This window comes from Geotrypetes seraphini, chromosome 3 (assembly GCF_902459505.1).
Source record: "Geotrypetes seraphini chromosome 3, aGeoSer1.1, whole genome shotgun sequence".
NCBI classification, from domain to species: domain Eukaryota; kingdom Metazoa; phylum Chordata; class Amphibia; order Gymnophiona; family Dermophiidae; genus Geotrypetes; species Geotrypetes seraphini.
Genome location: NC_047086.1, coordinates 4,888,887 through 5,002,627, shown reverse-complemented (window position 1 = coordinate 5,002,627; position 113,741 = coordinate 4,888,887). Strand labels below are relative to the sequence as shown.

At 43.9% G+C, this 113,741-nt stretch overlaps 1 protein-coding gene across 2 annotated transcripts; it reads left to right on the top strand.

The window, feature by feature from the left end:
* Nucleotides 1-418: 418 nt before the first annotated feature.
* On the top strand, nt 419-74,120 carry RPF2 (ribosome production factor 2 homolog). Of its 2 annotated transcripts, none has more exons than XM_033939732.1 (10): nt 419-546; nt 18,520-18,652; nt 29,273-29,310; nt 33,689-33,728; nt 49,314-49,395; nt 58,823-58,899; nt 59,092-59,191; nt 64,374-64,476; nt 66,364-66,508; nt 73,816-74,120. In XM_033939732.1, the coding sequence occupies exons 1-10, from the start codon at nt 524-526 to the stop codon at nt 73,984-73,986; spliced, it is 912 nt and encodes a 303-aa protein (XP_033795623.1). In that variant the 5' UTR covers nt 419-523; the 3' UTR covers nt 73,987-74,120. The 2 variants fall into 2 exon arrangements, with proteins under 2 accessions (XP_033795623.1, XP_033795624.1); XM_033939733.1 differs by having other exon boundaries at nt 542-668.
* The last annotated feature ends 39,621 nt before the right edge of the window (nt 74,121-113,741 follow it).

Sequence of the window (113,741 nt, the reverse complement as noted above, 5' to 3'; positions counted from 1 at the left end):
CCTCCCCCACCAAAGGCCATATACAGACAAAGACCATACAAGTCTGCCCAGTACTGGCCTTAGTTCTTCAATATTTACTATTCTTTTCTGATTCTAGATCCTCTGTGTTCATCTCACGCTTCACCGTTTTCCTCTCCGCCACCTCTCGTAAGCGCATTCCAGGCATCCACCACCCTCTCCGTAAAGTAGAATTTCTTTGCCATGGCTCTTGAGGCCATTGGTCTGTTTATCATTATCAGAAAAGTAAAATAAAAGAGTTTCTTGATCATATGTCTCTTTAGCTATAAATGACAATACTATTATTAAGAATGAGCCCAAAGGAAAGATGAGTTTTTCCTCATTTCTTTAATAAGCCCTAAACGGTTTTTTCCTGAGGCCCTGTCAGAACCGACCTCCATCTTCTCCGGCGCCCGTTGACGTCCGAAAGACGTGGCTCCGCCCAGCCGCGACGCGTCCTTACGTCATCCGTGCGACGCAGAGCGGCCATTGAACGTGAATCCGGGCCGCAGGAGGTTGGGCGAAGATGGCGGCGCTGGAGCGCGTGCTGTGAGTGGAGTCGCGTGCTGGCTTTTGTGCGCGAGCGCGTTTCCGTCTCTGTCAGAGCCGAGCTGACTCTTCTTTCGGGGCCTTTTCCACAAACGCTGCGCCGCCTTCGCATGGGAACCTCGGTTTGTGTCCTAAGTGGGACAGGGGGAGAAAAACTGGGCAATTGAAACAACATAGAATCATTGGGATTTATTTGTTTTTATTATAATCTCGCTAAATTTCTGGATTGTGGTGGACACTAGAGAGTTGCGCGGGGACAGAAATCCCCCCCTCCATCCCCATAAAAAGCAGCAATTTCTTCTAACAGGATCATCAATTCCACAATTTTGTGTTTGTGCTGCTGTTTTCCTTGTAGAATCTCTTTGGTGGAACCCTTTTTTTCTTTTCTGTTCATGTAATTAACTTATAAACCCCCTTTTTTTTACTAAGGCTGACGTGTCCATTATATTATATGGATGAATCCTGCTTCCAAAGCCTTCTATCCCCGTGGGAGTCCCGTGGGTTAGGGGAGATTCCCGCGATTCCCGTTCCCGCGCAGACCTCTAGTGTACACTTCTCCCTCCATATTCGCGATTTCCGATTTTTCGGATGCTGACTCCCCCCCTTCCCCCATTACATCATCACTAAAGTTCTTTTTCCTTTTACTGTACCAATAAAAAAGTTTATCACTTACCATTCACTCTGAAGTTCGCTGCTTCCCAGCATCCATAGAGAGAAAGGCTTCTGCCCAGAAATCACTGCTTGCCTGCTCCAAGCTATTCACGGTTTCAATACTAAAAACGACGGTGTTTTCTAAAAATCACAAATAACATATAAAAAGTTGTTTGCGGTTTTTCCATATTCGCGCCTATGATACGCCCGCATCCCCCACAAATACGGAGGGAGAAGTGTACTGCTGTGTTTTCAAACCTTCTCAAAAAAAAAGCTTTCTCTTCCTTTCTGGCTAACTCTCATACAAGAGGAGATAGCCTTTTAAAACTGACTCTCGCCTTTCCACTACTACTATTTATCACTTATATAGTGCTGAAAGGCGTACTCAGCGCTGAACATTTTGACATTTATAGACAGTCCCTGCTCAGAAGAGCTTACAGTCTAACTTGGACAGACAGACATGACATATAGGGTTGAGGATGCAGAACCCAAGGTGAGAGGAGTTAGTAGCTGAAAGTACTCTCAAAGAGGTGGGCTTTTAACCTGGCCTTGAATATTAGCAGAGACTGAACCCATCATAGGGATTCAGGCAGCTTGTTTCTAGCATATGGCACAGCAGTGCAGAAAGGATGGAGTCTGGAGTTGGCTGTTGAAGAGAAGGGCACAAATCGGAGGAACTTAAAGCTGAGCTGAGTTCACAATGGGGGGGATCATAGGGGAAGATAAGTGAAGTGAGATAGTGAGGGGCAGCTGAGTACATTTGTAAGTCACTAAGAGGAGTTTGAATTGTATTCAGAAACAGATGGGAAGCCAATGAAGTGACTTTAGGAGAGGGGTAACGTGAGTAAAGCAGCTCTCCCAGAATATGAGACGTGTATCCGAACTCTGGATGGATTGGAGGGGAGTGAGATGGCTAAGCGGAAGGTCCGAGAGTAGCGAGTTGCAGTAGTTTAAGCACGAGGTGATGAGGATGTGGATAAGTGTTTTGGTACCACGGGGTGCAAGGGGAGGTCCACCGATGGATCAAAAACTGGCTGGCGAACAGGAAGCAGAGGGTTGGTGTAAAGGGCCATTACTCAGACTGGAAATGGGTCACGAGCGGAGTTCCGCAGGGGTCGGTGCTGGGACCACTCCTGTTCAATATCTACATAAATGACCTAGAGGCGAGAACAAAATGTGAGGTCATTAAATTTGCAGATGACACCAAACTATACAGCAGGGTTAAAACTATGGAAGACTGCGAAGATCTCCAAAAGGATCTAACGACACTGGAAGAGTGGGCCAAAAAATGGCAAATGAGCTTCAACATAGGGAAATGCAAGGTCATGCATGTGGGGAAAAAGAACCCGATGTTCACTTACAAAATGGGGGGATCACTACTAGGGGTCAGTAACCTTGAAAGAGACCTGGGAGTGATGGTAGACACAACACTGAAGACGTCGGCGCAGCCTCAAGGAAAGCAAACAAAATGTTGGGTATCATTAAGAAGGGTATCACGACCAGGACGAAGGAAGTCATCCTGCCACTGTATCGTGCAGTGGTGCGGCCGCATCTGGAGTACTGTGTCCAGTACTGGTCGCCGTACCTCAAGAAGGACATGGCAGTACTTGAGGGAGTCCAGAGAAGAGCAACTAAACTGTTAAGGGTATGGAAATTCTTCCATATACTGACAGATTGAAACAGGGCTTTTCTCCCTGGAGAAGCGGAGACTTAGAGGAGACATGATAGAAACCTTCAAGATCCTGAAGGGCATAGAAAAAGTAAACAGGGACAGATTTTTCAAATTATGGGGAACCACAAGTACAAGGGGGCACTCGGAGAAATTGAAAGGGGACAGGTTTAGAACAAACGCTAGGAAGTTCTTTTTCACTCAGAGGGTGGTGGATACATGGAACACGCTTCCAGAGGCTGTGGTAGACAGGAGCATGTTACAGGGCTTCAAAGAAGGTTTGGATAGGTTCCTAGAAGACAAAGGGATTGAGGGGTATAGATAGGTATAGAGGTAGGTTATAGGGATAGGAGTAGAGGTAAGTATAGGGATAGGAGTAGAGAGTTAGTCAGGGACCACTACTCAGGCAATGGGCCTGATGGGCCGCCGCGGGAGCGGACCGCTGGGCGAGATGAATCTCTGGTCTGCCTCAGTGGAGGCAACTTCTTATGTTCTTAGTGTGCTCAGAGAGGAATCTAGTCTTTTGTGTGCTGCTAATTTTTCTAAACATTCCTAACTTGGTTCCATTGATCGTAATGTCCTAGATGGAGTGTAGGGTATGAGGAGATGATCGAGAAATAAAGGTGATTTTGATAACCAGACTTTGAAGGTTATAAGAGCTATTTTATAAGTGATTAACATAGTAATATAGTAGATGACGGCAGATAAAGACCTGAATGGTCCATCCAGTCTGCCCAACAAGTTTCAAGTTTTATTTATATTTGATTAATCGCTTAATTAAAATTATTTCTAAGCGAATTACAATGTATAAAAGTAACATAAATTTTTTCTTCTTAGCTATTTCTGGGCAAGAATCCAAAGCTCTACCCGGTACTGTGCTTAGGTTCCAACTGCCAAAATCTCCGTCAAAACCTACTCCAGCCCATCTACACCCTCCCAGCCATTGAAGCCCTCTCTAGCCCATCCTCAACCAAAAGGCCATATAGAGACACATACCATGGAAGCCTGCCCAGTACTGGCCTTAGTTCAGTATTTAATATTATTTTTTAATTCTAGATCCTCTGTGTTCATCCCACGCTTCTTTGAACTCAGTCACCGTTTTCGGGAGCGCATTCCAGGCATCCACCACCCTCTCCGTAAAGTAGAATTTCCTAACATTGCTTTTGAATCTACCACCCTTCAACCTCAAATTATGTCCTCTGGTTTTACCATTTTCCTTTCTCTGGAAAATATTTTTTTCTACGTTAATACCCTTCAAGTCTTTGAACGTATGAATCATAGATTCTGTAAGAAATTGGAAGCCAGTGTGCATTTTTCAAAAGAAGTGTCACATGCTCAAACTTTTTTGAGTTTGTAATAACTTTTATTGCCATATTTTGGATTATTTGTAGCCGCCTCAATCCTTTTTGTGAAATACCTTTGTATAGTGAATTACAGTAATCTAACATGCTCTCTTCACCCATCCCCCTGTAAAAGGCATACAAAGCAAAAAACTATATGACGGAACTACTGGCCACCAGAACAGCGAAAATAGACCGCCGCCTCTCCAAGCTACTGACCAAGACGACAAACTACAGAACATTCAGGAAAGAACTGAAAACTATGCTTTTTAAATAATTTGTCAAATGATCTAACTAAAAACCTTATAAACCCTTCCCCAGATCCTATCGCTCATGCTATCTATCAATTCTTGTACGCTCATTCTATCTATCAACTTTGTAAGCTCCCTGAAAATGCCCAGACCAATTCTGACCTGAAAGGTATTGACGGGATACAAAATAGTAATGTAATGGATGCCTTTCAAGAGGCTCTGCTCAGACAAATAATGACGGAACCCATGGGGTAAAAAGCGATATTGGATCTGGTCCTCACAAATTGGGAGAGTATCTCTAATGTTCGAGTGGGTGCCCACCTGGGAAGTAGCAATCATCAAATGGTTTGGTTTGATATAACAGCTAAAGTGGAGAGCAGCCACACAAAATTCAAAGTCCGAGATTTCAAACGTACGGACTTTAGTAAAATGAGAGAGTACCTGAAGGAAGAGCTGTTAGGATTGGAGGACATAAGAGAAGTGGAAAATCAGTGATCTAAGCTGAAAGGAGCAATAAAAATGGCTACTGACTTTTATGTGAATAAATAAAAACAAGAGAAAAAGGAAACCAATATGGTTCTCTAAACTAGTAGCGGAGAAAATAAAGGCAAAAGAGTTGGTGTTCCTGAAATATAAACAAAAACAAGGAGTACAGAAAAATTACCTGGTGAAACTGAAAGAAGCCGAGAGAGATGTCTGGCGGAAGAGCAAATGGCTAATAATGTTGAAAAGGGAGACAAAAATTTTTTTCCAATATATTAGTTGAAGGAGGAAGATAGAAAATGGAATTCCAAACTAAAAGATGCTTTGAACTGATATGTGGAGCATGATGAGGAAAAAGCAAACATGCTAAACAAATACTTCTGTGTTCACAGAGGTCTTTGATGGCTGGGATGGTTTAGATGGGTTGGAGTGAGCTTTGACGGAGAAATATATAGGAAAAAGGCAATTTAAATTAAATCAGTAATTTAAAGAGAGGGTACGGTTGGGCAGAATGGATGGGTCCTTCAGGTCTTTATCTGCCATCATTTACTATATTACTATGTTAGTCGTCCATTCAGTGGATTTTTTTTTATATTCCACAAACTGCCAGATTTTCCAGTGCAAAAAAAATATTGGAACTTTCTCACATATTACGTTATTGTCCAAATCTGCAGTACAGTCTTGATTATCTGACATAGAAACATAGAAGATGACGGCAGATAAGGGCCATAACCCATCAGGTCTGCCCACTCTACTGACCCACCCCCAAGTCTACTATCCTAGGGATCCCACTCCTGGTGACAGGTTCCCTTGGCTTAACCCTCTAAGGCAGGGGTGCCCACACTTTTTGGGCTTGTGAGCTACTTTTTAAATGACCAAGTCAAAATGATCTACCAACAATAAAATTTAAAAAAAACACAAAGCACACTGTACGCATAGAAAATGTTAATTATCATTCCTATTCCAGGGTTTTTCAAAGAGGTCAAAGCAGACGACTCTATGCACTATCACCTCAGTAACAACCATACAAAAATAGACAAATATACCCCCTCCCTTTTTACTAAACCACGATAGCAGTTTTTAGCGCAGGGAGCTGCGCTGAATGCCCAGCGCTGCTCTCGACACTCATAGGCTCCCTGCGCTAAAAACCTCTATTGCGGTTTAGTAAAAGGAGACCTTAGTGTAAAATATAGACAGCAGATATAAATTCAGACACATTTTGATCACTAAATTTAAAATAAAATCATTTTTCCTACCTTGTCTGGTGATTTCATGAGTCTCTGGTTGCACTTTCTTCTTCTGACTGTGCATACAATCTTTCTTCCCTTCTTTTAGCCTGTATGCTTCCTCTCCTCCAGACCTCATTCCTTCCCCCCAACTTTTCCTTCCTCTTCCCTGCCCTTTCTTTCTCTCTGCCTCCCTTTCTTTTTTTTCTGTTTCTCTTCTTTCCTTCTGTCTCCCTGCCCTCCCCCAAGCCACTGCTACTGACATTGCCATGGGGGACCAGGACCCAAACACCACCAATAACAGGCCCCAAGCTCTCCCTGCTTCGGCCAACCAGCATTCCTCTCCTCGACGTCAATTCTGCCGTCAGGAAGAGAAAGGCTGATCAGCCCAAGATCGTGATCAACCTATTGGGGGAAATGCTGCCGGGTCCTGCCTTCGCAGAAACAGAAAGTAGGCAGGACCCGGCAGGAAGAAGAACAAATGCTTCACTAACCTGTCTCCCTCATTAGCCCGTAGCGAACGCTACATGTGCGTGCCGGCTTCCCTTCTCCCCCCCCCCACCCGGACATAACTTCCGGTTTCGGAGGGAAGAGAAGAGAAGCAGGCACGCACACGTTAGAGCCCGGAGCATAAGTTCGCTACGGGCTGAAATCTCCAAGCCGGTTTTTTTTGGGTTTTTTTAAGGTTCAGCAGCGGCAGATGACAGCTGGGCGGACCGCCCAGCTAAAAGGCCCTAGGGAGAACACTGGAGAGGAAGGCTGATCGGCTCGTAGATCAGGATGGCAACAGGAGTCTATCACGGAGCCCGGGATGGGCTCCACGATCGACTTGCGTTGCCTTCCTGAGCTACTGGTCGATTGCGATCGACGTATTGGGCACCCCTGCTCTAAGGGATCTCACATGGGCATCCCATTTGCTCTTAAATTCTTGCACGCTGTTTGCCTCGATCACCTGCACCGGGAGCTCGTTCCAAGGATCAACCACTCTCTCGGTGAAGAAATATTTCCTGGTGTCGCCATGAAATTTCCCGCCCCTGAGTTTGAACGGATGCCCACTTGTGGCTGAGAGTCCTTTGAGAAAGAGAATCTCTTCTTCCATCTCGATACGGCCGGTAATATACTTAAACGTCTCGATCATGTCTCCTCTCTCCCTACGTTCCTCGAGTGAGTACAGCCGCAAATTTTTCAGCCTTTCCAAGTTTATTAGTTTTTAATATCCCGACCATAAAGCAAATGTCTGGCCGGTTAACAATGTTTTGTAAAGGCTAAAAAATTTATAAAATGAAGTGAATGTAAATGACATAGACTAGACAAACTGGAAAGTGTGGAAAGTATGGGAAGGAGGGGAGAAATTACATAATTTAGTAAGGAAAGAGAAGATGGGGAGGGGGATAGAACATGAAGGATAGGGTAGCTTTGTTGAGGCAAATACTTACTCGCGGTAAGAAGCAGAAAAAAGAGAGAGAAGGAAAGAAAAAAAAAAAAAGAGGAAGATTTGGGAGAAGCAAAAGAGTGATTTAGGTTCATTCGAAGGCATCTTGAAATAAAAAAGTCTTTAAGCTAGTCTTGAATTTGATTAAATTTTGTTCGTCGCGTAAATATTGTGGAAGAGAGTTCCATAATGTAGGTGCAGTTACTGTAAAATTAGTTTTTCGGGTGTAGTAGAATTCTTTTAGAGAAGGGATAAAAAGGAGTTTTTGGTCAGTGGATCTTAACGTACGAGGAGAACATTGTGGAATTAATAGTTTATCAAGGAATAGTGGTTGATGGAAAAGTTTAATTTTAAAGGAAAGTAAGATGATTTTATAAGTGATGCGATGGGTGATGGGGAGCCAATGGGCCTCTTTAAGAAGAGGAGTAACATGTTCAAATTTACCTTTTTTGTATATTAGTTTTATAGCAGAGTTTTGTATTAATTGCAGTCGTTGTAGTTCTTTTTGAGGGAGTCCGTTTAAAAGGGAGTTACAGTAGCCTAGGTGGGAAATAACTAGGGAATGAGTTAAGATGTTGATTGAGTCAGTATCTAGGATGGGACAGAGTGATCGAATAATACGAAGTTTAAAAAAGCAGATTTTTACAACCGAACTTATGTGGTCATGAAAAGTAAGCTCTCTATCGAAGGTGACGCCAAGAAGTTTTATTTTGGTTAGCATTTGTATTGGTAAAGATTTGATTGAGATTGTTCCTAATAATGATTCAGATGTTTTGATTGGAAGAAGAAGCCCGCAAGATTTATCGATATTAAGTGAGAGTTTGTTTAAATATAACCAGTCGCTTATGATGTTCAGTTTATTGTTTATTTCTTTTATTTCTAAAATGTTAGAAGTATTGATTGGGTGAAGGAGTTGTATATCATCGGCGTAGGCGTAAATTGTAAATCCTATAGATTGCGCCAAAGTAAGAAGCGGAGATAGAAATATGTTGAAGAGTAAAGGAGATAAGATAGAACCTTGAGGGATTCCAAATGTTTGTGGTATGGTTGAAGCAGTTTCATTTTTTGCTCGGACTTTGGAGCAGCGTTCGTGAAAATAGGATGTGAACCAAGAAAGGGCACGACCTGTAATACCGCAGTCTTTTAATCTGGAGAGAAGAAGAGAATGATTGATAGTGTCAAAGGCTGCAGACAGGTCAAGAGAGATTAGAATAGTAGATTTCTGATGATCGTGATGGTAGTGTATAGTTGAAATAAGTCCTAGTAGAGATAGTTCTGTGGAGTGTGAAGAGCGGAAACCGGTTTGGCATGGATGAAGGGCGTGGGTTTTCTCGAGAAAATCTGTTAGTTGAGAGTGAATAATTTTTTCCATAAGTTTAGAGATTAAAGGTAGATTGGCTATAGGACGATAGTTTTTAGATAAAGTAGGATCTGTATTGTGTTGTTTGAGTTTAGGAAAGATGAGAGCTGTTTTCCAAGGGATTGGAACCGAGCTGTCAGAAAGAGATTTGGGAATCATTTCCCAAAGGTATGGGCCGAAGAAAGAGTAGAATTTTTTAAGAAGTGATGGAGGAATGCTTTCCAAAAGGTTATTACTCGACTCGACTGAACTATCTCTGCTAGGCCTTATTTCAACCATACACTACTATCATGTTCTTCTTATTTACTATCTGTTCTTCTTATCTCACTCGACCTATCTGCTGCCTTTGATACTATTGATCACTCGCTTCTCCTAAATAGACTTAAAGAGTGTGGTATCACAGGAACGGCACTATCTTGGTTTTCATCTTATTTTCAAGAACGCAGCTTCAAAGTCTTCGCCAGAAATGAAACCTCTCCATCAATATCTCTAACGTATGGGGTCCCGCAAGGTTCCATTCTTTCCCCTTTGCTATTCAATATCTTTCTATCTCCCCTCTTAACCCTAGCACAATCCATAGGTTTCACGATCTTTGCCTATGCAGACGACATACAACTACTTCACCCAATCAATATTTCCAACACCTCTGACATAAAAGATATAAACAATAAACTGGATTCCATAAGCGACTGGCTACATTCTAATAAACTCTCTCTTAACGTAGATAAATCCCGTGGTCTTCTATTCTCAATCAAAAATCCTGAATTTCTACCAGATAAAATTACTATCAAATCTATCCCAATTCAAATGGAGACAAAAATCAAACTCTTAGGTGTCATCATTGATAAAGATCTATCATTTCATGATCATATTAGTTCGGTAGTCAAAACATGTTTCTACAAACTACGCATAATTCGTTCATTGACCTCAATTCTAGAAACCGAATCCATCAAAATTCTTATTCACTCCCTAATAATCTCTCATCTGGATTACTGTAATTCCCTACTCAACGGCCTCCCACAAAAAGAAATTCGCCGCCTTCAACTTATACAAAACACAGCAATAAAACTCATCTACAACCTAGGTAAATATGATCATGTTACGCCAGCTCTGAAAGATGCACACTGGTTACCCATGACTCACTGAATCACCTACAAAATCATCCTTTTGTCATTCAAAATAAAATCTTCTCATCTGCCATCATATCTTCACAAACTTCTTATCCCACAGTGCCCCACTCGAACTCTGAGATCTTCAAATCAAAATCTCTTATTGATTCCGTCCATAAAAGAATTTTATTACACACGCAAAATAAACTTTGCAGTAACTGCCCCGACATTGTGGAACTCCCTTCCACAACCACTACGTGACGAACAAAATCTTGACAAATTTAAGAAAAACCTAAAAACTTTTTTATTTCGAGATGCATTCTCTTCCATTTAATTTCTATTCTCTTAAATTCTTTGCAATTTAATTTTTCGCTTTCACAAACATTCAATATATCTTATCCCCATCCCACATGTTTTTTTCCCTAACCCCTTTCTTTTTTCCTACTTACAATGTAACTTTACCCATCCACTCCCTCTCTCCTCACTGTCAAGTCTGTCTTGTTATTGTTTTTAATGTTCACTATATATTATTTAAATAACTTAATACTTTTTGTTTTCAATTGCTTCTACTCTTAACTGTCAATTTTTTTAAATCCAATGTAAACCGTCCAGATATTTGCTTGATGGTCGGTATATTAAAATTTAATAAACTTGAAACTTGAAACTTAAGAGATTGTAGAATGAGAAATAGGTGAGATAAAGAGGGCATTTTAAAGTTAGCAAAGGAGCTGAAAGGTAGTTGAGTCAAGTCAACAGAGGTTTGAGCAGAAAGGGTAGGTAATGATGAACCTAATAGTGATCTAATATCTTTGATTTTCGTGTCAAAGAATTGTGAAAGTTCGACTGCTGATGGTAAGGTTGAGATAGGTGGATTTTGGTTTTTTTTTTTAGAATATTTTGAAAGCGACTGTGCAAGGCTGAAAAGAGTGGAAGAATTGCGGGTAGATGAGATGAGCTTGGAGTAATAATCTTTTTTAGTTTGTTGAATAGTTTTTTTATAATAGGAAGCTTTTTCTTTGAACTTAATAAGGTGATTGTTAAGGTGTGTCTTACGCCATTTATTTTCAGCAGATCGGAGTTGTCGGCGGAGAAGAGCTAGTTTTTCGTTGTACCAGGGATGGTGTTTTTTTTTTTTTTTTTTTTCACAATATATTTTATTGCATTTTCAACATAATGTACAAACAGTCAGAATACAAGGTGTACATGGGAAAAAATGAGTACCAATACTCTTCACAACTTCACCTGTCATCTGAAACCCCCCCCACCCCCCCACCTCCCTTCCCACAACCCACAACCTGAAACAAACCATAAGAAAAACTCAAAAACCATTCCAGTGTATTCCCCCCAATAAACTCAGATGTTCAATAATTTGCTGCGAGCTCGATGTGTTAAGGTGTCGCAAAAGCGTGCCCAGCGCGTGCAAAATAATTTTCCCTGCATAGAGTCCAATGAAGTAAAGCAAAGTCTCTCCATAGAGGCTTGATGAATCATCAATGTTCTCCATTGAGACAGGGTCGGAGGCGCCGCAGAGATCCAGTAGAGCAATATTGCCTTCTTCCCCAATAACACCGCTCTAGACAGGAAACTACGAAATCCCTTCGGTGCAGACAAAGGAAGTTGATTCAATGTAAACAACATCACCGGAGTCCATGTAAATTTGTAATTCCATATGGCTTGAATATGAGCACAAAGCTGTTGCCAAAAGGTAAAAATCCTAGGACATGTCCAGAACTGATGTCCCAATGTAGATGGAGAGTGAGAACATTTAAGGCAGTTGTCAGACGTACACATTTTTGCACGAAACTGGTAGGAGGTAGATCTGTAGAGCCGATGTAGGAATTTGTATTCCATTTCAAACAGTGTCATGCTATGTGTCACACGAGCCGCCCGAAGGGTGCCCCTACGTATCATGCAGGAAGTCACCTCGCAGGAGAGTTCCTGTGTCCATTTAAAAGCAATGGTATCATAAGGGGGCTCGCCCAATTGTTCCTGAAGGTGACGATGATGAAATCGTAAAGGAATCTGTACCTGAGCCGTTAAACTCAACGCTTCCGAAAGGGACTCCATACTATGGTCGGTGAGAGCCTCACGTGGCAACGAAGTCACATATGAGGATAGTTGAAGGTAAGAAAGCCAATCAGCGGATCGCCAACCATTATCACGCTGCAATTCCTCAAACGTCTTCAGGGCACCTGAAGAATGGACCAGTTGAAACACATAGTGATTAGGTTGGGAGTTCCATACCGCGGAGGACACCGGGTTCAATCCCGCCGTAAAGGCACCATTGCCACGCAGAGGCAAGTAAGGAGTCACCTTGAAAGAAATATGTAGTTGCTGGCATAGTATTTTCCATAGACGTCGTAGAGGCATTAAAAACAAGTCTCTTGCAGAATTAGATTTCCGTGGCAAATGAGATACATGAAGTAGATAACTAAAATGATATGGGGAACAAAGTGATAGTTCCTGTGAGGTTGCCGAAAAATAGCTTGTACCCCTAAACCAGTCATTCAGGTGTCTCATCTGACACGCCCATGACAGCAGGCGGAGACTACGGAGACCAAAACCACCACGATCTCTTGGACGTGCCAATCCAGATAATGTAATTCGTGCTCTCTTCCCATTCCACAGAAAGCGTTGTAAGCTTCTCCCAAGTTGTTTTTCATGCCGAGCAGTCAATAAAACAGGGATCATTTGAAATACATAGAGCCATTGAGGCACCAGAACCATATTATACAATGCTATTTTACCCATTAAAGAGAGTGGATAAACCCTCCAGTTCTCAAGTTTGTGAACCGTGGTAGTAACCAGAGGGTTTATGTTAAGTGTATACAATTCTGCAGGATCAGGTGAGATAAGAATGCCCAAATATGTAAGGTGATCCGACGCCCAAACAAGGGGAAATGCACCCTGCCATTGCATCCGCACCTCCAAGGTCAAAGGCAGTACCATGGACTTTGATTTGTTTAACATCATTCCCGAATACATACTGAATTCATCCAACAACTCTAGGGCCCTAGGGAGAGAAGTCTCAGGAGATCCCAATGTTAGTAAGAGGTCATCAGCATAAGCTAGGACCCGTAGATGGGAATCCCCTTCCGGTAGACCTATTAATATGTCATCCTGCATTATAGTACGCAGGAAGGGGTCTAAATACAATAAGAAAAGGAGTGGGGATAGCGGGCTACCCTGTCTCGTCCCACGTGCTATGGGGAATATCGGGGAACGTGTACCATTAACCAATACACAAGCCGTGGGATCCTTATATAACAAATGAATCATATCGAAGAACCACCCGTCAAAGCCCATGTATGTTAACACATTAAAAAGGTACTCCCAATCAACCTGATCAAAGGCCTTAGCAGCATCCAATCCCACCAATATACCCGGAGCAGCAGAGTCTTTGGAGCACTGTATTGCTGTGAGTAATCTGCGAACATTAAGAACTGAGTGACGATGTTGTACGAAACCCACTTGTTCCGGAACTATCAGTCTAGACAACAATGGGGCCAGTCTATTAGCTAATATTTTGTCTAATATCTTGATATCCACATTGATTAAAGATATTGGTCTGTATGATTCAACATCCGTCTCGGGTTTGCCCGGCTTAGGTATTAAAGTTATGAAGGCTTGGTTGGACCCCTGTGGGAAAGAGCCACCTTCCAGAGCAGTGTTATAGTATGCCTCCAGAGGTCCGCAAAGAGAGGGAAAGAGAAGTTTATAGAACTCTGGGGAAAATCCATCAGGACCCGGAGACGTGCCCCCCTTAAGCTGTTTCACCGCTCTTTGTAACTCTTTACCCTGAATGGGACGATTCAATTGTAAACGTTCTGGAGATGTCAATCTGGGCACCCCTGCATCCATCAAATAGTCCTCCACGGCTGGCCCCCCCCGACCTTCTCCAGAGGCATAAAAATCTTTGTAGTGCTGGAAAAAACTATCCACAATATCGGGTGGTAGTAAGTTCCCTACCCGAACTAAGTAGAATACGTGAAATGTGACGATTTGGACGACTGGGTTTGGTCAGAGTTGATAACAAACGCCCTGCTCTATTCCCGAATCTGTAAAATTTAAACCTGCAATAATGAAAATAATGTTGAGTGCGTTCATGTAATAAAGTATTTAAAGCATGCTGTGACGCCGCCAAAGCCTCCTGTGACCGCTGGGACGGATGTGCTATATGAGCCCTCTTTAGACGTTTATATTCACTCTCCAAATGTAGGATTCCCTGAGAGAGTCGTTTCCTGTGTGCACTAACGTAAGAAATGATATCCCCCCTAAGCACGGATTTAGCCGCCTCCCAAAATAATAATGGTTGTTCCTGATGTTGAGAATTAAAGGCCAGGTAGTCGTCCCATTTCCGTGTAAGATATTTCTGAAAATGTATATTTTTGAATAAATAGGACGGAAACCTCCAAGTTCCCCCAGGCGCTGAGTCAACCCCAGTCAATATGTCAAGCCAAATAGGACAGTGGTCCGACACAGAAAGAGGACCCACCTCCGAAGCCTGTATTTTTGGTAAATAACCAGACGATGTCAATATGTAATCTATGCGAGAGAATGTGTGGTGTGCGCGAGATTGATGTGTATAATCCCGGTCTGTTGGGTGCAACGTACGCCAAGGGTCAATAAGATCTAAAGTATCACATAAATAGGGTATACCCTTAGTAGGTCCAATGGATTGAGATGGACCCGGACCCGTTCTATCAACGCTAGGGTCTAGTACCTGATTAAAATCACCCAAAAGTATCAAAGGGTTATTAGGGTCCCGAATACCGAGCCCCGCCACTGTGGTAAAAAATGTGTGATCATATTGATTGGGAGCATAAATCATGAGCAAGTTAAATGCAGAACCTGACATGGTAACCTTACATAGTAGTATCCTCCCCACAGTATCCTGGTAAATTTGTTCTACTTTCCCCGGAAATCCCCTTCTAACTAACAGAACCACACCCGCCTTCCCAATAGAGGAGGAGGAATAACAAACCTGTCCCACCCAACTGCGCAGGAGTTTAGCGTGTTCAGCATCCGAAAGTCTGGTCTCCTGAAGACAGGCCAAATCAGCTTTGTGATGCCGGAGACGCTGCAGAATTTTACTGCGCTTTACAGGAGAGGTAATCCCACAAACATTCCAGGATATAATGCGAAAAGAATTAGAACTCACGTGAAAACATTCAGATTTTGCATTGCACAATTCCTTCTACCCATTCCCCCCGGCTCCCAGCCACACCGGAGAGAATTAGTCTGTAAACTAGGTAGTAATGCCCAACAGAAGGATGTATTTGTAACACTCTTAGAGAATACACTGGAAGGAAAAACATAAAAGAATATAGATGATCCCAATTTCACCTCTGCAAATCCCCCAATCCCTCCATCCCTACCTAACCCACCCCCCGCCCCTTTGTCTTCCCTCACCCCCCCCAATCCCCAACCATCTAGAAACTGCACTGACCTAAAACCCTCCAGGTTCCAGGAAAGCAGATCACATCTAAGAGGCTTTCAGAACCCTGCCTTCTATATTCTTGGTAAAATAAATGCACTTCATAACCGTCAACGCATAACATAAAGGAGTGACCCCCAATACCAGTTGTACAGCAACCGCTAGTCATGTTAGTCAAGTGGCTCCCGAAGGGAAGTCAGAACAGTTAATAAACTCTCCCGCCAAATCTGCAGAATCAAATACATGCCACTTTCCATTATGAAATATTTTGAGGACTGCTGGATAAAGAAACATAAACCTCCGTTTTTGTTCCACAAGTTTAGAGCAGAGAGGATGGAAGATCTTGCGCTTTTCGGTCAGTGCTGCAGAGTAATCCTGACCTATACGTACTGGTAAAGTTTCATATGTCAGAGGCTCTTTTTTGGAGCGAAATGCCCGCAGCAGCTCTACTTTATGCCTGTAATTGTGAAGTTTACCAATTACAACTCTGGGTCTCTGATCTTTTCCTGGACGAGGCCCCACTCTGTGTACACGCTCAAAACGAGCTGGGCCCAGGGAGGACGGCATAGGAAGCTCGCTTGCCAGCCACGATTCCACCACCGACAAAAGCACCGCATCTGCTATGGTCTCCGGCAAACCTATGAAACGCAGGTTCCCCCGACGAGACCTGTTTTCCAAATCTTCAATTTTGTCATGGCACGCTCGAAGCTGTGTGGTCAGGGTGGACACCGCAGCGTCCCTCGCCGTTGCCCCGTCCTCCACTGCTGAAACCCGCCCCTCCAGCTCTGTCACGCGCTTGGCATTGTCCTCCATCAAAGATTCCAATTTGGTAAGTTTAGTAGAGATTGATTCCATTTGTGGCCCCAAAGCTTGTAATATGACCTGCTGCAACTCCGCTAGCATATCGGGCGTGAACGCCGCCACCGGAGCGTCCCCTCGAGGTGCGGCCGCCATTTTTTCTTCGCTGGGCCGCACCTTCTCCCGGTCTTTCTTCGCCGATTTCGAGGCCATTGGAGACGCCGAATGAGTAATAAACTTGTCCATACAAGGAGCGCTCCGTCCGTTGTCAAGGGGGGGGTCAGTTTCGTTCGTGCCGACGGTCAAAATTTAGGCGGTATGAAGTGCAGGGCTCCGGAGCCGAACGGAAACACAGCCGTCCAGCTCACAGCATCACGTGACCCTCTCCTATGGTGTTTTTTAGAGGGTTGATTAGAGGTGGATTTCTCTCTTTTTGTGCAGTGGAACGACGTTGGCTGTTTTCCAGTCTATGGGGACTCTCCCCGAACTTAGGGAGAGATTGAAGAGTTCTGCCAGGATATCACGCAGCTTACTGAGGACCCTGGGGTGTAGATTGTCCGGTCCCATGGCTTTGTTCACCTTGAGTCTTGCCAGTTCGTAGTAGACATCGCCAGGTGTGAACTCGAAATTCTGAAACGGGTCTTTCACGCTGGGCCTTGCCTGCAACTGCGGACCGTGCCCCGGTGCCTCGCAGGTGAAGACCGAGCAGAAGTATTCATTCAGTAGTTCTGCTTTATCGAAATCTGATTCTGCGCAGTTCCCATCTGGTTTTCTAAGGCGTACTATCCCGTCTGGGTTCTTTTTCCTATCACTAATTTACCTGAAGAAGGATTTGTCCCCTTTCTTCATGTTCTTTGCCAGAGTCTCTTCCACTCGAAGTTTGGCCTCCCTGACTGCCATTTTGACCGCTGCAGACCTTGCCCTATGTTCTAGTTTAGCTTCCCTAGTCTCCATTCGTTTGTAGGAAATAAATGCTTTTTTCTTCTCCTTGACGAGGTGCGGCTGGAAGAAGTAGGGTCCTATCCCCCATAGTTTTTGTAGTGTAAGAATTTGGATGATCTTCAAAATTTAATGAGCTGTCTAAAGTGATTCCCAGTTCTTTGGAGATTTTCTTAGTGTTGAAGTTGGCTCCAGTCCACTTCATTTTGAGTGTCAGTCACTCTGTGAGAATCCTGTACTAATACATAGTAACATAGTAAATTACGGGGGTCATAGACTGTAAAGTCCACCTGGTATTGTCTTAAGTTCTGAATGCTGAAGTTGCCGTCCAAGCTCACTCCAGCCTATCTAACCATCCTGTTTACATAAAGTTTGACCAGTAACATCCTCATGTTCCAAGTTAGTGCAGTTCCTATTTGCCCTCTCTAGCCCATCCTACACCAAATCAGCACATATGGAAGTCTGTCCACTATCGGCCTTAGCTCTTTAATTAGAGATCCTCTGTTTATCCCACACTTTTTCCATTACCGTTTTCCTCTCCTCCACTCGGAAGGACATTCCAGGCATCTACCACCCTCTCCATGAAAAATAATTTCCTAACGTTGCTCCTGAGTCTTCCTCCCTGTAACCTCAAATTATGCTCTCTAGTTTTGCCATTTCCTCTTCTGTGGAATATATTTGGTTCTATATTAATACGTTTCAAGCATTTAAAACGTCTGTATCATATCTCCCCTGTCTCTCCTCCCAATGTCTGGTGCCAACTGAGATACTGGAGGGCTGTGAAATTCTGCAGCATTCAGTGAAACCCTTCCTCTTAGAACATGTGTTGTGGCCTCTTTACAGAGATTCTTTGCTTTGTCATGTCACAATCTTGCTTGTACTTGGTAGGAAAGCATAAAAATAAATCAAATTGCTCTTTATTTGCATACAGAGAGAATCCAAAGCAGCTCAAAACAGACCTCTACTGAGCCCTAAAAGCAAGGGTCCAACATAGAAAAAGATGGCCAATACAGGCCATAGGCCTATCCAGTCTGCCCATCCACATAATACACTCTCTTCCTCCCCCAAGAGATCCCTGTCCCATGCTTTCTTGAATTCAGATACAGCACTCATTTCACTACTATGCACTCACAACATGTGTTCCATAAGAAAAATCTTGACCTAAGGGGCCTTCTAGAGACATGGTTAAATGGGCTCCGTCTTTAGGAAAGAGATCGTGTGCTTTTAGCCAGGGGCAGTAACGTTCCTTTTCACGATGCTGCTTGTCTTTTCTTGTAGGAAACCCAAAACGAAAAGGTCCAAGAGGTTCCTGGAGAAGAGGGAGCCTAAACTGGTAGAAAATGTCAAGAATGCCATGCTTCTGAAAGGTGGCAATGCCAACTGTACAGTGACACAAGCACTGAAAGATATTGTAAGTACCCTTGGATCCCTTGATTCTGACTTGAGTGCCAGAAGGTGGGTAAAGGGGACACAGGTTGCTGCACTGGTTGCCAATGGAAACAAGAGTACTTTTTAAATTTGCTTGTATTTGCTATAAGATGTTATTTGGATTAGCTTCACTTTATCTCCTCTCTCATTTTGAATGGTACTGTTCGACTAGGCCTCCTCGGCGTACTGGTTTATTTACTTTTCCTAATCCCAAAAATTGCCATTATAAAAAATATTTTGATCAATCCTTGGCTTATCAAGCAGGTAAAGTTCAGGTATGGTTTGATGACCTGATTCAACAATCTGCATCTTATTGCGCCTTTAGAAAATTGGTTAAGACCTATTTGTTCAAAAAATTCCTTACTTGATTGATGACTATGTCCTAGTTTCTTAGTTTTCACTATTGAAATATTATTATATGCCGGAAACATCTGCTCCGAGTACCTCTTTCTGTTAAGGATCTTTTCTTTCCCATCCCTATTATCTCTGTGGAGTTTAAGAAACTGATCATTTTCTTTGCCCACTTTGTACCCTTGGCTGAGAAGTTGTAATGCCAACAACCAGGGAATTGTTCACATCCATCACACTCTTGTCTTGCAATCTGAAGCTTCTGTACTCTTCTTAGTGAAGGAGGCCAGAGCAACATTTCAGCACCAGCTACAATATAGAATCTTTTGCTGTTCAGTAGACTGAAATGATATGTTGCTTTAAGAATTAAAATGTGTATGCGCCCTCTTCTCGGGGGACAAGCTCTGTGTCCCAGTGTATCCTGCCAGTGAACCTAGTTTATTATGAGAAGCCGGTTCAATTTCATTTGCTGGAATTAATAGGTCAAAATCGGTCAACATCTGTATATATTGGCCCGTCAACCTATGCGGTTATTCTGGTCCATATTGAAACATAGAAGATGACGGCAGAAAAGGTCCATGACCCAACAAGCCTGCCCACTCTAATGACCCACCCCCTAATTTCTTCCTTGAAGTGATCCCACATGCTTATCCCATTTTCTCTTAAAATCCAGCACGCTGCTGGCCTCAATTACCTGCAGTGATCAACCAACCTTTCAGTGAAGAAATACTTCCTGATGTCACTATGAAATCTCCCACCCCTGAGTTTCAACGGATGTCCTCTCGTTGCCGTAGGTCCTTTAAGGAAAAAAATATACTCTTCTACCTCAATACAGCCCGTGACATATATACTTGAAGAGGTCCAGAGGAGGGCGACGAAAATGATAGGAGGCTTGCGCCAGAAGACATATGAGGAGAGACTGGAAGCCCTGAATATGTATACCCTAGAGCAGTGGTTCCCAACCCTGTCCTGGAGGACCACCAGGCCAATCGGGTTTTCAGACTAGCCCTAATGAATATGCATGAGAGAGATTTGCATATAATGGAAGTGACAAACATGCAAATCTGCTTCATGCATATTCATTAGGGCTATCCTGAAAACCCGATTGGCCTGGTGGTCCTCCAGGACAGGGTTGGGAACCACTGCCCTAGAGGAAAGGAGAGAGAGGGGAGATATGATTCAGATATTCAAATACTTGAAGGGTATTAACGTAGAACATAATTTTTTCCAGAGAAAGGAAGATGGTAAAACCAGAGGACATAATTTGAGGTTGAGGGGTGGTAGATTCAAAGGCAATGTTAGGAAATTCTACTTTACAGAGAGGGTGGTGGATGCCTGGAATGCGCTCCCGAGAGAGGTGGTGGAGAGTAAAACTGTGAGTTCAAAGAAGCGTGGGATGAACACAGAGGATCTAGAATCAGAAAATAATATTAAAAATTGAACTAAGGTGGAGGATGGGCTGGGGAGGGCTTCAATGTTCATAGTAGATGCTGCTGGATGTAAACTCAAAATCTCGAAACGGGTCATCCGAGCTTTCCCTTGTCTGCAGCTGCAGACCGGATCCCGGCGCCTCGCAGGTAAAGACTGAGCAGAAGTATTAATTTAGTAGTTCAGCTTTATCAGAGTCCGATTCTACATAATTCTAGTCTGGTTCCCTAAGGCGCACTATCCCATCTGTGTTCCTTTTTCTGTCACTAATATACCTGAAGAAGGATTTATCCCCCTTTTTAATGTTCTTTGCTAGATTCTCTTCCATCCGGAGTTTGGCCCCTCTGACTGCTGTTTTGACAGCTCTAGACTTGGCCAGATAGTCTTCTTTAGACTCTCGTTTTCCTGATTGTTTGCAGGAGATAAATGCTCTTTTCTTCTTTTTTATGAGGTCTGAGATCTCCGTAGAGAACCACTGAGGTTTATTGTTCCTCCGCCGTTTACTTACTGTTTTTATATAGAGATTGGATGCTTCGTGTAGGGTAGATTTCAGAGCTGACCACATTACCTCTACATTATCTGTTGCGGCCTGGTTTTGCAGCGTCCAATAGACAAAATCACCCATGCTTTTGAAGTTAGTGCCCTTAAAGTTGAGGACCTTTGTGGATGAGTTAGATCTAGTGAATCCTTTCCTGAGGTGAAACCACACCATATTGTGATCACTGGAGGCCAACGTATCGCTTACCGAAACCTCTGTGACACTTTCTCCGTTGGTGAGTACCAGGTCCAGTATCACCTAATCCCTAGTGGGCTCCAATACCATCTGTTTGAGTTGTGCTCCCTTTATGTAGGTTAGTAGCCTTCTGCTGCCGCTGGTCGTAGCGGAAAGTTTGTTCCAATCTGCATCAGGCATATTGAAGTCCCCTAACAACACTGTGTCTTCACGCAGAGTAATGGTCTCTGTCTTCGATTATTTTTATATCTGTGTTTTCCTGTTGTCTTGGAGGTCTGTATACATCACCAAGATACAAGCATTTGTCATTCCCCCTGGCCAGGTTCACCCAAAGGGATTCCCCGGTGTACTTGACGTCTGCGATTCTGGTAACTTTGATGTCCTCTTTAGTGTATAATGCTACCCCCCCTCCTGTTTTGCTCTCTCTGTCTCGACGAAGTAAGTTGTATCCCGATATAGCCATATCCCACCCATGGGAATCCGTGAACCAGGTCTCGGATATTACTACCACATCTAGGTCGGTGTTCCTCATTACCGTTTCCAATTCCAGAATTTTATTGCCTAAACGTACATAGCCCTCCATACTTTGTTTGCTAGGTCTCCGTGGCGATTTTCCCGCCTGAGTTAATGTGATTCCTACAGTACTGTTTGCCATGTGTGTACTTACCTCAGACTCAGAAATGGAGTGGCAAGTTACCCCACCAGGATGGTTACTTACCACACCAGTATATGAGTGGGTACCCTCCCCCAACTTACCTAGTTTAAAGCCCTACGAAGCAGGCGGGCTAGTCGGTGTCCATTGCTATGGATATATTCCAGCTGCAGTACCTATAGGGTGTGTCTTCTTGTTCAAGTTGGTTGTCTTTTTTATTTTTAATAATTCAAAGTACAAACTTTGAAAGGAAATACAAGAATAATGTTTACAGCCAATTTTTATTAAAACAGGAAATATACGATCAATTATAATCCACAACTGGAGAGGGACAAGAAAGAAAATCCATGGCAAATAGAACATCATAAATCTATTAACTTAGGAAATAGAATAATCCAAGCACTATCAGTGGACTCAAATTACAATGATTCCTCCTGGGTGGCCATTGAGATCCCTTTGCCCTCCAAAAAAATATATCTATTACTCTGAAAAGAAGCAAAACATTTACAAAGAAGTCTTAATTGATATTCTGCACCTAAAGAAATACCGTATTTTTCGCTCCATAAGACGTACTTTTTTTCCACCTTAAAGTGAGTGGAAATATCGGTGCGTCTTATGAAGTGAAGGTACAAATTTTGTTACCTTCCCCCCCCCTCCCACCTGGTACCATTGTAAAACCCGCCTGCCGCATAACCTTTCTAAACCCTGCTGCTGCTGCCGCCGCACCATCTTTTTTTTTTAACATCACCGTTCCCCCTTTTTTACTTGGTGGTCCAGCGCCCTCGTCTTATTTCCTGGCCAGCGGCAAAACAGATTAGCAGCACGGATGTCAGGAACAAGCTTTACTCTCTCCTGCTCGGCCCCATGCTGCTTTCCAAATGGCTGCCGTAGGTTCTCGCGGGGCTTGCAAGAACTTTGAAACGAACGTGGTCCGTTTCTTGGTCCCGAAACCGCCCTGCATACACTCTGTCGCCTTTTCAGATATCTGGAGGCAGTCCCTTTAGGCAGGAAGGATACTCAGACTTGTCCTAAAGAAATTGCCTGTTTATTATTAGTCTTACACCAGTTTTATACCTTTTTACATGGGTCAGTGGTATTAGCAGATGATGTGAGTACAAACCATATCTGGTGAAAGGATACATAAACTTCAAAGAAGTAATCAACACAAGAAAGGGGTGTAGGGTGGGTAAACAGCATATATGCTTCATTGTCTAACATCTAAAGGTGCTGTCTTAGCAACAGTGTCTTATATAAAGCTTCCTTTATCTCTCTCAACCAGAGCATAGCTGTGGGGGGTCGAACCTCCATTGTCCCAAGCAGCTAACTTCATTAACAAAATTAAATGACCTTGTCTCAGAACATAGAAGCAGAATCAACACAAACTGTGTCTGTGTTTCCCAGCACAAACACTTTACAAGATATATGTATGTCCCTTCAATCCCCTCTTACGTCACAAAAATGACGTCATAAATGCACAGCATGAGCGTGGAGGGAATTTTACAGACACCCCCCTTCTCAGCAAGGATCATATCCAGGGCCATACGGTTTTGGAAAGCCATCTGAGAAGTGGGGTCTAACTGATCAGCAATACCTTGCAAGGCGTCCCTAGAGTATATATAATATAATATATAATATAATTAATCCAGTCAACATTCTTATTGATAGTAATAAGGGGAATAAGGGACTCAAACCCAGCCTTAACCTGGTTTCGGGCCTTGAATTCATCTAGGACCCCTCTTGGGACCCCTATAGCATCTATGTATACATGCGGATCAAAACTACCAAGGAGATCACGTTTATGTCGAGGCAAAGGAGAGGGGGAACCATGTGAATAGGAAGGATGTCCTTCAGAGAGGATATGCAGGGGCATGATAACCTTAGCTAAAGCGCACTGGCCTATCCACTGGGCAGTCTAACATGGAGCCGAAGGTCTCCACAGAGCCAGTAAATATCACCTAGGGTGAAAATCTGATGCTGCAACAGTGAGGCATACCTATAATCCAAGACAGAACAATAACCAGGGGGAAAATTGCCTAAAAAACTACCCTGTGTCAGATTAGAAACATGACATATGTAATTACCCTCATAGATGGTAACAGCTATGTCAAGCTTTTTCTGTCCAGGCAGCAAAGGGTATTTGGATCGCCACAACGCACAAAGGGGATCGGTAAAATTAGAGGAGATATTGGTAAATAACCCAAAAAAGCATGGTTGGATACCAGGAGGGAGGTCCAGAGGTACAGTTCCTAAATGGGGTCTAGCTTGAGCACATATGTAACAATTACTCTTATTATGTTGATCAGCAGTGAATTTCATCCATTCTAACCAAAGATTACGTTCTGAAAAACCGACCTCAACAGCCATAGTATCTTCAAAGGTGGGGTTGGCAATAGCCATCATGTCAGTTAAGTTTATTTAATTTGGGGGCTAGTGGATTAGTATTTTTGGGGGCCCCACAAAATGGCGGGAAAGGATGAGTGGAGGTAGATAGATCCCGTAAGAAAAACTGGCGGGGAAGATAGCTAGACCCACCCTTAAACCACATGCCCATAACATACATACCTTCATCAGTAGATCTAGGGTTTTCAATGGTAAGAGAAAGCTTAATAATTTGTTCAGGAACACCTTTCCTATAACAGTTTCCCTTACGAAGGGTCATACGACTAAGCAGAGATTTACCATTTTGGTCCACTCTTTTCTGAGCACTTTCTGGTTTATAAGCCCAGTCAGTGCCAGTGTTCCACCCTACCGCTCCCCAGAATGCACGCTTATCCCCCCAGTGTGAGTCAGTAACACATATGTATATGTCTTTAGTTTTAGGAATCTCAGAGGACCAATGGCACAGCCATGTGACAGCAATTGATGAACAGTCCACAATGTCACAATACTCAAAAGTGAAGGTGGCCACGTGCACACTTCTGAACATAAGAAGCGCCATCTCCGTATCAGACCCTCGGTCCATCAAGTCAGGCGACCCGCACACGCGGAAGCCCCGCCAGGTGTAGACCTGGCATAATTTTTAGTCACCCATGTCCTTCTATGCCTCTCGTAGGAGATGTGCATCTAGTTTGTTTTTGAAACCTAGGACGGTCGATTCCGCAATAACCTCCTCTGGGAGAGCATTCCAGATGTCAACCACTCTCTGCGTGAAGCAGAACTTCCTGATATTTGTCCTGAACTTGTCCCCCCTTAGCTCCATTCCATGTCCTCTTGTCCATGTCGAATTGGACAATGTAAATAATTTTTCTGCTCTATTTTGTTGATTCCTTTCAGTATTTTGAAGGTCTCGATCATATCCCCCTCGCAATCTCCTTTTCTCAAGGGAGAACAATCCCAGTTTCTTAAGTCGATCCTCGTATTCCAGTTTCTCCATACCTTTTACTAGCTTCGTTGCTCGTCTCTGCACCCTCTCCAGCAGTTTTATATCCTTCTTCAGGTTGGGGGACCAATGTTGGACGCAGTATTCCAAGTGGGGTCTGACCATCTAATATAATAAAACCCTAGCTGCGGATGCGCACTCTTACCGGCTTGTTCCCTGATCCATTTGTCTGTGGCCAGCAAGAGAGCGTATGCGACCTTACAATGGCCCCGCAATCACGGTCTCGCTGGCTCCCTTAATAAAGTTTTTTGCCGGCTCCCCACTCACTCTAAGTAATTTCTTCGTGGTCTGACCCTCCCATCCCTTCCCGATATCTGACCGGCTCACTTAGTCCTTTGCCGCCCCCCCTTCCCTTCCCGCAGTCCCGACTCCAAACCTGCCGATTCCAGCAGAGTCTGCAGCATTCTACACACACTGCTTCGGGGCCTTCTACTGCCCTGATTTGCTCTGCTGCGTCTCTGATGATGTCATCAGGGATGTGCCAGAGTAAATCAGGGCAATAGAAGGCCCTGAAGCTGCGTGTGTAGAGTGCTGCAGATGCTGCTGGAATCGGCAGGTTTGTCGGGACCACAGGAAGGGAAGGGGGATGGTAAGGGACTAAGGGAGCCGGCCAGAACACGGGAAGGGGAAACGCTGCTGCTGCACAGGGAAGTGGTGTGGGGGGAGGGAAATGGAGGGGGAGGGAATGCTGCTGCTGTGGCTACTGCACATGGAAGTGGGTGGGATCGAAATGCTACTGCTGCACAGGGAAGTAGGGTGGGGGAAATGCTGCTGCACAGGGAAATGGAGGGGGGGAAATGCTGCTGTGGCTGCTGCACATGGAAGTGGGGGGGAGAGAAATAAAGACAACGGGAGGAAGGGAGACAGAAAGAAAAGAAGAAAGAGGCAGGGGCAGGGAGAGACACAGAAAGACAGACAAGGGGCCAGGGAGAGAGACGGACAGAAAGAAATACAGTGGGAGGGAGAGAGAGACAGAAATATAAACAGACAGACATATATTCTAGCACAAGTTAATGTAATGGGCTAAAATACTAGTAGCTCTATAAAGCAGCATTATGACCCTCTCCGATCTACTTGTGATTCCATTCTTTATCACGCCCAACATTCTATTTGCTTTCTTTGCCGCCGCACATTGCGCTGACGGTTTCAGGGTCCTATCTATCAGTACACCCAGGTCCTTTTCTTGTTCGCTCTTACCCAGAGTTGCACCTGACATTCTATACTCGTATTCCTTATTTTTTCTGCCTAAATGCATTACGTTGCATTTCTCCACATTAAATTTCATCTGCCATTTCTCCGCCCATTTCTCTAACTGACACAAGTCATTTTGGATCTGATTGCCTGGCATAGCTTTGTGTCATCTGTAAACTTGATGATCTCACTGGATGTCCTTCCTCTAGGTCATTGATATAAATATTAAATAAGATTGGCCCAAGTACTGAGCCCTGGGGTACACCGCTAGTCACTTTCTCCCAATCGGAGAACTTCCCATTTATGCTCACTCTCTGTTTTCTGTTCTCCAGCCATTTGCCTATCCATCTTTGTATATCCCCCTCTATTCCATGGCTTTGTAGTTTCCTGAGAAGTCTTATGTGTGGAACTTTGTCGAAAGCTTTCTGGAAGTATATTATGTACACCGGTTCTCCACTATCAGTTTGTTCGTTCGTTCACGGTCTCAAAAAATTGAAGTAAATTTGTTAAACATGATTTCCCTTTCCTGAAGCTATGTTGACTGGCTTTCATCAGGTCGTGTGTATCCAAGTGCCGGACTATGCTATCTTTAATCAGTGCTTCAACCATCTTTCCAGGTACAGACGTAAGGCTCACAGGTCTGTAGTTGCCCGGTTCTTCTCTCGATCCTTTTTTGAAAATTGGCGTGACATTTGCTATCTTCCAGTCTCTTTATCTTGATAGAATACAAAAGAAATGAAAAGTGTTGCTCACCCAGAAAGTTCTGTATCTGATGACTCCAACAAAGCGGATACATCCATTTCTTCCCTGCCCACCTTTAAATTTTTCTGGGAATAAGTTGGTTATCTTTTTGGTTCTCTACCATCTTAGATAATTGACAAAGTTCTATTGCTTAATCTAGCATCCTCTTTTCCTTGACTCCTGAGTCTTTTAAATGTTGAAATTGAGAGTGATCACATGACACCATGATCAGGACAGTTTGCTGAAGACAGGGATATGTACTTAACTAGATGTGCCCAGCTGGCAGGGATTTCCTGAATGCCTCGATTAAGCTGGAGGAGGTGGAATGGGCAGTCAAAGGAAACTCTGTATTAAAGTCCCCCAGCAAAGGCATCTGAATGGGAGAGAGGGGGGCACCATAGGAGCCATGGTCTCTCCATATTTGGTGGTCAGAGGTTAGAAGAGTCAGTTATGGTTCTCCTGACTCCGACTCCTCCTGCCGCCTCCCTGGCCACTTGCAGTGGCAACGAGGTGAGCCTGCTGCCATCAGCCTGTCCCAGAAGTCTTCATTCTGCAGCAACTTCCTATTCCCAGAATGAAGGATTCCGGACCGGCTGACTCACCTGCCAGCTGCACGAAGATTTAAAATTAAGGCAGTCAGGGAGGAGAGGTAGGTGGGGTAGTCGGGAACTAGAGAGAGAGGTCGTGCCACAGGATCCCGCTGGGTATGAGGAGGGGGCTGGGAAGGCAGGGAAGGACAAATGCTCCACAGGCTGGGGGTTAGAAAGGGAGGGAAGGAGAGATGCTGCCAGAGAGGGAAGGAAGAGAAAGGGAGAATTGCTGGACATAGGTGCATGGACTGGGAGGGAAAAAGTGATGGTGTATATGGGGAAAAGAAGGAAGAAAGAATTATTGATCATAATACTGTAGTTGTGGAGAGGAAGGAGGGAGAAATGTTGGATGTTTGCTGCATCAGAAATTACAAAGACTAGGAGATGCTTGATGAAGTTACAGGGAAATCCTTTTGAAACCAATAGGAGGAAATATTTTTTTCACCTGAAGAATAGTTATGCTCTGGAACTCGTTTTCCTGTAACTTTGTGTCCCCTATTTTTTTGATGGAGTAAAAAATCGATCCACTTGTACCTGTTCTACTCCACTCAGGATTTTGTGGACTTAGTCATCTCTCTCCTCAGCCATCTCTTTTCTAAGCTGAAGAGCCCTAACCTCTTTAGTCTTTCCTCATGCGAGAGGAGTTCCATCACCTTTATCATCTTAGTCGTTCTTTGAATCTTTTCTAGTTCCTCTATATCTTTTTTGAGATACGGCAGCCAGAATTGAACGCAGTGCTTGAAGGTGAGGTTGCACCATGGAGCAATACAGAGGCATTATGACATTTTTAATCTTGTTAATCATCCCTTTTTTAATAATTCCTAACATCTTGTTTGCTTTTTTGGCCGCCACTTCACATTGGGTGGAAGATTTCAGCATATTGTCTACAATGACACCAAGATTGTTTTCTTGGTGATGCCTATAGGGTCTTCCAATTTCCTTAGGTCTGCCTGCAATTTTGTGTTATCTGCAAATTTAATCACCTCACTTGTCATTCCAATTTCCAGATCATTTATAAATAAGTTAAATAGCACTGGTCTCAGTACAGATCTCTGTGGCAATCCACTTTTGAAAGTAATTGTGGGTGGGTGGGTGGGAAGGGTTATAATTTTTATGTCAATGGGATTATATATGAATAGAATTTCAAGTGTTATCTGATTTTATTTGTTATTTTATAATATTGAGCACTTGATGTCAGATTTAAAATGAATAAAGAATTTTTTATTTTTTTTTAAAGAGAAAAATGGCCATTTAACCTTACCCTTTGTTTCCTGTTCAATAACCAATTTCAAACCCACAACTGAAGCAAGACCTGCCTTAGCTGAACCCATGCTTACTCTGTCCCATTACCATCTGTGTCTACATTATAATGGTTGCAACTGTTTTTCCCAGCACTGAGATCAAGCTCACCAGTCTGTCATTTCCCAAATCACCCCTGAAAACCCTTTTTAAAAAGAGTCGTAAGTAAATGTTCATATCCAGCAGTGCAGTTTGTGAGATGCCACTAATGCCTATGCTCACATTTATTCTTTTTCTTCCAGTATGCCTTGAAAAAGCCGTATGCTGTCCTGTACAAAAAGTAAGTAATGCACAGGCTGCTCTTTTTCTTACAGAATGTATTGAGTATGTAATCTATTCAGCTTCCTCTGCAGTACTTGATTTGAAAGATAATTTTGTTTATCCCAGGACAAGCAGGCAGCATATTCTCACATGTGGGTGACATCATTCACGGAGCCCCGATGCAGACAACCTTGCAAGCAGACTTGCTTGTAGAACTTTAGAAAGTTCGTGACTGCTGCACCGCGCTTGCGCGAATGCCTTCCCGCTCAACCTAGGGCGCATCTCCTCAGCGTCTCATTCTCAGTTTTCCGCAGAGCCGAGAACATAGTAACATAGTAGATGACGGCAGATAAAGGCCCGAATGGTCCATCCAGTCTGCCCAACCTCTTAGCTCTTTCTGGGCAAGAATCCAAAGCTGGTATTGTGCTTGGGTTCCAACTGCCAAAATCTCTGTCAAAACCTACTCCAGCCCAGCTACACCCTCCCAGCCATTGAAGCCCTCTCCAGCCCATCCTCCCCCAAACGGCCACATACAGACACAGACCGTTCAAGTCTGTCCAGTACTGTCCTTAGTTCAGTATTTAATATTATTTTCTGATTCTAGATCCTCTGTGTTCATCCCACGCTTCTTTGAACTCCGTCACTGATTTCCTTTCCACCACCTCTCTCGGGAGCACATTCCAGGCATCCACCACCCTCTCCGTAAAGTAGAACTTCCTAACATTGCCTTTGAATCTACCACCCCTCAATCTCAAATTATGTCCTCTGGTTTTACCATTTTCCTTTCTCTGGAAAAGATTTTGTTCTACGTTAATACCCTTCAAGTATTTGAATGTCTGAATCATATCACCCTTGTTCCTCCTTTCCTCAATTCGACGCTCTGCACTAGACTTAGTCTTTTTGTGCCTTCTCTCACCGCGGCTCGTGTATTGTTTTTCTTACAGGGTCGCTGTGTTTTCTTTTTTGCGTCTTTTATTTAAAAAAAAAAAAAAAATTTAAATTTAACTTTTTCTTTCATGTCATGGCGGGGCCTTCCCCGCAGCCTCAGCCTCCGGGCTTCGATTTGGCCGCGGCTATTTTCCCTTCTATGTCCTGGCAGCAAGTTGGTGATGCTGCTTGCACTAGAAAAGTTAGAGGTACAGGGGAAGGACCGTACGGGGAAGAGTGCTGTTCACCCTCACTATGCCACTGAGGGCATAAAGGAAAAGAGTCAGTGATCAGTAGAGAGCTGAACGGGGACGACAGGAATCCCGCGGGTTCCCCCTTCGGGACGTGGGGATCCCATGGGGACGCCCCCTAGGGTCACGGGGATCCCGTGGGGACACCTCCGAGGGTCACAGGGTTCCTGTGGGGTTTGATGCGAGGCTCGTCTTCTCCCTACCTGCCCTGCCGCAGCACAGAGCCGATCGGAATGGAAGTCTTTCATGATGTCAGCGCTGACGTCGGAGGATGTGCTTAAGCAAAGCCCTCCCTCCCTCCGACGTCAGCGCTGACATCGGGAAGGCTTCCGTTCCGATCGGCTGTGTGCTGCGATCGACAGTGGCGTACCAAGGGGGGGCGGGGAGGGCGGTCCGCCCCGGGTGCAGCTATGGGGGGGGTGCACAGCCAGCCAGGTCCCCTTACCTTTGTGGCGCTTCCTCCGACCAACCGACAACAGGCCCGGTCCGACAAACCTCCCTGCCCTGTAGCCGCGAATCTAAATTACTTTCTTACAGCAGCTTCAATACTCCAGCTGCTGTAAGAAGGCAATTTAGATTCGCGGCTACAGGGCAGGGAGGTTTGTCGGACCGGGCCTGTTCTGTTGTCAGTCGGGCGGGGAAGTGCCACAAAGGTAAGGGGCAGGGAGGGAGAAAGGGAGGAAAAGTGGAGTGGAGAGGAAAAGACGCTTAAGGTAAAACTGAGGGGGGAGAAGGACGCTAAAAGCACTGGGGAAGACAAAGGGGTGGAGAAGGACTCTGAAAGGACATTGGGAAGATGGGGGGGAGAAGGACGCTGAAAAGACAGAGGGGGGAGAAGGACGCTGAAAGCACATGGGGAAGACAAAGGGGTGGAGAAGGACGCTGAAAGGACATGGGGAAGATGGGTGGAGAAGGACGCTGAAAGGACATGGGGAAGACGGGGGGGAGAAGGACGCTGAAAGGACATGGGGAAGACAGAGGGGGGAGAAGGACTCTGAAAGCACATGGGGAAGACAGAGGGGGGAGAAGGACGCTGAAAGGAAATGGGGACGAGAGAGTGGGGAGAAGACGCTGGCAGGGAAGAAGGCAGAGATGCCAGACTATTGGGGGGAGCGGAGGAAAGAAGATGGGTGCCAGACCAATTTGGAAGGGGGGAGAAAGGGAGAGGCACAGTAACAGAGCAAATGGAAGACGCAGAGAGAAGAGAGATAGTGAATGGAAGGAATTGAATGAGAACATGAGAAAAGCAGAAACCAGACAACAAAGGAAGGAAAAAAATTATATTTCTTTTTTTTTTTTTTTGCTTTAAGATAAAGTAGTATATTAGTTGTGTTGATAAAAATTTATAAACATTAGAGGCTCTGGTAGAAACCCGTTTACAAAGTATGTATTCTTCCTAATTAATATTTCCAAATTAATAAAGTCTCTCTGCTTATTTGTAAATGGGTTTCTACCAGAGCCTTTAATTCAGTAGCATAATTAAATGAAATAACTTTCTGTAGTTTATAGGGACTGGTGGGGATGGAGGGGATTCCTCGCAGGGACGGGTGGGGACGGAGGGATTCCTCGCGGGGACGGGTGGGACTTTGGTGGGGACAGGTGAGATTTCTGTCCCTATGCAACTCTCTAGTGATCAGTCCAAGGTGACGGAGTACAAGTAAAATTGGACATCCTAGCTGGTAAGGAGAATGTAATCTTTGGCAACCAAAATAAGCAAACAGGATGCTAGAAATTATTAGGAAATGGGTGGTAAATTAGAGAGTTTTGGTGCTCTTGCTGTCCCTGCCCCATCCTGTAAGCTTTGCCTTAACCGCATAAGCCTCGAACACTTATGATGGCAGGAATTAGGCAGGCTATTCCCTTAAACAAAGTAGGCTGATGTCAGACCCAAAAATTTATACACCTAGTTCAAATTGAATTTAATTGATGAATTAAGATCTCAATTGCAGTTACAGGCTAACAGAAGTTGTCTTGGCTTGCAACTAATTAGTGAGCTATCATCGGTCCTTACATCTTATTTATTCAATTTAAAGTGTATGCAAAAAATTTTTTTCTATTTTTTATTTTTCCTTATTTCGATTTTATAATGTAAATATGATACTTAGCTCGGGTGTATGTTGTCATACCTGGCCCTCTGACCGGAATTGGACAGGGAGAGGAAAATGAGTTCCCACGGGGATGGGGAAAAATTTGTCTTTATGGTAAATAGACTGAGAATATTAAAATGTCTCTTAAAAAAATCACTCCACGGAGCTACTTCATTTTGAGTATTTCATTCACTTCTGGTCACTGTATCTTAAAAAAAGATGTAGCAGAATTAGAAAAAGTTCTTAAAAGAGCAACTGAAATAATAAAGGAGGCGGAACTCCTCTCCTGTGAGGGGGATGGGATTGAGGACTACAAAATCCTGAGCAGTGTAGAACGGGTAAAAGGAAATTCATTTGTCATTCTTTAAAAAAGTATTTATCTTTTTGTTTTCTACATTTCTGTTCCGCACTATCCAGAGTTCTGAGCCTATTACAACAGATATATTCAGCATTAAAATAAAAAAAGACTAGGGGATACTCAATGAGGTTATATGGAAATACCATTAAAACAAATAGGACATTATTTTTTTCAGTCAATGAATATTAAAACTATGAAACTCATTACTGGAAGTGATTAGTATAGCTGCATTTAAAAAAGGTTTGTACAAGTTTCTGGAGGAAAAGTCCATCGTCTGCTGTTGACAGATGGGGGAAGCCACTGCTTACCCTGGATCTGTACTTGGGTTTCTGCCACTAGTGGAAACAGGAATAGCCATACTGGATCAGACCAGTGGTCCATCTAGCCCAGTATCCTATCTCCTTAAATAGCCTTCTACCTCCCTGTACCTTTCTGAACGGATGAACATAAAGTGAACGTAAGAATAGCCTTACTGGGTTAGACCAATTGTCCATCAAGCCCAGTAGCCCCTTCTCACGGTGGCCAATCCTGGCCAAAACCCAAGGAGTATCAACATTCCATGCTACCAATCCAGGGCAAGCAGTGACTTCCCCATCTCTGTCTCAATAGCAGACTATGGACTTTTCCTCCAGGAAATTTCTTAAAACCAACTACGCTATCCGCTCTTATCACAACCTCTGGCAGTGCGTTCCAGAGCTTAACTATTCTGCTGCAATGTCTCTCTATCATCATATACATTAAATGTTCTTGGGGGGGGGGTTCCTCTTCTCTTAGGAAAAATATCACCAGACCGTTTGAGGATCAGACCTCCCTGGTAAGGGTACAGGATATTTTTATGTTTAACGTGATAGAAGTGAAATAATCAATGTTCTATTTCAGGGGCCTCTCTGCATTGCAAATTACAGCTAAGACCACCAGCACTTGTGGACCAGTATTTTTGTCAATTACAGTAAATAAAGTAATTCAGAGTTACCATGTACAGCTGCAGTAAATTACACTTCTCCCTCCATATTCGCAGTTTCAGCAATCGCGGTTTCAATTATTCACAGTTTTTAGCTTGCTGGCTCCTCCCCCCAATTACATCAGCTTGCATAGAGAAATCGCTGATTCCAAGCGTTTACAGAGAAAATCACTGATTCCCAGCACTTTCTTCACTGTGTTTTGCCTCTCCTTCAGAAACAGGCCAGGCCAGGTCTCCCACCATGTTATTTGCGGTTTCACCATATTCACGATGGTTTTTAATAGAAAACAGTGAATAACATGAAAAAGTTATAGAAACATAGAAATAGACGGCAGATAAGGGCCACGGCCCATCTAGTCTGCCCACCCCAATGACCCTCCCCTACCTTTCTCTGTGAATAGATCCCACGTGTCTATCCCATTTGGCCTTAAAATCAGGCACGCTGCTGGCCTCAATAACCTGAAGTGGAAGACTATTCCAGCGATCAACCACCCTCTCAGTGAAAAAGAATTTCCTGGTGTCCCCGTGCAGTTTCCCGCCCCTGATTTTCCACGGATGCCCCCTTGTTGCCGCGGGACCCTTGAAAAAAAAGATATCTTCTTCCACCTCGATGCGGCCCATGAGATACTTGAATGTCTCGATCATGTCACCCCTCTCTCTGCGTTCCTCGAGTGAGTACAGCTGCAACTTATCCAGCCGTTCCTCGTACGGGAGATCCTTGAGTCCCGAGACCATCCGGGTGGCCATTCTCTGGACCGCGGTTTTTCTGTATTTGCGGATCTGCTAATCCCCTATCACAGCGAATACGGAGGGAGAAGTGTACTACTACTATTATTTCTATAATGCTACCCGACATATGCAGTTCTCTACAGAGTCACAAAGAAGACAGTCCCTGCTCAAAAGAGCTTACAATCTAAACAGACAAGACAGACAAAAGGGATGTCATGGATACAGTTAAGGGGAACGGTAAATCTGCTGACTGGGTTGGTGGGCAGTGGGAAGTAGAGTTATGGATTGAAGGCTACATCAAAAAGGTGGGTTTTCAGTCTGCTTTTAAATACAGGACAAACTCGGGCAATTTATTCCAGGCATAGGGGCAGCTAGATGAAAGGAACAAAGTCTGGAATTGGCACTGGAGGAGAAGGGTATAGCTAAGAGCAGCTAATCTGAGGAACGGAATTCTCTTGGAAGTGTATAAGGAGAGAGATTACAAGATTAATGAACACACTACACCCATCTGTTTAATTTCCTATATATTCATGCTGAAATTAAAATGTGTAGGATAGACACAGCGGATGCCTAAGTAGAAAGAGGATGGAAATGCAGTCTGGCTGTTGAGGTGTTATGTTGGGCAAGAGTAATGGGAACTGAGGCTGATGCTGGTCTGTGTCCTCCAAATAGCAAAAGACAGGTGAAGCTTTGGGATCTCCAGTGTTTTAGAACATAGTGTGAGAGGGGGGAGGGAAAGACATCTTGACTGGTTAGTTGAATACTAACGGCACTACTTGGAGTCTTGGTTATAAGCACTTATCATCATCATCACCATCATGGTTGGCATGGTGGAGACCTGACAACCAGTGTTTAATCATGGGTGACCAGGGCTTACAAAGAGGAACAGGCATGGCTCTGGCTTCTTCATTCTGTCTGTTAACTATGTACACTTCTCCCTCCGTATCTGCAGATTTGCTTATTCACAATTTTTCGGCGGCTGACTCCATCCCCAAAAATTACATCATCATTAAAGTACTTTTTCCTTTTACTGTACCATACTGAACCGATAAAAAAGTTTATTGCTTACCATTAACTCTGAAAATCGCTGCTTATAAACTTTCTCCCACAAATTCGCTGCTTCCATGCTTCCCAGTGTGCACTGAGGAAAACGCTGGGAATCGTGGTGAGCGGGAACCTCTGGAAGCTGACCGCCCTCCTGCCGCTCCTCCTGCTCGGGCAGAGCCAAGCTCAGAAAGGTGCGTCCCCCTCTTCCACCATGGTGCAGTTACTGGCATCATTTGCATGTCAGGAGCATTAGAGTTTCCCAGGGAATCGCTTGTTGCGCGTCTTTCTTAAGCTACTGTGCGATCAGGAAATCTGAAACGAAGTGCCCGCTTCGGATACCGGCAGAAGCTTTTCCTCTGTCCTGGGTCGGACGGGTTCCTGCTAGAAGGAGCTTTTACTTGCTCGGGTTCTCTTCTGCTTGTTGCTTTCTTGGTTGGGGTGATCGGAGCTCAGTTTGAGAAAAACTGTAGCAGTAATAGTAGCTTGTTTAAAAAAACTGCGAATAACATTAGAAAAATTATTTTCGGTTTCAATACAAAAAATGAGAGCTTATTCTAAAAACCACGAATAACGTTTGAAAAGTTATTTGCGGTTTTTCCATATTCGCGCCTATGTTCTGCCCGCATCCCCCGCGAATACGGAGGGAGAAGTTTAGTATTTATGCTCCAAAATTATACAGATAAATTGTATGTATGAAACTGGGAGTAAGTCGAAACAGATAAAGGGTTCAAAAATTGATACTTTAGTGTAGGGTTTGACAAACTCATGGTATCCCAGATTTTTTTGCCACTGAATTTGTATTTATCCTAGGACAAGCAGGCAGCATATTCTCACATATGGGTGACATCATCCACAGAATCCGATATGGACAGTCCGCACTGCATACAGCCCTTCTAAGACTCTTCAATCGTCTGCTCAGAATCTCTTTTCTATTCCGTCATTAAAATACATTAACACAATGAGGTCTTCCATTTTTTCTGTGAATGCTCCCTCTCTATGGAATAGTATCACGGCTTATTTACAAGACGAATCTAGCCTTAATCAATTTAAGACAAAACTTAAGACTTTTCTATTTCTTGACGCTTTTGAGACCTAACTGCCCTTCTAAGGGCGACCTGGAATGATTATACCTTCAGTATCTCCCCCTATTGGTTTTCCACTAAATATTATCTTTTACCCTGAACATTCTAGTTCTTGCCTTTTTATCATCTGTTCCCGTTTGTCATGGTTTAAATGTCTCTGAATGTTGTCATCATCCTTAGAGATGCCTTGTCATTTTAAATCTGTATTTAAGTCAATATATGTTTTTATGATTTTGTGCACTGCCTAGAAGTCTGATTAGGTGGTATAAGAAATTTTAAACAAACTTGAAACTTGCATGTGCCTTCCCGCCTGAAGAGGCTCGAGGTACCTCAGTTCTTTGTTTTACACAAAGCAAAGAAGTCTGTTTTTAACGGAACTCTGTTTAGTAGCGTTGCCTTCCTGCTTCATGTAATTTTCTTTCTTTCCTTTCATTAAAGTCAAGTGAATACAGAAAACTTTATTTTCGTCTATCCCCATTTACTGGGGAGGGGGGGAGGGTTCCTCAACAGTTTAACTCACTGAGTTAATTTTTTCCGTCCATGTTGAAACCTTTGATGGGTTTTGAGAACGGCGATTTGTGCTAACGGTCTATTTCTGCCGACCCTCATAACTGGTGTCATCAGAGTTTAGAGTAAACCCTGAACGCCACATCGGGGCTTGTACTCTGTGTTACTCTTCAAATCGCACTTTGTTAAGGCCTGTTGAGTTTAGCAGGAGCAGTTATTTGGCATCGCCGTGGACATCGCCAGATCTTCTCAGCTGTTGACATTGGAAGTTTCTGCATCGACATTGACTTCGAACTTCCAGCATCTGGGGAGCCAGCTCAGAAGCATTCACTTCCAACAAACGTCATAGGTCTCTACAGCATCAAGTCTCTTGATGCAGACCGAACATCGACGCCCCTCCCAGCATCACAGGTTGTTTCTCCCTCATGGTATGCATCCTCATCGAGGTCAGCCACTTCGAGACAACCTGCTGCACCGATGGTACTTTCTGTTGAGCCATAAGTACCGGTGTATTCTTTTAAGGCATCGCAGGTCTCAATGGCATCAAATCCTTTGCAGCCCAAACAGCAACGTCATCGTTCTTCTGCTTTGCAGGTTGTTTCTCCTTCACACTGTGCACTCATCGAGACACCCAAGGGTATCGCCTGTTGAACCATCGGCAGCGGTGCATGTTTCTGGGAGACACTCCATGAGTTCTTCCGGAGGGAGCTTGGTAGTATGCTTAATTTGCACAAAATGCCACTGCTAGTATCGACTTCCTCGGTACCACCACTTAAGCATAATGCTACGAGGCTTCAAGGTACTGGTATCAGCTATCCATCAGAGCATCATGCTACTTCTCATGGATCTTCTCTGCGATTGACGCTCTCCATTGAAAACATGATCCATTGCTTCGAAGCATAGATGCTCTTTAACAAGGCGTTCCAAGCTGAGGTATCATCCTTTTTCATTGCGTCGATCTTATGCATCTGACCAAACAAGAAATACTCATCGATCCTCCTCCTCATCTTCATTGGATTGGTACCAAGGACATTGTAAGATTTTTTGAAGACACAAACTTCTCTAGAGTTCAAATTCCAATTGGCTTACTTAATATAAGCCTGAATCTTACGGCATTCCTTTTAAACTGTTGTAGGAACTGCCCATCAGGAGAAGACCTTCTTCAGTGGATCTTTCTTTTCTTGGATATATTTGGCAGCTGGACACTTCCCTACCTGTTAAATTGGAAGCGTACACTGTACCTACCGCTGAGTTCATATGTGCTTGGACTATGCTGAGTCTCCCAAAGGGTCTTCTCAGGTTTCCATTATATGACAGGCTTACTGAGACGCTTCTCAACAAATTGGGACACACCTTTAAGTATCATGGTTGTTCCGAGAACACTGGACTCATTCTTGTCCAGGGACTGATGACCCATATCAATCATTACTGCTGGAATCAACCCTTAACAAATATTCCAGTACATCAGTTTTTGCCTCAGCGCCTCTAGGGCGTCAAGGCTGTGCTTTGGTCAAATTTGGATGTCGCCTTTATCAAAATTCTCTGCTGAAGATCAAAATCCTTTCTTATACCATGTATCTAAAGTAACTGATAAGGAAATTGTCTGGCTTTGAGCAGTATATTCCTTCAGAGCATCTTCTAGAATATCAAATTCACAGGCTGACAGATATATAGCAAGTTTAGCCTATGATGCTTTTGAGAGGTCATCTAGACCTTCTGCAGCGTCAGGGACTATGAAACGCCTAGTATGGCTAACTGTCTCTTGTACCATTGTGATGGCCACAGGCAACTTATCACAACATGAAAGGCCTTGGAATGCTTTGAATAGCACAAAGTCTATTTCCCATTCATATCAGGGGTGATATACTTTTGTTTTAAATTCTTTATATTCATTTTTGCATATTACAACAAGTGTATTAGATAAAATCATATGAACTTATAAATACACACTTGATTAACTCTCATATAACACTTTAAATACAACATTTCATTACATATTTATATTCTATATCTATATCTATATCTTGAATATTATGTAATACACCTAATATCTAAACAATTATTATTAAATAGAAAACCCTCCCATCCCATCCCCTCCCGTTACAGGGGTGATATACTTTTACATCCTGGCTGTTGTTGCAAAAGCAGCAAAACTTAACAGCAACCTCACATGGCAGCTCCTTGTGAACATGCTTAGCCTTTTTTCATGTGCCTCTGAAGAGCAACACTCTTTCTCTGACACTTCCTCAATCAATCTGAGGTCATCTACAACGTTGATTTCTGATGATACCTGTGGGTTCTTAAAGTTATCAACGAAATTTGTCTTCATTTCATCACTATACCTCATTTCAAAGTGAGATCTCGTCAACCCTTGGCAGAACTGGATTAGAAACTGGTTGACGGACAGATACCATAGGGTAGTGGTAAATGGAATTCGCTCAGAGGAGGGTCAGGTAGTGGAGTGCCTTAAGGATCAGTGCTGGGACTGATTCTGTTCAATATGTTTGTGTGCGACATTGCTGAAGGGTTAGAAGGTAAGGTTAGCCTTTTTGTGGACTATACCAAGATTTGTAACAGAGTGGACACCCCGGAGGTAGTGGAAAACATGAAAAAGGATCTGCAAAAGTTAGAATGGACTAGCGTCTGGCAACTAAAATTCAATGCGAAGAAGTGCAGAGTGATGCATTTGGGGGGAACCGTATGTGCTGGGTGGTGAGAGGCAGATAAGCACAAATGAAGAGAGGGACCTTGGGGTGATTGTGTCTGAGGATCTAAAGGCATCTGAACAGTGTGATAAGGCGGTGGTTGCTGCCAGAAGGATGCTAGGCTGTATAGAAAGAGGAGTAACCAGCAGAAGAAAGGAGGTGTTGATGCCCCTGTACAGGTCATAGGTGAGGCCGCACTTGGAATATTGTGTTCAGTTTTGGAGGCCATATCTGGTGAATGCAACGAAAATGGTAAGAGGTTTGAACCAAAATAATAATAATAATAACAACTTTATGAGTCCTGACAGTAGGTGAATACAAATTGGTTGAAGGATGATGAAATTTACATTCTTCATCTCCACCTTCTCCTTCTCCAGTGCTGTGGAGCCCCAATCAGTTTTCCCTTCTGCAAGTGAATTGAGAAGAGTGTTTCTGATCATTTATTATTTGGGGGGATTTTTGTTTATCCGAGTCCAAGGCTTTTGGTGCTGGAGAGGATTCCCGGTGACCCTGGAGACAGGTCTGCCTGGGAGAGGAAGCAGACTTTGTGTCAGAAGTCTGCATCTGACATGATAATCTTTGGGTTCCTGTCCAGCCGGCCTGCTTGAACCTTTTGAGCTCGTGGTCCGTTCCCTTTGAAGCTAGCTCGCATCCTGATTTATCAGGTGCTTGAGCCCAAGCTTTTTGGCCTGTTTTTCCATCCAGAAGGGCTTAACGGGTGCTGGCTGCATAAATCCCTTCTCCCACTTGTGCATGGATCCTCAGGGGCTGAGGTCTATGTCAGATATTGGATTTAAGTAGCACCCTGAAGATTATAATTATGTTTAATGTTTATAATCTTTTGTAAACTGCGTAGAACTTTTTGGTAACGCGGTCTGTAAGTATAATGTTACGTTATGTTATGTTCAGCATGTGGAACTGGAAGCCTGGATGCCCTGGTCAGCCATGACCAGTGCAGGAGCTTCTGTAAGTGTTTCCTCCATGGCCCTTGATAGGCCAAGTCATTCGTTGGATAGTTAGCTGTCAAGGGCAGGTAATCCTGGTGGCTCTGGATTGGCCATGGCGACCATGGTACGAGGACCTGGTGTGCCTGAAAAGGACAAATGTCTCAGGCTACTGGTGCATCTGGATCTCCTAGAGAATTTGGAATGCTTTAGTCTTACGATGGCTCTTGAGCACAAGTCCCTAGTGCAGAATGGCTATTTAGAGGTGGTTATCATTATCCTTCTCAGAACAAAGAGACCATCAACCATTGCAGCATATACTAAGTCCTGGAGATTGTTTCAACAGTGGTACACAAAGAATCAGGTAGATCCAGTTCATGCGCCGGTGTTGGTAGTTTTGGCCTTTCTACAGGTTGGTCTGGAAAAGGGTCTGACAGGGTCCCTTAAAGAGCAGATGGCAAGTCTCTTTTATCCCAGGACAAGCAGGCATGATATTCTCACATGTGGGTGACGTCATCTACGGAGCCCCGATGCGGAAGCATTTTCAAGCAAACTTGATTGAAGATTTAAGTTTGCTCTGCTGCTCCACGCATGCGTGCCTTCCTGCTCCACTAGGGGGCGCATCCCCTTGTGGTCTCCAGTTCAAAATTTTCCGCTGAGCCTAGAAGTCGTGTTTTTTCAGGCTCTACCCCAACTGCCTTCTAGCACCGCAATTTTTTCTTATTTTTCTCGATTAAGTCGCTGTGCGCGAATTTTTCTTGTTTCAACTTGTTCCTGCTTCGTTTTTGACCGACCCGGAGGCTTCCGTGGCCGCGTGGCTACTCGAGCCGCGGCCAGTTTCGATTCTATGTCCCGGCCTTTGACCGGCTTTAAAAAGTGCACCCGGTGCGAGCGGCTTCTTTCCATCACAGACCCACATCGCCGGTGCATCCTCTGCCTGGGGGCCGCTCATCCAACCGACTCCTGCCCCCAGTGTGCTACTTTCCAGAACCGGGCCCTCCGCCGAAGAAAAGCCCGCATGGCGGATCTCTTCGCCGCCGACCAACCCTCTACCTCGGCCTCGAGGTCGGCCCCGGCCTTGACCTCGGCCCCGAATACCTCGGCATCGCCTCGAGACTCGAATCCGAAGTCCTCGGGACAACAGAAAGCCTCGGCTCCGGGTAAGTCCCCTCTTCCCTCTTCAGGTCCCGTAACAGCGAAGAAGCCAGCCTCGGGGACACCGACGACGCATGGCGGAAGTCCCATGCTTACAGCCCCGGCAAAGCCCTCCAAGCCTTCGGGCCGTGCCTCCACCACACGGGAATACTTTGATACGAGGTCGCCCCCGGTGGAGCGCATCGAGGCAGTGGACATGCCCTCGATGCTGTCCGTGCCCGTTTTCCTGGACCTACTCCGAGCGATGATCTCATCGGAGCTGTCCGCTGCAATGGCCCATCTACAACCGGCCTCGACCTCGACCCCGCATGTGCCAGACCAGCCTGAGCCTCGCGTCGAGCCACCTCGGGGAAAAACGCGCAAGCTTCGCCACATCCCATCCTCCTCGGACTCCTCACCGAGGCACCCAAGGCGCTCTCCCTCCACAGACCGCCGCGGGGCAAAACGTCATGCTAAAACGACAGAAACCTCGAACCGCCGTACCTCCAAGAAGGCCCGGGGTTCTCCCACTCTACGAGGCCGTTCACCTACACCTCGTACAGGACCGCTGAGGGTGACGGAGCTATCACTCTCCAACCCGCACATCCTCCGAACTCCCCCTCGGACCGGGGCTCCGATCTAAGGTTTCAGGCTTTCACCGAGGGAGTCCGGTTCGAGGTCACCGATTCGACATCGATCGGTACCCCGAACCCCGGCATCGTCTCCGAGGGGCTCCTCGAGACGTCGGAGATCCACGACCCCGGAACACTTTCACAGTGTTTCCCCGGTCTCGGAGCGTGGATCGGAGCAGGAGCCTCGATACTCGAGGGAAGCCTCCCATCCTTCTCCACCCGACGGAGGTCTCGTTCACCGACCCCCGCACGGGGCCTCGGGAACATCCCACCCATCCTTCTCTCGCTTTGTCCAGGACATGGGCCACGCTTTGGACTTGGACCTCCAGTCCGACTCCAGATACTCTAAGGAGTACCTAGCGGAGCTGGATATGCCATCCCTGCCCAGAGGGTCCCTTCGCTTACCGCCTAACCCGGTACTCCAACAGGCTTTCTTCAGGAACCTGGAGACCCCCTATATGGTCACAGCAGTACCCTCCAAAATGGAAGCCAAGTACCGTACAGTACCCTTCCCGGGATTTGAACAACCGCAGCTCTCCCACCAGTCGCTGTTAGTAGAATCCTCCTTGAAAAAGGCTCACCCCTCCAGGGTCTCAGCGGCGGTCCCCCCAGGCCGAGAAGGCCGAACCCTAGACAAGTTCGGCAGGAGACTATATCAAAATGCGATGATGGCCTCTAGGGTGCAAAGCTACACTTTCACCTTCACATCTTACCTCAAACACCTCATTGGACTACTGAGAGCCTTTGAGACTGACTTACCAGCCTCCCGCCAAGGAGCGTTTAACCTGCTTTCAGAATCCCTCTCCAACCTACGCCTCCATCTATTCCACGCGGCCTACGATGGCTTCGAACTCTCCTCCAGAGAGGCAGCCTTTGCTATCGCCATGCGCCGCCTAGCTTGGCTGCGCCTGGTCGACATGGACCCCAACTTACAGGACCGGTTCGCTAACCTCCCCTGGGTAAAGAACTGTTCGATGACACTATCGAGGCAGCTACAAAACGCCTCTCCGAACACGAACGCTCGTTTGCCTCCCTCATGCGGCAAAAGCCTAAACCGCCCGCGTCCAGGCCTTTCAGGGCCCCTCCGCGCCGCTACCCACAAAAATCCACTCCTGCCTTCTCGCGGCCTCCGCCCAGGCGTCCACAAGCCCACCATCGGGCTCTGCCCAAGTCCCAACTGCCTGCGACTACCAAACCATCCCCGTCCTTTTGACGGGATACGCGGAAGGGGGCGGGCCCCCTCCGCCATAGTCCCAGGCCTCCTTCCCATCGGGGGTCGCCTCAAAGTCTTTTACCCTCACTGGAAACAAGTCACGTTGGACGCATGGGTCCTTGGCGTGATCTCATCAGGATACTCTCTCAACTTTCGGGCCATCCCTCCAGACAACCCCCCAAGGAATTGCCCTCCCAACCGGACGCAGCTACCCCTACTCCTCTCCGAAGCTCGAGATCTGCTTCACCTGAGAGCAGTGGAGAAGGTTCCCCCCGGCCAACGGGGGAAGGGCTTCTACTCCCGTTACTTCCTGGTACCGAAAAAAACGGGAGACCTTCGCCCAATACTAGACTTGAGACGCCTCAACAAATTTCTGGTACGGGAAAAATTTCAGATGCTTTACCTGCCAACCCTCTACCCCCTGATCGACGAGGGCGACTGGCTCTGCTCCCTCGATCTGAAGGAGGCGTACACACATGTTCCAGTGCACCCCGCTCACCGCAAGTTCTTGCGTTTTCAGGTGGGAGACCTGCACCTGCAATACCGAGTCCTCCCCTTCGGTCTAGCATCGTCACCTCGGGTCTTCACCAAGTGCCTCGTGGTGGTCGCAGCTACCTTACGCTCCCAAAGTCTTCAGGTATTCCCCTACCTGGACGACTGGCTGATCAAAGCCCCGTCCAGGGAAGGGGTTATCTCAGCGACCCAACAGACTATTATCTACCTACAGAGTCTGGGGTTCAAGATAAACTTCCCAAAATCCCAACTACGCCCCTCACAGTCCCTACAATTCATCGGGGCAACGCTGGGCACGGTTCGCCTCCGTTCCTTCCTCCCACCTCCGCGTCTAGAGGCGTTAGTAAGTCTGAGCCGAAGGATCTCACTGCTGACCTCGGTATCAGCTCGACAGATGATGACTCTCCTGGGCCACATGGCCTCCACCGTCCATGTCGCACCCTTTGCCCGTCTCCATCTAAGAATTCCTCAATGGACCCTGGCCTCTCAATGGCGTCAAGATCGGGACCCGATCGATCGTCCCGTGACAGTGACTCCTTCCTTGCAACGATCGCTCCGCTGGTGGGCCGACTCTTCAAATCTTTCCAAAGGTTTGCTCTTCCTTGCCCCTCCTCACAGCAAGGTACTCACCACGGACTCGGAGTACGCTTGGGGAGCCCACCTGGACAGCCTCCGCACTCAGGGGATGTGGTCGGCAGAAGATCGCCGCTGTCACATCAACGTGCTAGAACTCCGGGCCATCTATCTCGCAGCTGTAGCTTTTCAACATCTGCTTCACGACCGGGTGGTCCTCATCCGAACTGACAACCAGGTAGCAATGTACTACGTAAACAAACAAGTGGGGACAGGGTCTTGGTCCCTCTGTCGCGAAGCCATACGCCTCTGGAAATGGGCAATCTCCAACAACATCTTCCTTCGAGCGGTGTACATACAAGGAGAACAAAACTGTCTGGCGGACAGACTCAGCCGCCTCCTCCAGCCACACGAGTGGTCGCTGCACTCTCAGACCCTACGACAGGTGTTCGAACAGTGGGGGACGCCTCAAATAGATCTGTTCGCATCCCCCCACAATCACAAACTGCCCCTCTTCTGCTCCCGGATACACTCCCCGGACCGACTCGAGGCCGACGCCTTCCTCCTCGACTGGGAGGGAAGGTTTCTGTACGCGTTTCCGCCGTTTCCTCTGATCCTGCGGACGCTGGTCCACCTGAAAACGGTGAAAGCCGCCCTGATCCTGATTGCTCCTCACTGGCCACGCCAGCTTTGGTTTTCCCTTCTACTTCAACTCAGTGTCAGAGATCCACTGCCTCTGCCTCGGTTTCCCTCTCTACTATCACAGAGTCAGGGTTCGCTGTTACATCCCAATCTTCAATCTCTTCATCTGAATGCTTGGTTTCTTTCCCCCTGACTTCTCTCCCCGTGTCTCAATCAGTCAAGGAGATATTGGAGGCCTCTAGAAAGACCTCGACGAGAACCTGCTATTCTCAAAAGTGGACCAGATTCTCAGCCTGGTGCTCCTCTCACAGCCAGGACCCGGTGTCGGTCCCCGTCCCTCTGGTCCTTGACTATCTACTTCAATTATCTCACTCCGGCCTAAAGACCAACTCCATTCGAGTACATCTCAGTGCGATTGCGGCCTTTCATCAGCCCCTGGAAGGAAAAGCCCTCTCGCTCCACCCCTTAGTCTCTCACTTCATGAAGGGTCTTCTGAATGTCCACCCTCCTCTCAAACCCTCTCCGGTGGTTTGGGACCTTAACGTGGTTCTGGCTCAACTAATGAAACCTCCATTTGAGCCCCTAGACAAATGCCATCCTAAATTCCTCACGTGGAAGGTGATTTTCCTGCTCGCACTCACTTCCGCCCGGCGAGTTAGTTAGCTACAGGCTCTGGTAGCGGACCCACCCTTCACTGTTTTCCACCATGACAAGGTGGTACTCCGCACACATCCAAAGTTCTTGCCTAAAGTAGTGTCTGATTTTCACCTCAATCAGTCCATCGTCTTGCCCGTGTTTTTTCCCAAGCCCCACTCTCACCCCGGAGAGGTGGTGCTTCACACTCTTGACTGCAATAGAGCGTTGGCCTTTTACCTCCAACGCACTCAACCACATCGGAAAGTCCCACAATTGTTTTTGTCCTTCGACCCAAACCGGTTAGGCCACCCAGTTTCCAAGCGCACTTTGTCAAACTGGTTTTGCTACGCTCAGGCTGGTCTCGCGCTGCATGGTCGAGTAACGGGACACAAGGTCCGAGCGATGGCAGCCTCCGTAGCGTTCCTCAGGTCCACACCTATTGAGGAAATCTGCAAGGCTGCCACGTGGTCTTCGGTTCATACTTTCACCTCCCACTACTGTCTGGACTCACTGTCCAGAAGCGATGGCCGGTTCGGCCAATCGGTATTGCGAAATCTATTTGCTTAAATTGCCAACTTCCCTCCATCCCTTTTCAGTTAGCTTGGAGGTCACCCACATGTGAGAATATCATGCCTGCTTGTCCTGGGATAAAGCACAGTTACTTACCGTATCCAGGGACAGCAGGCATATATTCTCACAACCCGCCCACCTCCCCGAGGTTGGCTTCTTTGCTAGTTAAGTGAACTGGAGACCACGAGGGGATGCGCCCCCTAGTGGAGCAGGAAGGCATGCATGCGTGGAGCAGCAGAGCAAACTTAAATCTTCAATCAAGTTTGCTTGAAAATGCTTCCGCATCGGGGCTCCGTAGATGACGTCACCCACATGTGAGAATATATGCCTGCTGTCCCTGGATAACACCTGTTACGGTAAGTAACTGTGCTGTTCTTCAGAGCTCATCTGTAAAGGGGATCCTTGGTTTTGCATCCAGATATAGGCAGATTCTTGAAGGGGGCCCTCATCGGGGGTCTCGGTTTAAGGCAATCATTTCCCTTGTGGAATTTGAACATCGTGCTGAAGGCTTCAGCAAGGCGCCATTCGAGCCCTTGCGAGAAGTGTCTTTATTGAATTTAACAGTGAAGACAGTATTTTTGGTGGTCATCATCTCTGTGAGAAAAATCTCAGAGATATAGGCATTGTCTTGCAGAGATCCGTTTCTCAGAATTACAGAAGCGAGAATAGTGCTTTGAACCGTGCCCTCATTTTTACTAAAGGTGGTCTCTTCCCAGAAGAGGGACAAAGTGTTGAAAGTACTGGATGTGAGGAGATCTCTTCAATACCTAAAAGCAACAAATGATTTTTCATCTTTCAGATCATCCTTTTTATTTTAACAAATGCAGCTTGGCGAGGCAAGCTAGCATCAAAGACAACAATTGCCAGATGGATTCCTATGGCTATATCTTCAACGTACATTGGCTGTGGGAAACAGCCTCCGATCTCTGTGAGAACATACTGTACTAGAAGTGTAGCATCTTTGTGGGCGGAGACATGGGCAATTTCTCCCAAAAAAATTTGTAGGGAAGCTACGTGGTCCACACATTTTTTAAATTGTATAGCATAGATATAGTAGTGAGAGGAGATACAGAATTTGGGTCCTCAGTGTTAAATGCAGGCTAATCTGTCCCATCCTAGAATCAGGAGAGTGCTTTAGAACATCACCTAATGTCAGGTCTCATGCTTTGTGTAACAGAAGGGAAGATTAGGTACTTGCCTCAATTAATCTTCTTTCTGTTAAAACAGCATATGAAGCCTGAAAACCTGCCCTGTCAGTCTGGGATTCATCTGTGTATGTCATGGATCAGAGTGCAGTGTCCACTTCTTAAATTTTTTACTGTCGGTAAAAAAAAAAAGGGGGGGGGTAAACTGAATGGTGAGTGCTTTAATGGGAAAGACACTCCGAGATCCATAAGATTAATTCATGTTAATGTTTTTTGGTGGTGGTTTTGGTTCACTCACTCAAGTTCTTTAAGGTGTTATTTAACCTTGTTTAATATTTCTAACAACTGTGTATTTGTGAGGAGATTCACTGTACCCCCCCCCCTCCTTGTTTTCTGTGTTGTAGCACTGTTCGATTGCTTTGGTACTAACTGATGGGGGCTTCACTGCACTGGAGAAGGAGGTGGAGCTGAAGAATGTAAATTTAATCCTCCTGCAACCAACTTGCAATTATGGGATATTCACTTAATGTCAAGACTCATATGCTGTGTAAACAGATTATCGAGGTACGTACCTAATCTTCCCTTGTGGCCATTCAGGACGGTTGAGTTAGCAGAGGGTTACTGGTTGTAAAGTTACCACCATGCCAACCATAAAGACAGCCAAACATGATATGTGGTGCATTACTGACAGTATTCAACTTACCAGTCAAGATGCCTTTTGTATCGTTGGTGTACATTTGTGGAACAATTTGCCTGGACATCTGAGATTATGTACAGATTGTGTCAACTTTAATAAACTATTAAAAACACAACTGTTTATTGATGCCTATATGTAATATGTTAAATGTAGGAACAATACTCATGCTGCTCAGGGCATGTATATGCACAGATAATGAATGTTGCCTGTCCGTTGATTTTATGGACTTTTATGAATGTTTTTGATATTGGAAACCGCCTAGATTTTAGACAGTATATAAATGTGTTAAATAAATACATTCCTCTCCCTCCAAAACTGCACAGTCCCGTCCCCCCACCCACTTGCAGAATGTGGCAACTTTCACCTGTCTGTCGCCATGCGTGGAACACAGACCATACAAGTATGTCCGGCATCGGGCTCCATTGTAGATTCCTGTAGACAAAATTTAAGGTCCTTTTGGTCTAAGGTTCTATCCCACTGCAGCTCCTTGTGGCTCTGGGCAAGTCACTTAATCCTCCATTGCCAGTATGTAATATGTAAACCGCTTTGATTGGTAGTGCATCAACTCCCCTTTCCCATTCATGGCTTTGTGTGTGTGCATTGGGGGGGGGAACATGGACTCTGCTTGGTAAGGCAGGGGGTGTAATAGGGACTCTCTTTATATTTTAGGAATTCTTCGCGAAGAAGTCGGATTGCTCCCTTTTCATATTTGGTTCTCATAATAAGAAACGACCAAATAATCTGGTCCTAGGTAAGCTTTGCTTAAAAGTGCTTTCATTAATCTTTGGATGGAAAAACCTTTGCTGCTACAAATCAAAAACTCCCAGACACCGATTCTTTTTTACCATAACTTTATATAAATGCTGTTTTTATTACAGAGAACTTGGAATAAGTATATAAAAAAAGGAAACAGCATCCCTGAGCCAAGAATCAAACTACCTAAACTCTTATGGTATCCCATCAGTCATCCAGATCAAAATGCCACACGCATCCTGATCCCTCCTTTTCCCATACCCCACCTTCTAGCCCATCTATATTAACCAGAAGTATTTGCATTCTGAAATCCATTCAACACTTGGCTTCTCACCCTAATAGAGATATATTAAGCGTAATGTCCCTAAATAGAAATAAATAGTTTTTGTTTTGTCTTTTATGATACTTCTTCTTCCGTACAAAAAAGGATGAAGGCTGATCCTGTAGCCAGTGGTTCAAGATGCACTTCATTCCCACTATATAAGCTTTACCCAAAACATAAGAACATAAGACTAACTTTACTGGGTGAGACCAATGGTCCATCAAGCCCTTATCTCAAGAAAGATAGAGCGACCAAGATGATAAAGGGGCTTGAACTCCTCTCGTATGATAAGGACTAAAAAGATTAGGGCTCTTCAGCTTGGAAAAGAGACGGCTGAGGGGAGATATGATTGAAGTCTACAAAATCTTGAGTGGTGCAGAATGGGTTCAAGTTAATCCATTTTTTACTCCATCAAAAATTACAAAGACTAGGGGACATTCAAAGTTACAGTGAAATACTTTTAAAACCAATAAGAGGAAATATTTTTTCACTCAGAATAGTTAAGTAACATAGTAACATAGTAGATGACGGCAGATAAAGACCCGAATGGTCCATCCAGTCTGCCCAACCTGATTCAATTTAAAATTTTTTTTTTTTTTTTTTTTTCTTCTTAGCTATTTCTGGGCGAGAATCCAAAGCTTTACCCGGTACTGTGCTTGGGTTCCAACTGCCGAAATCTCTGTTAAGACTTACTCCAGCCCATCTACACCCTCCCAGCCATTGAAGCCCTCCCCTGCCCATCCTCCTCCAAACGGCCATACACAGACACAGACCGTACAAGTCTGCCCAGTAACTGGCCTAGTTCAATCTTTAATATTATTTTCTGATTCTAAATCTTCTGTGTTCATCCCACGCTTCTTTGAACTCAGTCACAGTTTTACTCTCCACCACCTCTCTCGGGAGCGCATTCCAGGCATCCACCACCCTCTCCGTAAAGTAGAATTTCCTAACATTGCCCCTGAATCTACCACCCCTCAACCTCAAATTATGTCCTCTGGTTTTACCATTTTCCTTTCTCTGGAAAAGATTTTGTTCTACGTTAATACCCTTTAAGTATTTGAACGTCTGAATCATATCTCCCCTGTCTCTCCTTTCTAGAGAGTTGCGCGGGGACAGAAATCCCACCCGTCCCCGCCAAAATCCCACCCATCCCCACCCGTCCCCGTGAGGAATCCCTCCGTCCCCACCCGTCCCCGTGAGGAATCCCTCCGTCCCCACCCGTCCCCGCGAGGAATCCCCTCCGTCCCCACCCGTCCCCGCGAGGAATCCCCTCCGTCCCCACCCGTCCCCGCGAGGAATCCCCTCCGTCACCATCCTTCCCTATAAACTTCAGAAATAGTTATTTTATTTAATTATGCTACTGAATTAAAGGCTCTGGTAGAGACCCATTTACAAATAAGCAAAGAGACTATTAATTTGGAAATATTAATTGGGAAGAATACATACTTTGTAAATGGGTTTCTACCAGAACCTCTAATGTAAATATAAAATATAAATACTCAGCTGATGAGAACCCACAAACTGTCAGCTGAGGACTTCCTTTGCAGTTGGCCTGGGGTCCCTTTTGCCAAGCTTGGCAGGCAGCAGTAGCGTCCCTGAGTCACAGATGCTGGCACCTCAGTGGCTCATGGATGCTGCCAGCGACTGCTGCGCTTGGTGGAGGGGAGTTCTGACCATCTCTAGAGGAGGTCCTCTGCTGGCGGTGCTTGGGGATCCCCACCAGTCACAGCAAGGGCCAACAAGTACTTCAACACTGTAGAAATAAAACCAGAAATGCATTTCCTTTTCTTTTGAACACAAAACAAAGATATCTGCCATATACATTTCCCAAGGCAGATGACTCTATGCAATGTCACCTCGGTAACAAAATACAAAAATAGACAAATACACCCCCTCCCTTTTTACTAAACCACAATAGTAGGTTTTAGCACAGGGAGTTACGCTGAATGCCTCGCGCTGCTCTCAATGCTCATAGGCTCCCTGCGCTAAAAAACAATATTGCGGTTTAGTAAAAGGGAGCCATAGTGCAAAATATAGACAGCAGATATAAATTCTCAAAACAGACACATTTTGATCACTAAATTGAAAATAAAATCATTTTTCCTATCTTTGCTGTTTGGTGATTTCATGAGTCTCTGGTTGCACTTTCTTCTTCTGACTGTGCATCCAATCTTTCTTCCTTTCTTTCAGCCTCCTGTATGTTTCCTCTCCTCCAGACCTCATTCTCTCCCCCAACTTTTTCTTTCTGTCTCCCTGTTCCCCCTTCTTTCTGTCTCTCTGTCTGCCCCCTTTCTTTCTTTCTCCGTGCCCTCCCCCAAGCCACTCGGTTTGCTGCCACCGCCATCGGGGAATAGTCCCCAAGCCACCGCTGTCCCAAGCTTTCCCTGCAGAAGCGTCGCGCTGACCAGCATTCCGCTCCCTGACGTCAATTCTGACGTAGGAGAGGAAGTTCCGGGCCAACAAGGCATTTCTCCTCATTCCATCCAGCCTGAGCCCCATCTCTCCTTGATCCAGCATTTCCCTTCTGTGTCTGTCAGAATTACCATTCCACCTATTTTCCAGCATCACCCTTCTTTGTGTCCATCTCACCTATATCCGTATCTCACCACTTTTTCAGAATCTTCATTTGTCTCTGTCCTTGTCTTTACCCCATATTCACCATTTGCCCTTTCAATGTCTTTATCTCCCCCCCCCCCACACACACTTTTTCAGCATTACTTCTATGTCTCTATTTCACCTCCTCTTCATGTCCCCTCTGTATTTCTATCCTTATTCAGAAGGTCCTGCTTACCCTTTCTCTTCTTTGTGTCACTATCTCCATTTTCAGCTTTCCCCCCTTTTCCTTTGTTAATGCACCCGGTAGCCAGAATCTTTCCACTCCAATCTTTCACCTCCACTCCGGCCCAGCCCAGTATGAAATATTTCCTTTTGTTTCCCTCCCCTCTCTCTTTCTCTCTCTCTTCTCCTCCCTCACCCACGAGTCCTGCATCTGGCCCTCTCCCTTCTACCTGCACCTGGCAACACCCCCCTGCTCCGCGGCTCTCTTAAGCAACTCGTCAGCAGCGGTGATCAAGACAAGCTGCCGACATCGAGGCCTTCCCTCTACGAGTCCCACCTTTGTGGAAAAAGGAAGTTGAAACAAGCGGGACTCGCAGAGGGTAGGCCCCGACGCCAGAAGCTTGTGTCGATCGTTGTTGCCGAAGAGAGCCGCAGGTAGAAGGGAGAGGGAGATAGGAAGGCTGTAGAAGCTCCGGAGCATGACACCGAACCCGGCCAGGATGATTTCTTTTTCAGGCTGCTGCTGCCGCTGCCATCCCCCACCCGAAATGACAAAAAACAGCCTAATGCCCGCGTCGGGAAATAGCCATGCTGAGCAGTGAGCTCAGCACGTACACAGATGAAAGCCTTGCTTGCTGATTGGTCCGGCGGCACGGTGGGGCGGGGCCGCCGGACCAATCAGCAAGCAAGGCTTTCATCTGTGTACGTGCTGAGCTCACTGCTCAACATGGCTATTTCCCGACCCGACGCCAGACTTGTAAGCTGCATGCTTGCATCGCCAGAATTTAGGTAGGTTGTTTTCATCCCCGTGGGAGTCCCGTGGGCAAGGGGGCGTCCCCGTGGGAGTCCCGTGGGTCAGGGGGGCATCCCCGTGGGAGTCCCGTGGGCCAGGGGGCGTCCCCGTGGGAGTCCCGTGGGCCAGGGGGGGAACCCGCGGGATCCCCGCGGGACCCGCGGGATCCCCGCGATCCCCGTTCCCGTGCAGACCTCTACTCCTTTCCTCTAGGGTATACATATTCAGGGCTTCCAGTCTCTCCTCATATGTCTTCTGGTGCAAGCCTCCTATCATTTTCGTCGCCCTCCTCTGGACCGCCTCAAGTCTTCTTACGTCTTTCGCCAGATACGGTCTCCAAAACTGAACACAATACTCCAAGTGGGGCCTCACCAATGACCTGTACAGGGGCATCAACACCTTATTTCTTCTACTGACTACGCCTCTCTTTATACAGCCCAGAATCCTTCTGGCAGCAGCCACTGCCTTGTCACACTGTTTTTTCGCCTTTAGATCTTCGGACACTATCACCCCAAGGTCCCTCTCCCCGTCCGTGCATATCAGCTTCTCTCCTCCCAGCATATACGGTTCCTTCCTATTATTAATCCCCAAATGCATTACTCTGCATTTCTTTGCATTGAATTTTAGTTGCCAGGCATTAGACCATTCCTCTAACTTTTGCAGATCCTTTTTCATATTTTCCACTCCCTCTTCGGTGTCTACTCTGTTACAACTCTTGGTATCATCTGCAAAAAGGCACACTTTTCCTTCTAACCCTTCAGCAATGTCACTTACATACATATTGAACAGGATTGGCCCCAGCACCGAACCCTGAGGGACTCCACTAGTCACCTTTCCTTCCTTCGAGCGACTTCCATTAACCACCACCCTCTGGCGTCTGTCCGACAGCCAGTTTCTGACCCAGTTCACCACTTTGGGTCCTAACTTCAGCCCTTCAAGTTTGTTCAACAGCCTCCTATGAGGAACTGTATCAAAGGCTTTGCTGAAATCCAAATAAATTACATCTAGCATATGTCCTCGATCCAGCTCTCTGGTCACCCAATCAAAAAATTCAATCAGGTTCGTTTGGCACGATTTACCTTTTGTAAAGCCATGTTGCCTCGGATCCTGTAACCCATTAGATTCAAGGAAATACACTATCCTTTCTTTCAGCAACACTTCCATTATTTTTCCAACAACTGAAGTGAGGCTCACCGGCCTGTAGTTTCCTGCTTCATCCCTGTGACCACTTTTATGAATAGGGACCACATCCGCTCTCCTCCAGGTTGTGGTAAAAGTGGATAGAGTAGCTAGTTTTAAGAAAGGTTTGGACAACTTCCTGGAGGAAAGGTCCATAGTTGGTTATTAAGACATGGGGAAGTCTCGGCTTGCCCTGGATTGGTAGCATGGAATGTTGCTACTCTTTGGGTTTTGGCCAGGTACTAGGGACCTGGATTGGCCACCATGAGAGCAGGCTACTGGGCTTGATGGACCATTGGTCTGACCCAGTAAGGCTGTTCTTAGGATGATACAAAGTTGTTTAGAGTTCTTAAGAGACAAGAGGATTGTGAAAAATTGCAAGAGAGACCTTCTGAGACTGGGCATCAGAATGCATGTGGAAAAGAGGAACCCAAACTATAGCTATATGATGCAGGGTATCATTTTCATCGCCCTTCTCTATACCTGTACCTTTTCTTATTCCACTATATCTTTTTTGAGATATGGCGACCAGAACAGCAAGTTGCGGCTGTACCACAGAGCAATACAAGGGCATGTTAAAATTTTCATCCTTGGATTCCATTCTTTTCCTGATAATTCCTAACATTATGTTTGCTTTCTTAGCTGTCACTATACTTTGAGCTGAGGGTTTCAACTTATCCTCAACAATGACACCTGGATACTTTTCCTGGGCAGTGACTCCTTACATAGAACCCAGAATCACATAGCTATAGTTCGTGTTCCTCTTTCCCACATGCATCACTTTGCACTTGCTCACATTAAAGGTCATCTGCCATAATGACACCCAGTCTCACAAAGTGCTCTTGCAATTTTTCACAAATATCTTGCGGTTTTAATAGCTTTAAACAACTTTGTGTCATCAGCAAATTTAATTATCTCACTAGTCATTCCCATCTCCAGATCATTGATAAATATGTTAAAAAGCAGCGGTCCCAGCACAGACCCCTGGAGAACCCCACTATTTACCCTTCTCCATTGAGAATATTGACCATTTAAACCCACTCTCTGTTTTCTGTCTTTCAATCAGTTCTCAATCCATAAAACAACCTTACCTCCTGTCCCATGACTTTATTTCCTCAGAAGTCTTTCAGAAGGTACTTTGTCAAATGCCTTTTGAAAATCCAAATACACAGTATCAACCGGTTCACCTTTATTCACATGTTCATTCACCCCTTCAAAGAAATGCAATAGATGGTGAGACAAGCTTTCCCTTAACTAAATCCATGTTGGCTTTCTCTTATTAATCCATGCTTATGTTTGTTCTGTCATTTTATTCTTTATAATAGTATTTACCATTTTGCCTGGCACCAAAGTCAGACTCACTGGTCTATAATTTCCCAGATCACCTCTGGAACCCTTTTTCAAAATCAGCATCATGTTGTCCACCCTTCAATCTTCTGGTACAATGCTGGATTGTAAAGAAAAATTACTAACAATAGCTCTACAAGTTCATTTTTCAATTCTGTCAGCACTCTGGGATGTATACCATCCAGTCCAGGTGATTTGCTATTGTTTAATTTTGTCAAATTGACCCATTACATCATCCAGTGTTATAGACATTTGTATAAGTTTCTCTGAAGCTTCAGAATTGAATACTATTTCTGGCAATGGTAACTCCTCCACATCTTTCTCAGTTAAGACTGAAGCAATGAATTCATTTAATCTCTCTACTATGGCCTTTTTATCCCTCGGTTGTCTAGTGGTCCAACCGATTCTCTCCCGGCTTCTTGCTTTTAATATACCTAAAAAGTTTTTACTGTGTGCTTGTGCCTCCAACGCAATTTTCTTTTCAAGGTCTCTCTTCGCCTTCCTTATTAGCGCCTTGCATTACAATCATTTTCAGTCAGATCTTTCTTCCACTTTCTAAAGGATTCTCTTTTAACTGTAATAGCTTCCTTTCCCTCACTTGTTAACCACGCTGGCTGCCGTTGATCTTCCTTCCTCCTTTTTTAATACATGGCAGGATAGGGATAGGGAGGTATGTTATGTGTTTTAATGGGCTTATTCTTGATGAATGGGATGGGTGGGGGAGGGAATACTCTTATATGCTTTTAGATAATTGTTAAGAATGTTAAGTGATTTGTATGAATTTTATGTTTGAATATTGTACACTTGGTGCAAGATTTGAAAATGAATAAAGATTAAAAAAAAAAAAAAAATACATGGCAGTACCCAAGACAGTTGGTTTGCCAGGATCTTTGCCATCATTTTGGCTTCATAATTAAGGAACAATATTGGTCTGTATGACTCTGAATACTCAGGACTCTTTCCTGGCTTTAATAGCACTATAATCTGATCACTGTTAAGTGACTCCGGCAGAGAACCCTGGTCAATAATGCCATTGAATGCATTTGCCAAAGGAAGTTCTACATCATCTAATCTAATTAGTAATCTTATATTCCATTATTTTTCATTTCAGATTCAAAGCATTAAGGGGAGCACATATACTTAAAATTTGTTACACAAAGAGTTAAAATATGAAGAATAACACTTATCAAAGAAGTAGATCTATAAGCAATTTATAAAAGTCACTCTGAAATCCTGGGCCAGGAGCCTTTCCCAGTGAAGTAGTTTGGTGGATGGCCCAGCATATACCTCCTCTGGCCAGATTCTAGCATCTAACATATCCCTATCCCGATCTGAGATTTGGGGTACCAATATACTAGAAAATGTCTCTGACCAAAGGAGCCGGTGTTGGATCAGAATACAGCTGTCTACCAAAAATGTCTTTATCAGTATTAGCAAAATTAACGTTCATGTGTCTCAATGTGGTAGTGTTCTCCTGTCCTTTTTTTCTGTTTGACTAGACAAGCCAATCTTCATGATGTTTGTGTATTCTGGTTTTGTAACTAATTGAGAGCTTGCTGTGCTGTCAAGACTCCGATGTATCCCATACAAGTGATGCAAATTAGAGAAAACTAAAATGTCCCCCCTTAAAACAAGATCATTGACGTGTTCTTGATTACATAGGCCTTCCATTTCAACTTTATGTACTTATTAAAATGTTTTATCTTGATAAGTTTAAGAGTGAACCTCCATTGCAGTGTCTGCAAATCAAACTGAAGAGTAAGACCCACCCACGTATGGTCTGAGATCTCTATGGGGCTTTTGGTAGATTCTACCACTGTGGTGAGCTGGACATAGTGGAGTGTGGTCTAGAAAGGTGGGTATAATCCCTCTCTGTCAGATGTAATGTATGCCACACCCTTACAATTTCCCTTCCCAAAAGGGAAGGATCAAATACTTCATTCAAATCTCCACCCAACAGAAGAGGCAGTTTCCCCAAACTCTTAAACAATTTTATCTTCCTTTATTAAGAGTGTTATCAAAACTATTGGCAACATAAACATTACATAAAACCAGCCAGTCCCTATCGATTGTTACATGAGCAGTTGCAATTCTCCCTTGATCATGACGAACCTTATGAATTAAGACAAAAATACCTTTTCTTATTAAAATTATGACTCCCACTTTCTTCCCCCTCAGGGGATTCAAAAGACAATTTTACCCACTATCTACAGAGCTTACTATGCTCCACTGTATAAATGTGTTTCCTGCAGAAAAGCGAAGGAGCCTTCTGTTTGTTTAATGTAGGATTTTATGTCCAAGTTTATTCAGCTCTTGATATACCGTCTATCAAGGGATATCTAGACAGTTAACAATACTAGTTGTCATTAGAAATAAATTTAAAATAATTAGGGGATAGACTAAACTAAGGGACTTACTGAAACAAAAGGGAAATGGGGGAGGGAGAATAAAAGTTCATCGAGCTAAAAAAAAGTTTTTTTAAAGGAGCAGGGAAGAGGTAGTAGAGAGTAAATAGGAGGGGGGGTCGCTTCAGAGAAGCATTTGGTGTTCTCTGTCAGGGAAGTGTCACCTTGGAGTGAATAGCCCCTATGTTCCAGGTGACAATCTTAGGGGATATCTAAGCTCATACTTGAAGGACAGAATATTGAAACAGTTGTTGGTGTCCCAGATGCCAACCTCCCCAGTGAAAATCGTTCCAGTAGTAAAAAGAATGCTGCAAAGAACGCAAATTTGGTTTGTTGTGGTCCTGCCCAACCCTCCTCCTCCTCTACCCTTCCTAACCCACCCCCTGACCTTTCAATAAGAGTACTTCCTAACTTGTCACTTCTCCCTTTTTTTGCCTTGACTTTAATTGAAACATTGTGTCTGGTTGGACATCTTGTCATGATTTTTCTGAGAAGGCCATATCTGGTTGTGTGTACTGTACATTGAATGTTTTGGGCTGTTGAAGCTAAAGCTGATTTGTGCGTCTTATGTCCTGGAGTGAAGAGGTCTCTCTTTTCCTAGGTCGGATGTTTGACTACCACGTTTTAGACATGATAGAGCTTGGTGTCGAGAACTTCGTATCCCTCAATGATATTAAGGTAATGCATATCCTTTCCTTAAACATTTTCTATGATGTACTTAAGACACAGCCTCTCATCTTACACCTTCTCCTCATATCTCACCAGGGAGCCATCAAGCACCTTCCCTAACCTTGCTTCCTCCCATCCGAGTCTCATCAGGAAACCATCATAAATATGTGGTCTTTGTTTTCCCCGATTAATCTTTTCCAGAATAGTAAGTGCCCCGAGGGAACAAAACCTATGCTGATATTTGCTGGTGATGCGTTTGAGTCAAGCGAAGACTATAAGAGGCTGAAGAGTCTCTTTATTGGTAAGGACTATGCATGTAGGGGCAGCCATCATCTTCTAATATGGGGAGGGAGCATGGCCTGGGTCTCTGGAGGTGGTAGGGAAGCTACTGGGGGGGGGGGTATGGGCCTCTGGGGGCTTCTCCGGGTATTTTCCAGTTTGAGCTCAAGACAACTTGCAGCCTTCACAAGATACAGTAAATAGAGACCTGTGTGGTCAATCCAGTCTAGTCAACAGTGTCCAGAGCCACATCCACCATTCTGTGTGATCCCAGCCACTCATGACTAGCTGTCAAGTCTTCAACATGCCAACCATATAGGCAGTCAAACATGATGGCAATGATAGTATTGAACTTACCCGACAAGATGTCGCCTCCTGCCTGAGCTGCATAACACCCTCCTTCCCAGCATCTAAACATTCAATAACACAATCCTGAAATATGAATATATGTATAATGACATAAGAAGGGAAGGGCAAACTGTCCTGTTAATAGTCTGTCGAGGACCTTTCACACAAGTCATTTACAACTTGGTACTCAATCACAGGGAGCTAATTCAAGATATAATGAACAACAAGATAAAACAGAGCAAGAAAATTATTATTCTCTATATCAGTACTTGCTGTTCTTTTGTGAACTGCAAACCCATTTTCAAAGCTTACAGCATCTTTCCCAAACCCACTGAGGTGTATTATAAAGCCCTTATGTACTTTCAGGCAGCGATGGGTTGTGAGTTGCGACCCACATAGGGAAATTTGTGCAGAAGCCATACACCCAAATTTCCATGAATGGCAAATTCAGAACAGGCTGGTATTTTATTTATTTACTAGTGTTTTAGCCCATTACATGTGTTACAGTAATGGGTGCTAGAATAGCCCCACCTATACCCTGACCCCACCCATACTCTGCTTCTTCCATGCCCGGACCCTGTCTCCCACTAATCCCAGTCGCACCATCTCACCTTTCACCATTTCCGTAGTCCTCTGTACCCTTTTGGCCTTCATAGATCCTCCTCTGCATTTATCACCCTTTTAGTTCCAGCTCCATTCCTATCTATCCTTCCTTCCCTTGCCTCTAAGACCATTCTTCTTTTCCCTATATTCCACCCCCAACCAGCTTCTCTTCCTTTTTTACCCTTTCTCTTGTACCCCACCCCAAAGCAGTACCCCTTCCTTCTTCCTGGGAATCCCCCCTCCGCTCAGCTTCTGTCATTCTCCATGGAGTCCTGCTGACCTGCTCATTTCTGCTTGTGATTTTATTTCCAGCTTCTCTTTCCTAGGAATGTACAGCATTCATTCATCATTTGTTTATTCCTTCCTTCCCCCTACCCCAGGTTATCTCCAGCATGTCTGTCCTTCATTCAGCACACATGTAATTTACAGCATGTCACTCCTTCTCCTGCTCCCTTGATCTTCAGAAGGCCCCGGAAACAGGATGTTCCACTGCAGGTGGCGTCTGACTCGCCACCAAAGCACCCCCAGAGCCTTTCCTCACAACAACGCCACAATACCCGCATGGATCCCTTGCCCTGCTGCTCCCATAGCAATGGCAACCCCGACACAGCTCTCTTCCGGCAGCAAGCGCACCCTTCCCCCCAAACCAAAGCAAGATCGCATCACTGCTTCTCCTTCCAGATGGTAATGGCCACCTTCCAACCACGGCTGTCTCTTGGCAGTGGCGGCGATCAAGACAAACTGCCGGCGGCGTTGCTTTCCCTCTGCGAGGCCCGCCTCTTTTTTAAACTTCCTGTTTCGCTCCCCCTTCTGCTCACCTTCTCCCTCGCAGCTCAGTGTCACTGAGGCTTCCTTCGCTCTCCCGGGCCTGCTCTCCTTCCCCTAAGTCCCGGCCCCTCACTCCGCGCCATCTAGCACATGCGCACCCGACAGATCAGGGATCAAAGAACATGCGGCGTGAGTGCGAATGCGTGCTTAGCATTTTATTATTATAGATTTTTATGTTATTTTTAGTGGTGTACATTCAGGTATTGAAGAATTCTCATTTAGAGAGGAAGGATAGAGCTTTCCTTCAATCTGGAAAAATATTCAGAGAGGAATGTTGCATCACTGATCATCTAATGAACTCAAAATTGGTTTTCTTGTTACTTTATTAATCACCCTGGACATGGATCCATACCAGTACTGCAAAGTTTGATAATTGCTCCAGAAGATGTTCCATCTCACTACTTGATAGTAAATAAAACTTCTTTAGCATTCCTCCAGACTGGCACAGACAGATGGGTTTATGGAGGCTGAGAACAAATGGAACTGTAGCAGTAGAAGAACATAAGAACTGCTGCTGCTGGGTCAGACCAGTGGTCCATTGTGGCCAGCAGTCCGCTCCTGGGCCGGCCCTTAGGTCAAAGACCAGTGCCCTAACTGAGTCTAGCCTTACCTGCGTACGTTCTGATCCAGTAGGAACTTGTCTAACTTTGTTTTGAATCCTCCTGAGATCAATGCTAAGCTTGTGCAGTCCTGTTAGGTCTTTGGATAAGCGATAGAGTGGTTAATTGGGAATTCTGTTGGGAGGGGTAGGCAGTGGCCCTTACTAACCCTTTCTTGCCCAGACAGAGGTAGGGGCCTGCGGGGGTCTCTTCTTACCTCGGAGGTGCTACACTCGGGACAGCCAAGTCCCAGCTCCCCTCCTTTTCTTAGTGGTGCCTCAGCTGTACTTTAAGTCCAAAAAAAATCAAATGGCCAAACTATGTCCGTTTATGTTATATCCAGCCCTGTCTTCAGAAATCCATATACAGTTATAAGGATCTGGATGTAAATATGTTTGGGTATAAATCTACCCCACACTGTATCTTCAAGGACGCCTCAGCCCCACCACTTCACCGCTGTGTGATTTCTCAAAGAAACTGCGGGAAGATTTACATGGTGCCTCATCATTGGCTGCCCCACTTGTCTATCAATTGTTTTTCTCAAGTAGCATTTTCCCTGTTTCTCTTATTTTTAAATATTTTCATTTTATAGTTATTTTAAATATAATAAATAATATAAATTGTACTTAGCTTAATCACAGCCAAACCTGGGAGTCTGACCCGACATGTTTCGCACAAAGAAGTGCTGTATCAAGGGTCTCCCGAGGTCGCTGCCGTCATCCGACTCCAAGTAAGGTATGAGAGAAAGATCAGCTGTACTTTAGGCATTGACTACAGCTTTGAGAGCCAGTGGGGTCTGCTGCTTTAAAAAAAAAAAGTGCCGGTCTGAAGGGAGTTTTTAAATTTATACTTTCCTTTCTAGACTGTAATTGGGATCTACCGCATAGCAGTTTGCAATGAGCAATTCAGGGCAGAAAAAGTGCTCTGTCTACTCCCGCTGAGGCCTCACCGATGGCAGCTTCTGTTCTTTTTGTTCGCGATTGCGCAGTAGGGAATTGTTTGCTGGTTTGGCTTCACGTGCAGTAGTACTTACTGGCAAGGGGGGATCCCTGGTAACTGCGAAGAGCAAGTCGGTCAGCGGGGGGGATGTCCAAGGTTCCCTGGCTGCTGCGTGTTTGTGGTGGGGGGTTCCCATCAGACGCAACGCCTATCGGGTCAGGGCTTGCTGGGAATTCTCTTATCACAGCTTTATGTTCACAGGCCTCTTCTTTGCGACCTTAGGGAACCTTTTTTGGTGGTTCATAGAAACATAGAAAACATAGAAATAGACGGCAGATAAGGGCCACGGCCCATCTAGTCTGCCCACCCCAATGACCCTCCCCTACTTTCTCTGTGAATAGATCCCACGTGTCTATCCCATTTGGCCTTAAAATCAGGCACGCTGCTGGCCTCAATAACCTGAAGTGGAAGATTATTCCAGCGATCAACCACCCTTTCAGTGAAAAAGAATTTCCTGGTGTCCCCGTGCAGTTTCCCGCCCCTGATTTTCCACGGATGCCCCCTTGTTGCCACGGGACCCTTGAAAAAGAAGATATCTTCTTCCACCTCGATGCGGCCCGTGAGATACTTGAATGTCTCGATCATGTCACCCCTCTCTCTGCATTCCTCAAGTGAGTACAGCTGCAACTTATCCAGCCGTTCCTCGTACGGGAGATCCTTGAGTCCCGAGACCATCCGGGTGGCCATTCTCTGGACCGACTCCAGTCTCAGCACATCCTTACGGTAATGTTTCTATGTTTCTATTCTCTGTTTTAAAAGCGTTTCCATTAATTTGCTTACCACAGAAGTCAGACTTACCAGCCTGTAATTCCCTACTTCTTCCTTACTTCCACTTTTGTGGAGAGGGACCACATCCGCCCTTTGCCAGTCCTCTGGTACCACTCCCAACTCTAGAGAAGCATTGAAAAGGTCAGTCAGCGGAGCCACCAGAACTTCCCTAAGTTCCTTCAGTACCCTTGTATGTACATCAGATGGCCCCATTGCTTTATCTACCTTTATTTTAGCTAACTCCTAACAAACACAATCCTCTGAAAATCGATCAGGATCTACCACTCCTGCATCCCTATTCGTGTTTGTCTTCTGTGGTCCCGCTCCAGGTGCTTCAGCTGTGAACACAGAACAGAAATATTTGTTAAGCAATTCAGCCTTTTCTTTTATCAGCTTCTATATATTTCTCCCCTTCACCTTTGATTCTCACAATGCCACTTTTGCACTTCTTATCAGTGATATATCTAAAAAAATGTTTTGTCTCCTCATTTTACTGTATCACATATTTTTTCTTCCATTTGTATCTTTGCTTTCCTGACTACTCGACCAGCCTCTCAACTTTCCCCCAATAAACCAGCACAGAACCTGCCCTGTTTTTTCTTGGTGACACTAAGAGTCAGTTTTTGTATATTTCAGTTTATTGGGGAGCATTACTTTTCCTAGAAGAGCTGCGGCTTCTGGTTTAGCTAGCAAACTGATTTTCAGTGTTGGTTGCCTGATCCATTCTTCCTCCAATAGTTGACAGTTTAAAAAAAAAAAAAAGGAAGAGTCTCTAGTTTTGCTTTGGTAGTGTTCCTGCTTGGCTAGATGGGGACTGCACAGCCTACTTGTCCTACTGCTACAGTTCAGTTAGTGTCTGTCTCCACCTACTGGCAGATGAGCGTAAACCCATCCATCTGTGCTGGTCTGGAGGGACTAAAAGAAAGAAAATTAGCAGGTAAGGTCTAATTTCTCCTTTGTCTTTTGTGAGTGAGTTTGTCTTGGAGTGATGTAACATAAAGCTGGCTTTTTCTGAGAGTGCAACTGTGCATCTTCTGATGCATGTGAATGTCTCCTTAGATTTCTTTCGAGGCCCCGCAGTGCCCTGTGTTCGGCTGGCTGGTCTGGAACATGTTCTGCACTTCACAGCGCTAAATGGGAAGATTTTCATGCGGAGTTACAAGTAAGTGGCTGCTGGGGAGATGAAAGACATGTCTCATTGCTGTTGATGAGTAGGCAGACAGGCCTTATTGGGTAAAGGAACTTCTTTCCAAGCTGCTCTTCTCTTGCCTCCAGTGTCTTACTTTTTTCTGTCAGGAACATCATGTTCATAGAGAGAGAGAAAAATGAAGGCAGTCTTTTCATCCTTTCCATACTGAATCTAGTTTATTGTGCTGCTAATTTTTCTAAACTTTCCTAACTTAGTTTCTTGAAATGTAGACTAGCTCTCCATTGCCAAAGCTTGGATAGGTAGCAGATTAAGTATTGCAGATGGTTTATTGGGCAGGAACTTGCTATATATATATATATTTTTTTTAATTTTTTGTTAGCCTCCTCCCCCCACTTCTTGCCTTGAGGCAGGTCATGTTACAAACAGAGGTATAGAAAGGAGTTTTAATAGGTTTCATAGCTAATACAGCTCACAGATCTCTGGTTTCCTAGGCCCTCCTACCCACCCCTGTGCTTTCACTGCCTATTGTGACAAACCCAGCACCAGCACTAGTTCGGTCCCTAATAGGATCGGGTGCAGAAGAGCTGATCAGATTGATTCTGGTGCTCAACTTGAGGCTGACCTCCCTTGCCCCTATGACCAAAGCAGTAGTGATCTGGAGCAGAGGCAGGCAGACTGTCAACAGCAGCCTCCGGGCTTTAGGGCAGCTAGAGAAGCCACAAGGAATATAGCTGCATTAGATAAACCCAGGCAGAGAAAAGCTGCTTTAGAGCTAAAGCCCATCCCCGCTACAGGCTGAAGGGGATTGGCTCTGAGCTGTTTAAAAGCAGGCTGAGACAAGCAGCAGGAGGAGGAGCGAGTGACCAGGGCGAGTCACTCCCACAGCCCAAGGCAGGTGAGGAGCTGTGGAGCCGAGCAGCAGAGACAACCGTGCCAGATTGGCCCATGCTTAATTCATTTTACCCTCTCATAAAGTGTACAAGAATTATAAGAAACAACACTTAGTTAAACACTTGAAAAACTTATCATTATCCTCTATTAACTTAAAAGAAATCCTTCCCCTCCCCTCCCTCCATCCCTATTATTAATTTTATTTCAACATTTTATCCAAACAACCCCTCCACCCTCCCTTCCTTACATGGTGTATCTTCAAAAGAAAAACGGTATCTATTCATTACAAAACAATGTTCATGGCTTCCATATTTTAATAAAATTTTTATAATTTCCTTTTTGTACCACTATTGAACGTTCCATTTTATATAAATGACATAGCGAATTCCACCAAAAATTAAAGTTAAGTCTGCTATGATCTTTCCAATTGTTAGTAATATGTTGAATGGCAACTCCTGTCATAATCAATAAAAGTTTATGATTGTTTGCCGATATCTGACTCTTTTTTCTCATAGACATGCCAAATATCACAGTATCATAAGTTAATGCTACAGGATTTTCTAATAAACAATTTATTTGATCCCAGATCGATTTCCAAAAGGCCAAGATATAGGGACAATGTTTAGCATTTCTTAAGCATGTAATTTTATAGACCACATAGTTTTTATGCAGTATATACATTTTTAAATAAAATAAATAATATTCAGATACTTAAGCATTCCAGTGGGCTCACAATCTATCTAATGTACCTGGGGCAAAGGGAGGATTAAGAGACTTGCCCAGGGTCACAAGGAGCATCGTGGGTTTGAATCCACCACCTCAGGGGGACGAAGCTGTAGCTGTAACCACTGTGCCCCACTCTCCCCCTTACTTGTCTGTCTTGATTAGACTGTAAGCTCTTTGGCGTGGCGACTTTCTCTTATGTGTTTGTGTGCAGTGGTGCAATATGTCTGATAGTGGTGGTGGTAGCAGCAGCAGTGTTTGAGTCTCTCCTTTGTGTCACATCAGGGTATTGCTGAAGAAGTCGGGCTGCAGGACGCCACGAATTGAGCTGGAAGAAATGGGACCATCCTTGGACTTCACAGTGAGGAGGACACACCTGGCATCTGATGACCTATACAAGCTGTCGCTGAAACAACCCAAAACTCTCAAGGTACTCAAAGGTGTTTCTAGTGCAGTGGTCTCAAACCCTTTGTAGGTACTTGGAGGGCATTGCAAGTTGTACAAAATGCAGCGGCAAGATTGATTATGGGATTGTCCAAATATGATCATATTTTGCCATATCTACAACAATTGCATTGGCTTCCAGTCACCTTCAAAATACAATATAAAACAGTAATGATCTGCCATCAATTCTTGTATGGAAACTAATATGTCCAGCTATACACCAAACAGATCATTACGTTCTGAAAATTTAGCTTTACTGAAGACTAATGTAAACCCAAGGCTTGTTGAGACTGGCAAAATGACTTTTTGCTGTGTTGAATTAAAAAAATGGAATTCCCTTGTGGGCCAAAACTTGCCATGTAAAGGGTATGTTCAAGACACAGCTTTCTTCTAGTTAATAATTGCCTTTTTTGGCAAAGCTGATGAACTGTTCACGATCATTCTTATTATGGTTTTAGCTTTTAATACTGTTTTAACATGACTTTTTAGGATTGTTTGTATGTCATTATGATTCTGTTTTTAAATTATGTAGGTAACTCTGTGACCCGAAGGCTCGATTCGGTTTACAGCAATTAAATAAACAGGGAATGATTTACAAATAATAAATAGAAGATAATAGCAAAATTTCAAAAGAATTAGTTTTCAAAATGTTTGGCAAATAGAGTAGTTTTTAAAGATTTGCGGAAAAATTGAAACAAACTGGAACTCCTTAAAAAAAGGGGGAGATCGTTCCAGAGTTGAGAGAATTTAAAAACCAAAGATTGACTGAAAATCTTGACTCCTTTAATCCCTTTTTTAGAAGAAAGGGAGAGTTTAAATTGTTGGACACCTCTTGCAAAGGAGAATCGGTAAACATTCCAAAATAAAGGAATACGAGGATTAAAGATACCATGTAGAATTTTAAAAGAAATACAAGTGCATTTAAATTGAATTCTAAAATAAACTGGGAGCCAATGAAGACTCTGAAGCAAAGGGGTCACAAGGTCAAATTTACGTTTTCCACAGATCAGCTTCACAGCAGTATTCTGAATTAATTGTAATCTATGAAGACAAATTTTTGTAGTGCCGAGGTAGATAGTGTTACAGTAATCCCTTTGGCTAAGTCTTAATAATAATATTGTCATTTATAGCTAAAGAGACATATGATCAAGAAACTCTTATTTTACTTTTGTGATTATGATAAACATACCGAGGGCCTCAAAATAATACCTGGCGGGACGCGAGTTTGAGGCCACTATTCTAGTGCAATGTGTCTAGTGGTCATGAACCATAGGGGTTTTGCATCAGAATCCACCAATTGCTTGCAAAAACTGTCAATCATCTTTTCAACTCCGCCTCCTTTCCAGGGAGCTGCTTCTGCTCCTTCAGTTTATTTTCTGCAAGCAAGTTGCTCAAAAGTATTTCTGCTCTGCTCTGCAGTTTTATTGTTTTCGGGTATTTTTCTAAATGTTCGATTGGAGGCTCAGTGTCCAGAGGCTTCTGCTTGGTAGAACACAGAGACTTGTACTGCTGAGGTCTGCTGCTAGCAGGATCAACCCTTGGGAACACCTAGCAAGCCAGCCTGACTGTTTTTATTGGCGATCAAAGTAAAAAACTGCAACATTACAACATTTGAAAGGCGGTACAAAGATTTCAATGTGTTTTACTTGTGTTACAACTAAACACACAAGGGCACTAGAACAAGTGCCCAGAGAAGCAGAGGAACCAATAAAATGAAAAAGGAGGAGAAAGCCTCAGATCCCAGCCCCCACCCTACAGAGACAGGTGACAGGTAAAGGACTGAGGTGGTTTCTGTGCAGTGTGTTCACACCCTAAAGCAGTTATGAACGTGAAATGCTGCCCGTCGTAGGTGTGACAGACCTTTCCTAATACTGATGAGCCTTTTATTTGTTAATCTTTGGAATTTCAGTGGATTTACTTTCATTGCTCAGAGCACCAATTTAATTTTTATATGAGGAGGGTGTTTTTTTATGCTTGAGGTGCTTGAGGTTTTTTTTTACCCTGCTCTACCCATCACGTGTGTCTATAGAGTGGAGGTTGTGATCTGAGGCTTTTTCTTCCTCATTTTCTCCTTCAGTCTGTCCCAGAATTCTTATGTTCTTAAGGTGATATCTAGATTCGAGGGACAAAAGGTAGTCTGAACGTTTGTGCCACTGATGACCATACACTATGAGGTGGATGGCTGCTGAGCCTTTAGCTCCATAATGTGTGTGACAGTAGCCGAACCAACGGATCATCTCCCTGGTTGAGAGCAATGATCGCCTCTTGACTCCCAGTCTCTGACAGGGAAGCAGAATCCTCCAGGAAGGAAGCTGAGCCCTGGGAAAATAAAAGCATGAAGTCTGATCTCCAGTCCTCTCAGTCCTGCTCCGCTTGGTCACACAGGCTGGGAGCCGGCTTCCTGCAGAACGGAGAGACCTCTTGAAGAGGCATCACTCCCCAGTCCAATACCAGCACGCTCCCAGGTAGCACAGCGCGTCCCAGGCCCATCAAATAAGCTTTCCACAGAAGATTCATAAATTCTGGAGTAAATCCCCATGTACGACCTCAGACTGGTTTCTCATAGGCTTCACATGGAAAGCACACTCACTATTTGAGGACTCCAGGAGGGATTTTCTCCCTACCACTCAGCCCCCCTTTAGTTCCCCAGCCCTAGAGGACTCAGAGAAGGCTAAGCCCAAGACTCCTGCCCCTCCCTCATGTGCCACAGCACGCGGTTGCTCCTTGACCAACCATCCAGCACAAAACTGGCATGATATAGGGGTAGAATAGCCTGAGGAGTCCATCCAGTTAATTTTGAGCCAAATCAAGGGGTTTTGAGGTAGATGGAGGCTTTAGAAAAAATTATAGTTTAAAATCCATGATGGCTGCCGCCAGAAAATTTGTGAGAAAGGGGTTTTGAAGATGGGGGACCCTATCTCTGGCCATAGAAACCCTTACATTCAACTTTTTCAAACCTCTCTGATTTTCCCCATAGGGAATAATGGGCTGTACTAGTGCCTGCCTGGCTTTGTTTCAGCCTGAATGAAGTGGAGAGAACTTTCTGACTCAAATCCTGGAAATCTTAGGGCTTCCAGTTGGACCAGAACCGACTGAAGGCTCAACCACCACAAATCCTTACAGCGCAACAGGGGGAGAATAAAGTGCAGCCGGCTCCCTGAAACCCAAAGGGATTCACACAGGGGCCCCAGAGCCTACACTAAAGCTTCTAATAAATCAAAAGGTGAGCAGGCTCCCTGGAGAATGGACCCCGATCCTTGAACTAACACAAAGCAGGCTGGCTCATCAGGTATACCCGGAGGTTGCCCTGTGAGCTGTAGTCCACCTTTGTGGAGTCTGCGCTCTTTCCCAGGCAGATTAACCACTGGCACCAAAGCGTCCCAAAAATGGAGTAAAAAGACCCAAAAATAATAAAAACCAAACAAAGCAATCGGAACACCTCTTCTTGGTTGGCTTGCAGAAGGAAAAACTGAAGAGGGAGCTATCCTCGAACTGGTGAAGGAGGAGGAGCTGAAAGATGTGATTGACACCCTTCTGCAAGTGTTTGCAAGCATGGATTGATCACCTAATGTATGGACTCTTGTGTATATTAACAGAAATAAGATTATCCAAGCAAGAACCTAATATTTCATTTCCCCAAGTTCACCTTAATGGCTTATGGACTTGTCTTTTAGGAAATTATCCAAACCTTTTTTAAACCTCGTTAAGCTAACTGCTTTGACTACATTCTCTGGCAACAAATTTTAGAGTTTAATTATATATTTTCTGAGGAAACATTTTATCCAATTTGTTTTAAATTTATTACTTAGTAGTTTTATTTTATTGTTCTTGATATACCACTAATACTAGTCAAAGAGAACTAAGTGATTTACAAAGTAGTCTTATTGTATGCCCCCTACCTGTTATATTTTTGGAGAGAGTAAACAAGTGATTCACGTCTGCCTTTTCCACTTCATTCAGTCTTTTATAGATCTCTGTTATACTGCACTTCCCAACAGCCATCTTTTCTCCAAGTTGAAAAGCCCTAGCCTCTTCTAATGGGGAAATAATTCTGTCCCCTTTATAATTTTTTTGTCCTTCTTTTGTACCTTTTCTAATTCCTCTATACCTTTTTTTGAGATGCAGTAGCCAGTTCCTAAATCCCTTTTACCCTGTGGGCTTAGGTCCATATGTTGACCAAGCCATATGAACCAATTTCTCAGATTTGAGTTTCAAGCTGTTACTGAGTGTCCAGTATTCATCTGCTTAAAGTAGTCAGACAAACGGGGAAATAGCCGAGACTTCAGTATCTGTAAATCAGGCACATGAGAAGAGTGCAAAAAATCCGTCCTTCCAGTCCTAATATTAAGATCATGAGCAAATAGAGTGAACAAGCTGAAGAGGAGGGAGCCCTGTGACATACAGATGAGAAAGGTACAAACCATGTGAAGACAGTTGAAAGACAGAGAGAAGGAAGTGGTTATCTGGGAGGAAGTCTGCAAACGGATCAGACCTCTAGGTCTTTATCCAGCCAAATACAGTGAAACCTTGGTTTGCGAGCATAATTTGTTCTGAAAACATGCTTGTAATCCAAAACACTTGTATATCAAAGCAAATTTTTCCCATAAGAAACTCAGACAATTTGTTCCCCAACCCAAGACCTCGCTCGTTTAGAACAGTCACTACACTCCCGCAGTGTCAGAGAGAGAGCCATTGGCTCAGTTTATTTATTTATTTAGTTTAAAAATTTATAAACCATTTAAAACTAAACGGTTTATATACACAATGTTAAAATGACAACAAAATAAAAGCAAATACATGATAAAATGATCATATAATAAAAAGAAATACATACAATCGTCAAGGAAATACCATAATGTGGAAAGAAGAGCTCATAGATAATTCATCAATTTTAGCTGAAATAACTAAAAAAAAGGCATCAACAAATAGCTGCGTCTTTAGTAATTTTCTTGACCTACCCCTATCACAGCAATTTCGGATCTGATCCACGAAGGAGAATACTGTATGTACTTGTTTTGCAAGACCTTGCTTGTATATCAAGTTAAAATTTAATCATATGTTTTGCTTGTCTTGCAATCCAAGGTTTTACTGTACCTAACTGCACAGGAATCCAGACTGATACTGCCTCTGAACCCAGACTAGCGAGTTACACGGGGTCAGACATCAAACCCGTCCCTGCCCTATCCCCGCAGAGATCCATTCCATCCTCACAATTAATCTCTTCCATCCCCGCCTCTACCCATAACCTTCAGAAGTAGTTGGTTTTCTTTAATTATGCTTCGGAAGTATGCTAGAGGCTCTGTTACTCGTTTACAAAGTATGTATTCTTCCCAATTAACATTTTCAAATAAGCAAAGGTACTTTATTTAGAAATGTAGAAAGAAACACCGTAGAATGAAGATACTGCATGACCATAACTTTATTCAACAATTGATGAAAATAAAGCCAAAAGGAGAATAGATGGGCAAGAAGGGACCCAGCATGGTCCATGTTTCGTCAGCTAATGCCTTCCTCAGGGGTCATTTTGTAGCATCCTTCTTGCACACTTTTTGAACTGAATGAAGATGAGCATATGTGGGATCTCCTTCTGCTGAATGTTTTTGCAAAGTCTTGGCACAGTTTGCCTGGTTTATTGAAGGGGCATGTGCCATTCTGTTCTTTTTGAGCTTTTATCAGGAGCTTGTTTTACACTAATTTAGGCCAACATAGGTGGAGCTGGGAATATTTTCTCAGTAATTTATACTCCTGGAATAGGTTGTATGTCACCTACCAAGGAGATTCTCTCTGGTTTTCCTTTCTTTGTAGTGCAATCATGTGACATGATGAAGATCATACAGCAATCTATGAAGCAGTTCCTTGTTACGGCCCATCATGAAAATCTCACCAGAGTTTTAATGAACTGAGTTTTGGTAATTTCTGCCCTTGCCTTGGAGAAGAGGAGACTTAGAGGGGATATGATAGAGACTTACAAGATCATGAAGGGCATAGAGAGAGTGGAGAGGGTCAGATTCTTCAAACTTTCGGAACATAAAAGAACAAGAGGGCATTCAGAAAAGTTGAAAGGGGACAGATTCAAAACGAATGCTAGGAAGTTCTTCTTTATCCAACGTGTGGTGGACACCTGGAATGCGCTTCCAGAGGGCGTAATAGGGCAGAGTACGGTACTGGGGTTCAAGAAAGGATTGGACAATTTCCTGCTGGAAAAGGAGATAGAGGGGTACAGATAGAGGATTACTGCACAGGTCCTGGACGCCGCGTGAGTGGACTGCTGGGCGCGATGGACCTCAGGTCTGACCCAGCGGAGGCATTGCTTATGTTCTTATGTTCAAAGATGTTGCTTGTGATTTGGGTCAGGATTTTGGACTCTTGTTTAATCAGCAGAATGACAATTTGGCCCCACTTGTGAGCAGCTCTTAAAGCAAGCTAGATTCTTTGGTTTGGTCTCATCCTTCATGCTTTCTGGCTTACCTAACGTTCACTGGTTCATAGGCCCCTCAGAGCCCCCACCTCCTGTTCTAAGGATGGATTCAGTTCTAGCGCAAGTTACATGTGCAGGTCATGAGCTGACCTCCCAGGAAGGTTGTGACTCCTACTTTGGAAACCCCTAACCAACAGTTGTCCTAGTTCTTCTGCATTCCAACTTTTTCTGTTTTTTTCAAGGAAGGTTTCATCAGCTTTCTTCTTTTGTTGCACCATTCCGGCCCTCAAGAGCCACAGGCAGGTCAGGTTTTCAGGAGATCCACAATGAATATGTATGAGATGGATTTGCATGCACTGCCTCCTTGAGACGCAAATCTATCTCGTGCTTATTTATTGTGGATCCTGGAAATCTGACCTGCCTGTGGCTCTCTAGGACCAGAAGTTTCCTACCCCTGGTATAGACTTGACACTTTTTTGCTTTGATCAGAACCTTGTCACAAATTGACATTTGGAATTAATGAGAGATGGTCCTGAAAAATAGATCTTGCATCTAACATAACTTTTTAACACTTTTATTCTTTAGTTGTTTTTCAGTTTGTTTATTTAAAGATGAAATTTTTATAGTAAAAATATTTTCTACATAGTATGAATGATGCTATTGTTTATACACAACTTGAACCTGTACATCAGATGAGGCTGTACAGAAATGTTCAATAAATTTAACTAGTTGGTTTTATTTGACATGTATGTTGAAATTCCAGTAGTCATCTTAATAACCCTATTAGTGGTGAGTGAGCGCAGGTATGTGGGAACAGAGACCTTCCTCCTCATTCAGAACCTCTAAACTTAACCTGTCTTATTTTAATATTCTAGCAAAAGAAGAAGAAAAACATTTCTCAGGATACTTTTGGAACAACTTACGGCCGTATTCACATGCAGAAACAAGACCTGGGCAAGCTCCAGACCAGGAAAGTGAAAGGACTGAAGAAACGGCCTGCAATGGATGGGCCAGAAAGCAGCTCGAAGAAGCCCCGGCATGTTTAAGGGTCATTGTTACAGTGGACAGTCAAAGCTGCTCTATGGAAAGGGAAGGAGCAGTTGAGGTTCTAGGTCAAGGACCTTTTTGTTGCACATGTTATGTTTGCTATCTGTTTTATTACTAAAAACACATGTCTATCTTTCTGTCTTTGTGTTCTCCAGAGGCCTACATAGTGTCCAAAATCTGTCAGTTCCTCCTAACCTGTTTCTGTAGCCAATGCGAGCTTGTCAAGTGGATGACAGTGGACTTAGTGGAGGAGTAGCTTAAGAACTAGGGGCACTGGGTAGAATTCCTACTACAGCTCCTGATTGTAACCACAGAGATGTGGTGTATCAAATACCATCCCCTTTCCTCTCTCTTGGGACTCTTAGATGGAGGAGGCATGCAAGAGCTTTAAGCAGTTACCGTATATACTTGAATATAAGTTCAGACCCCCCATTTTCCCCCCCAAAAGGATGAAAAATGGTTGACTCGAATATGTTAGGTGGCTTAATATTCAAGTGCCCTGCCAGGATCTGCACCCAGCGCCCCCTCCCTCCCTTCAACTTTTTCATAATTCATCGAAAAAGGTCTTCCAATATATTTGGAGGATGGAACCGCCTAAGGTACAGCATATGCTGTCTAGCAATTGAGGCAACATGAAGGAATGGCAGTGGCTCATTTTAGACTATATTATCAAGCAGCTCAATTAAAATATATAACAAGTTGGCAGTGGAGCTGTTCCAAAAACAAACATTAGTTATATTCCTTTATTGGTCAAGTCCAATTCATCTAATCCCCATATTATGTTTAACTTTGTAGAGGAGAGTTCTTCTAAGCTGCTTATAAAAGTGGGAGCATATTTTTAAATCCTCTCCTATACAATATGCAGAGTGCTTTACTCCTGGGACTGAGGGTTCTCTTTATAGATCATGGGTGGGGGGGAAGGGTTATGTTCATAGGAGCAGCAGGTGGAGAAAGGAATTTTAGTTGAGATGGAGGAATTTCATTTTGGGAATCGAGAGAGGTTTTCCTACAGGCAAGTGTTGAATTTTTTTAAGGCACAGGACCTAGAAAGAGCCTCAAATAGAGGAGATGCCCCTTGGAAGTGCTGCATGGGAAAGCATACGTATAGAAAGTATTACTAGGTTTTAGTAGGCTTTATTACATAGAAACACAATGGCAGATTAAGTACAAAGGGCCCATCCGCAGTAACCATTATCTCTTCTTTCTAAGAGATCCCACATGACAATCCTGGGTCCTTTTGAATTCAGACACATAGTCTCTGTCTCCACCACCTCTTCCGGGAGACTGTTTCATGCATCTACCACCCTTTCTGTAAAAAAGTATTTCCTTAGATTACTCTTAACTATCACCTCTTAACTTCATCCTATGCCCTCTCATTCCAGAGCTGCCTTTCAAATGAAAGAGACTCGACTCATGAACATTTACACCATGTAGGTATTTAAAAATCCATCATATGTCCCCTCCTGCCTTTCCTCCAAAGCATACAGATTGAGATCTTTAAGTCTACATAGTAGCAGAGTAGATGATGGCAGATAAAGACCTGAATGGTCCATCAAGTCTGCCCAACCTGATTCAATCAAAAAATTTGTTGGGGTTTTTTTTTTTTCCTCTGCCCAGTACTGTTCTTAGGTTCCAACTACTGAAGTCTCCGTCAAAGCTCACTCCAGCCCATCTACACCCTCCCAGCCATTGAAGCCCTCTCCAGCCCATCCTCCCCCAAAAGGCCATATACAGACACAGACTGCAAGTCTGCCCAGTACTGGCCTTAGTTCTTCAAAATTTACTATTATTTTCTGATTCTAGATCCTCTGTGTTCATCCCATGCTTTTTTTAACTCCGTCACCGTTTTCATCTCCACTACCTCTCTTGGGAGAACATTCCAGGCATCCACCATCCTATCCATAAAGTAGAATTTCCTAACATTGCTCTTGAATCTATCACCCGTCAACCTCAAATTATGTCCTCTGGTCTTAGCATTTTCCTTTCTCGGGAAAAGATTTTGTTCTATGTTAATACCTTTCAAGTATTTGAACGTCTGTCCCCATACACATTATGATGAAGACCACGTACCGACTCCATCCTTTTTATATCTTTTTGCAGGTGCGGCCTCCAGAATTGTACACAATTGATACTATTGACCCTGTCCATATGGCCTATTAAAATATGGGAGGGCATTCCGAGTTGAAAGAATGGGGAAAACTTTTCAAAAACCTTTTGTGGGTCTCAATTACTAACAGTATAATAGAAAATAGGTACCAGATGATTACTTTTTTTTTTAATCTTTATTCCTTTTTATTTCTCTCAACAAGTGTACAATATTATTACAATTAATTCACATAACTCACTTGACATTCTTACACAATATTATTATACATGTTTTAATTCCCCCTCACCCACCTCCCATCCCTTCCCATATCAATAAAATAATCTATCCAAACATATACATACTTAGACATCCCTCTTTTTTAATACAATTAATCATACTTTAACCTATCCCTCCCCCCACCCTTTCTTCCTCAAACTCTTTTTTCATTTTATTATATACATTAATGCACAACAAATATATCTCATCATAGTACATATATCCCCTAATATTTCATAACAACATATTTCCAATTTTACCCCCTTTCCTTTTCTATTCATACATATATACCATGTTTCTTATATCCATTAATCAGTTGAAATATACCGCTATTTAATTGGATTATCCTATCCCCCCACCCACCCCCATTTCTACAAATTATCCCCTAAGGAAAAAGAATAAACCTTAATCATTATAATATTCAATTAATGGCCTCTACACCTCCTGAAACCTTTTAAAATGCCCCCTCTGTACTGCAAGAAATCTTTCCATCTTATACATATGACATACTGAGTTCCACCAAAAACTACAATTCAGTCTAGAACAGTCTTTCCAATTAGTCGTTATTTGCTGAATTCCCACACCAGTAAGAATCATCAGTAATTTATTGTTTGCTGCAGATATTTGGCATTTAGCTCTCATGCACATTCCAAAAATCACTGTGTCATAGGACAATGCCACATGACTCTCCATCATTAGGTTAACTTGATCCCAGATTGATATCCAAAATGCCTGAATACATGGACAATAAAATAAAAGATGGTCTAAAGTTCCAACTTCAATTTTACAATGCCAGCATCTATTAGACTTAGAGCAATCTAATTTTTGTAATCTAGTAGGGGTCCAGAATGCTCTATGCAACAAGAAGAACCATATTTGCCTAATAGATGCCGACATCGTACCTTTAATTCTCCAAGACCAAATACGTGGCCATTGAGATGCATTAATCTGATGCTTAATCTCAATGCTCCAAATATCTCTTAATCCATTTTTTGGTTTCTTATTCAAATAATTAGATATAATTTTATACCACTTTGCGGCCTGGTGTCCCAGAAAATCTGCCTGGAAACATAAGAATTCTAAGCTGTAATGATCATTATCCCAGGACAAGCAGGCATGATATTCTCACATGTGGGTGACGTCATCTACGGAGCCCCGATGCGAAAGCATTTTCAAGCAAACTTGATTGAAGATTTAAGTTTGCTCTGCTGCTCCACGCATGCGTGCCTTCCTGCTCCACTAGGGGGCGCATCCCCTCGTGGTCTCCAGTTCAAAATTTTCCGCTGAGCCTAGAAGTCGTGTTTTTTCAGGCTCTGCCCCAACTGCCTTCTAGCACCGCAATTTTTTCTTGTTTTTCTCGATTTAGTCGCTGTGCGCGAGTTTTTTTCTTGTTTCAACTGTTCCTGCTTCGTTTTTCACCGACCCGGAGGCTTCCGGGTCCCCGTGGCCGCGTGGCTATTCGAGCCGCGGCCAGTTTCGATTCTATGTCCCGGCCTTTGACCGGCTTTAAAAAGTACTCCCGGTGCGAGCGGCTTCTTTCCATCACAGACCCGCATCACCGGTGCATCCTCTGCCTGGGGGCCGCTCATCCAACTGACTCCTACTCCCAGTGCGCTACTTTCCAGAACCGGGCCCTCCGTCGAAGGAAAGCCCGCATGGCGGATCTTTTCGCCCAGGACCAACCCTCTACCTCGGCCTCGAGGTCGGCCCCGGCCTCGGCCCCGAATACCTCGGCATCGCCTCAAGACTCGAACCCGAAGTCCTCGGGACAACAGAAAACCTCGGCTCCGGGTAAGTTCATACTTTCACCTCCCATTACTGTCTGGACTCTCTGTCCAGGAGCGATGGCCGGTTCGGCCAATCGGTTTTGCGAAATCTATTTGCCTAAATTGCCAACTTCCCTCCATCCCTTTTCAGTTAGCTTGGAGGTCACCCACATGTGAGAATATCATGCCTGCTTGTCCTGGGATAAAGCACAGTTACTTACCGTAACAGGTGTTATCCAGGGACAGCAGGCATATATTCTCACAACCCGCCCACCTCCCCGAGGTTGGCATCTTTGCTAGTTAAATGAACTGGAGACCACGAGGGGATGCGCTCCCTAGTGGAGCAGGAAGGCACGCATGCGTGGAGCAGCAGAGCAAACTTAAATCTTCAATCAAGTTTGCTTGAAAATGCTTCCGCATTGGGGCTCCGTAGATGACGTCACCCACATGTGAGAATATATGCCTGCTGTCCCTGGATAACACCTGTTACGGTAAGTAACTGTGCTTTTAAAGATTTCCATTCAGGGAACCCCACCTGAATAGCCTGCTTCAATTGCAACCACTTATAACTTTGTTTTTTATTCATACCATATTTATGTTGCAATTGTGAAAAATCAAGCAGCTTACCATTATCAATTACTTCCGTTAAGGATCTTATACCTGCTTTAATCCAATCCTTCCAGACAACCTTAAACCCGCCTATTTGTATCTTGGAGTTTACCCAAATAGTCTGTTGTTTCGATTTTAAAATAGAATCAGTAGTTAATTTGTCTACAAATCTTAATGTTTTCCAAGTATCCATTAATACTCTATTGTCCTTACGTATTCTAGGCACTTTTATACCAATCAGAAGATCAAGCCTAAGTGGAAAGATAAGTGATCTCTCCACCCTTAACCACTCTGGTAGTTGTTCCAAAAGCTCTGGGAGGACCCAATACATACCTTGGCGCATGATATAGGCCTAATGATACCTATAAAAATTGGGAAAATTTACCCCACCCTCCTCAATTGGTCTTTGCAAAGACACTAGAGCCACTCTTGCAATTTTACCCAGCCAAATAAATTTAACCAGAATACTATTTAATTTTTTATAGAAAGACCCCTGAAAAAACACTGGTATCATTCCCAATTGATAGCAAACTACAGGCAAAATCATCATTTTAACAGTTTGTACTCTTCCCCACCAGGACAAATGTAAAGGATTCCATTGCTCACACAACTCTGTAACTTTTTGTAATAAAAATTTTTCATTTATTCTCATTGTCTCTTCGAGTGTTTTATTCAACCAAATACCTAAGTACTTTATTCCATCCTCTTTCCAAATAAAAGGGAAAGAATCAAGTATACCTTTTGTACAATGCACATTTAAAGGTAAAATCTCTGATTTAGTCCAATTTATTTTGTATCCTGAGAATTTTCCAAATGTATCTATTACCTCCAGTAGACATGGAATTGTTGTTTCCGGATTCCTCAAATGAAGCAAGATATCATCTTCATAAGCGGATACTTTATATTCCACTCCAGCACATGGAATACCCTGTATGTCCTCTGCCTGTCGAATAGCTAACAACAAGGGTTCAAGAACTATATCAAAGAGCAAAGGAGATAATGGACAACCCTGTCTAACTCCCCTCTGCAATTTAAAAGCATCTGAAAAATTATTATTTATGTATAAACGAGCAGTTGGGGAGCTATACAGTGCTTGAATCATTTGTATAAATCCGGATCCAATACCAAACCACTCCATAGCTTGATACATGAAATTCCATTCTACACGATCAAAAGCCTTCTCAGCATCTAGTGATACCGAAAAAGCCGGATCATTAATTTGTTTTGTTAAATAATACATTTGAAATGCCAGTCTAGTATTATTAGAAGAGTGTCTTTGAGCAACAAATCCAGTTTGATTCATTCCTATTATATGCGGAAGAGCTTTAGCCAATCTTAATGCTAAAATCTTAGCTAATAATTTACCATCTACATTTATTAAAGATATAGGCCTGTAGTTTGAAACCAATGTTGGATCTTTATTTGGCTTTGGCAAAACAATAGTTAAAGATTCTGCCATAGTGCCTGATATACAACCTTTATTCAGTTGATCCTGATATAATTTTAATAAATAAGGTAAAAGGGAAATTTGAAATTCTCTATAAAACTCTACCGTAAATCCATCTCCACCTGGAGCGGTCCCAGCTCTAAGGGATTTCAATGCCGTTTGTAATTCTTTTAGTGATATAGGTTCATCTAAACTTCTTTTTATATGATCAGGAACCTTAGGACCTTCAACTGAACTCAAAAAATCCAACCCATCTTTCTCTTTATTTAAATAAGACTCAGAAGAATACAGCGACTTATAATACTTCAAAAATTGTTTTAATATACTTCCAATTTGAGAATGAGAATTCCCTAACTCATCTTTAATTATACCTATTTTCTCCTTCCTTTTTTTTTTTTTTTTAAATAATTTGCCAATAGTCTTCCAGCCTTATTTGCACTACCATAATACAACGTTTGCTGAGTAAAAATATCTTTCTTTACTAATCCAGAGGAAATCTCATTATATTCACATTTTTTTTTAACAATATTTGAAATATAGCTTGTTCCCATTTGTTAATCAATTTTAATTCTAAATTTTTAATTTCTTTTTCCAAACTTACAAATTGCTTCCTTAGTTGTTTCTTTTTATATGCAGAATATGATATAATTTGTCCTCTCATCGTTGCTTTGAAAGCATCCCATAAAATTTCAATCGACATTTCCTCTAAATCATTAAACAAAAAATATTCACTAATTTTGTTCTGAAATTCTGTGCAAAATTTATCAAACCTCCATACAAGTTTGGAATTATCTGGATCTACTAAGTTAACTTCTATCCACACACCACCATGATCAGATATTACTATTGGTTCTATGTCAGCTTTTACAACTTGCTGTACCATCTGATCTGAAACAAAAATATAATCAATTCTTGAAAACGATTGATGAACATGTGAACAAAATGTAAATTCCCGATCATTAAAATTAAGAATACGCCATATATCTTTTAAATTACATGATTGTATCAAATTATCTAATCCCATTGATTTCATAATTCTACTAGGCTTTTTATCCATTATTGGATCTATAACAGCATTGAAATCCCTTGCCACCACTAAATTAGTAGTAGCCAGTGGCAAAATTAATTGTTGTAGAGATTTAAAGAATTCACTTTGATTCGAATTAGGGGCATACACATTTAGTAACGCCATTGTATTATTGCCCATGCTCATGTCAACAAGTAACCACCTTCCTTGAGGATCTGCTTTAACCATATTAAATGTTGCTGGACATTTTTTATTAATTAATATTGCTACTCCTGCTTTCTTTTTTATCGCTGGTGCATATAAACATTGCTTTATCCAATTATCTGACAGCTTCATAGACTCTATTCCAGACAAATGTGTCTCCTGCAGAAAACAAATATCTATATTTTGTTGCTTAATATATGACAATACCTTTTTCCTTTTTATTGGATGATTGAGGCCATTTACGTTCAAAGAAAAAATTTTAAAACCCATTATATAAATAAAATATAATATACAAATATATCCTTCTCAAACATATATTATAAACTTTTCCTTTTCCCTTAAATCAAAATACAAGCTTACCCTCCCTCCCCACCTTCTCTGTCCCTCCCAAATACCCATCCCCCTCCCTCCCCACCCCCATCATAAATGAAGACTTCGAAACGCACATACTGACTGTGTAAAAGAAAAACTCCCCACAGGCAACATCATACTTAATCTACCCGCTTCCCTATAACTTCTTATTAGCAATGAAAAGACAAAAAATATATATATATATATATATTTTCCTTCTTTATTCCTTTAATTTTTTTTTTCCTTTTTTGTATTTATTTATTTATTTTTTTAAATTTCTTCCTCTTCTCCTCCTGTCTTTTTTTTTCCATCTAACCCTTAGTATCTCATATAACATACAAGAAATAAAAACTTCAATCTTTTATATGTATTTCCCAAACCTTCCCCATTACTCTATAAAAAATCTATTAATAACTTATAAATAAATTTCAAAGGCATTTTTATATCCTTTATTATATTTTTTTCCTTTTTTTTTCTTTTTTTTTCCTTTTCTCTTCTCCCTTTTTTCTCTTTCCCTTTTTTTTTCCCCCTTCCCTTTTACTTCTTTCAAATACTATAATCCTAACTCCTATTCCCTTCCTCACTTATATAAACAACCCTTTACATTTACCCTTCAACCCCTTTCAAAAATTAGATTAATCATTTAACACATTAGTCATTTCCATTTTTCCAAGAATTAGACAGCATTTATATATCATCATTCATATTTCTCATTTGAAGACATCGAACCTATGATCTTCTCTCTTCTATATGGATCAGCAGTCCAGACTATTCCAATTCAGACGTTCTTCATTAAACTGTCTTTACCAATCTACATCCAGCAGATCACTCGGCAACTTTCTCAATTCCATTGACCACAAAGCTCAGTCCAGAATGTTGTCAATCTCCACAGGTAAATTTCCTCTAGCTCAGTCCATTATACTGACAATCCTCATGGTTGAATTTCCTCAAACTCAGTCCAAAATGCTGCCAATCCCCACCATTGAATTGCTGCGAACTCAATCCAGAATGCTGCCAATCTCTTCAATTAAATTATCACCATCTCCAACTATAACACTGCCAATCCCCACAGCTGCATTGCCTCAATCTCAGTCCAAAATGCTGCCATTCTCCACCTTTAAATTGTCACGAGCTCAGTCCAGAATGTTGCCAATCTCTTCAATTAAATTACCTCCATCTCAGACCATAACGCTGCCAATCTCCATAGTTGCATTACCTCAATCTCAGTCCAGAATGCTTCCCATCTTCACAATTGGATTACCATAATCACAGTCCAGAATAATGCCATTCTCCTTAATTAATTACTTCCATCTCAGTCCAGAATGTTACCAATCCCCATATTTAAATTGCCTCGAGCTCAGTCGAGAATGCTGCCATTTTCCACAGTTAAGTTTCCTCAAGCTCAGTCCAGAATGTTACCAATCTTTTTTTTTTTTTTTGTTCTTAATCCAAGCGATGAGAACATTGGATCTTTTTTTTTTTTTGTTTCTTATAGGAGACATCTTCATTTTTTTATTCTATTTAAGCAATTTTATTTGTTCACTGTTTATTTTCTTAGTTTTATTGTGCTGTAAACCAAGTCGAGCTTTATTTTCGTAAAGATGACACGGTCTATAAATTTAAAGTTTAGTTTTTTTTTCATAGGCAAGAGTTGTTTTTTGTTGTGGTTTTTTTTTTTTTAAATAAATAATACATTTTAATATGTGAATAGAAAACCCCAAACCTTGATTTAGATGTTCAAATCAGCTCTGTTAATGGAAATTGTCCTGTTAATTACATTTTCATATTTAATCATTGGACACCAGTCCACAAGAGGGCGCACTTAACCTTATGAATGCTAAACTACACATTGCAAAACCAAATCAGCCAGGAATAGACACAGTCGAAAGAGCCAAAACCAACCCCACCTATGAGCTGTTTATACACTCACTGCTAGTTCACCCTCCCTTCTGTGATTGAGCAATATATAGATATACAGCAAAACATACATGAAAAATATCATCTTTTATTGAACTAACTTTGAACATTCTTTTATTTATTTGGGGGGGAATTTTACAACTGCCTTTTCATGAAGAGATTCACCCAAAGCGGTTGAACAGTAATCAGATATTCATAAGTATTTCCCTATCTGTCTTGGCAGGCTTCCAATCGAATGGAGGCTTAAATGACTTGCCCAGAGTCACAGAAAGCAGGCTGAACTCATAACTTCAGAGAGCTGTAACCATTTCCCCTAGTGTTTATGCAATTGGATTGGATTTATTAGATATACACTTCTCAGAATCTGCGGATTTAGTGCCCATGAATTTGGTTATTCGTGATTTTTTGCCCCGGACCTACCTCTAGTTTTTAAAGGCTAAAGCACTGTGTCCCGGACCTCCCCAGACCTTACCTGGTGGTCTTGCGGTGATACAGGGCAGGAGCGATCTTCCTTCGCTCCTGCCCCGTGCGGAGCTGTCATCAAAAATGGCTGCCTCATGAGACTACAATGGGAACTCACGACAGCCATTTTTGATGATGGGTTTTCACTGGGCTTGAGCGCGTAGGAGGATCGTTCCTGTCCCATGTCACTGCTACAGGTAAGGTCTGGTGAGGTCCAGGATGCAAGAGGGAGGCAGGGTGGGTCAGAGTCGGCCCTAAAAGTTATCCGCGATTTTCCATATTCACCCTTGCGGATTCGGAGGGAGAAGTGTACATAGCTTTTGAAGGTAACCTTCTTTCAAATGTGACCTTCCTCCACTTGTAGAAGATCCTGTTGTCTTTGGCATCTTTTGCTGTGGATGTCCAGAGTCGCTGTGCTTTTCTCCTTGTGAATTAGATGGGGGTGAGGGAATAATTTCAGTGGTCCCCATTCGATAGGTATCTCATCGGCCTTTGACACACCAAATCATTAATAAATAAAAATAAAGTTAAATTGGGCTAATTTAATGCATATTTTTAGTAGCTTTCAGAGGTTATAACCTTGCTTAGATCAAGTCACCAAATTATATAATTTATTGCCTGAAATATCTAGGCACCAGTGATTTAATTCTCATGGGGTTAAAGTCAGGGTATCTGGATTTAGCTTTGCAGGGGTAGCTCAAAAGGTTACATTCAGGTTATTTCCCTACCCCAGAAGGCTTACAATCTAAACACCCCCACCACCCCTTTTGTTTTTACTAAGCTACAGTAAAGGTTCCTACAGTGGCCTAAATCCTCTGACACTCAGAAACTCTGTGAGCATAGGAGCATTTAACCCTCCAGGCCACGGTAGAAACCTCTCCCGCAACTTAGTAAAAAGGGGTGTTAAATTTGCATCTGAGTTAATGAAGGGTTAAGTGACTGGCCTAAGATCACTGCACAGCGGTGGGAGTTGAGCTCTGTTTCGGTGGCTCCCAGCCTTTCCCTCGCTGCTCTCCACACAAATTCCAGTGCTGGAATTCCCCCACATTCAGCACTTTCTTGGATTTGGTTGGATATTTATCTTTAGCCTGTAGGAAAATTGCTCACTTCCTTTGGGGGAAAATCAGACGACAACCCGATAAAGCCTCAGTATTGTCTACCTTCACTGAATCTGTTCAGGCCATTCCTACCTGGTTGCTTCATACTAAACTTGCCTTTAATTTCAAGAAAACTAAGCTCCTGAGGCTTTGTTCACCTTCACTTCTGAGCCAAGAAATCTGGGGTCTTTCCTAGCATTGAATGTGCTCTAGCTACATATGTGGTCTCGGCTCTGTTTTGTAAGCTTCCAGACTGACTGGAACTCATTATTGTAATTCCATCTATTTGGCCCTTGTTAACTTGTTAATTTGAGTTCTGCAGCTCATTTAAAACGTAGCTGCCTGTTTCTGCCACAGTCTGAACTGAGAAATATCCACAGTGCCTGAAGCGTAAAACTGGAAATGGTTTTCGTGGGTTTTCAGAGCTTAAGGGGGGGGGGAGCTTTTGATTCTAGGACTATTTTAAAGTCTATTTGAGATAAATAAGGGGGCACACCCAGTGGTGTACCAAGTGGGGTCTCTTTCTGTAATTAAGGGGGGCGGGGGGACGGTCCGCCCCAGGTGCAGCCCACCCCAGCTGCAGCCTTAGAGGGGTGCACAGCCAGCCTGGTCTCTATCGCGCTCCCTCCCTCCTTACTGTCGCCACAGAGTTGAATCATCTCCCTTTCACCCTCCCTGCCCCTTACCTTCATGGTGCTTTCACACACACCCCCTTACCTTTGTGGTGCTTTCACACACACCCCCAACAGGCCCAGTCCGACAAACCTCCCTGCCCTGTGGCCGGCGATGTCTAAACTGCCTTCTTACAGCAGCCGAAGCGTTGTAGTTGCATATGGCTGCCGTAAAGGTCATCTCTGATGAAACTTCCAGTTGCGTCAGAGACAACCATATGCAACTACAACACTCCAGCTGCTGTAAGAAGGCAGTTGGGGGGGGGGGGAAGCGCTATGAAGATAAGGGGCAGGGAGGGAGAAAGGGAGGAAAGGTGGGGTGGAGAGGAAAAGACACTGAAGGGAAATGGGTAAAACAGAGGGGGGAGAAGGACGCTGAAATGTCATGGGGAAGACAGAGGGGGGAGAAGGATGCTGAAAACACATGGGGAAGACAGAGGAGGAGGAGGACGCTGAAAGCACATGGGGAACACAGAGGGGGAGAAGGACGCTGAAGGGAAATGGGGATGACAGAGTGGGGAGAAGACGCTGAAGAGAAATGGGGAACAGAGAGTGGGGAGAAGATGCTGAAAGGGAAGAAAACAGAGATGCCAGACTATGGGGGGAGAGGAGGGAAGAAGATGGGTGCCAGACCAATTTGGAAGGGGGGAGAAAGGGAGAGGCACAGTAACAGAGCAAATGGAAGACACAGAGAGAAGAGAGACAGTGGATGGAAGGAATTGAATGAGAAGATGAGGAAAGCAGAAACCAAACAACAAAGGTAGAAAAAAAATTCTATTTCTTTTTCTTTTTTTTTGCTTCAGAATAAAGTAGTATATTAGTTGTATTGATAAAAATTTATAAACAAAGCCCTGCCAGCTGAACATCTCTTTCTCCAGTTCAGCAGCCAGAACTTTGATTTATAAGGAAAGAATAAGCTAAATATTGCAGTACTGAGGCTTGTATGGATGCTGCGGGGATGGTGATGGGGCGGTGAAGGGAATGGCGGTGACGGAGCGGTGAAGGGGACGGAGCGGTGAAGGGGACAGATTTTTTCCCTGTGTCATTCTCTAGTGCTCACGTCAAAAGCTTCCCTCTGACTCAGCTTCCTGTTTCCGCTTTTGACTGAGCACCGCGTTGCCGATCTGAAATTCTGTTGATGCCGGGAGTAGAAGGAGGCCCGTTGCCAATCTTAAGTGTCATTGCGGGGGGGGGGGGCATTGCCGATCTTGTTGCCAAAATCAGAAAGGTGAGGAAGGGAGAAAGATGGGCAAGTGGTGGATGGAGAGATTGAGAGAAGGGGCAGATGATGGAAGTGGGGAAAAGAGGCAGATGATGGAAGTGGAGAGAAGGGGGAGGGAGAAGGGGCAGATGATGGAAGTGGGGAGAGAGAAGAGGGCGGATGATGGAAGTGGGGGAAGAGAGAGAAAGGGCAGATGATGGAAGTGGGGGGGAAAGAGAGAGAAGGGGCAGATGATGGAAGTGGGGGAAAGAAAGAGAAGGGGCAGATGATGGAAGTGGAGAGAAGGAGAGAGAAGAGGGCAGATGATGGAAGTGGGGAGAAAGGGAAGATGATGGAAGTGGGGAGAAGAGAGAGCAAATGCTGAATGGAAGTGGAGAAAGAGAACACATACTGGATGGAAGGAGGGATAAAGAAAAAGGACATAGACATAGTGAAAAGAGGGAAACTGAGGACTGCATAGTAAGAAAGAATTTAATTTACACGGAAGCAGAAAATAAAGAAGGAAGACCAGAGAAGAGGAGAGAGAGAGATGCCAGAGAACGGGGAAGGAGACAGAGATACCAGATCTGAGCGGAGGAAATGAGAAGAGTGAGATGCTAAAAACCACAGGGGGTGGGAAAGAGAGATGAAAGGAGAAAGATGCCAGACCATGAGGGAACAGAGGGTAGATGATGGATGCCAGACCAAAGGGGGGTCTAGAAGAGAGATGGCAGGGGGAAACAGACAGTTTCTGGAAGGGGCAGACAGTGGATGGAACGGGCAGATGCTGGATTGAAGAGACAGGGCAGACGCTGGAAGGAAAAGAGTGAAAAGAAGATAAAAGCAGAAACCAGAGACAACAAAAGGTAGAAAAAAATCATTTTATTTCTATTTTGTCATTAGAATATATCAGATTTGAAATATATATCCTGCTAGAGACATAACTGGGGACTGCAAAGCCCAGACAGTGCTTCTTTAGCTTCTAGCTGGCTTAGGGCTCTCTCGGACGAGGGGGCAGTTGCCCTAGTTGCACTCCCCTAACACTTTTCCTGTCATGTGTGACTGCAGCATTCTGTTAGCATGATATTTCTGTGAAGCAATCTATAATAATTTGGCTTGTTCAGTTTTCTTGATAGTAGAGGGGATATATGTGAAGGGGAGGAGAGATAGGGTTTTTGTTGGACCTTGCTCTGTATATTTATATTTATAAAATGACAATTGTATAAAATGACAATTGTTTCTTTTTATACTTTAATAAAATATGTTCAATATAAAATCATAACTGACACTTGTGCAGATGGGATCAGATGGTTTGCGGGGGCTGAGCTTGCGGAGACGGGGCGGAAATGTGTTTTTTTAAATTTCAGTCTTAGTAGTTTGCCGGTCCACAAAATAATTATTTTATTTCTGCCAGTCCACAGGTGTAAAAAGGTTGAAAAACATTGCTCTAGAGCAGAGTCGGCAGCTGTGCTGAGGTGCAGGAAGGTCCCCCGATGACTCGTCTGCTGGCTTTGCTCCGGAAGAAGTAAGTTATGTTGGAGGGGGTGGACTCGGCAGACGCAGTCATCACAAGTCCCTGCGTCTGCCGGGTCAACTCCCTCGGACGTAACTTAATTCTTCCGGAGCAAAGCCTGGAGTCATCGCGGACCTTCCAGCACGTGGCTGCCGATTCTGCTCCAGAGCTAGTATGTCGGAGTGGGGTGGACAAGCAGCCGGCAGCTACCGTCATCGCGAGAAAGGAGCAGGACTGCTGGAATGAAAGAGTGGTGCAGGGAGAGAAAGAGGGCAGGGTGGTATGGAAGGGTGGTGCTGATGGAATTGATGTACAGGGAAAGGGAAGAGAGACATAAGGGTGAAGGATACTGGATGGAATTGGATCGGAGGGAAAGAAAGGGGGCAGATGCTGATTGAAGAGGGGTGGATGGAGAGAGAAAGGGCAGACATTGGATGGTAGTGTGGCGGGTAGAGGGGGAGCCTATGCTGGATGGAAGTGCAGATGGAAGAGATAAGGGAGCAAATGCAGGAAGGAAATGGGAGGAGAGAAAGAGGGGAGCAGACGATGGAAGTGGACAGAGAGAGGAGAAGGTACTAGATGGAAGGGGTAGAGAAAGCGGGCACATGATGGAAGGAGGGGATAAATAAAAGGAGGGCACATAATGGGGGGAAAAGGATTAAGTTAGGGAAATACTGAAGGAGGTGAGGGAAAGAGGTGGCGAGCTGTAGGTAGACAGTAAAAAAGGAAATTGATGAGAGGGTAGTAAGAACGTAATCTAGATGGATGCAGAAAATAAATTGAAAAGGAAAATAAGGAAGAAAGGGATTGCAGAAGAGAGGTGTGGGAGAGGGAAGGAGAGGAGAGAGATGCCAGACCAATGGGGGTGAAAGTAAAGATGGAAGGGGGAGGCATACAGTTTCTGGAAGGGGCATAGAAGGAGAGAAGATGCCATATAGGGGCAGAGAGATGGCAGACAGTGGATGGAAGGAAGAGAGTAACAAGAAGATGAGGAAAGCAGAAATCAGAGAAGACAAAGGTAGAACAAAAATTTTCTATTGATTTGTTGCTTTAGGAGACATGTGTCACTGTTTCTGTGGTGTTGCATTTTATGCAGAGTCCAGCTTCTTGCTGGTTCAATTTAACCTTTGTCTATGTATTTCTATTTTATCCCCCCTTTTACAAAACTGTGGAGCGTTTTTTAGCGCCAGCCGTGGTGGTAGCAGCTCTGATGCTCAGAATTCTATGAGTGTCAGGGCTGTTACTACCGTGGCTAAAATCCACACTACAGTTTTGTAAAAGAGTGAGGGGTTAGTTTGTGATGACATATTCCATACTAGGCGAAGGTGTTTTCTGTGTTCTGTGTGTTCGAAAGACATGGTTTTCTGTTAGGATTGACGATGTAGGATTGATCTGTGCTGGTCTGGCTTGTTTAGTTTTACAATGGGTTTATTGATGTACTGCTCACTGCAGTATGTAAGATGCTGCCTTTTCCTAGATATTCATGTGTGACATGTGGCTTGTTATTAAAAATCATGTTTTTCATACAGATTGGGAGGGGGGTCAAAAAATGATGGGCCCCGGGTGTCACATACGCTAGATACGCCACTGGGCACACCACCTGATATTCAGCCTGAGGCAATCTACATGGCTGAAGCTGCTTGTAGAACTGACCCTCGATATTCAATGCTGCTGGGGCACACACAACTCCAATATTTAATATCAGGGGTCACCAGAAGTTAACCAGGCACAGTTGGATATTCAGAAAGGAGCCTGACTAATTTAATAAACTCTTCTGCTAGGGGAGCTCAGAACACTTTGCACAAATTTATTCAGGTACTCAAGCACTTTTCCCTGTCTGTCCTGGTAGGCTCACAATCTATCTAATGTACCTGGGGCAATGGGGGGATTAAGTGACTTGCCCAAGGTCACAAGGATCAGTGTGGCTTTAACCACTGTGCCATACTCTCCCCCAAACTTTAGATGGTTACTTAGCTGGTGAGCAGACTGAAAATTGCTGCTAACCAGGTAAGTAGGTGCTCCACCCTCGTCCACCCCTAAACTAATCCATTTGAGGTGGCTGGTTAGTGGCAATATTGAGTGGCAGTAACCAGTTAAATGTCACTGAATCTTGTGGGCTGGGTTTTAACTGAGCATGAGCCTCTCTTGCCCAGTTTAACCCTTTTGCATATGGAGCAGAAAGTTTCCTTTACATAATACTTGCACAAGAGTTGCAAAAGTTGGGGCACATCTAAGTGCAACCATTTGCACCAGCCCTGTGTTGGTGAACACACCCATGCCTGGACAGTAGTCTGTATATGTGTAAATGATGGAATTCTATAACTTTTCTACATATCTTTGCACTCTGCCCAAATATCACCCATGCGCACTCCCACCAGCAACGCATGTGCCCTCAATCATAGCATAAGTTTTTCTGCGTCTCATGCAAGGAAATTACTAGAATACTGTGCCTAAAACTAGGCATAGGCAAAAGGAGGAGTGTGGCTTGGTGCTGAAATGGAATGGACACAGGATTTAACAGCTCTCTCCCTTTGCATTTCAGGCGAATCTATAATACGAGTATCTTAAGAGTATAATATATGAGTTTAGGGTAAATGGCATCAGGAAAACAGAGTAAATTAGAGGCACCTTTTGCAGCGGGAGGTGCCAAAGGGCCTAAACCTGACCCGCCAATGCCATTAAAAGCATCACAGGAACGGGATATTTCTGAACTTCTTGATCCTGTCATGTCAGAACTTCAAGTTATTACAACTTTAATACAAGAAAGTATGTCCAAAATCTCTGCATTGCAGGTGGAGGTTGCAAATTTATCACAGCAGATGGTAATTTGTAATAACAAAACAGGACATCTTGAGTAATGCGTTTCTGCCATTGAGGATGGATATCTGCTGCCAGGTAGACCTTAAAACACTCACGCACATGAGGAAAGATAAAGAAGCTAATAATAGAAATCACCATAATAATGTGCGGATCTTGAGCCTCACAGAGAAAGCAGAGGACCCTAATGCCATAACATTTCTAGAGGATTTATACCCTGTTTATTAAATCTACAATTTAAATTTCCTTTTGAAGTTGAAAGGGCTCATAGAATACTGAGTAGGCTGGGCCCCGACCATTGATTTTCAAAGTCCTAAGATTCCAACAGGGCCTAGAAATTCTTTCAGCATCAAAAAGTCAAATAAATCTTAAATGGCAAGGGGCCAAGATTTCTGTGGTTCCAGACTATGCAAAACAAACGGCTTTGGATGAGTAAACAATTTTTGTCTATGTGTCCTCAGCTTAAACAGCTAGGAGCTCAGTATGGGTTATTTTAATCAGCTGTAATGCGTGTTACTTTTCAAAATAGAACAACTAATTTGCAGGATTTTTTAAACAACCATTTGGGCACTATGAGTGTGAACTGAATCAGACTGTTTTGGCTCATACTTGCCTTATGACTTTAATGCCAATTTGTTTGGAAATTGGGTTCCATTTAACAAAATAAACATTTATTATCTGCTAGTGGAGGGGGGAACTAATTATTGTGTTCCTACTGCTTGAGACCAATGCTCACCATTGGAGATAGAGGGGTAGGGAAGCTGATTGCGGGGGTTAAGGGGGGAGGGAAGTAAGTAATGAAAATTTTAGTGTGAATGGGGTTCTCGGGGGGGGGGGGGGTTGAATATATGGGGATGAAAGTTTTCTATTTTAAAATCTTATGCCACTTAAAATATTTTCCTTAAATATCAATGGCCTCAACCACCCTATTAAATGCAGGAAAACTCTTACTTTCTTAAAAAGACAAAAGGCAGATGTTTATGGGTAAGGGAGGGATGGGTAGATAAGCTATTGATGTGTTTCTGCAAGGATTTTCTTAATGTATCCCCTGAAATTCACAGGGGTTACGTTCACAGAGTGACCGCAAATGTTGAAAAACTGCAAATATTGGATGAGTACTGTAATCAGTGCATGGAAGACAATACACCTAAAACCCCTCGTTGCCTGCTTGCCCCAAACCTCGCGCTCTCGGCATGCCCCCCTCCTCCTCCTCTCTTGCTCCGGGCCCGCCCTCTCACCAGCACCAGACAGCTTCAAGCAAATGAATGCAGTTTTTCTCCCTCTTCAGCTGAAGTGCCCGCCTATGGATATTATCGCGAGGCTCTCTCCTCTCCCTGACACATACACGCGCTCATCCTTAGCTGTCGCTTCCATTATTGAGTCAGCAAATCCGGAACCACGAGCTTGCGAGGGTATACTGTATGCGTATGTTATGATCTATTTGTGAATTGCATTATTCTGTAAGATGTTAAAATTTATTACATCTGCAAAAAAAAAAAAAGGAAAACTAAGATAATTGCAATTAAAGATGGTAAAGGGAATTCTTATTCTCAAATTGGTTCTATTTTAAAACAATTTTTAAATTTTTATAGGGATCTATATTCTTCTGAGCCTTATTTAGATAAAGAAAGAGATGGAATAGAATTTTTAAAATTAATTAAAGGACCGAAGGTTCCTGAACATATAAAAGAAAATTTAGAAAAGACAATATCAATAAATGATTTGCAAATAACACTGAAGTCCCTTAGAGTTGGATCCACTCCAGGTGAAGATGGTTTTACAGTGGAGATTTATAAATCATTCCAAATTACCCCTACTGCCATATCTGTTAAATTTATTTCAGTCTCAACTAACTAAAGGTTGTATTACAGGTGAGTTGGCAGAATCGTTAATAGAGAATGACACGGGGAGCGATCCCCGCAGCGAACCGCTGCGTGGCTGCGGTTTGGCTGCGGGTTATGGTGACCTCATTAGCAAATCGCCGCAGACGTGGGGACAAATCCTTTCACCGCCCGCAAAAACGGTGAATAGATTTGTCCCCGCAGGCCAATGTCCCCCCTTCTAGGAACCGCTATTTACCTGTGTTTCACCGTGTTCGTGACCGGGTGTTAGATGTCTCCGCCATGTTGTCTGTCTCCTCCAACTTTCGATCCAACTCGCACGTTGCCGCATTTACTCTCGATCCAACTTGCATTTGTCAAATCAACCCTTCCTGCCAATAGAACCCGCCCCCCCCCCCCCCCCGACGATCGCCGGCAGGAAGGTGCTCAGCCCTTCATGCCGACAGAACCAGCCCTCCCCAACGATCGCGGCAGGAGGATATCCAACCCCTCCTGCCAGATCCCCAACAGCCCCCCTATGATCACTGATAGGAGGGTGCCCAACCCCTCCTGCCGGCCCCCCCAACGGCCCCCTATATCGCCAATAGGAGGGTGCCCAACCCCTCCTGCTGGACCCTCTCCCAACAAACCCCGCCATCCTGAAACACCACCCTTAGTCTTACTTTCCAAGTTGGACCGGACAGCTCCTCGCTCGTCTGGCCAGCAGGCCTGCCTCTGTCCAAATGAGGCGGGCCCGCCCCTCCCCTCCCCTGCCTAACCCACAGGATCCTAGGGCCTGATTGGCCCAAGCACCTAAGGCCCCTCCTATAGCGGGAGTGGCTTTAGGTGCCTAGACCAATCAGGCCCTAGGATCCTGTGGGTTGGGCAGGGTAGGGGCGGGCCCGCCTCATTTGGACGGAGGCAAGCCTGCTGGCCACACGTGTGAGGAGCCGTCCGGTCCAACTTGGAAAGTAAGACTAAGGGGGTTCCGGGGTGGGAGGGTTCGTTGGGGGGGGTCCAGCAGGAGGGGTTGGGTACCCTTCTGCTGCGATTGTCGGGAGGGCCGTTGGGGGGGGTCTACAGGAATACACAGTCTAGTACCCGAACTCGCAATCTGGGCAACTGCAACTGGGCAACCTGATCCCGAAATCTGAACAACTGCCTGCTGCCGTCGCGTATGCTGGGACTCCTGCCTTCGTGTATCTGCCGGATACGCGAAGGCAGAAGTCCCGGCATACGCGACGGCAGCAGGCAGTTGCAAATCAGCTGACGCTGGCGCAATCTTGCACACTGGGAAAGAAGAGAATCTCCGGCGTCAGCTGACTAGCAACCCCCCATCGTATGGGACACCTGCCTTCGCATATCTGCCGGATACACGAAGACAGGAGTACCAGCAAAAGATGCAGCTGCAGGAAGTTGCTAGTCAGCTGACGCTGATGCCGGAGCTTCTCTTCCTGCCCAGTGTACACCAGATACTGCTGGACAAGGGGAGGAGGGGAAGAAGGAAGGGAGAAAGGATGCTGTTGGACAGGAGGGAAGGGGTACTGCTGGACAATGGGAACAGGGAAGGGAGAAGGGGTACTGCTGGACAAGGGGGAAGTAAAAGGAAGGGAGAAGAGGTACTGCTGAACCTGGCAGAAAAGGAGGGAAAGGAAAGGTGCTACACACTGGAGGGGAAGGTGAGATGGTGCATGGGGAGAGAGCATGTTGGGTTGTGGGGTGCGAAGGAGGGATACCACTGAGGGAAGAGGCAAGGACAGAGAGAGAAAGTGTGCAGGAGGCAGAAAGTGTTGGACTCATGGAGAGGGCAAGATGGATGGGGAGGACAGAAAGGAGGGAAGGAGAAATGTTACACTGGGGAAGGGGGAGAGCGCAGAGAGTGAAAAGTTGGACTCATGGAGGGAGAGAGAGAGATGCTTGGTTGAGGGAAGGAGGATCAGAGGAGAAGCATACAGGAGGGGTTGGGTGCCCTCCTGTCGTGATCGCTGGGGGGAGGGGAGACTTGCAGCCGTAGCCGTGGTCACTATGCTAATCACGGCAGGGAGATCTTTGCCGCGATTAGGTACAGCGGCCGCGTCTACTTACCATGTAGGCTAACATTGTAAGCATTAAAAGTACATGTCGTGTTTGTTTTTGTATAGTTATTAACTAATATTTAACTAAGTTTTAAAGTTTTAAAGAATGTTTCCTTTATACGTAAATAAAGAAAAATATATAAAATCGTACCCGTTTGAGGCTTTTATGTATGCAGCGGTGACGGTGACGGGGTGGTGAATGGGGTTGCAGTGGCGGTGACGGGGCGGTGAATGGGGTGGCAGTGGCGGTGACGGGGCGGTGAAGGGAATGGCGGTGGCGGGGCGGTGCAGAGGATGGTGGGACGGGGCGGTGACGGGGACCAATTTTTTCACCGTGTCATTCTCTAATCGTTAACTACAGTTTTGCCAAAGCCAAATAAAGATCCCACATTGGTTTCAAACTACAGGTCTATTTCCTTAATTAATGTAGATGGAAAACTTTTAGCTAAAATAATGGCTATACATTTGGCTAAAGCTCTCCCTTTTATTATTGGAATGCACCAAACGGGATTCGTTGCTCAGAGGCATTCTTCTAACAACATTAGGCTTTCCTTACATATATTGAATTTGTCAAAAGTCTTAAATGATCCGGTTTTTTCTGTGTCCCTGGATGCAGAGAAGGCCTTTGATCGTGTGGAATGGACCTTCATATGCACGACCTACTCCTGCTGGAGCGCTGGTCTAAGACATGGCAACTCAACTTCAATGCCAAAAAATGCAAAATTATGCACCTGGGCAGCCAAAATCCATGCAAGTCTTATACCCTTAATGGCGAGATCCTAGCAAAAACGGTAGCAGAACGAGACTTGGGGGTAATCGTCAGTGAGGACATGAAGTCTGCCAATCAAGTGGAGCAGGCTTCGTCCAAGGCAAGACAAATAATGGGTTGCATACGAAGGGGTTTCGTCAGCCGTAAGGAGGAAGTCATTATGCCATTGTATAGATCCATGGTGAGGCCCCACCTGGAATACTGTGTGCAATTTTGGAGGCCACATTATCGCAAGGATGTGCTGAGACTGGAGTCGGTGCAGAGAATGGCCACCCGGATGGTCTCGGGACTCAAGGATCTTCCATATGAAGAACGGCTTGACAAATTGCAGCTATACTCGCTCGAGGAGCGCAGAGAGAGGGGAGACATGATCGAGACGTTCAAGTATCTTATGGGCCGCATCGAGGCGGAGGAAGATATCTTCTTTTTCAAGGGTCCCACGACAACAAGAGGGCATCCGTTGAAAATCAGGGGCGGGAAACTACGAGGTGACACCAGGAAATTCTTTTTCACTGAAAGAGTGGTTGATCGCTGGAACAGTCTTCCACTACAGGTGATTGAGGCCAGCAGCGTGCCCGATTTTAAGGCCAAATGGGATAGACACGTGGGATCTATTCACAGAGAAAGATAGGGGAGGGTCATTAGGGTGGGCAGACTAGATGGGCCGTGGCCCTTATCTGCCGTCTATTTCTATGTTTCATGTATCAAGCATTGGAGTGTTTGGTATTGGTTCAGGATTTATACAAATGGTTCAAACATTGTATAGTTCCCCTGTTGCTAAATTGTATATTAATAATAATTTTTCAGAAGGTTTTAGATTGCAGAGGGGGGTTAGACAAGGCTGTCCCTTATCTCCTCTGCTTTTTGATTTTGTATTGGAACCCTTGTTATTAGCTATTCAGCAAGCGGAGGAGATTCAGGGTATTCCCTATAAGGATAGGGAATATAAGATCTTGGCTTATGCGGATGATATTTTGCTCTATTTGAGAAATCCTGAGATGACCACTCCGTGCTTACTTGAAATGATTGAGAAATTTGGAAAATTTTCATGTTACAAGATAAATTGGAGTAAATCAGAAATTCTTCCACTCAATGTTCATTGTACAAAGGGTTTGTTTGATTCATTTCCCTTTCTTTGGAAGGAGGATGGAATAAAGTATTTAGGTATTTGGATTAAAAATACGTTGGAAGAAACAATGAAAATAAATGAAAAATCGTTATTGCAAAAGGTTACAGAAATGTGTGAGCAATGGAATCCTTTACACCTTTTGTGGTGGGGGAGAGTCCAAATTATTAAGATGATGATTTTGCCTGTGGTTTGTTATCCGATGGGTATGTTGCCGGTTTATTTTCAAGGGTCCTTTTATAAAAAATTAAATAGCATTCTTATAAAATTTATTTGGCTGGATAAAACTCCTAGAGTGGCCTTGGTATCTTTACAAAGGCCAATTTCAGAGGGAGGGGTAAATTTTCCCAATTTTTATAGGTATCATCAAGCCTATATTTTGCACCAAGGTATGTATTGGGTCCTCCCAGAGCTCATGGAAAAACTCCCAGATTGGTTGAGGCTAGAATGGCAACTCAAGTCTCCATTGCGCCTTTGCCATGTGCTCAGTATCAAAATGCCTAGTTACAGTAAAGAAAACAGAATATTAGCTGATACATGGAAAACATTGCGTTATATAAGTAATTTAACAACTATTCCAATTCACAAATCTACAAATCAATCTATATGGTTGAACTCCAAGATTCAAATTGGCGGAGAAAGGCTCGCCTGGAAGCATTGGATGATAGCAGGAATACGTATATTAGATCAGTGATTCCCAACCCTGTCCTGGAGGAACACCAGGCCAATCGGGTTTTCAGGCTAGCCCTAATGAATATGCATGAGAGAGATTTGCATATGATGGAAGTGATAGGCATGCAAATTTGCTTCATGCATATTCATTAGGGCTAGCCTGAAAACCCAATTGGCCTGGTGTTCCTCCAGGACAGGGTTAGGAACCACTGTATTAGATGATGTTATTTCTAATGGTAATGTGCTTGAATTTTCACAGTTGCAACATAAATATGGGCTTAATAAATCAGAAAGTTTTAGATGGTTGCAACTGAAGCATGCCATTCAGGCGGGGTTCCCTGACTGGAAAAACCTTAATAATCAATATAGTATGGAGTTCCTATGTTTTCAGGCAGACTTCTTGGGTCACCAGGCCGCCCAGTGGTATAAATTATTAAATGGACTTATTAAAAAGAAATTGAAAAATGGTCTAAGAGACATTTGGAGCATTGAGATTAAGCATCAAATTACTTCATCTCAATGGCCACGGATTTGGTCTTGGAAGATGAGATGTACAGTGTCGGCATGTATGAGACAAACTTGTTTTTTTCTGTTACATAGAGCATTATGGACCCCTTTTCGGTTACAAAAATTGGATAACTCCTTGTCTAATAGATATTGGCACTGTCATGTTGAAGTAGGGACTTTAGATCATTTATTATTCTATTGCCCATTTATTATGAGTTTCTAGAATAATCAATTTGGGACCAAATTAATTGTTTATTAGATAACCCAGTGGCATTATCATATGATACTGTGCATTTTGGTATGGCAATGAGAGCAAAAAGTCAGATTTCTAGGAACAATAATAAATTATTACTCATAATGACTGGTGTTGCCATTCAACAAATTACGTACAATTGGAAGGATTGGAGTAGATTAAATTATAATTTTTAGTGGAATTCTTTATGTCATGTTTATAAAATGGAGAGATTTGTTGCAATACAGCGGGGATGTTTCAGGAAATTTCAAGATGTGTGGGAGCCATTAACAAAATATTGTACTGTTTAGATGAAATTGTTTCCCTTAAATTTACAAGTTCAATAGTGAGGAGGGGAGGGGGGTTATTTTACTATTACATATTCTATAAGATATTTGATTATATGGTAGGTGGGGGTGGGAAGGGGGGATAAGAGTTTATGTTTTGTACCAATGATAATTATTAAGTGATGTATTTATTGTTAATTTGTTTGAATATATTTCACACTTATTGTAAGCTTGAAAATGAATAAAGAATTACAAAAAAAAAAAGATGTTAAAATTTAATAAATATTGAACTAAAAAAAAAAAAGAAAGGATATTGGTCTTTACATAGAGAGCTACTCCTCTGCCTTATCGACTATCTCTGTCCTTCCTAAAAAGATTATAGCCAGGTATGTTTACATCCCATCTATGGAAATCTCTGTAATAGCAATAACATTCAAGTCTACCTCTAATACGAGGGCTTGCAGATCCAGAACTTTGTTGCCTAGACTACGAGCGTTTGTGGTCATTGCTTTCCAGCTACCTTTCAGTGGCAGTTTCATTTTTTGTCCAGTCTCACTGCCTGTTGCCTTGCTAAGAAGTGTATTGCTAATATTGCTGTCTACACTGCTATTTTTATGACCGTCATCTCCTGTGTTTTGCTGGGGAAGGCCATTGTAAGGGTCCTGCATACATATGCCACTCCCACCTTCTAGTTAAATGCCTAGAAACATGTTGCCTGAAAATCTCAGCAAGGATTCTTTTTCCTGCCGTAGTAAGATGCAGCCCATCATTACAATGTGGAAAGGCATTTTCAATTGGACGTCTAAGTCTGAGTTTGGACGTTTTGGGAAAGTCCAGAAATCCAGTAACAAAAAAAAAATATTAATTATAATAATATTTTTTGAAAATGGCAGGTAGAACAAGAAGCAACAAGACTTCACTCAAGACAGGCAGTCCAATCACCGAAGGGATCCAGGGGGTGGCCACAGTCCTCGTGCAGGCATAGGGGGAGCCAGGACGGAATACAGAGGTCTCTGTTCAGACTGAGGCCATCCCCACAAAGATGACCACAGTCTCCACACAGACGGATACAACGGATCAGCTAGATGCAGCCTTTTGCTGGAACTGAGGAGCCTGAGAGAGGAGGTTCAGCGATTGAGAAGCATCCGAGACAACAAGGTCTTCATCGACGGAGTCATCCAGGAGCTGTCCCAGATCTCCGAACGGGAACCTGACAAGACCATCCTCGTTACGCCCAAAGCAACCAAACCTGCAACCTTGGGACCAACCATTGGAATTCAGGAAGAGGCTAGAGACGCTGATTCCTGGTAGCTGGTAACTTCCTCCACAGGCAAACGCAGAAGACCTTCCTCTCATTTTGTCTCTTTCTCTCACATACAGGGCAGCTCAGCATCGACCCCACAAATCACCTTGAGGAACAGATTCCAGCTGCTACAGAAAGGACCTGACAACGAGGTACAGGAAGTTGTTCAGCAGATGGTTCCAGTTCCGGTGACAACAGGTCGGCCCCCCACTAGGAAGCGCAGAGTGGTGGTCATTGGGGATTCGCTGCTGAGGGGCACCGAGGGACCAATCTGCAGACCAGATTTACAATCAAGAGAGGTTTGCTGTTTCCCAGGGGCCAGGATCCGGAATGTAACCGCTTGCCTGGACAGACTCATCAAGCCCCACTACCACTTCCCCATGCTTCTCATCCACGTCGGAACAAACGACACTGCCAGGAACACCCCGGAGAGCATAACTGAGGACTTCAGAGCCCTGGGTGAGAAGCTGAGAAGGATGGATGCGCAGGTGGTTTTCTCTTCGATCCTCCCAGTGAGGGGCAAGGGTAGAGCCAGGGATGATCGCATCCAGAGGGCTAACGACTGGCTGCACGGATGGTGCAAGGAGATGAACTTTGGGTTCCTGCACCATGGAGAGGTATTACAAGGACTACAGGGACCGGACAGGCTACACCTGACCAGAAGAGGAAAGAACGTCTTTGGGCACCGACTAGCCCGCCTACTTCACAGGGCTTTAAACTAGGTAAGTTGGGGGAGGGTACAGGCACAATTAACCTACCTGGCGAGCCAAGCTGCCAATACTTTGTTGAGACTGAGGTAAGTAATCATTCCATTTCTGGGTTTGGATCTGGAGCGGATACACACATTTCCGAATCTGGGGTAGTTTCACATTGTAATTCTGGGTCAGAGGAGAATGTACACATTTCTGAGTCTGGGGCAAGTTCACACTGTAATTCTGGGTCTAGGAGGTGTACACACATAGCAAATTGCACCAAGGGAGTCAAAGTAGCTCAAGCGGGAATTTCCCCACAGAGACAAAGCAAACATATAACATGGAGGGCTATGTACATCAACGCCTACAGTTTGGGAAACAAAATCCTGGAATTAGAGACGGAAATGAGGAACGCTGACCTGGATGTGGTGTTGATATCCGAGACCTGGCTCACGGACTCCCATGGCTGGGACATGGTCATACCGGGTTACAACTTGCTTCGCCGTGACAGGGAGGGCAAAATGGGAGGAGGGGTAGTACTATATACCAAAGATAACATTAAAGTCACCAGAATCGCAGTGGTCAGGTACACAGGGGAATCCCTTTGGGTGAATTTGGCCAGGGGGAAGGACAAATGCCTGTATCTTGGTGTAGTATACAGACCCCCAAGACAACTGGATGACCTAGATATGGAATTAATTGGAGATATAGAGAATATCACCTTGCGAGGGGACACAGTGTTGTTAGGTGACTTCAATATGCCTGATGTGGACTGGACCACACTTTCCTCTGCGACCAGCAGCAGCAGGAGGCTATTAGACTCTATTCAGGGAGCAAGACTCAGGCAACTGGTATTGGAGCCAACAAGGGATCGGGCAATACTGGACCTGATACTCATCAATGGAGAAAGTGTGACAGAGGTCTCGGTGGGCGACACGTTGGCCTCTAGTGACCATAACATGGTATGGTTCAATCTAAGGAAAGGTTTTGCCAAATCTAACACATTAACCAAGGTCCTCAGCTTCAAGGACACCAACTTCGAGGGCATGGGGATTTCATCCATCTGGCGCTGCTAAACCGAGCAGAAACAGATAATTATTATTATTATTATTAGGTTCTTATATCCCGCCATACCCAAAGAGTTCTAGGCGGTTCACATCCGTTACATTAGGATCCGGTCTGAACACGGATTTACAAAAATTTTGTCGGAATTGCAGGTAGCGCGGAAGGAGGCAAAGTAGTTTTAGCACAGGTTTATCATAGTTGGGTTAGAAGATAAAAAGGAGGGAGTGGGAAACCAGAAGAGGGGGGGAGAGGGAGGTGGGGGTGGGGGGGGTTGGAGTGTATGCGGGGAGTAAGAACTAAGGGTCTTGTTCGCGGAAGAGGTGTGTTTTGTAGAAGTAATGTGGTCAACTCTGAAAGCTACCATACAAGAAGCAACCAACCGCTATATAAAATCGGTAAGTAAACGGCGAAGAAAAAATAAGCCACAGTGGTTTTCTACAGAGATCTCAGACCTCATAAAAGAAAAGAAAAGAGCGTTCATCTCTTACAAACACTCAGGGAAGCAGGAATCTAGAGAAGACTATCTGACCAAGTCAAGAGCCATCAAAACAGCAGTCAGAGAGGCCAAACTCCGAATGGAGGAGAATCTAGCGAAGAACATCAAGAAGGGCGATAAATCCTTCTTCAGATATATTAGCGACAGAAACAGAAACACAGGCGGGATAGTACGCCTTAGGAAACCAGACGGGAACTATGTAGAATTGGACTCCGAAAAAACTAAACTTTTAAATGAATACTTCTGCTCAGTCTTCATCCGTGAGGTGCTGGGATCCGGCCCTCAGCTGCAGACAAAGGATAGCCCGGTGGACCTGTTTCATAATTTTGAGTTTACGCACAGCTCTGTCCACTGTGAGCTGTCTAATCTCAAGGTTAACAAAGCAATGGGGCCAGACAACCTACACCCCAGGGTACTCAGGGAGCTTAGTGACGTCTTGGCGGAACTGCTATCCGCGCTCTTCAATCTCTCCCTTAGTACAGGTAGAGTCCTGTTGGACTGGAAAATGGCTAACGTCATTCCACTCCACAAAAAAAGGATGCAGGACGGAGGCTACAAACTACAGACCGATGAGTCTCACATCAATAGTGAGCAAGCTAATGGAGACTCTAATCAAACGCCAATTGGATACGATCCTGAACGAGGAGAATCTATGAGATACCCGTCAACACGGATTTATCAAGGGGAAGTCCTGCCAATCCAACCTAATCAGCTTCTTTGACTGGGTGACGGGGAAGCTGGATATTAGGGAGTCCCTGGACATCGTATACTTGGACTTCAGCAAAGCATTCGATAGCGTACCACACCGCAGGTGGTTGAGCAAGATGAGCTCTATAGGATTGGGAGGCACATTGACAGCATGGGTTGGGGACTGGCTTGGAGGTAGGCTTCAGAGGGTGGTGGTGAATGGCACCCCCTCCGAAACGACGGAAGTGATCAGTGGAGTGCCGCAGGGATCGGTCTTGGGCCCGATCCTTTTCAACATCTTCATAAGGGAGTTGGCTGAGGGGCTTCGAGGTAAAATAACGCTATTCGCCGATGACGCCAAACTATGCAATGTAGTAGGCAAGAACACAACAGACAAGAAAACAGTGCCTGTCGATAACTCAATGCCTGACAGTATGGTTCATGACCTACTCCTACTGGAGCGCTGGTCCAGGTTCTAGCAACTAAGTTTCAATATCGAAAAATGTAAAGTCATGTACCTTGGCAGCCAAAATCCATGCAAGACTTACACCCTTAATGGTGAGATCCTAGCAAGGACTGTAGCAGAACGTGACTTAGGGGTGATCATCAGTGAAGACATGAAGACTGCCAAGCAAGTGAAGAAAGCTTCATCTAAGGCAAGACAAATCATAGGTTGTATACGTAGGAGTTTCGTCAGCCGTAAGCCCGAAGTTATTATGCCTTTGTATAGATCCATGGTGAGACCCCATCTGGAATACTGTGTACAATTCTGGAGGCCGCATTACCGCAAAGATGTGCTGAGACTTGAGTCGGTTCAGCGAATGGCCACCCGGATGGTCTTGGGACTCAAGGATCTCCTGTCTGAGGAACGGCTGAATAAATTGCAGCTGTACTCACTTGAGGAACGCAGAGAAAGGGGTGACATGATCGAGACGTTCAAATATCTCACGGGCCGCATTGAGGTGGAAGAGGATATCTTCTTTTTCAAGGGCCCCACGGCAACAAGAGGGCATCCGTGGAAAATCAGGGGCGGGAAACTACACGGTGACACCAGGAAATACTTCTTCACCGAAAGGGTGGTTGATCGCTGGAATAATCTTCCGCTACAGGTAATTGAGGCCAGCAGCGTGCCTGATTTTAAGACAAAATGGGATCGTCACGTGGGATCTCTTCACAGGGAAAGGTAAGGGAGGATTATTGCGGTGGGCAGACTTGATGGGCCATGGCCCTTATCTGCCGTCTGTTTCTATGTTTCTATGTCCATTCTCAAAACAATCAAAAGCACAACGAACTTGTGTTATACTTGATTGGAAACGGCGCCATTTTCTGACCTGTAAAGTGCAGGTCTAGCTGTGCACACCTGAATAGCTTGACCCTTGAAAAAGCCTTAACCAGCGAAACAGGTCCCATCGGGCTTCTTGTGTACCGGCTGAGCTTTCCTGCTACACATTCAGCGACTAACTAAAGATAAGTGTTGCTAGTTATTATTTGTGCTAAGTAGCATGCAACACATTTAGACATAAGAATGCTTAAGAGATTACTAAAAATACGTTTAAAAAAATGTAAAAAACCAAAAATATGAAAACCCAATGAAAGATAACTGCTTACCTGCCATTAGCTGCTTCAGTGATTACATTGAGCAGTGCAGGACTCTGAGGGTTTCATATAAAAACCAGAATTACTCGACCTGGATTGTTTCCAGTCAAGTATAACACACGTTCGTTGTGCTTTTGATTGTACCTAGTTTGAACTTGTCACCATTATTTGTGCAGAAGTCATTCTCAAAACAGCAAGTTGTCTATCTTCTTTTTTTTTTTTTCTTTTTTTCAGAATGATCTTTGGAGATGTTTCGGTCCTTAGTAGGTCTATATTTTGTGTCCATACTCAACTATAAATGAAAAACATGAAAAACGCACAAGTTTCACGGATGTTCATGCGGCTATTACACTGGCCAAAAACTAATTTTGATGCCTCAAATGTTAGACCTATTTCTGGGTAGATTTGATTCCAAAAATGGCACCAATTTTTTCCTATCAGCTCTAGTTTTTGAGAAACAGAATATGTGCCATATAATATATCACTCTGCTCGCCCATTTAAAAAATCAGGATATTTTAATATAGCGTTTAAATTAATATCTTTTAAGCGTGAAGGAAACATTAAAAATTAAAAGTGTACAACATGAAAATCTACTTATTTCATACCAAAATCACAAGTTTATGATACAAACTTCCAGTCATTCAACACACCAGAAACTTCTTTTATAAGACTTCCGAGAATAGGATCTGCCAGGACAATCCCGCATAAGATTCCAACAATAGTCTGCCATCATGTGTGCATCCTACCTTCCTTGGTTTCTGGCTTCCATTGGTTTTATGCTAAGCCCATATATAACAACCCTGCTAGTGAACCAGACAAGCTAGGATTAGGGGTAATTTTTGATTCCAAACTGAACTTCCACGATCACATTAGTAATATTGTCAAAACTACTTTCTACAGATTACGTAGGATTAGGTCTATTTCAAAATTTCTATGCCCAAAGTCATTAAATATTCTCATTCATTCTTTAGTGATATCCAAACTAGATTACTGCAATGCTCTTTTTAAAGGTATATCATTAACTGAACTCAAACGTTTACAAATTATCCAAAATGTTTCCATAAAACTCATTACCAAATCCAGAAAATTCGACCATGTTACCCCTCTCCTAAAAAACGCACATTGGCTTCCTGTTATCCATCGGATATCTTACAAACTTTGTTTGCTTACTTTCAAGTCTCTACTGTATAAGACTCCTGCATTCATTTATAAATTACTAATACCATATCACCCAACCAGAACTTTAAGATCCATTGATCAGAATTTACTGACTGCTCCCTCACTGAAATTTATAAACACCAGACGGCAGTTTATATTTTCAGTAACAGCACCACAGATCTGGAATGCTCTTCCAATTTTTTTACGTAATGAGCAAGACTTGGTAAAATTTAAAAGTAATTTAAAAACATTTATTTTTAATGATGCTTTTAATACTTAAGTTAATAATTTTTTAAAATTAGTAATTTTAATAGTTTATACCTTAATACTTAAATGTTTTCCCTACGGTATTGTGCTTTTCCTTTGTACTGCTTTTATTTAACAAATGTATTTCAAATACCCCTCTTACCTTATGTAATGTAATATGTATTATCCAATGTAAGTATTTATAGTTTGTACTGTTTGTTTTTTATTAATTATCTTTTAATATGTACATCGCTTTGAATTTGATTAAGCGATTAATCAAGAAAAATAATAAACTTGAAACTTGAAACTTCCAGTTTGCAAAACCAGCGTATTGGGATGGGAGGGAGATTCTGATCTCTGCTGACAGCATGGTTATACTATTCATCAGGGAATTCCCCCTTTGATAAACTATGGGGCCAATGTTCAACGATAAGCAATTCAGTTAAATGATTTTATTATCTGGTTAATTTTTGACCAATTTACAGCCACCTTAATGTAGATAAGTGGGACCACTGAACAAAGACTGTTAAAAATATACAGGATACTACTTCTGGTTCCCTCTAGGGCAGGGGGAACCCCAGCCAGTCAGGTTTTCAGGATACCCACAATGAATATACGAGGTCTGTTCAAAAGATTCCAGGACAGTTTGAATTGCACGCCATCAAGAAGGTCTTTTGATACACACTAGGAGGTGCTGAGCAGCTTGAAACCTCAAAAGCAACCTCCTTTTTTCCATTTCTTAATATCTGTTTTCATCTCTGAGCTACAGCAGATTTTGTGAAAGTATGTTTTCGTGATTGGCTATTTTTCATCAAGTGCGACCTCAGTGAGTAGCACTATAACGTGAAGTTCGGTTTTAAACTGGGAAAGACCGCTACAGAAACTTATGAAACGTTGAAAGTGGCTTATGGAGAACATATTATGGAAGGTGTTTTGAATGCATCAAGATTCACGAATCTTGCATAAAGACGCAATGAAGTTCTTCCCCAGCCACTTTACTCTCCTGACTTGGTCCCTGCTGACTTCTTGTATTCTAAACTTAAATCCACGTTGAAAGGAAAGCAATTCAACACCACTGAAGACATAAAACAAAATTTGACGCAGCAACTTTTGGTGATTCCTGAACATGTGTTTAAGAACTGCATCCAGAAGTGCAAATGACATTGGGAAAAGTGTATATGTAGGGAAGGGGAGTACTTTGAAGGGGACCCAATGGAATAAGTTGTAAGATTGTTTAATACATTTTTATAAAATCAGTCCTGGAGCTTTTTGAACAGACCTCGTACAAATCATTGTGGATATCTTGAAACCCAACTGGCCTAGGGTGTTCCAAGGACTGGGACAAGATCCCCTGCAACAGAATACCTACGTATGTGGCCTGAGGTAAATGCACCTCCAAGCCATCTCAGTCTTACCTGGATACTTTTCCACTGAACCGGATAAAATATTTCTTCATACAACGTGTAATTAAACTCTGGAATTCATTGGCAGAGAATGTGGTGAAATCAGTTAGCTTAGCAGGGATTAAAAAAGGTTTGGATAATTTCTTAAAAGATAAGTCCTTAGGCCATTGGAAATCTACTACTTATTCCTAGGATAAGCAGCATAAAGTTTGTTTTACTACTTGGGATCTAGCTAGGTACTTGTGACCTGGGTTGGCCACTGTTGGAAACAGGATACTGGGCTTGATGGACCGTCTATCCCAGTATGGCATCTCTTATGTGAGCCGAGTCTAGGACAATCAAGCCAATGTGACATCCCTGATGAGGCTGGCTCATAGATATTGGTGTAATGAGGCATTATGAGATTATAATCTCAGCTCTGGAATGTTTCTACTCTTTGGGTTTCTGTCTGGTACTTGTGACTTGGGTTGGCCACTTTTGGAAATATGATACTGGGCTTCATGGACCTTCATTCTGTCCCAGTATAACAATTATGTTCTTATCCAGTTGTCCAGTCATATGATGTGTGGTCAATAGGGATGGAGGAGTAATAGACCCTGATAGAATTTTCAGCGGGTTGTGTTCGTGAGGAGCTAGCTAAAATAAAGGTAGACAAAGCGATGGGACCAAATGGTGTACATCTGAGGGTGCTGAAGGAACTTAGGGAAGTTCTGGTAGCTCCGCTGACTGACCTTTTCAATGCGTCTCTTGAGTTGGGAGTGTTACTGGAGGACTGGAGAAGGGCGGAAAGACAGATTGTTCCCCTCTAAAGTTGAAAGGGGATAGATTTTGTACAAACGTAAGGAAGTTCTTCTTCACCCAGAGAGTGGTAGAAAACTGGAATGCTCTTCCGGAGTCTGTTATAGGGGAAAACACCCTCCAAGCATTCAAGACAAAGTTGGACAAGTTCCTGCTAAACTGGAACATACGCAGGTGAGGCTGGACTCATTTAGAGCACTATATTCTTATGTTCTTATGGACGTGGTCCCTCTCCACAAAAGTAGAAGTAGGGAATTACAGGCCGGTAAATCTGACTTCTGTGGTAAGCAAATTAATGGAAACACTTTTAAAACAGAAAATGGTCAAGTTTCTGGAATCCAGTGAATTACAGGACCGAAGGCAACATGGATTCACTAGACAAATCTGATCAATTTCTTTGACTGGGTGACCAAAGAATTGTATAGAGGGAGTGCGCTAGATGTGGTGTATTTTAGATTTTAGCAAAGCCTTTGATAGTGTTACACATAGACATCTAATAAATAAACTGAGTGCCCTCGGGATGGGTCCCAAAGTGACGGGCTAGGTCAGGAACTGGTTGAGTGGAAGGCGACAGAGGGTAGTGATCAATGGAGATCGCTCTGAGGAAAGAGATATTACCAGTGGTGTGCCTCAAAGTTCTGTTCTTGGGCCTGTTCTTTTTAACATTTTTATAAACGATATTGCTGAAAGGTTTTCAGATAAGATTTGCCTCTTTGCAGATGATACCAAAATCTGCAATAGAGTAGACATGCCATATGGTGTGAATAACATGAAGAAACTAAACTAAACTAAACTAAACCTTAAATTTGTATACCGCATCATCTCCACAATCGTAGAGTTCAGCACGGTTTACAGGAACTGGTATAAAGAAGGAACTCCATAATAAGGGTTACAGGAACTTAGTATAAAAAAGGTTTACAGGAACTTAGTATAAAGATGGAACACCATAGAGGGAAGGAAGTATTACATTTTTAAGAATAGGCAAGTTTTCAGATGTTTTCGGAATAGTTGGAAGGAGCCCAGATTCCGAAGTGGGGTAGTAAGGTTATTCCAAAGCTCTATGATTCTGCAGGAGAGAGATGTCACTAATTTTCCTGCATGGAAGACGCCTTTTAACGAGGGGAAAGATAGTTTGAATTTTTGGGTGGATCTGGTGTTATCAGGACTCAAGGAATTCCAAGATCAGAGCAGGATTAATTCGTCGAGGGCCCCTAGGCACACAAATATACTGGGCCCCCTGCCCCACCTCACTCCACCATGCGCCCAGGTGGAAACAGGAAGCTGCGTCAGAGGGAAGCTTTGGGCAAGCAGCACCGCTTGCATAATTACAGTTCATAGAAACATAGAAACATAGAAATAGACGGCAGATAAGGGCCATGGCCCATCTAGTCTGCCCACCCCAATGACCCTCCCCTACTTTCTCTGTGAATAGATCCCACGTGTCTATCCCATTTGGCCTTAAAATCAGGCACGCTGCTGGCCTCAATAACCTGAAGTGGAAGACTATTCCAGCGATCAACCACCCTTTCAGTGAAAAAGAATTTCCTGGTGTCCCCATGCAGTTTCCCGCCCCTGATTTTCCACGGATGCCCCCTTGTTGCCGCGGGACCCTTGAAAAAGAAGATATCTTCTTCCACCTCGATGCGGCCCGTGAGATACTTGAATGTCTCGATCATGTCACCCCTCTCTCTGCATTCCTCGAGTGAGTACAGCTGCAACTTATCCAGCCGTTCCTCGTACAGGAGATCCTTGAGTCCTGAGACCATCCGGGTGGCCATTCTCTGGACCGACTCCAGTCTCAGCACATCCTTATGGTAATGTGGCCTCCAGAATTGCACACAGTATTCCAGGTGGGGCCTCACCATTGACCTATACAATGGCATAATGACTTCAGGCTTACGGCTGACGAAACTCCTGCGTATGCAACCTATGATTTGCCTTGCCTTGGATGAAGCTTTCTTCACTTGATTGGCAGTCTTCATGTCCTCGCTGACGATCACCCCTAAGTCTCGTTCTGCTTCAGTTCTTGTTAGGATCTCGCCATTAAGGGTGTAAGTCTTGCATGGATTTTGGCTGCCCAGGTGCATGACTTTGCATTTTTTGGCATTGAAGCTGAGTTGCCAGGACCTAGACCAGCGCTCCAGAAGGAGTAGGTCGTGCATCATGTTGTCAGACATTGAATTTATGTCTGTTGTGCTTTTGCCCACTACATTGCTTAGTTTGGCATCATCGGCGAATAATGTTATTTTACCTCGCAGCCCTTCTGCCAAGTCTCTTATAAAGATGTTGAATAGGTTCGGGCCCAGGACCGAGCCCTGCGGCACTCCACTGATTACCTCTGTCATTTCGGAGGGGGTGCTGTTCACCACTACCCTCTGAAGCCTACCTCCAAGCCAGTTCCCAACCCATTTCGTCAATGTGTCACCCAGTCCTATAGAACTCATCTTGCTCAGCAACCTGCGGTGTGGTACGCTATCGAATGCTTTACTGAAGTCCAGGTATACGATGTTCAGGGACTGCCCAACATCCAGCTTCCTCGTCACCCGTCAAAGAAGCTGATCAGGTTGGATTGGCAGGATCTCCCCTTAGTAAATCCATGCTGACGGGGATCCCGTAGATTCTCCTCGTTCAGGATCATATCCAATTGGCATTTGATTAGAGTTTCCATTAGTTTGCACACTATTGATGTGAGACTCACCAGTCTGTAGTTTTCTGTCTCCATCTTGGAGCCTTTCTTGTGGAGTGGAATGATGTTAGCTGTCTTCCAGTCCAGCGGGACGTTACCCGTACTAAGGGAGAGATTGAAGAGCGCGGATAGCGGTTCCGCCAAGACATCACACAACTCCCTCAGCACCCTGGGGTGTAGGTTGTCAGGCCCCATTGCCTTGTTAACCTTAAGCTTTGACAGCTCGCAGTAGACACCGCTGAGTATAAACTCAAAATTACTAAACGGGTCATCTGCGTCAACCCTTGTCTATAGCTGAGGGCCGAGTCCTGGCGCCTCGCTGGTAAAGACTGAGCAGAAGTATTCATTTAACAGTTGGGCTTTTTCCGAGTCCGCTTCTACCTAGTCTCCGTCTGGTTTCCTATTTCCTATCCCGCCTGAGTTCTTATTTCTGTCACTGATATACCTGAAGAAAGATTTATCTCCTTTCTGGATGTTCTTCGCTAGAGACTCCTCCATACGGAATTTGGCCTCCCTAACTGCTGTTTTGACGGCTTTTGACTTGGCCAGATAGACTTCCCTAGAGTCTGTTTCCCTGATTGTTTGTAAGAGATGAATGCTTTTTTCTTCTCCTTGATGAGGTCCGAAATCTCCGCAGAGAACCACTGTAGCTTATTGTTCCTTCGCCGTTTACTTACTGATTTAACATAGCGGTTTGTTGCTTCTTGTATTGTGGCTTTCAAAGTCAACCACATTTCTTCCACGTTATCGGTTTCTGCTTGGCTTTGTAGCGCCTGGTGAACGAAGTCTCCCATTTCTTTGAAGTTTGTGTCCTTGAATTTGAGGACCTTGGTCAGTGTGGTAGATTTAGTGAAACCTTTCCTGAGATTGAACCATACCATGTTGTGGTCACTGGAGGCCAATGTGTCGCCCACCGAGACCTCTGTGACACTTTCTCCATTGGTAAGTATCAGGTCCAGTATTGCCTGATCCCTTGTTGGTTCCAACACCAGTTGCCTGAGTCTTGCTCCCTTCATAGAGTTTAATAGCCTCCTGCTGCTGCTGGAAGCAGAGGAAAGCGTGTCCCAATCCACATCAGGCATGTTGAAGTCACCTAACAATACTGTGTCCCCACGCAAGGTGATATTCTCTATATCTCTCGATTAATTCCATATCTAGGGCATCCTGTTGTCTTGGGGGTCTGTATATTATGCCAAGAAACATTCATTTGTCCTTCCCTCTGGCCAAATTTACCCAAAGGGATTCCCCAGTGAAGTGGACATCTGTGATTCTGGTGACCTTAATGTCATCTTTAGTATATAATGCTACACCTCCTCCCATTTTGCCCTCCCTGTCCCAGCGAAGCAAGTTGTAACCCGGTATGACCATGTCCCACCCATGGGAGTCCGTGAGCCAGGTCTCAGATATCGCCATCACATCCAGGTCGGCATTCCTCATTTCTACTTGGACACATGTTTTGTACTTTCCCTAGACCCAGAGTTACAACGTGCACCTATCCTGAACTCCCCAGACCCAGAACTACAGTGTGTTCATATCCCAGACTCGGAAATGTGTGTACCCTGTGGGGGTATTCCCGCTTGTGCTACTTGAACTCCTTTAGTACAATTTGCAATGTGTGTTCTCTCGCTGGACCCAGAATTACAATGTGTACTCCCTCTAGACCCAGAATTACAATGTGTACTCCCCTCTAGACCCAGAATTACAATGTGTACTCCCCTTAGACCCAGAATTACCAAGTTTCCAAGTTTCCAAGTTTATTAGTTTTTAATATCACGATCATAAAATGAATATCTGACCGGTTTACAATTATAAATAAAGAAAATTAAAAGAAAAAACAAAACATAATTTAATATAGAATAGAGAGAAATAAAAAAGAGTGTAAAAGAGTAGATAGAGTGAACAAGTATGACATTTACAGACAAACTAGAAAGTGAGGAAAGATGAGGAGGTGGGAAAAAGTTACATAATTAAAGAAGAAAAAAGGATATAGAGGGGAAAGGGGATGACACATAAGGGGTGGGGGCATAATAAAGAAGAAGGTGGACTGTTTCCAAAAAAAAAAAAGATGATTTTAAGATTAGGGTTTGTCGTATGCATCTTGAAAAAGAAAAGTTTTGAGATTGATTTTAAATTTTGGTAGTTGTAATTCATCACGAAGATATTGAGGGAGAGAGTTCCATAAGGTGGGTGCTGTTATTGCGAAATTAGTTTTTCTAGTGTAATAGGATTATAATGTGAGCCAACCCCAGACTCGAAAGTATGTATACTCTCCCCTGACCCAGATCGGTGTTTACTTACCTTAGTCTCAAAAAAGTATTGGCAGATTAGCTCGCCAGGTAGGTTGTTTGTGCCCGTACCCTCCCCCAACTTACCTAGTTTAAAACCCTGTGTAGTAGGCGGGCTAGACGGTATCCAAGGACATTCTTCCCTCTTCTGGTCAGGTGTAACCCGTCTGGTCCCTGTAGTCCTTGCAATGCCTCTCCATGGTGCAAGAACCCAAAGTTCATCTCCTTGCACCATCCCTGCAGCCAGTCGTTTGCCCTCTGGATGCGATCCTCCCTGGCACTGCCCTTGCCCCTTACTGGGAGGATCGAGGAGAAGACCACCTGCGCATCCATCCTCCTCAGCTTCTCACCCAGGGCTCTGAAGTCTTCAGGTATGCTCTCTGGGGTGCTCCTGGCGGTGTCGTTG

Excerpts from the sequence above, each read along its gene's own strand:
- RPF2 (XM_033939732.1), top strand. The coding sequence starts at position 524 with ATGGCGGCGCTGGAGCGCGTGCT. Across the intron at positions 18,653-29,272 it reads CACAAGCACTGAAAGATATT|TATGCCTTGAAAAAGCCGTA; the intron begins GTAAGTACCCTT and ends TTTTTCTTCCAG. Across the intron at positions 59,192-64,373 it reads GCTGAAGAGTCTCTTTATTG|ATTTCTTTCGAGGCCCCGCA; the intron begins GTAAGGACTATG and ends ATGTCTCCTTAG.